Source organism: Equus quagga, chromosome 15, assembly GCF_021613505.1.
Source record: "Equus quagga isolate Etosha38 chromosome 15, UCLA_HA_Equagga_1.0, whole genome shotgun sequence".
NCBI classification, from domain to species: Eukaryota; Metazoa; Chordata; class Mammalia; order Perissodactyla; family Equidae; genus Equus; species Equus quagga.
In genome coordinates, this window is record NC_060281.1 from 40609884 (window position 1) to 40754062 (window position 144179).

Consider the following 144179-nt stretch of genomic DNA (forward strand, 5'->3'; position numbering starts at 1 on the left):
TTAATTGAGAAGAAAATGCTGTCTTCTTAATTGGGTAGATAAGATTTTGTGGACTGGGTTAGAACTTAGTTGCCATTTACAACTTGTTTCTGTGGGGAAATATTCACTGCGATACAAAGAAACCTTTAGACTGCAACCTAGTCATATTGGGGGTACTATCTGCAGGATATTTAACTTTAAAATGTCAATGTAACATGTGGGTAAGTGCTAGTTCTCAAGTAAACTTGAAGCCATTCTAAAGATACTCTAGGAATGGTGGCATACTTAAGTCCCAGATTCGTAAAAAAGGTTTTGTAAGAATCACTGTCATGGGCCATTTATTGCAATTTATTCTTCCAACAACTGTTAATCGGAATCCACATGTGCTAGGCTCTGGGAGTATAATGGCAGACTCATGCAGACATGGTTCCTTCTCTCATGTGGCTTTCAGTATTTTAGGGGATACAGATATTAATTAATCTCATAATTAAAAATGAAGTTACGAGTTTGATAAGTCATATGAAAGAAAGATACATGGTGCTATGACAGTATGTAATAGTAGGACTTCGCCTTCTCTGGGGAGTCAGAGAAGACTTCTTAGTGGAGATGATAATTGAACAGTGATCTAGAGGATAAGGAGAATTCTATCTGTGAAGAAGGGATCAAAGAAGTATATTCTAGGTATAGGGTTGTGCTTTGAGGAAATGAAAATCAGCTGGGCGTTGTTAGGAGAAAGAGCATAGTTCAAAACGAGCTGGAGGAAGTAATTAGGGGTCACTGTCACCTCCTAGGCTATATTAGGAATTTTATTCTTTTTCCTAGGAACAATGGAAGGATGTTGATTCTTTTTTGAGAGGTGGGGGAAAGGTTGATAGGATAAGATTATTTTGAAATTTCCATTTTAAATATGTTATTCTAGCCATAGTGAAGGAATAGAGAGTGAACGCAGGATGAGCAGTTAGGGGGCTATGGCAGTGGGCAAGGAGGGAGGTGATGGTAGCTGGGATTAGGGTGGTGGAGCAGCATGGTTGTGAGATAGATTCAAAAGGTAAAATTGATGGACTTGAATTGAATGTGGGATAGTGAGAGAAAGGGAGGTATCAAAGAGAGCAGGGGGTGTCATGGTGGACACTTGAAGGTTGAGGGATGGGTGAGATGTGCTGAGATGAATTTGGGCCACGCTAAATTTTAGGTGTCTTTAAGACATCTTAATGGATACGTACAAAGGCAGTTTGCTTTACAGATATGGCTCAGGTCTACTCATTAAATGTGTTTGAGAGTCCTTTGTGTTCAGGAGCCACAGGTCTGGATGAGATCCCTTAGGGCAAAATGTCAAATGGAGAAAGGGTAGAACGGAGCCTTGAGGAACTACAACATTTAATGGCCAGGTAGGAGAAGGATGAGTCTACAGAGGAAACAGAAAGAATGGCCAGACATGCAGGAAGAAAACTAGTAAACTGTTGGGTGTGCAGAAACGGCAACTACAAAAAGCATGTGTGGCTGGAAAGGAGAGGAGAAAGAGAGCTAGCTGGAGACTATGTGAGGATGAGCCTGTCTTTTTTAAATAAGAGAGATTTGGACTCTATGCTGTATGATTCTACTTATATATCATTTGCCAAAAGACAACATTATAAGGGTAGAGAATGAATCAGTGGTTGCCAAGGGAGAGTCGCACTGAGGGTGTGACTGCCAAGGGCAGTCCTTGGGAGTTCCACCAAGCAAATTCCTTAGTGGTGGTGAAAGAGTTCTATATCTTCATTGGAGCTGCAATGAAGTGACATTGGAATAAAGTTTGTACTCTGGTTAACAGTGTTGTACCAATATCAATTTCTTGGTTTCGATATTGTAACACAGTGATACAGTGATGTAAGATGTCACTATGAGGGGAAGCTAGTTGAAGGGTACAGGGGACTCTGGAATTTTGCAAATTCCTGCGAGTCTGTTTCAAAATAGACTTTTGAGTTTATTTCACAGGTTCATATTATTTTATTTTAAACTTTATTTCAAAATAAAAAGTTGTAAGAAGTCAATGAGAGAAAGCGCGCGAGAGATGAACAGTGAAAAGATGTTCTCGAGTAATATCTTTTTCTCTTTGTCTTTAGTATTTTGTCCTTCAGGTGCAGCCTAATTAGTATTATCATCATTATTACTCATGTATAATGTACAGGAAGCACTTCTCTTCTTAAAGTATAACTCAAAAGCCCAAGGTCTTGCTGCTAGAAGACACTTTCCAGAAGCGGTCTTAAAGAGCCAAACTCCTTTGCAGTAGGACCTTCTGTGTTGATTCTAGCTAGAGGCAGGGTGGGCTGCTCCCTCCTGAAAGGGCAAGCTTTATTTACAATTATATATCACAATAAGTAAGGAGTGCATATACTTTGAAAAGCCATATTTAAAATACCAGTTTCCCTACTATTTTTATTATGCAATATAATATATACAGAAAAGTCATAAAACGTAAATGAGTTTTAACACATATAAAGCAAACACCAGTGTAACCCAGGTGAAAACCCATAACATACCTTGGGACCAGCCCGATGGCGCAGTGGTTAAATTCGCATGTTCCGCTTCAGTGGCCCAGGTTTGGAGGCTTCCAATCCCAGGTGCAGACCTACACACCGGTTGTCAAGCCATGCTGTGGTAGGTGTCCCACATATAAAGTAAGGAAGATGGGCATGGATGTTAACCCAGGGCCAGTCCTCCTCAGCAAGAAGAGGAGGATAGCTCAGGGCAAATCTTCCTCAAGAAAAAAAAACAATACATACCTACCAGAACCCCAGAATTTTCTCATATGTCCCTTTCTTTTTTAAAAAAATAGCTTTATTGATACATGACTTAAATACCGTGATATTCACCTGCTTTGTGTCCCAGTCAATGGTCTTCAGTATATTTACAGAGTTGTGCAGTTATAGCCACAATCTAATTTTAGCTTCTTTCCATCAGCCCAAAAAGAAGCCCCATCCCCATGACCTGTCACTCCCCATTTCCAGTCCACACCCCCATTCTACCCCTGGCAACCACTAATCTATTTTTTGTCTCTAGATTTGCCTATTCTGGACAATTCAAATAAATAGAATTACACAATACATGGCTTTTTGTGTCTGGCTTCTTTCACTTCGCGTGATTTTTTGAGATTCATCTGTGTTGTAGTATGTATTCCTTTTTATTACCTGTTTTTCCATTGTGTAGATATACACATTTTATTGATCCATTAATCAATTGATGGGCATTTGGGTTGTTTCCCCTTTTTGGCTATTATGAATAATTGAAATGAAAGCTCATGGCCACGTTTTTGTGTGGCCATATGTTTTTCGTTCTTTTGGGTGGAAGCCTAGGAGCAGAATTGCTGGGTTAGACAGAATCTCTATGAGAATCTGCCAAACTGTTTCCAAAGGGCAATGTATGTTTCTTCCTGTCTCTCTACTTCCTCACCAACACTTATCATCTGCGTTTTTAAATTATAGCCATCATAGTGGATGTGAAGTGGTATCATTGTAGTTTTGATTTGTGTTTCGCTCTTGACTAATGACGTTGAACTTCTATTCTTCATGTGGTACTGATCATTCATGTATCTTCTTTGGAGAAATGTCTATTCAAGGCCTTTGACCATTTAAAATTGGGTTATTTGTTGCTATTGAGTTTTAAAAGTTTTTTATGTATTCTTGTTACAAGGTCCTTATCAGATATGTGATATGCAAATATTTTCTCTGGTGTTGTCTTTTCACTTTCTTGATGTTGTCATTTGCAGTGCAAAAGTTTTTTATTTTGATAGCCGAATTGATCAATTTTTTCTTTTTTCACTTGGTGTGGTGTCTAAGAAATCATTGGCTGATCCAAAGTCACAAAGATTTATTCCTATTTTTTTTAATGTAAATGAGCCAAAGGTGGCCTCTGTGTGTTGGTCTCTAGTTTGCTTATTTCTTTATAGCAGGCTGAGATCCATTAGCTCAAAAGCTGGTGGCACCAAACTCAAATTTTTCCACATCCAGTTGTTTTAAGTATATCCTAAACAAGCAGAATTTAGTCATATGAGCCTACTTTGCATACCCCATGAAACTGCCCGACACCTGTTCACCGCAGATAAGCCTTGATCCTGTGAAGACCCCAAATTCTGCTATCCTTTGAACTCTCTGACACAGAGATTCGCTACTCTGCTGCTGAAAACATCAGAGATGCATGAGCCCCTCTTCAATCCTCCTCTCCCTTGGAAGTTCCTTTGCTCTTCTCCCCTGTGATTGGTGGCCCCAAGCCTTTGGATAGTCTCAAAGCATGAAAAGTTTCCCTCTCATGTAGCTGTCAGTGTCTCCGAAGTAAAGCTTTTGCGTACTACTGCCATCTTGTGGTCATGTCTTATCTTTTTCCTTGATCAGCTCCGAAATCCTCGAACTCACTCCTTACAGTTTTCTTGTAAAAGTTTTACAGTTTTAATATTATATTTAGGTCTATGGTTCATTTTAAGTTAATTTCTGTATGTGATATGGGGTAGGGGTACAATTTCATCCTTTTGGATGTGGCTATTTAGTGGTCCCACCACCATTTGTTGAAAAGACTGTTCTATAAATGGTCTTGGCACCCTTGTTGAAAGTCAACTGACCATACACACATGTGTTTATTCAAGGGTTTATTTCAAAGGACTCTCGATTCTATTCCTTTGATTTATATACCTCTCCTCATGCCAGTACCACATTGTCTTGATTATTGTAGCTTTGTAGTAAGTTTTGAAATTGGGAAGTATGGGTCCTCCAACTTTGTTTTTTTTTTCAAAATTCCTTTACTATTCTGTGTCCTTGGTATTTCCATAAAGATTCTAGGATTTGCTTATCAATTTCTGGTTTTTGGATAAGGATTGCACTAAACCTGTAAATCAATTTGGGGAGTATTTCCATCTTAACAATTTTAAGTCTTCTGATCCATGAACATGAAATATCTTTCTCTTTATTTAAATCTTTAATTTCTTTAAACAATGTTTTGTAGTTTTCAGTGTACAAATCTTACACTTTTTCTGTGGAATTTATTCCTAAGTATTTTATTCTTTTTGATGGTATTCTGAATGGAATTATTTTCATAATCTTTTATGCATTATTTGTTGCTGGCATGTAGAAATGCAATTGCTTTTTGTTACTGATCTTGTATCTGCAACTTTGCTGAACTTGTCCATTAACTCTAGAATCTTTTTAGCGAATTTTTTAGGGTTTTCCATATACAAGATTGTGTTGTCTGCAAATAGTTTTACTCTTCCTTTCCAATCTTTGATGCCTTTTATTTATTTCTTCAGCCTTATTTGCCTGAGTAGAGCTTCGAGTAAAATGTCAAATGGAAGTGGTGAGAGAAGACATCCTTGTCTTGTTTCTGATCTTAGGGGAAAGCATCTAGTCTTTCACCATTAAGTATAGTGTTAGCTATGGGTTTTTCGTAGATATCCTTTATCGGGTTGAAGAAATTCTCTCTGTTCTTAGTTTGTGGAGAGGTTTTTTTTCCCCTAAATCATCAAGGGGTGTTGGATTTTTGTCAAAGGTTCTTTCTGTATCCCGAGATGATTATGTGGTTTTTATCACTTAGTCTTTAATATGGTATATTACATTAATTGATTTTCAGATATTAAATCAATCTTGCATTCCTACAATAAATCCTGCTTGGTCTGGAAGAGCTTATGAAGGATTGATATTAATTTTTCTCTAAACGTTTGGTAGAATTCACCAGTGAAGCCATCTGAGCCTGGGTTTTTCTTGTAGAAAGATTTTTAATTACTAATTCAATTGCTTTACCTGTCATAGGTTTATTCAGGTTTTTAATTTTTTCATGAGTCAGTTTTGGCAATTTGTGTTCCTCCAGGAATTTTCCCACTTTACCTAAATTATCTTATTTGTTGGCATATAGTTGTTCATGGAATTCCCTTATAATCCTTTCAATATTTGTAGAATTGGTGGTAATGTCTCCTCTTTCATTTCTGACTCTCGTGATCTGTGTTTTCTCTTTATCTTGGTCAGTCTACCTAAAGGTTTGTCAGTTTTGCTTATCTTTTCAACAAACCAATTTTTGGTTTCATTGGTTTTTCTATTGGTTTTGTTTTCTGCTTCATTATTTCCACTGTAATTATTAATTATTTTCTTCCTGCTACTTGCCTTGGGTTTAGTTTTCTCTTCTTTTTCTACATCTAAAGTTGAAAGTTTAGATTATTGATTTAAGATCTTTCTTCCTTCCCAATATAGCCATTTAAAACAATACTTATGTCCTGCTTTAGCTGCGTATCATGTCTCATAATTCTCTCCCCACTAAAGATATGTGCTATGCTGACTTTTGTAATATTTTTCTCACTTTTCTAAAGAATACACTTTAGTTGCCTGTTTGGGAAAATTATTTGAATGGAATCACATTGCATATATTTGCTGTATGTGTGTAGTTTGTCCTTTTTACCCAACATTATGTTTGGATACTTGTGTATGTTTTTACAAGCAGTGTTAAACTGGTTCATTTACATTTTTATATTATATTCTGTAGCATGATATTCTACATAATGATTTTTTATTTATTTACATAATATATAGTTTATCATTTTATTGTTGATGGATGTTTGGGTTGCTTGCAATTTGGAGCTGATGTGAATAATGCTGTGATGTATATCCTTGTAAATATATCTTGGAGAACATATGCACACATTTCTCTAGTGTTGAGTCTTAGCTAGACGTAGGATTGCTAGGTTGTAGTATATGTGTGTTTTCTATTTTTCTAGAGAATGTGACACTGTTTTCCAATGTGATGGAACTACTGGTAATGCATGAGAGTTTCCATTACTCCCCCTAAACACTTGGTATTTTCAGTTGTTTTAATTTTAGTCACTCAGGTGGTTGTAGTAGTATCTCAGTGTTGTTTTAATTTTCGTTTCCTCAATTACTGTGAGGTGGAACCCTCTTTATGTGTTCATTGACCGTTTGTATAGTCTCTTTTGTGAAGTGCCCATTCAAAGCTTTTGCCCACTTTTCTTGTAGGTTGTCTGTCTTTTTATTATTGAATGATAGAAGTCCTTATATTCTGCATAAAGTCCTTTGTTATATGTGTGTTGCACATATCCTATTTGGGGGGCTTTTTTCCCCACTCTTTTATCGTCCTTTGGATGAGCATGTTATTCTTTTAATATAGTCTACAATACAAATAATTTTCTTTTGGGGTAGTGTTTTTCTGTGTTTTGTTGAAAAAAATCCACCCTACCCTAAGATCATGAAGATATTCTCCTATATTATCTTTCAAAAGCTTTACAGTTTGCCTTTTAAATGTAGATCTTTAATCTGCCTGGAATTGATTTTTGTCTATGATATAGGCAGGGGTCCAATTTATTTTTCCAATATGTATTTCCAGTTATCCCAGAAAAATTTATGGAAAAGTTCATCCTTTTCCTACTGATCTACAATGTTACTTATCAAGTGTTAATGCATATGTGAGTTTGTTTCCAGTCCTCTATTCTGTTTCCTTGATTTATTTATCTATCACTGAGCCAATTGTACACTATCTTAATTATTATAACTTTACAATAATTAATAATTATACTTATTATTTATATATAAAAATTGTATAATATTATTGTTATTTTAAAATATAAATATATTTATTATATAATAAATATATAAGATATAATATATAAAATATGTTTATTATATAGAATAATTAATAATTATATAATAATAACTTTACAATAATTAATAATTAATTAACTTTACAATAATTTCCTTATCATGTCCTTCTTCAAGAATGTTTTATCTCTTTTTGGCCTTTTGTATTTCCAGATAAATTTTAGAATAAGTTTTTATACTGTGAACAAAACAAAACAAAAACAAACTCCCCCACAAAAATCTTCCTGGGAATTTGATTGGGATTCTATTGTATCTATAAATCAATTTGGAATGAATTGACATGTTTATAAAATTGAGCTTCCCGTCAATGAACAAAATACAACTTCCCACTTACTGACCTACTTAATGTCTCTCAATAGAGCTTTATAATTTTCTCCATAGATATCTTCACATCTTTTGTTAGATTTATTCTTACATATTCATATTTTATGCTATTGTAATTGGTATCTTTTAAGAAATTTTATTTTCTTATTGTTTGTTGCTCGTATGAGAATAAATTATTTTTAAACTATTGATTATATATCCAACAATTCTGCTTAACTCTCGTAGATTCTTGTACTTTATTTGTAGGTTCTTTTGGATGTTTTATGTATACAATCTAATTGTCTTCAAATAAGGAAAGCCTTTTCTTCTTCGTTTCCAGCTCTTATATCTTTGATTTCTTTTTCTTGCCTTAATGTTATGGGTAGGTCTCCCAGTACAATGTTGAACAGAAGTGATAATTGCAGGCATCCTTACCTTTTCCCCAATGTCAAAGGGAAAGCTTCAATGTGTCACCATTACGGATATTTGCTGTAGGTTTGGTTTGGTTTTGTTTTACATACCCTTTCTCAGGTAAGGGATTTTCCTATTTTGCTATGAGTGTTTGTTGTGAATGGATGTAATTGTCTTAAACTCTTTTTCTGGATCCATTGAGATGATTGTATGATTTTTCTCCTTGAATCTGTTTCTCTGGACAGTTACCTTAATTTTTTTTAATGTCAAATTAACTTTGCATTTCTGGAATGAAACTTGGTTATGATGTTTTATCTTTTTTATATATTGCTGGTTTGGACTTGTGAATATTTTTGTTAGAATTTTTGCATCTATGTTTGTGAGTAAAATTAGCCTATAAAGATCCTTTCTCACACCGTCTCAAAGATGAAGGTAGCTTCACACAATGAGTTGGGGGGATTGTTTCTTCCTTTTTGCTTATCTGAAAATTTCCTATAAGATGGAAATGGTTTCTTCATTTAAAGGTAAGTAGAACTGATACAACGTTTTCTGGGCCTAGAGTTTTCTTTTCGGGAAAAATTGAGACCACCAATCATTATCTTTAGTGATAGAATAGTATTCAGGTTTGCTATTTCTTCTTAAATTCTTTCGGTATATTGTATTTTTGTAGGAATGTATCCATTTCATCTGAGTTTTGAATATTGAAATAAGGTTAATATCCACTTTTATTTTTAATGTATGTAGAATCTGTAATTCTGTTTTCATTCCTAATATTAGCTTTTATGTCTTTTCTCTTATTTTTCTTACCAATTGTGCTAGAGATTTGTCAGTTTTATTAGTCTTATCAAAGAACCGCCTTTGTCTTTGTTGATCCTATCTAATATACATAGAGTTTCTGTTTTATTAATATTTATCCTTACATTCTTTCCACTTTCTTTGGATCATTTTATTGTTCTTTAACATTCTTGAGATGGAAGCTTAGCTCATTATTTTTTAGCCTTTCTTTGTTAATATTCGCATCTAAGGCTATATCTCTCTCTAAGTACTGCTCACCTGCATACTATACATTTTGACCTGTCAGATCTCATAACATTCAGTACAAAATATTTTCTAATTTCCATTATGGTTTATTTTTGACCCAAATATATAGAGATTGTACACATTTTTTGGTTTTTGATTTCTAACTTAATTGTACTGTTGTCAGATAACGTATTCTTTATGATTTCAATACCTTGAAACTTGGTAAGATTTGCTTTATGGCTCAATATAGATGATCAAGTTTTGTAAAGGTTTTGGATGCTCTTGAAAAAAATGTGCATTCTACAGTCGCTGAGCAGCTGTTTTTATATATATGGTTATATATGTATGTATATATATATATGTGGTGCAGTTTGTTTTTCATGTGGTTCAAATCTTTGATGTTATTACTTTTTGGTCTATTATTGTTCATTATTTTATCTTTTATGTTTATTTTTGTAAAAATACTCTCCTCAAGAGCTTGTTTTGATGATCAGTGAGATGCTGATTAAATAAGACTTGGAAAACCATAAAGTTCTATGGGAATATAGAGTATATCCTAATATAAAAATGAAGGAGCTCATTATTTTTAAGTTTATAAAATGGCAAGAGTAGAAACATTGGCTCTGTATAATAAATTGAACTAAACGAAACTGCCTTTTTTGTAGATCAAAAACTGTCAATTATTGGCAATTTCATGTCATTCAACACAACATTTTGAAGACAAAAAATGTCTTATAAAATTGCCATAAGAGTAACAATAAATGTTGTGTGTTTTGCTGATTGAGTATCTTATTCTGTTGCCAAAGCATCAGGCTTTAACAACAGGAAGGAAAAATTAAAATTGCTCATAAAGCCACCCTGGACCCTCAGCTGTGACCAGAGAGAACAGTTTGGTTCTGCACAACATACTTTCCAGAACTTCTCTCCATCACAATTTCCACCTTCCTTTCTCCTTTTTTCTTTCTTTGTATGTCTTGCTTCTGTTTTCCTTTAAGGAGCTCACTCTTCTATTTTGAATGTTCTTTATTCTCTTCCTCGTTTATCTGGCCATATTTTAAAACATTAAATTTTATGTTTTTTGTATTTATTAAGTAAATGAATACAAATTTTAAAACAAGGTAACAATATTTACTTTTCAAAGAGACTTTATTGTTTAGAAAAGTTTTAGATTTACCAAAAAACTGAGAGGCTAATAGTTTTCATAGACACCACACCCAGTTTCCCCTATTATTAACATTTACATTAACGTGACATATTTGTTACAATTAATAAACCAATGTTGATACATTATTGTGAATTAAAGTTCCTAGTTTATTCAGATCTCCTTAGTGTTGCCTAATGTCTTTTTTTGTTCCAGGATCACATCTGAGATACCACATTGCATTTAGTCATCATTTCTCCGTAGGTACCTCTTGTCTGGGACAGTTTCTCAGGCTTTCCTTGATTTTGATGACCTTGATAGTTTCAAGGAGTACTGATCTCTCTATTGGAATTTGTCTGATGCTTTTCTCATGATTAAACTGGATTATGGGTTTTAAGGAGGAAGACCACAGAGGTGAAGTGGCATTTTCATTACATCACATCAAGGTTACATATTAACATAATTTATCACTGCTGGTGTTGACCTTGATCACCTGGATGAGGTAGTGTTTGCTACGTTTCTGCACTGTAAAATTAGTCTCTCCCTGGCTCTTTCCATAATATATTCTTTGAAAGGAAGTCGCTGTGTGCAGCCCTCATTTAAGGGTGATAATTTATGTTCCTCCTCCTTGAGGGCTGAGTATATACATAAATTACTTGAAATTATTCTGCAAGAGGGATTTGTCTCTTTCCTCCCATTTATTTATTTATTCAATCATTTATTTATACCAACATGGCCCTATGGATATTTGTTTTATGCTTTGGGTTATAATGCAGCACTACTTAATTTTTTGCAGAATGTTCCAGCTTTGGCCATTGAGAGCTCTTTCAGTTGGCATCCTTATCTGTTTGACAGAGCCCTATCAATACAGCTGTTTGAGAGTTTTGGGTTGGGTTTTTTTTTGTCTTTTTGGTTTTTTTTTTTTTTTTGCACTTATTTACTCTCTGGTCCTACAAGATGCTCCAGGCTCATCTTGCATATTTCCTTTCCCAGTCCTAGAATCAGCCATTTCTCTCCAAGAAGCCGTAGTTTCTTTTTTGGAGAATAACATTAGACATCAAGATCTGGCTGCTTGTTGCTATGTGTATTGTTGCTTATGGGCCCTCTCAGCTGACTGAGAAAGGAGATAAATCTGTGTACACTAATCAGTATATTATGCATATCTATAAATATTTCTATGTATATTCATTAGTATCTATATCAAGGTAAACATGAATTCATACTGATGTCTCCAACTCTAATCTATTACCACATGGATCATCCTAGCCTCCTTCCCTTGCTGATCTCTAGATTCCCACTCCAACAGTAGGAAACCTGGCTCTCACCATTGCCATCCATTTATTTAATTGTGCAATTCCAGTATACATGTATGGAAGTATCAGAATTGTTAACCCATACCTCTATGCAAAACAACTTTGTCAACAAGAGTAGAATACTCATGTGCAGTTCCTTTTGCCTTGAGTCTTGTGGACACCATTCATTTCCGAAGATATTCGGCCAGCACCTTCTCTCCTCACCCACTTCAGTTAGGTTGTTTCATACATTTGTAGTAGTTAGATTCTCTTGTCAGTCTACATTCTTTCCTGGGATCCCTCAATCTCCAAAATGATTTTTTTTTTCTTGTTCTTAGTTCCTCAGAGCCCTTTTTTTTTTTACTTCTAGGTTTGAATAAGTGTGGACGTTACTACTTTTATATATTTTACCTGTAACAACTTCAGTATATTTTCTAACTAATGGATAAAGCCATCCTTTGTCTGCATCTTTTATCTCATACTTAAATGCTGCCCTTTCCTCTCTAGTATTTTGAGTTTTGATGAACAAACCTACACTCCAATCATGCTTCCTCTTTCTCCTAAATCTTCATCTCTCCAGAATAAAATAGAGTTCTAATTTTTAGGCTCTCATTTGAAAGCCCTTACTTCCATCTCATTTCTTGGGACCTCTTCCAACTCTGGTATGTTTTTCTTCATGGGTGGGGAGCCAAAACTACACAGTACCTCAAGCTGTGGACACTGAGTGGTTTTGAGGAAGGGCAGGATCACAAGTTTAGTTTTGTTTCCAGTGTCCTTTCTGGTCATGCTCAGTGTTTTCTGGGCCTTTTGTAGTGAAACATGCAACATGGTGTCTTAAGGGAACAGTCTGAGCTGATCCTTCTTTATTGAACAGTTTAGAACCCATTATCTTAAAAGTGCAATTGGAATTGTTTTTCCCTAGATGTTCCTTCACATTTGTCTTCACTGATGCTCCTTTGCCAAAACTTTGCCTATTCTTACAGGCCCCTGAAAACTTGTTGTCTTTTAATTTCACATTTTGATTTCTGGAAGAGCTTTAAGGCCATTTGCAATCTTGAAGGTTTCACTTTATTGGTTCCACAAAGATTCACTGAGTACCTAAGGGAAAATGCAGTGATAAATGAGACAGAGAAGTCTCTTCTCTCATGAAGGTCACAGCCTAATGTTCTGCTAGATCATTTGTTCCCAAAGCATTTTGAGTATGAGACCTCCTTTTTAAATTACTTTTTGGATGGGCCCCCATTCAGTGGTAACGTTTTTAATGGCTGGTCATTGGGAAAAAATGTGGATATGAAGTTGGTTCCTCTATGGATTGGGAACTGCTATTCCAGATAATTTATGAAAGAATTAAGCTCCCGTCCAGAACTGGTCAATAGATTAAAAATTCTACTGTTCATGGTTCCCCACAAATGGCAATCTCATAAAGATACACACACAACATACATTCACCCCAAGTTCTCTGGAATTCATTTGTTTCATGGAATTTTGGCATTATTTATTTATTTATTTTTATCTGATAAAGTGTAGTTTGGCTTATTTGTTTTTGTTTTGGGGTTTTTGTTTATTTTTTATTGGGGTAACGTTGGTTTTTTAACATTATGTAAATCTCAGGTGTACATCGTTATATTTCAATTTCTGTGTAGATTACATCATATTCACCACCCAAAGACTAATTACAACCCATCACCATACACATGTACCTAGTCACTCCTTTTGACCTCTTTCCTCCCTGCTTCCCTTCTAGTAATCACCAATCCAATCTCTGTCTCTATATGATTGTTGTTGTATTTATCTTCTACTTACAAGTGAGATCATATGGTATTTGGCTCTCTCCCTCTGACTTGTTTCACTTAGCATAATACCTTCAAGAACCATCCATGTTGTCACAAATGGTTGAATTTCATTGTTTCTTATGGCTGAGTAGTATTCCATTGTGTTATATAACCTATCTTCTTTATCCGTTTGTCCCTTGATGGGCACCTAGGTTGCTTCCAAGTCTTGGCTATTGTGAGGTGATTGTAGCTTTGATTTGCATTTCCCTGATAGTTAATGATGTTGAACATCTTTTCATATGCCTGTTGGCCATCTGTATATCTTCTTTGGAGAAATGTCTGTTCAGATCTTTTGCCCATTTTTTAATCGGGTTGTTGTTTTTTGTTGTTGTTGAGTTGTATGAGTTCTTCATATATTTTGAATATAAACCCCTTATCAGATACATGGTTTGCAAATATCTTCTCCTAATTGTTAGGGTGTCTTTTCATTTTGTTGATGGTTTCCTTTGTTGTGCAAAAGCTTTTTAGTTTGATGTAGTCCCATTTTTTAATTTTTCCTATTGTTTCCCTTGCCCGATCAGGCACAGTATTTGAAAATATGCTACCAAGACCAATGTTGAAGAACATACCGCTTATGTCTTCTCCTAGAAGTTTCACGGTTTCAGGTCTTACATTCAAGTCTTTAATCCATTTTGAATAAATTTTTGTGTGTGGTGTAAGGTAATGGTCTACTTTTATTCTTTTGCATGTGACTGTCCTGCTTTTCCAGCACCATTTATTGAAGAGTCTTTCCTTTCTCCATTGTATATTCTTGGTTCTCTTATTGAAAATCAGCTGTCCGTAGATGCATGGGTTTATTTCTCGGCTCTCAATTCTGTTCCATTGATCTGTGTGTCTGTTTTTGTGCCAGAACCATGCTGTTTTGGTTATTATAGCTTTGTAGTATATTTTGAAATCAGGATTTCAGCATTGTTCTTTTTTCTCAGGGTTCCATTTTCTATTTGGCATCTTTAGTTGTTCCATATAAATTTTAGGATTCCTTCTTCTATTTTTGTGAGAAATGTTGTTGGAACTTTGATAGGGATTACTTTAGGAAGTATGGACATTTTAACTACGTTAATTCTTCCAATCCAGGAGCATGAAATATCTTTCCATTCCTTTATGTCATCTTCGATTTCTTTCAACAGTGTTTTATAGTTTTCAGTATACAGATCTTTCACCTCTTTGGTTAAGTTTATTCATGGATATTTTATTCTTTTTGTTGCAAATGTAGATGGGATTGTATTATTAAATTCTCTTTCTGCTACTTCATTGTTAGTATATAGAAACACAGCAAACTTTTGTATGTTGATTTTGTATCTTGAAACTTTACCATCTTCATTTATTATTTCTAAAAGTTGTTTGGTGGATTCTTTAGGGTTTTCTATATGTAAAAACATGTCATCTGCAAATAGTGGCAGTTTTGCTTCTTCCTTTCCAATTTGGATCCCTTTTATTTCTTCTTTTTGCCTGATTGCTCTGGCTACCACTTCCAATACTGTGTTAAATAAGAGTTGTGAACTTGGGCATCCATGTCTGGTTCCTGTTCCTAGAGGGATAGCTTTCAGTTTTTCTCCATTGAGACTGAGACTATCTGTGTGTTTGTCATATAAGGCCTTTATTAGGTTGAGGTACTTTCCTTCTATACTCATTTTATTCGGAGTTTTTATCATAAATGGATGCTGTATCTTGTCAAATGCTTTCTCTGCATCTATTGAATGATCATGTGATTTGTATTCTTCATTTTGTTAATGTGGTGTATCACATTGATTGATTTGTGGATGTTGAACCATCCCTGCATCCCTGGAATAAATCCCACTTGATCATGGTGTATGATCTTTTTAATGTAATATTGTACTTGATTTGCTAATATTTTGTTGAGGAGTTTTGCATTGATGTTCATCAGTGATATTGGCCTGTAATTTTCTTTTTTTGCATTGTCCTTGTCTGGTTTTGGTATCAGGATAATGTTGGCTTTGTAAAATGAGTTAGGAAGCATCCCCTCCTCTTCAATTTTTGGGAAGAGTTTAAGAAGGATAGGTGTTAAGTCCTCTTTGAATGTTTGGGAGAATTCACCAGGGATGCTGTCTGGTCCTGGACTTTTATTTTTGGGAGGTTTTTGATAACTATTTTGATCTCCTTACTGGTAATTGGTCTATTCAAGTTCTCTATTACTTCTTGATTCAGTTTTGGAAGGTTGTATGTTTCTAAGAATTTATCCATTTCTTCTAGGTTATCCAATTTGTTGGTGTATAGCTTTTCATAGTATTCTCTTATAATCTTTTATTTATGAGATGTCAGTTGTAATTTATTGTCTTTCATGTCTGATTTTATTTATTTGAGACTTCTCTCTTTTTTCTGGGTGAGTCTAGCTAAAGGTTTGTCAATTTTGGTTATCTTTTCAAAGAACCAGCTCTTGGTTTTATTGATTTTTTCCTTTTTTTTAAGTCTTTATTTCATATATTTCTGTTCTGATTTTTATTATTTCCTTTCTTCTACTGATTTGGGGCTTTGTTTGTCCTTATTTTCCAGTTCCTTTAAGTGTACTGTTAGATTGTTTTAGATTTTTCTTGTTTGTTAAGATAGGCCTGTAATGCTGTAAACTTCACTCTTAGAACCGCTTTTGCTGTACCCCATAAAGTTTTTCATGTCATATTTTCATGTTCATTTGTCTCTAGGTATTTTTTGTTTTCTCCTTTGATTTCTTCATTGACCCAATCATTGTTCAGTAGCATTTTGTTTAATCTCCATATGATTCTGGCTTTTCTGATTTTCTTCTTGTAGTTGATTTCTATTCATACTGCCACGGTCAGAAAAGATAATTGATATTATTTCAATCTTCCTAAATTTATTAAACTTGTTTTGTGGCCTAATATGTGATCAATTCCAGAGAATGTTCCAAGTGCATTTGAAAAGAATGTGTATTCTGGAGTTTTTGGATGGAATGTTCTGTATATATCTACTAAGTCCATTTGGTCTAATGTGTCATTTAAGGCCAATGTTTCATTATTGATCTTCTGTTTGGATGGTCTATCCATTGATGTAAGTGGAGTGGTAAAGTCTCCCTACTATTATTGTGTTGCTGTCTATTTCTCCTTTTCTGTCTGTGAATAATTGCTTTATATATTTAGGTGCTTCTATGTTGGGTGCATAGATATTTACAAGTGTTATATCCTCTTGTTGGATTGTTCCCTTTAACATTATGTAGTGCCCTTCTTTGTCTTCTGTTACAATTTTTGTGTCTATTTTATCTGATAAAAAAATATAAGTATTGCTACCTCAGGTTTCTTTGCATTATCATTTGCATGGAGTATCTTTTTCCATCCTTTCACTTCCAGTTTGTGAGTGTCTTTAGGTCTGAAGTGTGTCTTTTGTATGCAGCTTATATATGGGTTTCTTTTTTTATACAATCAGCACCCTATGGCTTTGATTGGAGCATTTAGTCTATTGACATTTAAATTAGCTATTGATAAGTATGTACTTATTGCCATTTTGTTACTTTTTTTTCTGAGTGTTTTAGTAGTTCTTCTCTCTTCCTTTCTTCTTCTCTTGCTCTCTTCCTTTGTGGCTTGATGGCTTTCTTTAGTAGTATGTTTTGGTTCTTTTCTGTTATTTTTGTGTGTATTTATTATAGGTTTCTAGTTTGTGATTACCAGGAGGTTCATATATAGTAACCTACATATATAGCAATCTGTATTACATTGATGTTCTCTTTAGTTTGACCTCTTTCTAAAAGCTCTACTCTTTTGCTCCCCTCATCCCACATTTTGTTTTTGATATCATATCTAACCTCTTTTGTGTGTGTTTGTGTATCCATTACCCTCTTATCATAGTAATTTTAGTACTTTTGTCTTTTGACCTTCGTATTATCTTCATAGGTGGTTGATCTGCTACTTTTACTGTATTTTTGCCTTTACCGGTGATTTTCTTGCTTTAAAAAAAATAATTTTCTTACTCCTATTTGCAGTCTTCTCTTTCCCACTTAAATGAGTCCATTTAGCATTTCTTGTAAGACTGGTTTTTGGTGATAAACTCTTTTAATTTATGCTTTTCTGAGAAACTCTTTCTCTCTCCTTCCATTCCAAATGACAACCTTGCTGGGTCGAGTATTCTTTGCTGTAGGTTTTTTCCTTTCAGCACTTTAAATATATCATACCACTCCCTTGTAGCCTGTAAGGTTTCTGCTGAGAACTCAGCTGATAGCCTTGTTGGGTTTCCTTTGTGTGTAACTTGTTGCCTTTCTCTTGCAGCATTTAGGATTCTCCTTTTATCTTTAGTTCTTAACATTTTAATTATAATGTCTTGGTGTGGGCCTCTTTGTGTTTATCTTGTTTGGTGCTCTCTGTGCTTCCTTGTACCTGGATGTCTGTTTCCTTCCTTAGGTTGGGAAAGTTTTCAGCTATTATTTCTTCAAATAGATTCTCTGCCCCTTTTGCTCTCTCTTCTCCTTCTGGGACATCTATAATACAAATGTTAGTGCACTTGATGTTGTCCCAGAGGTCCCTTAGATTGTTCTTTTTAATTCTTTTTTCTTTTACCTTCTCAGCTTGGTTTATTTCCTCTAGTCTTTCATCCAGCTCGCTGATCCATTCTTCTGTATCATCTACTCTGCTATTGAGTCATTCTAGTGAATTTTTCATTTCCACGATTGTATTCTTCATTTCTGATTGGTTCTTTTTTATATTTTCCAACTCTTTGTGGACATTCTCACTGAGTTCATCCATTCTTCTCCTGAGATCAGTGAGCATCCTTATCACTTTTTGTTTGAACTCTTTGTCAGGTAGATTGTTTATTTTGGTTTCGTTTACTTCTTTTTCTAGGGTTTTGTCCTGTTCTTTTTCTTGGAACATATTCCTTTGCCTCCTCATTTTGCCTCTTTCTCTGGGCTTGTATCAATGTATTAGGTAGGTCAACTATGTCTCCTAATCGTGGAGAGGTGGCCTTATGTAAGGGATGCCTTATGAGGCCCAGCAGTGTGCTTCCCTTTCATCACCAGTTCCAAATGTTCCAGGGGTGTCCCCTGCGTGGGCTACATGTGTCCTTCTGTTGTGGCAGGGTTTCTCTTGCTGCAGGTGTCCAGGGAGGCTAGACTCTCCCCTGGCTGGCTTGTTGTAATGTTCACCTGCATGTGGCTGCTATGGACCCTTCAGTCACATTATCAGGTGTGGGGAGTTGGCTGCAAGGTCTAGTAGCACATTCCTGTTTGCAATTTTTCTGTTAAGTGAGTGGGCCCCCAGCATGGCTTGTTACTAGGCTCAGGGGCTTACAATTGCTGTAGGCCTCCAGCCTGCAAGGCTCTTGTCAGCTCTCTCAGGATTGGAGCTGAATGGGGCTGGCCCCAGACATGGTAACACCCAATTGTTTCAGGCTTTGGAGGGCGGGGGCTGATCTTCTATGAGGTTATTTGAGAAGTATGTCTTCTGCATCTGAGAAGCCACACCACCCACAGGGCCACAATCACCATCAGCATAGTCCTGCCCTGTGCACATGCCCTGACCCAGACCCAGTCACCCGACTGCAGAGGCCCCATACACTCTGCCACTGCCCCCCCCCCCCCAACACCACCTGCTTCTTGTGCACACCCTGCCCCACAGAAGTGGACCCACTCACCCAGCTTCAGAAGATGCAGACACCCAGCCTATTAGGCCCACAAGTTGTCTGAGGGATTGCTGTTGGGTGGGACCGGTCCCTAGGGTGGGCTGCCTGCCCTGGCTGAGCTGCATTAAATCAACACTCTAGTGGGTGAGGCAGACCCTGGGCTAACAGGCCAGTGGAAGAACTCAATGGTGTCTGCTAGCGTCTGTGTCAGCATGCCTGTACTAGGTCACAGTAATGGCTGCTGCCAATGTCTCTGTCCCTGGAGAGACCTCATTTGTCTCTGAGATGCACCTAGAGCCTGTCAGGTGAGTCTCTTTTCACCAAAGGACTGTATGCTTTTCTTTCTGGTGATTGGGTGAATTTGTGCATGGGTCCTTTAAGAGATGACTTTTTTCCCCTTATGTCCCATAGCTTTTCTAGGGGTGTTCCCTGTTGTTGTTAGTAGCCAGAAAAGCCAGATGTTATGATACTTGTCTCAGTTGTGCAGAGTCCAAGAGCTACTTATAGCAGTAATGCTCCCCTGCTCAGGTTCCCCACTCCTCCTGGGAAGGCTGCCTACCTTGGGATTGCTCCCAGCTGGCCATGAAGCTCTGCAGCTTGTGAATGTGGCTTTTTTTCTCTCCAGAAAGGAATTTCTGCCTCTTCCACCTCAGTCAGGACTGTCCCTTGTGGTGGGGATTCTTTTTATCCAGTTTTCAGTTCTGTCTCAGGGGTAATTGTTCCAAGAGTAGTTGTAAGTTGGTTGTATCCATGGAAGGAGATAAGTTCAGAGTCCACCTATGCTGCCATTTTGACATGTAATTTTCAAATTTTGGCATTTAAAGTCTATAGAAGTTCTGCCTACCAGTTCTGCCATTATCATATTGTTTTTACCCCCTCAAAGAATTCTAATAGCCTAATTATGCTTGCTGAGGACCTTTCAAAATTAAGTTGTTTCCTCTCGCTCACCCAGTTGACATGTTTACTTAAGTGGTGAAATTTCCTGGGCAACTAGTTTATTCTGTAATAAAAAATAGGGGGCTGGCTCAATGGCATAGTGGTTATGTTCGTGCACTCTGCTTTGGGGCCCAGGGTTCAAGGGTTCAGATCACAGGCATAGACCTATATACGACTTATCAAGCCATGCTGTGGCAGCATCCAACATACAAAAATAGAGGAGCGTTGGCACAGATGTTAGCTCAGGGACAATCTTCCCCACCAAAAAATTGAAATAAAATAAAAAGAAATAAAAAATGGGAATTTATATTCAGGGTTTTTTTCAGTTTCCAGATCTTCCCTGAATAAAAACTTATTCCAAGGGAGGATATAGTGTCAGTCTGCCAGTCCTGGAGCTATTCTTTACCCACAAGGGGGTTGCACATATGGTAGCATGGTTCTGCTGTCTTACCTTTGAGTGAACTTTGCTCTCAGCCTAGACCCCAGAGAACCAGTTAGCCTGCCTTGCCTGTTGACTAGGCCATTCTAGATCACGCGGTGAGCTCACCATACCTGGATTTAGCTTGTTCAGATGCTTCAAGGTGAGCCCTGCTGAGTGCTTCGCAGGGTGGGCCATGGCTCCTAGACTGGTATGTGTGGATATGGGGTAGGGGCCATCACCAGGCTCTGGGCCCCAAGTACTGCCCTCAGGCAAGGTAGGCAGCTGTCTGTGGTTTGCTCTTCCCAACATTGGCATGCCATCTGCAGCAAGTTGCAGACATTGGTGTATGCTGAAGTTTTTTACTTTAATTAAGTTACTTCACTAATTTTTCCCGTTGGTAGTCCCTTGCTGAGTCATGCCAAATGTGCTTTAAGAATTTTATAGTAATAATTTTTTGAGTCCTCTGTTAGAAGTTCCTCAAATTTTTTGGCCTGCCTAATTTCTTCTTTCCATATATTAAATGTATAATTTAGTAAAATTACATAGGCAATACAATTTGAATAAATCTTTTGAATAAATCATTTGAAAATGCAGATAAACAAAAGAAAGAAAATAATTTCATCATCTATTGAGGTACTTTTAACATTTTGGAGTATTCCTCTAGATTTTTTCATAAAAACTGTATATATTTAAAAATTTTTGTTTTAAATAGAGATTGTACTGTATATACACTTTGGTATCCTTTTTTTCTCATTTTATAATTAGGAGCATTTCTCATAGCCTTAACTATTGATCTATAATGAAGCCTAGTATTTAATTGTGTTAATATACATTAATTTATTAAACCAATTTCCTATTGTTGGAACTTTACGTTGTGTCTCATTTTTTATTATAAAATAATTTTGTTATAAATCTGTAACTATTATCTTTGTCACATGCATCTCTATTTCCTTAGGATATATTTCTGGAAGTGGAACTATTGGGCCTTATGTATGTATTGCTAAATTGCTCTTTAGACAGGTTGTATCAATTTACACTACCTTCAAAATGCTTATTTTGCCACATCTTTGCCAACACTGGGGATTACTACTTTTTGAAAACCTTGATCAATTTGACAAGCCAAAAATGTTTCTCATTACTTTAATTTGTATTTCTGTAATTTCTTATGAGGCTGTAAACTTTTTTGTGCACTAATTGTCCATTTGTGTTTCTTCTTTTTTAATTGCTTGCTCATCACTTTTGATCACTTTTCTAAAGGATTGCTTATCTTTTACTTACTGCTTTGTAAGAACCTTTTTTTAAAAAAATAAATTCTCTTTATTTATTTATTTTGGTGAGGAAGATTGTCCCCGAGTTAACATCTGTGCCAGACTTCCTCTATCTCTTATGTGGGATGCCGCCACAACATGGCTTGATGAGCAGTGTATAGGTCCACACCCAAGATCCAAACCAGTGAACACTGGGCCACCGAAGCATAACACATGGACTTAAACATGATGCCATGGGGCCAGCCCCTCTAAGGGTGTTTTATATATTAATAAAGACATTGATGATAGTAGCTATCATATGCTGCAAATATTCCTTTGTGTTTGTTTGCTTTTTTAACTTTGCGCTGGCAGGTTTTGGACTTTCTATAAATAAAAAAGAAATTTTTACTGGAAATCTTTTTCTTTGTAGTTTCTTCCTTTGCTTTTATAACAGAGTACATTTTGATTAATTTCTATTTTCCACTTATAAACAATGTGATACTTACTTTAGAGAAAGGTTTAAAGAAATACAAACACTTAGGTATACCATGAGTCCCTTATTCACTGCTGTTGATTGCTGCTGATTTTGGTTTTCTTACTGGAGCTAAATAGAAAACAGGACCCAATCTTTGGCTTTTAAGTGCATCAACTTTGTTATTTAAAATACAAAGGTTATAAAAAGTTTTCCTTCTGTGGCTGGTGAGCTGCCACACCATTTACTGGCTCTGATATTCCTAGTAAAAGATACCTTACCTTACCTCTGTCTATTCCTCAGCTAATTCCTGAGATCCAATCCCACTAAATGATTTATTTAAAAATTTACCTGCATTAAGGTTCACTCTTTGTCCTATAAAGTCCACTGGGCTTTGACAAATGTATAATGACCTGTCCACCATTACCGTAACATACAGAATAGTTTCACCATCCTAAAAATTTCCTGTGTGTCACCTATTTAACCCTCACCCCACCCCCTGTACTCCCGGTAATCACTCATCTTTTTGCTCTTTCTGTAGTTTTACCTTTTCCAGAATGCTATATAATTGGAATCATATAGTCTGTAGCCTATTCAGACTGGATTTACTTAGTAATATGCATTTAAGGTTCAGCCATGTCTTCTTTCGGATTGATAGCTCATTTCCTTTTTTTAAATAGACTTTATATTTTAGAGCAATTTTAGGTTCACAGCAAAATTGTGCAGAAAGTGCATAGAGTTCTCATATATGCCCTTACCCCACACATCTGGAGCCATCCCCAATATGAACATCTTGCACCAGAGTGATACATTTGTTGCAATTGATGAACCTAAATTGACACATCATTACCCAAAGTCTATAGTTTACATTAGGGTTCACTCTTGGTGTTGTATGTTTGATGGGTTTGGATAAATATATAATGATATGTGTCTACCATTATAGTATCATACACAATAGTTTCACTGGCCTCTGTGCTCTCCTCATTCATTCATTCCTAGTCCCTAACCCCTGGAAACCACAGTTTCCATAGTTTTGCCTTTTTCTAGAATGTCGTATTTTTGGAATTATACAGTATGTAGCCATTTTAGATTGGCTTCTTTCATTTAGTAATTCGCATTTACATTTCATCCATGTCTTTCCATGGCTTGATAGCACTTTTATTTTTAGCACTGAATAATATTCCATTGTCTGGATGTACCACAGTTTATTTAACCACTCACCTAATGAAGGACATCCTGGTTGCTTCCAAGTTTTGCCAATTATGCATAAAGCTGCTATAGACACCTGTGTGCAGGATTTTGTATGGGCTTAAGTTTTCAACTCATTTGGGTAAATACCAAGGAGTACAATTGCTGGATTGTATAGCAAGAGTATGTTTAGTTTTGTAAGAAACTCCCAAACTGTTTTCCAAAGTGGCTGTACCATTTTGCATTCCTACAGCAATAAATGAGAATTCCTGTTGCTCCATGTCCTCACCATTTGATGTTTATCAGTGGTCTGGATTTGGGCCATTCTAATAGGTGTGTAGTGGTATCACATTGTTTTAATATGCAGTTCCCTAATCATATTTGATGTTCAGTGTCTTCATATGCTTGTTTGCCATCTGTATTTTTTCTTTGGTGAATCATCTCTCCAAATCTTTGGCCTATTTTTAAATAGGATTATTTGATTTCTTATTGTTGAGTTTTGAGTTCTTTGTATATTTTGGATAACAGTCCTCTATTAGATATTTTTTGCAAATATTTTCTCCCAGTCTGTGGCTTGTCTTCTCGTTCTCTTTACAGTGACTTTCATAAAGCAGAAGTTTTTACTTTTAATGAAGCCCAGCTTATCAATAATTTCTTTCATGAATCGTATCTTAAGTGTTGTATCTAAAAAGTCATTGCCAAACCCAAGGTCATCTGGATTTTCTCCTATGTTTTCTTGCAGGAGTTTTATAGTTTTACATTGTACATTTAGATCTCTGACCCATTTCGAGTTAAGTTTTGTGGAGGGAGTAAGGTCTTTGTCTATATTTCTTCTTTTCTATGTGGATGTCCAGATGTTCCAGCTCCATTTGTTGCAAAGACTATCTTTTCTCCATTATATTGTCTATGCTCCTTTGTCAAAGATCTGTTGACTATATTTGTGTGGATCCATTTCTGGGCTCTCTGTTCTGTTCTAGTGATCTAGTTATCTATTCTTTTGCAACACCAAACTATCTTGATTTATATATTTTTGAAGGTTGATAATAAGTGTTGAAGTTTGGTAGTTTCAATCCTTCAACTTTGTTCTTTTCCTTCAATGTTGTGTTGGTTATTCTGGGTCTTTTGCCTCTCCACATAAGTTTTAGAATCAGTTTGTTGATGTCCACAAGATAACATGCCAGGATTCTGATTGGCTTTGCATTGATTCTATAGATCAAGTTGGGAAGAACTGGCATCTTGATAATATTGTCTTCGTATCTGTGATATGTAGAATCTCTCCATTTACTTAGTTCTTTGATTTCTTTTGCCAGTTTTGTGGTTTTCCTTTTATATATATTTTGTAATATATTTTATTAGAGTTATACCTGAATATTTCACATTTTTAGTTGTTAATGTAAATGGTATTGTGTTTTTGATCTAAGACACCACTTGTTCATTGCTGGTATACAGGGAAGCAATTGACTTTTCTACATTAACCTTGAATCCTGTAACCTTGCTATAATTGCTCATTATTTGCAGGATTTTTTGGGTCAATTCTCAGATTTTCTCCATAGACAATCATGTCATCTGTGAACAAAGATAGTTTTATTTCTTCTTTTCTAATCAGCATATCTTTATTGTCTTTTCTTGTCTTATTGTATTAGCTTGAATTTCTAATATGATGTTGAAAAGAAGCAGTGAGAAGGAGCATCATTGCTTTGCTCCTGATCTTAGCAGGAAGGCTTCTAGTTTCTTGCCATTAAGTCTGATGTTGGTGTTAAGTTTTTCATAGATGTTCTTTATCAAGTTGAGGAAGTTCCCCTCTATTCCTAGTTTGCTGACAGTTTTTATCATGAATGGGTGTTAGATTTTGTCAAATGCTTTTTCTTCATCTACTGATATGATCATGTGATTTTTCTTCTTTAGATTGTTGATATAATGGATTACATTAATTGATTTTTGAACGTTGAATCAGCCTTGCATACCTAGAAGTCCTATTTCCTTGTGGTATATAACTCTTTTTTCATATTGTTGGATTCAATTTGCTAATATTTGACTGAGGATATTTGCATCTATGTTCATGGGAGATACTGTCCTGTAGTTTTCTTGTAATATCTTTGTCTGGTTTTGGTATTAGGCCTACAGAATAAGTTAGGAAGTATTCCCTTTGCTTTTAGATTGTTAGAGAATTGGTATAATTCCATCCTTAAATATTTGGTAGAAGTCACCAGTAAACTCATCTGGGCCTGATGCTTTCTGTTTGGAAGGTTATTTTTTCTTGATTCAATCTATTTAATAGACATAGGCCTATTTAGGCTGTTTCTTCTTGTATGAGTCTTAGCAGATTGTCTTTCAAAGAATTGGTCTTTTCATCTAGGTTATCAGATTTGTGATCATAGAGTTGTTCATAGTATTCCTTTATTTTCCTTTTAATGTCCACAGGTTCTGTAGTATTGTCCCCTCTTTCATTTCTAAGTAATTTGTGTCTTCTCTCTTTTGTTAGTTAACCTGGCTAGAAGCTTATCAATTTTATTGATCTTTTCAGAGAACCAGCTTTTGGTCTTCTTGATTTTTCTCTGATTTCCTTCTTTCAATTTTGTTGATTTCTGCTCTAATTTTTATTATTTCTTTTCTCCTACTTTGTGTTTGCTCTTCTTTTTCTCGTTTCCTAAGGTGGAAGCTTACATTGCTAATTTTAGATCTTCTTTTTTAGTATATACATTCAATGCTATAAATTTCCCTATAAACACTACTTTCATTGCACCCCACAAACTTTGGTAAGTTTTATTTTCACTTTCACATAATTCAAAATATTTAAAAATTTCTCTTGAGATTTCTTCTCTGACCCATGTGTTGTTTAGAAGCATATTGTTTAATCATCAAGTATTTTGAGATTTTCTAGCTATCTTTCTGTTATTGATTTCTAGCTTAATGCTATTGTGCTCTTAGAGAATATGTAGTGTGATTTCTATTCTTTTAAATTTGTTAAAATTTCTTGAAGTCTGCTTTATTGCACAGACTGTGGTCTATATCAGTGAATACTCCATGTGAGCTTCAAGACAATGTGTATGCTGCTGTTGTTGGATGAAGTAGTGTATAGGTGTCAATTATATACAGTTGATTGACGGTGTTGTTGAGTTCAACCATGTCTTTACTGATTTTCTGCATGCTGGATCTTTCCATTTGTGAGAGAGGGGTGTTGAAGTCTCCAACCATAATAGTGGGTTCGTCTTTTTCTCCTTGTAGTTCTATCACTTTTCGTCTCTTGTGTTTTGGTGCTCTGTTGTTAGGCTCATACACATTAAGGATTGTTATGTCTTCTTGCAATATTGACCCTTTTTTCATTATGTCATGCCCTTCTTTATTCCTTATAATTTTGCTTGCTCTGAAGTCTGCTCTGTTTGAAATTAATATAGCTACTCTCAATTTCTTTTTATTAGTATTAGCATGGTATATCTTTATCCATTCCTTTACTTTTAATCTGTATGCATCTTTATATTTAAAGTGGGCCTCTTGTAGACAACATATACTTGGGTCTTGTTTTTTTATTCACTCTGACCATCTGTCTTTTAATCGGTGTATTTAGACCTTTGATGCTTAAAGTGTTTACTGATGTAGTTGGATTAATATCTACCATATTTGTTACTATTTTCTATTCATTGTTCCTTTTTTCTCTAGTTTTTTCTGCCCTTTGTGTTTTTTTTTTTTGAGGAAGATTATCCCTGAGTAACATCTGCCACCAATCCTCCTCTTTTTTGCTGAGGAAGACAGGCCCTGAGCTAACATCCATGCCCATCTTCTTCTACTTTATATGTAGGATGCCTGCCAAAGCGTGGCTTGACAAGCAGTGTGTAGGTCCACACCTGGGATCCAAACCAGCGAACCTCGGGCCACCGAAGCAGAAAGTGTACACTTAATCACTGCACCACCGGGCCGGCCCCTGCTCTTTGTGGTTTTAATTGAGCATTTAATATGATTTTATTTTCTCTCCTTTCTTAGTATATTAATTATAGAATTTTTTATAACTTTTTTTAGTAGTTGCCTTCACGTTTGCATTGTACATTTACAACTAACCCAAGTCCATTTTCACATAACACTATACCATTTCACGAGTAGTGCAAATACCTTATAATAACAAAGTATTCCTACTTCTTCCTTTCCATCCCTTGTATCCTGTCATTCATTTCACCTATATGTAAGCTATAATCAATATACATCGTTTCTATTATTATTTTGAACAAACTGTTATCTGTTAAATCAATTAAGAATAAGAAAAAAAGTTTTACTTGACCTTCACTTATTCTTTCTTTAATACTCTTCCTTTTTTATATAGATCTCAATTTCTGACCTATATCGTTTTCCTTGTTTCTGAAGACTTTCTTTTCACTTTTCTTGCAAGGCAGGTATCCTGGTGTCAAATTCCTCCAATTTTTGTTTGTCTTAAAAAGTCTTTATTTCTCCTTCACTTGTTTTTGGTGAAGAAGATTGGCCCTGAGTCCATTGCCAGTCTTCTTTTTGCTTGAGGAAGATTGTCACTGAGCTAACATCTGTGCTAATCTTCCTATATTTTGTATGTGGGACACCACCACAGCATGGCTTGATCAGCAGTGTGTAGGTCCATGGCTGGGATCTGAACCTGTGAATCCCAGGCCACCGAAACGGAGTGCACAGACTTAACCAGTACGCCACTGGGCTGGCCCCTCTCCTTCACATTTTTTTTGTGTGTGAGGAAGATTGGCCCTGAGCTGAAATCTGTTGCCAATCTTCCTGTTTTTGCTTAAGGAAGATTGTCACTAAGCTAACATCTGTTCCGGTCTTCCTCCATTTTATGTGGGATGCTGCCACAGCATGGCTTGATGAGTGGTGCTAGGTCCACACCTGGGATCCAAACCTGTGAAACCTGGGCCACTGAAGTGGACTGTGCAAACTTCACTACATTTACTGGGCTGGCCCCTGTCTCCTTCACTTTTGAAGGATAATTTTGCAGGATTCAGAATTCTAGGTAGGGTTTTTTCTCTCAATACTTTAAATATTTCACTCCACTCTCTTCTTGTTTACATGGTTTCTGAGAAGTCATGTGTAATTCTTATCTTTGCTCCTCTATAGGTAACATATTTTTTTCCTCTGGCTTCTTTCAAGATTTTTTTCTTTATCTTTGATTTTCTGAAGTTTGAATGTGATATGCCTATGTGTAGTTTTATTCAGTGTTTACCCTGCTTGGTGTTCTCTGAGCTTTCGACATCTGTGGTTTGGTATCTGACATTAATTTGGGAGAAATTCTCAGTCATTTTTACTTAAAATGTTTTTCTGTTCCTTTCTCTCTTTATTCTCTCTCTTCTATTCCCGTTATATGTGTATTACACCTTTTGTAGTTGTCCCATAGTTCTTGGATGTTCTGTTCTACTTTTTTCAGCTTTTGTTTCTCTTTGCTTTTCAGTTTTGGAAGTTTCTATTGTCATAGCCTCAACTCAGAGATTCTTTCCTTAGCCACGGCTAGTCTATTAATGAGCCCATCAAAGGCATTCCTCAATTCTGTTACAGTGTTTTTGATTGCTACCATTTCTTTTTGATTCTTTCTTAGAATTTCTGTCTCTCTGCTTAAATTTCCCATCATGCATGGCATCTACTTTTTCTGTCAGTGCCCTTATAATTTTAATAGTCATTTTTTCAATTCCTCACTTGATAATTGCAACATCCCTGCCACATCTAAATCTGATTCTGATGCTCGTTCTCTCTGTTCAAATTCTGTTTTTTGCCTTTTAGTATGCCTTGTACTGTTTTCTTAAAAACTGGATATGAGGTACTGGGTAAAAGGAACCAAGTATTGGTTCCTACAGAGGTTTCTACTTGTGGGTTTCTGCTCCAGTATGTTGTGATTCTCTGTTCCTACCTATTCTCTCTCCAATGCTGGGGGCAGGCATTTGCCCTGTGACCTCAGTTCTCTGATGGATGTAAGAAGAGTTGTTGATTTTCAGTTTATTCAGCTTTTACTTGTTATTAGGGCAGACTAACTACTTCCAAGCTCCTTACATGCTGGACTGGAAACTGGAAATCTGAAACCATTAGCTTTTTATCACTGAATATTATTCCATTGTCTGGATGCCCCACAGTTTATCCATTCACTTATTAAAGGACATCTTGGTTCCTTCCACATTTGGGCAATTATTAATAAAGCTGCTGTAGACATTTCTGTGCAGGTTTTTGTGTGGACATAAGTTTTCAAATCAGTTAGGTAAATACTTTAGAGAGAGATTGCTGGATCCTATCGTAAGACCATGTTAAGCTTCGTAAGAAATTGTGAAACAGAGTTCCAAATTGGCTGTACCATTTTTCCTTCTCACCAGCATTAAATTAGAGTCCCTGTTGTAACACATCCTCATCATCATTTGGTATTGTCAGATTTTTGGTGTTTAGCCGTTCTAATAGGTGTGTAGTGGTATCTCATCTTTGTTTTAATTTTCAATTTCTTAATAACAAATGATGTTGAGTGTCATTTTATATGATTGTGAGCCTCTTTATATCTTTGGTTAGTACTCACTTTAAATTTTTATTTAGTAAAAAAAACTATCCAAAGGGTATGAGACTTCAGTTATAATAACTTCTGGGGATCTAATGTAAAGCATGGTGACTATAGATAATAATGCTGTATTTTATACTTGAAATTTGAGATTAATCTTAAGTGTTCTCACCATACATGCATAAAAAGAAGAAAAGTAACTACGTGAGATGATGGGTATGTTACTCAACCTGTAGTAATCATTTTACAGTGTATACATATATCAAATCATTATGTTGTACACTTTAAATATATACAATTTTATTTCTCAATTGTACCTCAATAAAGTTGGGGAAGAGCATTTAAAATAAATAAATAAAAAGAATTACCATATGATCCAGCGATCCCATATAAACCCAAAGAATTGAAAGCAAAGGTTGAACAGATTTGCAAACCCATGTTCATAGCAGCATTATTCACAATAGCCAAAAGGTAGAAGCAACACAAATATCCATTGACAGATGAATGGATAAACAAAATGTGATATATACACGCACACACATGTGCATACACACACACACACAGAGGAATATTATTCAGCCTTAAAAAGGAAGGAAATCCTGTCACATGTTAGTTACAATATGAATGAATCTTGAGGACATTATGCTAAGTGAAATAAGCCAATCACAAGAGGACAAATGCTGTATGATTATGCTTATATGAAGTGTCTAAAGTAGTCAAATTCATAAAAACAGAAAGTAGAATGGCTGTTACCAGGAACTGGGGAAAAGGGAAAAAGGGAGTTATTGTTTAATGGGTGTATAGAGTTTTGTTTCTACGAATTAAAAAATTTTGGAGATTTGTTGCACAACAGTGCGAATATGCTTAATGCTATGGAAATGTACACTTAAAAATGTTCAAGATGGTAAGTTTTATCTTATGTGTTTTTTACTACAATTTTTAAAAAATTGGTTACGTTTCTCTATACTGGAGATAACTGATCCGAAAATAAAATTACAAGACACCAATCACAACTGTGGCAACAGCTATAAAATGTCTAAAACTAACTGAGCATACATAGGACCACTATGAAAAAGGGAATTTTCCAAACCGTAATAAAGAGCATACAGGATAATTTGAATAAATGGGGAAATACCCTTTGCTTCTACATGGGATTAAAAAAAAAAACTCTCCTAATTTGCTTTGTAAAACTTAGATGTGCCATTAATTTGATTTTTCCTGTCATGGATCTGTGACCTTTGGAAGCACTTTCACATCAGTTATCTACATGGTAATTCTCAAACTCAGCTTTGGGTATCACGAGGAACAGTAAGTAGATTTTCCCTCTCCGAAATATGCATTACGTGTTTCTTGTGAGGGTATTCCTTCATTTACCAGATATTTACTTAGCACCTACCATGTGACAGACATTGTCTGTCTCGGCCTTCATTGAGTTTACATTCCTGTGAACAGAATATTGAACATCTTCCCATTTAAAACAGAACTAATGAGGATGGCTCCATGGCCGAGTGGTTAAAATTCCGCTCACTCTGCTTTGGCAGCCCCGGGTTGCGGGTCCACTCGTCAGTCATGCTGTGGAGGCATCCCACATACAAAGTAGAGGAAGATTGGCATGGATGTTAGCTCACAGCAAATCGTCCTCACCAAACAGAAAAGAGAAATAAATAAAACAATACTAAAGTAAACTAAGAAATCTGGGGTAACAAAATGCACTTACAGACTGACAATTCTGAATTGTTGCCTATTCTTCCTCTAGTCCTTTTTCTCAGAGCCTAACCCTCTGGAGGATTCCTGGCTTTGAAACGTATGTAATCAAAATGAATATCACTTTAACATAATATTTTTAAAAATCAAAATTAAGGCCAAAACTCGATGACCAATTAAATTTCAAAATTTTAAAGACAGGATGGTACACTGTCATGCCAAGCCACCAGGTCTGAGGCAAAAGGAAAAATGTGTGCCCCTATGTTTATATTTTCGTGTATTTTTTCATGGTTGTTTTTTCAAAAACAATAGAGTATTTGAAAAAGTATTGAAACATTGAAACGTAGGTATATTAAAACACATCATTTTAAATATTTTATATATACCAAAACCAGACTTTACTCTAATTTTATTCTCTTGATTTTAGTCGATTCAAATTCATCAATAATATCTTTAAAATCTACTTTTGGGAGAAACTAACCATTTAAAAAATACATAAAAGCCTGTATAGAGGAGTGCACTTTTTCTTTTGCTTTACGTTTCAATATGACTTCTCACGGAACTGGTAAAGATGAACATGGTTGGTTCAACTTGCTTTACATGGTGCTTGGAAAACCTTAGACTCTAACACAGAAGTTGGGCTAAGTGGTTTATTAATCAAATAAAATATTTAGGGAGGTTTTCGTTTTATACTTTTAACTTAATCTTTCCAGGAATTGCCTCAGTGCTTACTTTGGCTTGGTGTCAGATATTTGTACTCGTAAGAACAAAGTTAAAAGAAATTCATGAGGCTTAGAATGGATTCCTTTCTATCAAATACACTTAAAAAAAGTTTTTGGAAACATTTCAAGTCTGTTGTGAAGAGAATTACCAGAATTTGGGACAAAGCGATAAAGAGAATCTGCTTTCAAGTGTATCATACTCCATTATAGAGCTATATCTCTTCAGTTTAAACTTGGAAGTAGTTTCCCGGTTAGTTCCTATCCTGGTGTGTTTTTAAAATTATTATTAATTAATTAATTAATTTCTGTGAGGAAAATTGGCCCTGAGCTAACATCTGTAGCCAGTGTTCCTCGTTTTGCATGAGGAAGATTGTCGCTGAGCTAACATCTGTGCCAGTCTTCCTCTATTTTATGTGGGCTGCTGCCACAGCACGGCTTGACGAGCAGTGCTATGTCTGTGCCTGGGGTTCAAACCTGCGAGCCCCGGGCCACCAAAGCAGAGCACATGAACCCAACCACTACGCCACCAGGCCAGCCCCTCCTGATGTGTTTTTAAAATTATTTTTATTCTCTGTTTGAGAAATTTTCAGTACTACAAATGAAAGCAAAAAGCCACAAATGTACTTGAGCCCCAAATCAATTCTAAGTTAACACAGGAAGAGAATTTTGACGACTTTTGGTTTAGAGTAGAATGTAAAATTAAACAACACGCACCCAGATTTCATGCCACAGAAATGCAAAAAGACATTTTGAAATCCCTCTTGGTAAAAATTATATTGCATCATAAAGAGAGTTTGTTTAGAGCTTGGAGTTTGAGAAATGTAATGTGTGTGGTTTCCTTAAAAAAAAACATGAAAGATCAAATGCTTCATTTGCTGCTGGAGCTATTTATAAACTGTTCAAATTGAGTGCAGTGGGAGGGTTAAGTAGCTAGCTAGTAAAGACGTATCACGGTCTGCTAACTGGTGAGGAGAGAAAAGGAGAGAAAATACAGAATGTTTTGAAAAGCATCTACACGTAAGTCAACAGGACAGTGTGCCAGGTACTGCTTATAACGTTCTGCAGAATAGTCCATAGTGCACATTAAGAAGTACTAGACTTGACCTGAGGGGTAGCTTCGAAGGCTTAACCAAGGAAGGGATGATTGAGTTATACTTGAACCTACAGGGTGACCCTGAGTGCTGCAAAGAGAAGGAAGTCCAGATGCAAAAGCATGAGGGTGGGACAGAGAGAGTGGGTTGTTGGAACATAACACAGAGGCTCTAAAAGGAGCGTGGTGAGGAAGGAAGCTCATATCAGTAAAAATGATAGTAAAGCGGATTCACAGCCTTTTGCCTTGTGGGGGCGAATTAACAACGGAAGCTTTAAAGAGTAACAGCATTTCTTTTGAAATATTCAGGCAGAGGCAGCGGCAGACAATGGGCAGGCAAGTGAGAAGGGCATTAGTTCTTGGGGGGAAAGCTGAGATGGACGTTCAACCAGTAGAATGTATGTTTAAGAGAAGAGAGAAGGTGCACCATAAGGTAGCCACCAAGCCTAGGTATTTGGAGGGAGGGGCTTTGAAAGTATTTCCATAAAAAGAGGTTTTTGAACTGTCAGTTCCAAATGAATATCTCTTAAAGCCTTAACATGATTTTCTTTCCTCTCCAAATGTTTGCCTTGTCATAGCATCGAACAAACAACTGAGATCCTGTTGCATCTGTCACCTGATGAAGCTGCCAATCTGAAGGAAGGGATCAATTTTCTTCGAAATAAAAAGACGGGCAAAGATTACATCTTATATAAGAACAAGAGCCGCCTGCGAGCGTGCAAGAATATGTGCAAGCATCAAGGAGGCCTGTTCATAAAAGATATTGAGGATTTCGACGGAAGGTACCAAGAGTCCTTTGCTTTCTCACCAGCGACACTTCTTAAGGGGATTTGGCAGAAAATCTGCTCATTTAAAAATTTCAAAGGGACCAATCAACAGATTATTTCCCCTAGTCAATCCATCACTTTCACTTGTCCTCGCTGAGGGTATCTCTCTGATCTCAAAATGTTATGACCTCTACTTAATTTTCCTCTCTCTCATAAGAACGATTAAAATTTATTCCTAGCTTGAAAAACAGTAAAACTCCTAGGGTAGGTGTGTCTGTGTGTGTGAGCATTTGGGTGTGCATTTACCTGCTTTTGTGTTCAAAGATTCAAGCCTCCTTTAGGTTTCCTTTCCCTCTCCTGGAGAAGTGTGTGTGCTTGTTTGCCAGGGTGGGGAAGGGTAGCTTTCCAAACTCTGCTGGGGAGCGGGTGGAATTTCTCTGGCAGCCTAGTTGTAGTTAAAAAATAAATATGGCAGATCCCCAACCGTGCCTGCTCTGAACAGTGGCTCTTCTGGTCATTTCTCGGAAGAACTAGTGCTGGCACCTGCCTCTCCTCACCCCTTGATTAAACCTGTGCATACATCTCCCCCCCCCACCCCCCCCAGTGCAGGAGTCAGACCAGGACAGGATTGTTTAGTTTTGTTTGCAATGACTGCCGAAGAGATAACAGCCCTGCCTGGCACAGCCAGGGAGAGGTCTGGGTGGGGAGGTGCTCTGTCAGCCTCAGTCTCAGCATCAGCAATGCATGAGCAGTTTTCTTTTCTTTTTGAGGAAGATTAGTCATGAGCTAATGTCTGCCAATCCTCCTCTTTCTGCTGAGGAAGACTGGCCCTGAGCTAACATCCATGCCCGTCTTCCTCCGCTTTATATGTGGGATGCCTACCACAGCATGGCTTGCCAAGCAGTCCCATGTCCGCTCCTGGGATCCGAACTGGCAACCCGGGGGCCGCTGAAGCAGAACGTGCGAACTTAACCCCTGTGCCACCAGGCCGGCCCCTGACCCCATCTGTTAAGCTTTGCTTCAATCTAACTTGATCTGTGTGATTTTGGTTATTTCCTGCTGGGCTTTTTTCTTCCACTGTGTTGTCAGTCTAATTTCTTAGGTGATTTGTGGGCAGTTTAGTGCTAGTGTACTCAGATGGAGCTGGGTAGTTGTCCAAGAGCTCCTTGTTGTAATTGTTTAGAAGTCACCCAACTCCAGAATGTTCTCACACCTGTGTACAGGTTTGCATCACTGCATACTTAGTTTCGGGACCCTATCCATGTATTATTAGATTTTTAAATGTTAACCACTGTGGTGTCTGTAGCTTTCTTGGCTCCTCAGATCAGGTTGCTAAATTTGGCAACTAACAATACAGGATGCCCAGTTAAATTAGCATTTCAGGTAAACAACAAATGTATCTTTAGTATAAATATGTCCCAGAATTGCATGGGACATACTTATAGCTCACAACTGTACTCGGGGGAGGGGGGGTGCCTCTTGGTAGTTTGCTAACAGTCCTATTTTGATTCCCTTCCATCTTCTCAGTGGATTCAAGTTAGAGAAAGCTCAGACATTGGTGTTCTGTCACTAGTAAACTTCTGCAAGTACTCAGAATGTTGAGGTTTTCTAACTATTGCAGAGTTTTTTTGTTTTGGGAAAAAAATCAGTAAACGTTTATTTGATCCAGTCATTTTTAATACATACCGTTGACGGCCCGCCCCACGCCACTCGGGTCTGGGGGGCAGGGTAACTGTTACTGTTCTGAGACTGTTTTTCTCTCCTTGAAGGGCTTTTTGACACCGTGCCCGCTCAGCCAGCCGTTTAAAGAAAGCGTTACAGCTTAGCAATTAGGAGCATGATGTTTCTGCATTGACGGCCTACTTTAGAAGCCTGGCCCACGGTTTCCCAGCTCAGTGATCCCCGCACGAGACCTTTCCGGGCTTTAATCGCCTCCTCTCTAAAATAAGGATCAAATGTTGCCTTCATTGTCGGGTTGCTGAGAAGACTGAGTGATTTCAAACATAAAGCACTTACAAGAACGTCTGGCATAAGATGACCACTCAGTATATGTTAATTACGTTGACTGTTATTATTACTCTGACATAAATTTCTTGTATAGTTTAGGAACAGAGCTTATTTATGGGAACTCAGATGGTTCTTAGTTCTTAACATTGTGCCTCTTAACATAGTGATTGCTTTACTGCAGACTGGCCTTTCTCTCCTTCATCCGAAGCCTTGGGGGCCATTGATCCTGGTTTCACCCTATTCTGTTGACGGGCCAACCTGGAGACAGCACTCTTTTGACTCTGCTGCACTTAAGGAACCAGATTCCCCCAGGCTTATTCCCAGTTGAAGCTTGCCACGCATTTAGATCTTGAAACTTAGCATCGCCAGTGGAACCCACACACTGTACTCCCCTGTCCACCTCTCCAAATTCAATTGCTTCTAGGTGGGTTCTCTGTGTAGCACTTCACCTGAAGAATCTCTTTTCCAGGATTCAGTCAAGAACAATGACCTACCTGTTCCACCCCCGCTGTGTCAGTTGGTTGTTTTCTTCACATGTGAAAAAAAATCAGCAGCTCTTAAAAGCTGTGGTTCTTGTTTTTTGTCACAGCCTTTCTTGCATAGGAAGCTGTTGCCTCCCTCCTGTCTACCTGCCAATCATGAACATTTATGGGCCTGTGATAGTTTCGCCCTTAATGGCCCAGCATACTGAAAGCTGCGTTTCTAATGTTCTGTTAGTTTTTGAAAGGTTGTTGGCTACTCATTGATGAGAAAGGAGATGCCACAAAATAATCCTCCATAAATTGAAATGTGGAATATGCTTTTTGCCTCATTACTAAAAAATAACATAAAAAATTCTAGATATAATTAAGCTTGAAAAAATCAGTATAGTTCTCTTATATGTTAAAATAGACATTTTTAGTTGAAAAAAATCTGATCTTCCTTGTTTGAGACATCCTTGTTTGTTTGCAAAATAAAATTATTTAACTGTTGAAAAAAAAACTTCAATGGGAACACTACCAACATAAAGAGAAGACATAATCTGTTCATGCCCCATCTCCAACCACCACTTGCCTCTGCTAAGAAATAGAAAGGAGAAAAATTCCTGAGCATCTTGTTTTGTTACAGTCTGATTCTTGTTCTGAAATAGGGTTGCCAGAGTTACTAAATAAAAATGCAGAACACTCAAATTTGAATTTCAGATAACAAATTTTTAATACATCTCAAATATTGTGTGAGATAATAAATTAGTCATTATTTATCTGAAATTCATATTTAACTGGGCATCCTGTATTGCTGGCAACCATGTTTTGAAATATTAAACTATAGGGAAATCTTGTCTCTTGGATAAATGAAAACTTTAGTTGAGCTTAGGTTTAGTATATTGTACTAAGGGTCAAAGGTTGTGGAGTAATTGTAAATCACAGACCTGTATTTGCTACTACTACATTCTTTCCTTGTGTTGGCCCCAACGGCATCTTACCTAGCTTAGTTTTTATAAGAGAACCAACCCTGAAGCCTGCTTTATTCTGGTGGCTCCGTTGATCTCTCACATGTCATTTCATGACGTGAAGTTTATCTTCATTTTTTAAATCACCTACTGATAATTAGTCTATATCTCCTTGGGTATTTGAATATTAGCTATTAATAGTTTTCTTCTTATGTATTTTGTGTTCAATCAACTAGTGTAATTTTGTCACAAAAATAATACGTTTTAGCACGATAAGATTAATTTTTATTTTCGCCGTCATAAACCTAAGCACAATTTTTCATCCAGGTCTGTTAGGTGCACAAAACACAACTGGAAGTTAGACGTGAGCTCCATGAAGTATATCAACCCTCCGGGCAGCTTCTGTCAAGATGAACTGGGTAAATACCATCAAGTTGATAAATGTATTTTGCTATTATTGTTATTGGGGTTCTTCTTGTCAACTTGTTTCCAGTCTCACTTGAAGCTTTGGATACATTCTGATTTTAAGCTGTGGACATTAGGGTTGGTTGGGTTTTTTTTTTAATAATTAGTGCTGAAAATTCTAAACAGAGGATTTCTCCAAGAGATCCCTTCATTCATTCATTTGTTGAGCAAATATTTGTTGAGACCTTACCATGTGTAAACATTGGACTGGTATTAAGAGATACAATGATGGATGAGATAGTCAGTGTGAGTGAGAGGACATTTACGTGAAGTGGTAGCTCAGGCAAACCTGAGATCAAGGATGCTCTAATAGGTTTTTTAAAGTGTATTATAAAATAGTGGCTCTGAATATTTTATCAATGAAGACACACAGGTGGAGTTCATGTGCACGATCCTCTCAATAATTATGATGAAACTTCACAGTTTTGATTAAGAGATAAAGTGCTTCAAATTCCATAGCTCTTTCTGGTATAGGTAAGTGGCCACAGTTTACAGATTCTCAGTATGCCGGCTCTACTTGTACTTTTTGCTTCCTCCTACTCAAGCTAGCCTGTGAAATATGAGTAAGAAGGGCTTAGTCATAGGAATAAATTTGTCTGTCTCTGTTTTGATTAAAATTGTGTTTTATCAGTAGAAAAATTACTTATGACAAGTTTACAACTGTTCAATTAGAAACACTGTTTCAGAATGACTGCTACAGGAATAAGAAACCAGATTTGATCTAACCGGGGGAAATCGCAGAAAGCATCATCCCAGAGATGGCACTAATGTTGGGTTTTGAAAGATGGGCAGAATTTCATCAGGCAGAGAAGAGAAAGAAGGACATTCCTGGGGAAGGGAACAGCTGGGCCAGCTTTAGCACCTTTAGGGCCAAATGTGTAGTTCAGTTGGCCGGAGTATAGGGTATGTTCATTCAAGTAGTACAATATAAGCCCGCAAAGGTATATTGCAAGGAGGGCTTTGAAATCTGTTCTAAGAATTAAGACCTAATCCAGAATGGTATTGTGTGTCAGGTGTAGTAGTAGGCACTTTGTGTGAATTATTACCCTCATCTCGACCCTACGAGGCAGTAATGGGGAGTCAGTACTGGAGAGTCATTTTCTTACCACCAAATGTATCAACCCGCCTGGCCCTGTGCCCACACATTCTTCCTTGCCTCCAGTTACAGGTTAAAGTGGATGTACTGACCTGTTCCTATGGCTAGACCCTCCCCTCACACACTGGATCCCATCTCCTCACACTTACTTAAGGACTTCACTCCTGCAATTCTCTCTCTCCAATATCATCAATTTTGTCCTTGCCTATTTTTTTTTTAAGATTTTATTTTTCCTTTTTCTCCCAAAGCCCCCTGGTACATAGTTGTATATTTTTAGTTGTGGGTCCTTCTAGTTGTGGCATGTGGGATGCCACCACAGCATGGCTTGATGAACGGTGCCATGTCTACGCCCACGATCCGAATGGGTGCATCCCTGGGCTGCCAAAGTGGAGCGCATGAACTTAACCACTCGCCCATGGGGCTGGCCCCCTGTCCTTGCCTATTAACCTGCATGCATGCACACATGCACACACACAGACACACACACATGCTCTAGTTTTCATGTCAGTCCTTACTAGACCTTGCATCCCCCTTAAGTTGTGTTCTCATTTCTCAAAACCTTTAAACAGCTAACCCCCTGGAAACAGGTGTCCACACTCAGTGCCTCTGTTCCTTCACCTCCCATTCTCTCGTAGTTGAGCTTCTGACCCTACCACTCCACTAACACTGTTCCGTCAAGGTCCCCAGTGTTCTCCATCATTCTAAATTCAGTGGTTGCTTTTCTATTGTCATCATGCTCAAACTCTCAGCAGTATACAGCACAGTGGCCCCATCTCTCCTCAACATATGCTGTTTTCGTGCTGTCTGGGAAGCAGTTCTCTCTGTATTAGTTTTCTATTTGCTGCTGTAACAAAGTACCACAAACTTAGTAGCTGTTTTAAGATTTAATGTAAGATTTATTAAGATTTAATTGACTTGAGATTTATTATTTATTTAATATAAGATTTATTAAGATTTAATATAAATCGATTATCTCACAGTTTTGTAGGACAAGAAGTCCAACACAGGTCTCTTAGCTAAAACTATGGTGTCAGCAGGGCTGTGTTTCTTTCTGGAAGCTCTAGAGGAGAATCTGTTTCCTTGCTTTTTCCAGCATTTAGAAGGCCCTCTTTGTCCATTTTCAAAGCCTGGCATCTCTGGACATTTTTCTGTAGTCACATCTCCCTCTTCTTTTAAGGACCCTTATGATACGTTGGGCCCATGCAGATAACCCAGGATAATCTCCCTATTCTAAAGTCAGCTGGGGGCTGGCCCGATGGCATAGTGGTTAAGTTTGCCTGCTCCACTTTAGTGGCCCAGGATTCACAGGTCCGGATGCCGGGTGCAGACCTAGCACTGCTCGTCAAGCCACGTTGTGGCAGCATCCTACATAAAATAGAGGAAGATTGGCACAGATGTTAGCTCAGTGATAATCTTCCTCAAGCAAAAACAAGAGGAAGATTGGTAACAGACGTTAGCTCAGGGCCAATCTTCCTCACACACACAAATAAAGTCAGCTGATTAGCGACCTTAATTTCATTTGCAACTTGAACTCCCCTTTCTCATATAGCCTAACTTATTCATAGATCCTGGACATTAGGATGTGGGCATCTTTGGGAGCCATTATTCTGTCTACCACATTCTCCTGATTTTTATTCTGATCACACTGAGTACTTCTCAGTCTCCTCTACTGACTCATCCTCTGAAGAGTTCTGAATGTTGATATGATCTTGGACTTAGTCCTAAGCTGTCTTTATCTACATGCTTTTCCTAAATGATCACTTCTAAACCCGCAGCTCTAAATGCCATTTTTACTCAGATGACTCCAAAAAAGTCACCTCCAGCTTTGACCTCATCCCTGAGCTCCAACTCTGATATCCAACTGCCTACTGAGTATTTCAACATGGACTTCTAGTAGGCATTACAAGCATGCAGCCTAAACAGAACTCTTAATGCCCAGCCCCAATTCATCCTCAGACCTGTTCCTCCTCCAGCCTTCCCCACCTCTGTAAGTGGCACCACATCCACTCAATTGAACAAAACCTGGTAGACACTCTGAGTCTTCTCTTTCCTTAAACACCCATATCTAAACCATTAATCCTGTTGCCTCTATGCCAGAACACCTTCAGAATCCATCCACACTGGCTCCACCTGAGTGCAAGTCACAGTCACCTTCTGCCTGAATGACTGGCCTCCCTGTTTCCGCCCTTGCCTTCTACAATCCATCCTGCTTACAGCACCCAGTGTAATCTTCTAAAAATCCAAATCAATTCACATTATTCCCCTGCTTGAAACTTTCCAGCAAGCTTCCTATCACACTTAAGAATGTGCATACCTTTGATCCAGCAATTCCGCATCCAAGACTGTATGCTAAGATCTTATTGACATGTCAAAAGATATAGTTATAAGAATGTTCACTCACAGCAATTTACAAGAAAAACTGGAAACAATTTAAACATTAGAAATAATTTTGATATCTTAAAAGTGCTACTATTGAAGAAACTAAAATAATAGAATATTTCTGATATAAAGCAAAAAGGTTAAACACATTACATCTAGTATGACCAATTATGAAAAAATATATCTGCATAAATTACTATTTGTTACCTGTGAAGGGAGCTGAACTGGGGGCTTCCTGGGCTGTAACTCCATCTAGGGATTTAGATGATGCTACCTTTACATTTTTTTCAGGCTCAAATTATTGTGACCATAGGATACGGTATAGAATATCAGGGCCACTCTTGCCCATGTGTCTTGGTGAGACCAACTCCTAGTGATTTTTTGAAGAAGATCCTGCCCTGCACAGGCATTCTCCCAGTTCCCCTATGAGCAGAAGCGTCACTTGTGGAGATGCAAGTCATTTTCCATTCTTCCCCCAAGAAGATAGAATGCTATTCTGGGAAGAGTTGGAACCCTGTAGGCTCTCTTGTTATCAGAAACTGAATACATGTGCAATACAAATACTGTTAAAAATTTATTTGGGCAAAACCAATAAGAACTGATAAGCATAGGTTTGAACATAATAAACTGTTAGTTTATGTAAGTGAAAGGACAACGGACTATAAATCTTGTGACTATGTAACCCAGAAATCTATAGATGCTTTGGGCCTTTTACGAAAACTTCGAAGTCTTTTGGACAAGACCTGTAGAGACAATATAGCAAAATTGTTAAGAGAGAAGGCAATGGGGTTCAGGTCCGGGGCTTGAACACACAATTAAGTGACTTTGGGTGAGTTATGGAACCTCTTTATGCTTTAGTTTCCTCAAATGGAGATAATATTGGTAGTAGCTATATTCTTATTGCCTTTTCTTGCCCAATTTCCTTGGCTTGAACCTCCAGGTAGAAGTGGCAAGAGCAGACATACTTGTCCTTTTCCTGTTCTTGGGGGGAAGGCATCCAATCTTTCACTATTAAGTATAATGTTAACTGTGGGGTTTTCTTAGATTCCCTTTTGCAGGTTGGGAGCATTCCCTTGTAAGTTCTCTGAGTGTTTTTATCACGAAAGGGCGTTGGACTTTGTTAAATGCCTTTTTTGCATTAATTGAGAAGATCATGCATTTTTTTCCCCTTTGTTCTATTAATGTGATGTATTTCGTTAATGGCTTTTCAAATATTGAAACAGCCTTACATGAACCCCACTTGATCGTGGTGTATAATTCTTTTTTATATTGCTCAATCGTGTTTTCTAATATTTTGTTAAAGATTTTTATATCTATATTCATAAGGCATATTAGTCTCTAGTTTTCCTTTTCTTGTGATGTCTTTGTCTGGTATTTGCATCAGGGTGATACTGGCCTCATAGAATGAGTTGGGAAGTGTTCCCTCCTCTTCTGTTTGTTGGAAGAATTTGTGAGGTATTGGTGTCGATGCTTCTTTAAACATTTGGTCAAATTCACCAGTGAAGCCATCTGGGCCTGAACTAATCTTTGTGGGAAACATTTTGATTACTAATTTAATATCGTTATTTGTTTTGGGTCTGCTCAGATATTGTTTCTTCTTGAGTCAGTTTTGTTAATTTGTGTCTTTGTACAAATTTCTGCGTTTCACCTGGGTTATCTAATTTGTTGATGTACAATTGTTTATAGCATTTCCTTATATCCTCATTATTTTTGTAAGATCAGTAGTAATGTCCCCTTTTCATTCCCGATTTTAGTAATTTCAGTCTCTCTTTTTTTCTTGGTCCGTCTAGCTGAAAGTTTGTAAATTTTGTTCATTGTTTCAAAGAGCCAACTTTTATTTTCATTGATTTTTCTCTCATTTTTCTATTCTCAATTTCATTTATTTCTGCTCTAATTTTTAAATTATGTCCTTCCTTCTGCTTACTTTGGGTTTAGTTTGCTCTTCTGTTTCTAGTTTCTTAAGGTGGAAGGTTAGGTTTTTTATTTGAGATCTTTTTTAATATAGGCAAGTACAGGTATAAATTTCCTTTTACCACTTTTAGCTGTATTCCATAAGTTTCAACATGTTATGTTTTTGTTGGTTTCAAAGTATTTTCTCATTTCTCTTGTGATTTCTGTCTTAAACCATTTGTATTTAGAATGATGTTGTTTAATTTCTATGTATTTGTGAATTTCCCAGCTTTCTTCTCATATTGATATCTAATTTCATTTCATTGTGGTCAGAGAACGTACTTTGTCTGACTACGATCCTTTTAAATTTATTGAAACTTGTTTTATGGCCTAACATATGGTCTATACTGGAGAATATTCCACATATACTTAAAAGAATGTGTATTCAGTTATTGGGTGGAGTGTTCTGTATATGTCTGTTAGGTCTGGTTGGTTTATAGTATTGTTTAAAACTTCTGCTTCCTTCTTTATACTTTAGTTGTTCTATCTTCTCGTCTTCCTTTTAGGCGTACTTTTACAAATAATTGTAATTATTCTGTATAAATTATTTTGTATCCTGTTTTTTATCTGTTAATATTATAATAGATATTAGTCACATTATGTCAGATTCTATATATACCTAATTTTAAAGCATGTTTACATTATATATTAACTTATATGATTTATTTAGCCATTTCTCTGTTGTTAGAATTTAGGCTGTTATAGTTTTATTTTTGCCATTGAAAACTATGGTCTTCGTGCATAAGAGCTTTCCCCCCCACTTTTTTTTTTGAGTTCTTTCCATAAGATAGTTGAGTTACTGGCAAAATCTTATGACTACTTACAGCTTTTACTCATGTCTAACACCTCATACACCTCAGTATAAAGGTGGGCTTCACATGGACTGATAGCCTAAATGAGAGAGGTAAGACTATAAAAGTAAGAAAAGAAATGTAGGAGAATATCTTTGTGACCTAGAGATGGGATGGCACTTTTTGTTTCTTTAACTGACACTTCAAAAGTAGCTCGTAGGGCAAAAATTTTTTAAAAATTAAAAACTGATGAATATGATTTTATCAACTAAAAATTTCTGCTAAATGGGCACCATGGACAAAGTTAAAAGATATATGATAATTTGGGCGATTATTCTATGATCTTTACAACCAACAAGGGAATATTATCTAGCATATAGGAGGAAGGAATACAAATTGACAAGGAAAAGACAGGAAACTCAACATAAAAATGACGAAAGGACATGAGCTAGCATTTTACACAAGAAGAATCCCAAAAGGCTAATAAGCATATGAAGAATAGCTCAAACTCACTAATGATCAGAAAACTGCAAAATAAAGCCATAAAGTATCACTTTACATTTTTTCCACTGGTAAAAGTTAGGAACTAGGATGATGCCAAATGTTGTCAGAGATACAGGGATATAGAAATCCTTATGTCTGTAGGGGGAGTGTGGCCAGTGCAGCCATTCTGCAAAGTAATTTGACAGTGCTTAGTCAGAGGAGAGTTATGAACCCACTGTGATCCATCAGTCCCACTTCTGTTTATATCCCAAAGAAATCCTGTTGTGACAGAATCTGGGAGTCCACCACTGGGACAGTCTATAGGTAAAATGTGGTGGACACGCACCATGGAATACTAAACTGCAGTTAGAAGTGGACTATATGTACACATGGCAACATGGAAGAATCTTAAAATATAGTATTGAGTGAAAAAGTGAAAAAAAAGACTAGAGACCCACTACCATTTATATAAATGCACACACACAATATAATACAGATTTTTCATGAACATTCAAATCGTAGCTGTAGGGGAGGAAAGGGAAATAAGAGAGGGAAATAGAGATAAGCAAAATGAATGAATGAATGCATGAGGAGCTTTGCCTGCACCAAATATAATGTATCATGAACTGAAAATTATGACTAACACAGTCCTCTTCACTTGAGATCCTAAATGAATGAATGAGTCCATAATCCATTCATCCACTCTTTAATATGTATTGCATTACCATCCGCTATTTGGAATGGACCAATTTTTCTCTTGCCTCTTAGTATAAAAGCCTGACTTTTTTCCCTCATACCTTACCAGCTCAGGGCATTCTTAGTCTTAGATCAGACTTTTCTCGTTTGAGGCAAAAAATAGCATCTCATTATTTTAAATTGTGTTTGTCTCTCAAATGTGATGCTAATATTTTCCAAATGTGTTTGCCAGTTTTCCAATTTGATGTTAGAACTCTTTCATTTTACATTTGTATCCATGCAAATTTTCCATTGGAATTGTTTCCATTGCTGTTGGACTTCAGAGTCCTCCCTTTGATATTCTATTGTATCATACTTCTTGATGACTTGGTTGCTTTTCTTTGTGTTTTTAACCAATTAGAATACTTAGCTAACCAATTGCCACAGCACCATTTGTTAGATAGCCTTTCCTTTCCCATCGATTTATGGTCCTTCCTTTGGAATATAGTAAACAGTTATTTAATTAGGACCCTCTTCTTGACTGTCCTTATGCCAATAACCAATGATTTAATTATCATAGTTTTCTAATATGTTTTTGTTCTAATTCTTTCTTATTATTCTTCCTTATCAAAAGATTGTAAGGAATTCCATTTGTTTGTTCTTCTGGATAAATATTGTTATAACCCAAATGACCTATTTCAGATTCTGAGGTCAAAAGAAGGATACCACATTCTCACTACTTTACAGAGGCAGGGATTTTGCAGATGTTACATTCTTCTTTTGCATATGTGCAATTTATTTTTGTACAAGGGGTGTAGAGACCTTTATAGTACTCGCTTTGGAACAATAGTTAAGAGATGCAGATTCTTTCTTGTTTCTGCTTTTCTTGAGAGAGAAATTCTGAAGAAGAAAAATCCTTAAGAGTGGGTACCAGTGCAGAAGTTTTCTGAGAGTCTTCCATAATACCGTTGTACTTTCTAACTAGTATTTGCTAATCTATAGGTTTGTTTGTCTAATATCAAGCTTTCTTTTTAACTCTACTCATTCTTTGAAGGTAAAACAGCTATCATAATACTGATCTTATTTATTAAATGCCTTCTCTGTACCAGGCATAGTGCTAGACACTTTAGGATCTATCATCTCGTTTAATCCCACAGCAACTCTATGAAGTATAGGTATCTTAATCCTATTTTACAGATCAGGAAAGCGAAGCTCAGGATACTGCTAATAAGCAGTAGAGTCAGGACTGCTATCCAGATGTTTCCGAAATCAGCATTCTTTCCATTTCGTGACACTGTTTTCTAGCAATCATATAACCTGGAAATAGTAATAATATGTATCTTTGTTATACCACTGCATTTTCAAGAACATAGTTAAATAATAAGGGCATTCTTTGCGTGTTCTTGATTTTATTAAGAAAGCCATTTGTGTTTCACTATTAAATAAGCTAACTATTATGAAGAAAAAAATTATTATGAAAAAAATTATTATGAAAAATTATTAAAATTATTATGAAAAAAATTATTATGAAAAAATATTGTTTTTATTAAATTCTTAAGCAATATTTAAAAGATATAAAAAATAATAGAGTGAACACCCGTGTACCAGCACTGAGCTTACAACGTAAAACATTAACAATGAAAGATCTTTATGTACCTTTCCTTGATCATAGGACATATCTCTCCATCCCCCAGAGGGAATCATGCTTCTGAATTTGGGGTTTCAGGAAAACTATTCTTAGTTACTTTATTAGTTAGATTCACAAAAGGAAAGCAGATGGCACCCTCAAATAAGGATAATTTGAGGAGGGTATATTCACAAAAGGATTTTTTTGTGTGTGTGAGAAAGTTCACCCTAAGCTAACGTCTGTTGCCAATCCTCCTCTTTTTTTTTTCTTTTGCTTGAGGAAGATTAGCCCTGAGCTGACATCTGTGCCGATCTTCCTTTACTTTGTATGTGGGATGCCTCCACAGCATGGCTGATGAGTGGAGTAGGTCTGCACCCGGATCCAAACCTACAAAACCTGGGCTGCTGAAGCAGAGCGCATAGAACTTTAGCAACTTGGCCATGGGGCTGGCCCCACAAAAGGACTTTTTATAGGGTGTGGATGTGGGAAAAACACAGGGGCAGATGGAGTAATCTGGAGTTAATAGCAACCAAGTTATCCATCTTTAGGCCCAAAGGGATGAAGAGGGAAGCAGTTTCCATAATCTAAAAGAGAGTCATGAAGAACCAGCCTCCTTGAGTGGAGCTGTGACTTCTGTCAGTGCCCAGAACACGGCTAGGTTAAAGTGACCTTACAGGGAAAGAGCCAGAGAACAAACAACCCAACCTCATGGAATTATCGTGTCATCTTGCCCCGGAGCTTCCTACTAGCCAAACTCACCTAGAAGGTGGAAGGTATGGGAGCCCTTTGTTGTAGTCTATATGACTCCACCTCCTGAAGAAGGCAGCAGGTGGACAAGAGTGGAGAAAGGGAGAAAAGAGTGGGTCTGTCGGGTCCAATGGACACTATCTGCTACAATCATGTTTCTAGTTTTTAAAGTGCTCTTTTAAAAACTAAGAAGAAATGTTATTTTTAGCTTATGTTGAGATAATCCTATATTTCAGTTTCCCAACTTAAAGTGCCAAGTCTGGGCAGGAGCAGTGCCTAGGTTGAGAGAGGGGGCTGTGCAGCCCCTTCTGGAGCTCATATCTTGTAGGGGAGACAGACCACAAGCAAACAATATGGCATATGCCCAGTGATGATAAGGGCAAGGAAGAAAAATAACGAGGGGTGGAGGGCTGGAGAGGGGTAGGACTGTTGTGGGCTGGAGACTAATATTTTAGATAGAGTGGTCAGAAAGCCTCTCTGATAAGGTGACATCTGAGTCCCCAGTGATGCCAGGGAGCCAGTAGTGCTGATACCAGGGAGAGCTTTCCAGGGACATCAACGAGTCATCAGTTTGTCAGGGGCAGAGAAGGAGAACATAAGTACAGAGACATGAGGGTGAGGCTAGGGAAGTGAGAAAGAAAAACGGACTTTGGGGGAGGTAATTCTTTAAGTTTTCAACTTTTTATTTATTATAGTCTGTCACTATGACCTTGAAAATCGAAGTTTGACAGCGTATATAAATCTTTGTTCACAACTACTGGGGAAAATTCTAAAATGTACCATTTCTTGTTTTATGGGTAATTTTTACCTCAGTTTCTTCCATAAGCAGTTGTCTTACAGAGTATAATTAATATTCACTTTAAAAGTGCAGGTCAAACTTTTTTTTATATACTTTGAAGAAAGGAGGAAAAAGCTTGGCTTTGAGGTCAGGGCGGTGATGCTGTTTCCACAGAGACTGCTTTGGTCTAGGATCTCATTTGCTTTCATTTAGCAGTTAATAAAATTGCTGGCATTTATTAGGATTAATGGTCCTTGGAGATATCTAGTGTTAAAGATAAAAGCACAGAAGAAAGGAGAAATCAAGTAACTCGCCCAAGATCACCCAGCTATTCAGTGTTAAGTGGGAGAGTGAGAGTTCCAAACAAGGCCATCCATCTCCTGAGCCCATGACCAGGACAAGTTTGCTGATGGCCTCCCAAAACTACAGTCAGAGCTCTCAGATATGACTCTGCCTCCCTCCAATTGATCCTTCCCGTGTGTCTCACAGCATCTTTCTAAAATTAAGTTCTGCTTGGAATACTCCCTTGTTATAGCAGTTAGGTATTGTTTTCGGCTGTTATAACAGAAAACACAGATAAAAGTGGCCCGATCATATAGGGGGTTCTTTTTCTTACAGCACAAGAAGTTGTAAAGCAGGCAGCCCTGGGCATTATGGGTGTTCCGTGGTTTTTCAAGGAGCCAAGTTCCTTTTGTCTTCCTGCTCTGTCATCCTTAGCATCTGGCTCTTTTTCTCAGGATCTCAAGATGGCTCCTACTCCTCCAGGCATGACAACTAGGTTCCAAATAAAAGAGAGGAAAGATAAAGGGAAAACAATGTGGGTCCCTTGGGCTTGTCCCTCTTTGTCAGGAAAATACAACTGTTCCTGGAAGTCCCGTTGGTAGACTTCTCCTCACACCTCACTGACCAGAACTATAGATACTGAACGTAGAGCTCTGTCTGTGGCCACTCATAATTGCAAGGGGGCCTGGGGAATTGTGATCTTTAGATGGGCATATCACCACTCCTAAAAAAAAATTAGGATGCTAATAGTAAGGAGAAAGGAAAGAATAGATAGATTTTGTGCAGGCCACCAGCAGAGTCTGCCACAATTGCTTGAAACTCTTCCTTGACCCCTCATTGTCACAAGATAAAATACAAACTCCTCTTTAGCATGTATTTAGGGTCCTTTGTGACCTACTCTGGCCTGTCTATGCTGTCTGGCTCAAGCACAGTTTTTCTTGATCATAAATTACCAGTCACTTTGTGAATATCAAGCTCCCCCATGCCCCAGTGTCTTTGCACATGCTGTTCTCTCATCCCTTTTGCTTCACATCAGCATATTCTTTTGTCTGCCCCAAACACTTCATCTTTCAAGTCTAGCTGGAGGATTACTTCCTATATGAAATCTGCTTTGATCTATAAGTAGCCAGATTAGGTGCCCCTTCCTATACACTCCCGTAGCACCTTGAACTCATCTCTGTCAATCATTGATTTCATTGTATTAATGACACTGTGTGTGTCTGTGTCCCTGACACAACTGAGATCTCGTGAGTTCCTTAAGTGTAATATGGGTAAAGAAATGAATTGATGTTGGTCTCAAGCTCTCGTCTCAGCAGATATTGCTTGACACGAATGAGCGTTGCCTTTTGTTTTGATTTTCCTTTGAGTTTTGGTACTCTGTGTACCTGAGCCATGCATTTCTATTTTACTGATGCTTTTTCAAAGTCACTTTTGTTGTTAATCCAGATTTGTTCCCCTTTGGTTCTAGTTGTTGAAATGGATGAAGGAAATGGACTACTGCTTCTAGAACTGAATCCTCCTAACCCCTGGGATTCAGAGCCCAGGTCTCCTGAAGATTTGGCCTATGGGGAGGTACAGGTAAGGGAACATTAAAATTGGAATATTCTTAAAACTATAAATAAAACTAAGATGTCCATTTATATATATATTTACATCCTATATTACCTTGAATACTCTTTGAAGTGGTGAGTTAATTAGCACATAAAATAAAATTATTCTGAACTGTTGAGTGAATGTTTTAGGAAGCCCTAGAACTTGGCAGGGATTTCAAGGAAATATATCCAGAAAGAAAACCACAAACCAGAAACAAAACCTTTAAAGGAGATCCCAAAGGAGAGTCAGTGAAACTCCTGGAGGAAGCTCAGACTTTATCCTTGACACCAGATCATGGTCAGATAAAATGGCCAGTTGTGTATTTCTGCACATTGCCCTAAAATCTTTTACAAAACTTCTTGTGCATTTTTACTAGCTTTAGAAGAGAGTTTCCTCCAGAACAAACACTTTGGTAGTTTGGGAGGGGCAAGCAATCAAAAATTTATTTTTCTGGAATATTTGGGAAGCTTGTAAAAACGGGCAGTTACTATTTGGGGAAACAACTTATTATACTATCCAGAATAAGTCTAATAAAATGGAATTGGATTCCTCAGCCTCTCCTCACTCTCTTTGTTGGCTTTTCACATTGGAGTTTCTGTTACCTCTCTCTGCTTCTTGGTGGACTCCTTTTTCCTGTGGATGTGCCAGGCTATGGAAAGGGAGTGAGGAATTGATTTGCAGTCCTCCCGTCTGTGCCTGTCTCTGAGTCATTGTTTATAGCCATTCTCAGAGAACCTTGACATCCTCAGTGAGTTAGCAGGTAATTTAGAAGAGAAAGCCTTGCAAGTCTGTGTAGCCAGGCTGCATGGCTATGCCAACCCACCCAAACTCAACAGGAATCATTCGTTCATAGACTATTCACAGACACTCTGGCATTTAAATCCTCCAGTGTCTGTCATAATATCTCTAACTGCCCTTCCTTGTAAATTATGCTTTGAAGGACTGGTCACAAAAGATTTTCTGCAGTGCAAACTGTACGTAAGTATCTAGGAGCTAATATAAATAGAGGAAATCAAGGTAAATCAATTGGCTTGACACCTAAAACCAACCCTGAGAATTTCTGTTCTAATAAAGTAGTGACCTGTTCTGGGAGTTGTATTCTCTCTAAAGACTCCTGCTGTGTCTCACTTGGGTCCTATTTGCCTGAGCGTGCTTGGGAGCAAGGTTCTCCAACGTGACCTGTCGGCTAAGCAGCCCAAACATTTCAGTTCATTGCTGCTGGCCAGGAATGATTTGATAATCTGAATCTGGCTTTTTTCTGACAGGTAACATACCTCACTCATGCCTGCATGGACCTCAAGCTGGGAGACAAGAGAATGGTGTTTGACCCTTGGTTAACTGGTCCTGCTTTTGCCCGAGGCTGGTGGTTGCTACATGAGCCTCCCTCTGATTGGCTGGAGAGGCTGTGCCGGGCAGACCTAATTTACATCAGTCACATGCACTCAGACCACTTGAGGTAATGACATCTAAGCGCTCAACTCATAAGAAAATCCTGCAGTAAAGACATAACGTGTTTTCAGGTTGTTTTGCAATCATTGCTGACTTTGAGGTAGGGTTTGTTGGAATGATAAAGAGAGGACTATTTTAGATCTTTAGAGGACTGATTTAGACAAATGCTTGCAATTGCATAGCGTAATTTTAAAAGTGCTTCCACACTTTACACCATTGGGAATGAGGAAGGGGCTATTGTGGGGTGGAGGACAGGGTTAATAATCCTACCGTCTCACTTCCCACTCTCAGGCCGCTTGGTAAAGTCTAGGTTTAAGGATCATCAGAGTTGACTTCCTTTTTCAGTTCAACGTTTATAGCAGGCATCAGCACACATTTTATATAAAAAGGCCAGAGTGTAAATATTTTAGGCTTTATAAGCCATGGGGTTGAAGTTGCAACTACTCCGCTGTTGCAGCACAAAAGCAGCCACAGACAGTCCTGACTGAGCCTGTGTTCCAACAAAACCTTATTTATGGACAATGACGTGAATATCGTGTAATTTTCATCGGTTTGATTTCCTCTTCAACCGTTTTAAAAGGTACAAACTATTCTTGGCTTGCAGCAACAGGTCACTGGGGTTTGCCATCTCCTGATTTATAGCACCCCGACAATGCTGCGCTCCCAACTTGTTAACCCTGAGTCAAGCTCATCCAACACTTCACTGAAGCCAGGGCAATGTGAAACTGATGATGGGAACTGAGTCGTCCCTAAGCCAGGCAGTCAAGAAGGCAGGAGACAATGGAACTTTCACCACAAAACCACACACATTTGCGAATGAACAGTTAAGGGAAGAGGAAGGGTCATGTTCCCAATCCCCGGTTTAGTTACAGGGTCATGTTTGTTTATCCTTGTTCAGAAGTTTGTATCACTACTGCTGGGCTGCCAACATAAACACATAGCAATGCCCACAATGTTCTAAAAAGAGGCAAGTTCAACCAACTTTTTTCCCTGTGACCTTACATGACAGAGTTCACATGTAGGACATACTTTGATAGAAATGTTCCATGGTTAGGGGAAATACATTATCTGCTGGTTGACTGGCCTCTTGATTCTCTATTTTAAAGCATATGGGGTCTAAGGGTGAGTATGTTCTCATACATCTTTTTAAAGGAAACAGTTTAAAAACTTAAGTGATGAACTGCTTTAGTAGCAAATTACTTGTAACACACTTCTAAACTGACCACAAATCACTGGGGTATTGTGGTGCTGTGATGAAAAATCTACTTGTCTAGGGGCTGGCCTGGTCGCGCAGCAGTTAAGTCTGCACGTTCTACTTCAGTAGCCTGGTGTTCACCAGTTCAGATCCCAGGTGCAGACTTATGCACCGCTGGTCAAGCCATGCTGTGGCAGGCGTCCCACATGTAAAGTAGAGGAAGATGGGCATGGCCGTTAGCTCAGGGTCAGTCTTCCTCAGCAAAAAGAGGAGGTTTGGCAGCAGATGTTAGCTCAGGGCTAATCTTTCTCAAAAACCAAAAAACAAGAAACTACTTGTCTGATTGCATGATACCTTTGTCCCACACAAATTTCTGGAACTAAACTTCTACAACTCCAGGGTTATGACAGCCCTGGGTTCAGGCATTATGTAATAACAGTAATGTGTGGTGGTAAATTTATATAGCTTATTCACGTAAATGAGGTGATTGCTTTATAATGCCTGTTACAAGATGCAATTGACTAAAATCCTAAAGAGAAACATCCCATGGAAATACACTGAATTTTAGGCAGGATAAGATCTTTTCATGTCATTTAGTCCAGTTATTTCCCAACCATTATCCTGGAGCTAATTTAGTTTTGGTTGCAGGGGTGGGCAAAGTGGTCAGGCATGGAAACACCAGTTCTCAACCATAATATCACAACGCATTGGATGAGTAGTGTATTACCAATAGCTTATTACTGAAAAGTTACCAAAGCTTGTAATTTTCACTCCTTTGAGTCTATTTCCTTGATAAACCCTTACTTTTTGACTCTTGCCTAGTCAACCTGTAAACGTCAGGGTCATTTGTCCCCATTCCTCTTGTCTGACCTTCATTTACTGAATAAAAACCTCCTTGATTCACAAAAATAAGGAAAAGGCCAATGTGCTTTAGAGAAAATCTTTAGCCAAAAAAAAGTGATTTCATTATGTCAATATAGTGAGTATTGTAACAGATGATGTTATTAATAGATGCCAGTGAGAACTGTCAACAATTAAAAAATCACGAAGCCATAAACATCTATTTTAGAGTAATTTATCCTAACTCTCAAAGTCCTTTAAAATAGAAAATTTAGGTGCTGAATCCAGAGATTGAAGGCATATTCAAAGACGCCATTTTTTGAGTCCTTTGTTTTTAGAGAAGAAATGCTGATTTTTTGCCCCTGTGTTCTACTTATTTGGATAGCTTTTAATGTAATGCTGGAACTTGAATATTAGCACATTTAGTAAGTGCTGATATACAGATTTTGTTTATATTTTTCTTATGATTAAATATCTTATTTCACCTGACATTTACTCTATGTACAAGTCTGATTCTTAAACCAGTTGGTACATTCTTTAATGTTGAGACAGAGGAAGCACTAGGTTTAGAATCAGAAAACCTGAATTTGAATGCCAATTTACTATTTGTTAGCTGTATATATCCGAATGCATTTCCTCCTTTATAAAAGCAAAAAACTCAGAGGTTTTTTTTTCTGAGAATCAAGTAAAATAACGTGTGAAAGTGCCTAGCACCATGTTTGAAATATAATGTAAACATTTATATCTAGCTGTTTATTTGTTTATTATTCATCTTTCTGCCTCACCTCACAGTGGTATATAGTCCTTTTGTATAATGAATGCTCAATAGATGAAGGTTGGCTTGATCTATGTAGATATGCAAAAACACACAGGCAGTTAACTGTGTACTGAGTCAGGATTACTGCAAATGTTGAATGTAGTTTGTGTCTACACTAAACTCTACCATCTTGCCTAGCTGGTAACTGATTCTCCTTAAAGACAAAGAATTCATCCTGTATACTGAAGTGTGCCTGTCAACCTATGAAAGGTGCAAAACTGTCCTCAGTGGTGGGTAACCCACAGGTTCTCCTCGTCCTACGGTCCAGGCCTTTCTCTTACTAGAAGGTGCTGCTTGAAGAATGAAAAAAAGTGAAGGTCATGGAGATCTTCACCTACAAGAAGCTTCTTCAGCATGACTTTTTCACTCTGTACCTTCTGTTAGAATTACCCCTACTCAAAGCAGCATCAATGTGGAAGATGGAATTTGCACACCTGGTTGACACACATACCATGATATGTGATATGTTCTAACAATAAGGAGCAATCTTCTAGGAAATTCCCCTCCCCTTTACAGTCAGCCTTGAGGCAAAAACTCCTCTTGTGGACTCTGGGGAGAGTCTGGTTTTTCAGTTCCTTGCTTCTTGATCAACATCTTTGTGTAAGGAGCAAATTGTCTCTTATACTAGATGGTCTTATTTTTTCACCTTTCAACCTGTTCGTCCTTCTAATCCTAGTTACCCCACTCTGAAGAAGCTTGCTGGGAGAAGACCAGATATTCCCATTTATGTTGGAAACACGGAAAGACCTGTATTTTGGAATCTGAATCAGAGCGGTGTCCAGTTGACTAATATCAAAGTAGTGCCATTTGGAATATGGCAGCAGGTCAGATATCTATGTTTTTTTGCGCTTTCCAGTTATACTTTCAGGGGAAATTTTAGATGAGGTACTTGCTTTAAGATTAGATAGTAATTGCTTTAAGAAAACTGGCCTGGGAACTGGCCCAGTGGCGCAGTGGTTCAGTGCACACGTTCCACTTTGGTGGCCCGGGATTCGCTGGTTCGGATCCCGGGAGCAGACATGGCACCTCTGACAAAAAGCCATGCTGTGGTAGGCATCCCACGTATAAAGTAGAGGAAGATGGGCATGGATGTTAGCTCAGGGCCAGTCTTACTTAGCAAAAAGAGGAGGATTCACAGCAGATGTTAGCTCAGGGCTAATATTCCTAAAAAAAAAGAAGAAACACTGGCCTATTTTGTCTGTACATAATACTGTGTAAATACAATGTTTAAGCTATACTAAAAGATGATTTTGCTTTCTATTTACCAATGATATAACTCCATAGTATAGGATAATAAGTCCAGTTCTGAATAAAAGGGATTTCTTTCCAGAAGAAGTGGCAACTTCCTCAAATATTGAATTAAAAGCCAAACTGACATACATAGTTTTTGGTTTTATTGTTAAATTCCAGGTAGACAAAAATCTTCGATTCATGATCTTGATGGATGGCGTTCATCCTGAGATGGACACTTGCATTATTGTGGAGTACAAAGGTACTTTCTCATCTTCATCAACAATGAAAAATAAAAATACTCTTGGTAGGAAGGATAATAATAGCTATCCAAAATTTCATCCTACGTTCATCTTCTTTTCCTTAGGATATAGTATATTCTATCCTTGTCTTCAAAAAATAGGCTATCGTTCAGATAATCTTTCCAGAGAACAAATTACCAGTAAGATAGTTTATGTAGTGACAGGTTCAAAGTTTCTTTTTCATAAGGCAACAGATATTCTGTATTTCACCAATAGCAGTTTCTTCAAAACTGACTTTGTTGAATAAGTGTCTTACTTTCATCTTGAAATATTATTTTGTAATATAATCATAAACTTCTTCCTTTCATTTGAGAAGATGGCTTTACTGCCCCAATAATCGTTGAATGGAATTTGCAAAAGGTTGAGAGATTTGTCTTGATCCAGTCAGTCTTTTCCCTGCATCCTTTGGGCTCAGCATCTGGAGAGAGTTGGCCGAGGAAAGTAGTCTGTCTATGATCCTGGAGTGGAATCAAGCTAATTGTCCTCACGGGACATCTCGAACCCACCGAATCAAACAGGATGAATTCATTCACTTGAAAATTCAAAATATGCCTTTAAAGATTTTAGATTTTGAAATCTTACTCTCTCTTTTCCCTTGGACATAAGCAATTCTTTTATAATCAAATGAGTCAGATTATACAGACATCCATGGAAGACTTTGTTGGCTTGGGAATACAAACTACGGTGTTCAAGATTTCACTGTGAGTACTCATGCCGCGTTGTTTTTCCACAGGTCATAAGATACTCAATACAGTGGACTGCACCAGACCCAATGGGGGAAGGCTGCCTGGGAAGGTTGCTCTCATGATGAGTGATTTTGCTGGAGGAGCATCAGGCTTTCCGATGACTTTCAGTGGTGGAAAATTTACAGGTAATCTTTTCTATCAGGGTGCTACTAAGGAGAGGCATGGCACTTTGCTAATGCTGTGAGAATAAATACAAAGATCATTAAGACGTGGTCCCTCCCTAGAGGAAGCTAATTGGGAAACCAGGCTTGCAAGCCGCAGATATACAGACTAGTGTTTCCAGCTCAAAATACGATGATGGAGCATGAAAGAAACACTAAGGAGATTAAGGAGCATCTCAGGAATAGTCAAGAAAAAGAATAATTTGGATCCATGGTATAGACCATAGAGCAGAACAGGAAAGGTCTCACATCGGTAATTCAGGCTTAAATGTTCTTGGAATGTAGTTCAGAATAGGGTATGTGCAACTTGATATAGGCACATCCCCCTGGCCCCATGGAATGCCTATACAGGGGAAGGACACAACCAGAGCAAGCCCCTCTAAAGTGTGGAGTTACCAGGGGAAATGGGGAGTTGTTGGTCAAAGAGTACAAATTTCTAGTTATTGGATAAATAAGTTCTGGGGACCCAACATACGTTAGGATGACTAGAGTTCACAATACTATATTATGTACTTGAAAGCTGCTCAGAAAGTAAATCTTAAATGTTCTCACCATAAAAAATAAAGGTAATTAGGTGAGGTGACGGAAGTGTTAGCTAACTTTATTGTGGTAATCATTTACCAATATATATGTGTATCAAATCATCACATTGTATTCCTTAAACTTATGCAATATTGTAAGTCGATTATATCTCAAAGCTAGTAAAAAGCGTGGCGTCTAAGGCAGGATCTCTTCTGATCTGGGTCTTAGGGTGGTGCTGGGTTTGGCTTGGAAGAAAGTGTGTAAGTGGTATATTTTGTTCATTTTAGTATCCTCAATATTAGCATTGTAAGTGCTCAGTATAGGGCCACTAAATAAATTAATATGTTTGACGAACAGTCTCTAACAATGTGGCAGAAAATGGCCTAATTGCAGGATGAAAAAAGCCTCTTTCTTGCCTTCCATTCCTCTGCAGTCTAGATTCATTGCCTCCCAAAGTGTGGAACCACGTGAGAGAGAGAGGAAAGGTGCTGTCTTTAAGGAGTTAACAGTGTTCTTGGGGAGGCAAAATATACCTATTAAAGAGTAGCTAGCGTGATTCCCATTCTTCTGTGAGTGTGTGTATGCATGTGGGAGTGCATGCACACACGTTTTAAAAGTCCTAGAACATACCAAAATGTTAATAGTGGTTTATGTCTAGGTTATGGATAACTTTAATTTTTTTCTGTATCCTTGTCTGTGCTTATCAAATTTCCATAGCAATAATAGTAGGAATAGCTCCCTGACATGGTGCCCTCATGCTCTGGGCCCTGTCTAATTCCTCTAACCTCCTTGACTGCCTGTCTCCCCATTACTTGCTATATATTAGCCCACACTGGCCTGCTTTTTGTTCCTCAGACCCAAAACACCAAGTGCGTCCCTGTCCTGGGTTTTGTGTTTGCTGTTTCCACTGCCTGGAGTGCTACTGCACCTGATCTCCATGTGGTCAGCAATTTCTCTTCATCTGTGTCTACGTTTGTGTCTATGACTCAAATGTCATCTTCACTAACCAGCCTGTATGATAACACCCCTCCATCCCACCTCACCTCATCCCAGCCACTCTCTGTTGCATGGCCCTGTTTTACCTTCTTCCTAGCTCATCACTCTGAAATGACCTTTGTTTACTTGTTCATTATTTGCTTCTTTCTCTCCAATGAACGTTCCAGGAGAGCAGATTCCTGCTTTATCATGTTCTCCACTGTATTCTCAGTGCCTAGAACTATGTCTGGCACAGAGTAGGGGCTTAATAAATATGGATCAAATGAATGAATGAGCAAATGAACAGCCTGTGAGGTGGGCGGCATGATTCCACTTTACAGAGGAGGAAACAGACTCAAAGAACTTACGTGGTGGAGCTGCATTTTGATCCTAAGTCTTAATTGACTCCACTGCTCGTGGTCTTGACCACTGTGCATTGCCAGGGTGTGATGAACATGCTTTCCTTTCATAATCCACTGAAATAACAAAGCCATTTCTATGTTAATAAAGAGTTAATAGTTACAGTGCCCTTAAAATGTGCAGGCACGCAAGGTACAACTATGCATGCTGCCCTGTGTATTCAGCTAGGGTCTGAATGAATTGCCACAAACAAGGAGAGGGTTCATTGTCTTTGCCTGGTTTGGTAACATTTTTCCAGTAACCAACTGAAATTTGCAAAATAAAGCTGGGGGCAAAACCTTCCACTAACGGCACAGGGCTTTGCTCTATTTCTGGGTTAGTCGTCTATCAATTTTATCTCCTGAAAGAGTTCCAAGCTATTAGAACCTTTGTTTTTCTGTGATTTCTGACCAGAGGAGACTCTAATCCAAACCCTGTCATTCCAGAGGAGTGGAAAGCCCAATTCATTAAAACAGAAAGGAGGAAGCTTCTGAACTACAAGGCTCGGCTGGTGAAGGACCTACAACCGCGAATTTATTGCCCCTTTGCTGGATATTTCGTGGAATCCCACCCATCAGACAAGTATGGCTGGACATTTTGTACATCATTTTTATACATGAGTTAATGTGTGCTGGGATGAGTTATTTATCTGTGTAACAGCATGAAATGAAAATGAGTGATTAGTAGGAGTCTGGCGTTTATTTAATAATCCGCCTGAGAACAGAGAGCATGAATAAAAACCATGCTTGGCAGCTAGAATGAATTCAGATGGATTTTCTGTGAAAGGATCCTGGAAAGGATGAAGGCAACTGATATGTGTTCAGTATATGCTAGGAACTGGACTGGGGCTTTTAACCAAGTCGTCTAAATGAACCTTCCCAGCGACACTGTGAGGCAGGTTCCATTATGCTTTTGCAGTTTAGGGAATCTGAAACTCAGAGAGACGAAGTGACTTGCCCAGAGTCACTCAATTGGAAACACTGGAGTTGAGAAGTGAATCCTGGCACGACTAGCTCCAAGGCTCTTTTCTCTACACCATACTGCATCTCAGAGTAGAGAATTGCATCATTATCAAATGCAAGTTATTTTCTCATTTTGGGGTACCTGAGATGATTTCTCTCGCAGCAATATAACTTCTAGGTTTTGTTTTTCCAGTATATTTTTGAAGGTCCGTGAATTTTCTTTGAGAATGTTATTTAAATGTTGGGTTTTCATTTTAATGGTCAAATGGATGACAATCTTAAAACTGGGTATTGCATAAGATTTCCTAAATGTGAGTATTCACATTTGCGCTTCTTTTTGTGGTTACTTTGATACCAAGTAATCATTTAATGAGTTAGCAGTTAACTTTTAATAAAATGTTTCTCAAACAGGAGTATCTCTTCTAGGGGAAGTTGGAATTTAAGAAACATTTTTTAGTTCATCTTAAGCTCTGTCCTCAGATCCGATTGTCCTATTGGGGACTTTACTCTTGCCAGGTGCCTGAGCCAGGCAAGTGTTTTTTCTTTTCTCTCAAGATGTAGACTTTGTGATAAAAAGGAAAACTTCCCAAATTTCCTATGAATTACTAAAGCCAAACTCAATATTTGCAACATTGTTAGAGTCTTTGGAGATTTTGATTGGACCTGCTAGGGCCAACTTGTCCAATATGCTGGCTACCAGCCACATGTGACAATGGAGCACTTGAAATGTGGCTAGGGCAACTGAGGACCTGAGTTTTTAATTTTAAGTAATGCAAATTTTAAGACTGAACCAGCATAAAATATTTTCTGTTAAACACAAGTTCATTACTTCAGTCAGACTACGTTGCACTTTACCCAATGCATTGTGTAAGAAAGTATTGTTATTGTGGTATGCATGTTGGATGCATGTGTCATTTCTAGTATTACACATAAACACATTAATGATTTAATTGGTATCAATGGATTGATTGGGTTTGGATTATTTTTTCTTTGCACTGATATATTGTTGCAATGTGTTTAGCTGGGTATTTTATGTAGGCAGCTTATGTTACAATGATACCAATGCTAATTATAATTGGAAATCAGATTGAAATACTTATTGTGTTATGGTTCAATTAATTTTCTAGCTTAAGAAAAATGCAGATAAATTTTTGCATTAAAATGAAAGCATCTATTGGTGCAAAGTTTAGTGCAGATGCAAAAACTAGTACTGCAATGCAAATAGTAAAGAGAAAAGAAAGTGGAAGAGAAAGTCTGTTGCAAATTTCATGATGAATGGCAATTACAATTTGCATCAATAGAGGAAAAAGAACTGTTATGTAAGAAAAGTTTTAAAATAATGCAAACAATGTCCCCAAACATTATCTCATTTTACCCTCACCACAGTCCTGTGGGGAAGTTGCTATTACTGCACCCGTTTTCAGATGAGAAAACAAACTCGCTGTCACGATTCAGTAGCTCTGGGTGGCTCTCAAGCCTGCGTCCTTGAAAATAGCTCCCACTGTGGGAATGGTGGGCAGAATGTACATTTCAAGGACAGGAGATACATTTTCAGTAAATACATAGGCAATCTGCTAGGAAGTTTCTTCTCAACAGCCAATGAAGAATTGATGAAATTAGTCACCAGAAATGAGAATTAAGTATCTAAAACCATTTTTTATTGGTTTGCAACTGGCCAGTTATGAAAGAGCTTGCATAATTGCATAAAAAAGGAAACCATTTTAAGATAGAGAGATGGTAAAAGTTATGGGTCTTTTGTTAGAAAATTATAAGGAAAAGAGTGGGAAAGATATTTTACAAAAAGTGAAAGCTTCAGTTAAGCCACCAATTGCTGTAGAATCCAAATGTTTCTAACAATATAAAAGATCACTTGATAAAAATTTATCAATAAATAGAATTTGAAAAATTGCAAGTATTTTTCTTTAGCTTTAGATCAGTGGTTCTCAAACAGGGAGATTTTGTCTCCCAGGGTGCATTTTGCAGTGTCTAGAGACATTTTTTAGGTATCGCAACTGGGGGGTGCTACTGGCATCTAGTGGAGAGAGGACAGTGTTCTGCTAAATATCCTGTAATGCACAGGACACCTCCAACAACAAGGAATTATCCAGCTCAAAATGCCAACAGTGCCGTTGTTGAGAAACCTTGCTTTAAATGAATCGTGTACATAAGAAAAAAAAGAAATAGAAATATTTTATGAAATGAGTAGAACACTGGTACCAAAATCTGACAAAAATTCACAAAACCCCTACAGAACAATTTTCTGAATATCTAAATACTACCAAACTATATACAACAATATGTTACATTAATAACATATCAAGAATAAGTGGGGTTTATGACATGAATGTAAATGTTTTTCATTATGAAATTTGATTAATTTGGTGTATTAATTGATCTAAGAAGAAAGAGCATGTGATCTCTGTAGATTTTTAAAGTTTTAAATTTTGAAAATTTTAGCTCATGTTGACCAAAACAAACTTCTAAAATTGGACATTAGATGGCTATTTCCTTAATATGACTCTACATATAATCGTGAGTGTGTGTCTATATATGTGTATGGAAGAGGGCAGAGTCAGCCATGAGAAGCATTCTAAGTCAAAAATATTTTACTTGAAATAATCCAATAAGATAACATCAATGGATTAGACATATAAAATAATAAAGAAGGCAAAACTATCATTATTTGCAGATGATGTGATTGTATATCTAGAAAATTTAAAATAATCAACTGAAAAACTCTTCCAAACCATTGAAACAACTACTACTTAGAAGATGTAATTACAGAAAAGACTGCTTCTCCAATCGCAATTAAAAAAGAGAAAATATCTAGGAATAAACTTAACCAGAGATGTGCAAGTCTTATACAAAGAAAACTTTAACATGTCACTGAATGACACAGAAGAAAACCCATGCTAATGAAAAGACATACTATGTTTTTGGACTAAATAACCAAATGATATAATTTATACTAAATTAATTTACAAAGTTAATGTGATTCCAATAAAAATAATACGTGTTTTTCAGAAGTAGACAAGTTGATCTGAAATTGGGGGGAAAAACAAGAATATTTAGTAAGCCTCTGATTAAGAAGGACAAGAATGGGGAGAGTACTCTACCAGATAGTAAAATGTATTATAAAGTCTATAATTAAAACTCGGTGGCACTATTAAATAAATAGCCAATGGTACAGAATAAAAGATACAGAAACAAATTCATATTAATCTATGGGTTTATTATCTGCTATGGCAGGCATTTCAAATCAGTGGTGGTAGAGATGAACTATTTATTAATTAGTACTGAGCAAATAGATTCAAAGGATTTCTGAATTTACGAAGAAATATTGCCAATTCGTGTCCTAAAAATTCATAAGTATTTGGGTAAGGATTTTTGAATCTTCTACATCTGACAAAGAGTAAATTTCAGCTAAATAGGAAAAACTTAGTTTTTATCATGATAGATGATGTTCCCTTCAGCTGTGTTAGATTTTAAAAATCCAGATATATTGGAATTTTAAAACAAGAAGTTTGTATTTTCCCTAATACTTCTTTCCAATGCCTGATACATTTGAAAACATTTGTACTAAGTTTTCTGAAGCAGTCTCCAGGAAAAGTATCCTGGATACAATTCTTGAAATTGTTCAATTTCTACATGTAAATGCTATGGGTCATCAGCAAGTTAATGAAGCTACCAAAAGAAGAGAAGGCAATAAACTTGATGATCTTGGGCTCTTTGCCAGTGCTTATTGGTTGAATTGTGGAAGATGTGTACTGTTAGCTCCAATTCAAGGTTTTCTTGAAACAAAAAAAATGCTTGCCAAATATTCAGGAACCAAAGACAAAAATCTGGCACTGATTAATATTTTCTCTGATATTGTACTGTGTGTATGAGCAAGCTAAATTTGAAGTTCCAAGTAAACAAAATGCTTATTTTTGACTTAGTTATACAGGTTAAATATTACATTGAAATTGAATCTCTATGTGGAGTCTTTATGTTGAAATTGAATCTTTTTCTAACACAAATCAATGATAATGATTTTACACATTTTCCAGTGTGAACCAATATGCAGATTTTATTTGTAATTGGGAATGTTATTTAAAATAGCTGCAAAAATTACACACCAGATTTGAAGAATGCTTTGTTAATATTGATAATTTAGGGTTGCTTTTCAATATATGCAGTACTCTTTTGAATTCAATGTTAATATTAATGAGTTGATCCAAGAGTTACTGAATTTACTAAATTTAAACAGGTGCAGTTTTAAAACTGATATATTTTTGCTTCAAAGTAAAATTATCATCTGAAAAAGATGAACCAGTTTTGTCAATGTAGATGTGAATATTATATGAAAATGTATTGTTGGTAACTCTATTCATTTATTGGCAAACTTGTAAGTATCTTTGAAACAACTTGAGCAAGTGAAACTACTCTTTCACTTGTCAGTTTTATGAAATCTAAATAATGATAAAGTATATTTTGATGAAAATTTAGTATCTGAATTGAGATATACTCGAAGCTTAAAATATGCACTGGCTTTCAAAGATGTAGCACACAAATATAAAATATCTCATTAATAATTTTAAAACTTGATTAGATATTAAAATGATAATATATTGGCTAGATTTGGTTATAATAGAAATTAATCCATTAAATTTATTCCACCTCTTATCTTCTACTTCTTTTATGTGGCTACTAGAATATTTAAAATTACACACGTGATTCACATTGTATTTCCAGTGGACAGTCCTTTTCTAGAGAGTTTAATAATTTTGAGTATCACAGACCTACCAATAAAGCGAAACCTTGGCTCTATCGAACTCCCAGGGATTTGATCATTTTGGATAAAGAAACCATGCTAAAAGGAACATTTTCTGAATAGCTAAAGTTTATCTTTCTATGCACCAACATTTTATAATACTTTTTAGTAGAAAGTATTTCTCAAATGTAGACCATCCTTCCTTGACTTCTCAAAAAGAATATTAAAACATAATTTATTTTTTCTTGGTATCTCAGGATCATCATTTCAAAGTTTTAGATTCTGTTGTGGTAGTGTGATGTATCTAGGGGGCCACTGAAGTATGTCATAGCAAATATACTACTCTCTAATGACCTATTTGCTCCTGCACTAAATGGACTCAGGCAGTAAAGTATTATGTCTACTCATACATTTTCTTCTTCTTTTTTATTGAATTTTTTATTGAAGTATAGTTAACATACAATATTTTTCTAGTTTCAGGTGTGTATAATAGTGATTCAATATTTATATACATTACAAAATGGTCACCATGGTAAGTCTAATTACCATCTGTCACCATACGAAGTTTTTACAGTGTTATTGACTATATTTCCTATGCTATGCATTACAACCCCATGACTTATTTTATAACTGGAAGTTAGTACCTCTTAAATTCCCTTCACCAAATCACCTGCCCTCCAACCCTCCACACTCTGGTAACCATAAGTTTGTTTCCTGTATCTTTGAGTCTGTTTCTGTTTTGTTTGCTCATTTGTTTTTTAGATTTCACATATAGGTGGAATAATACAGTATTTGTCTTTCTATGTTTAACATATTTCACTTGGGACAATACCCTCTGTGTCCATCCATGTTATTGCAAATGGCAAGATGTCATTCTTTTTATGGCTGAGTAATATTCCATTGTATATATATACACCAGATCTTCTTTATCCATTCATCTATTGATGGATACTTAGGTTGCTTCCATATCTTGGCTATTGTAAATAATACTGCAGTGAATGTAGGGATGCTTATTTCTCTCAAATTACTGTTTTCATTTTCTTTGGACAAATCTCCAGAAGTGGAATTGCTGGATCCCATGATAGTTCTATTTTTAATTTTTTGAGGAACCTCCATGCTGTTTTCCATAGTGGCTGCACCAATTTACATTCCCACCAGGAGTGCACAAGGGTCTCCTTTTTTCCACATCCTCAATAACACTTTTCTCTTTTTGGTAATAGCCATTCTGAGAAGTGTGAGGTGGTATCTCATTGATTGATTTGCATTTCCCTGATGATTAGTGACATTGAGCATCTTTTCATGTGTCTGTTGGCCATCTGTATGTCTTCTTTGAAAAAATGTCTGTTCAAGTCCTCTGCCTATTTTTTTGGTTTGTTTGCTTTTTGATATTAAGTTGTGTAAATTCTTTATGTATTTTGGACATTGACCCCTTATCAGATATATGATTTGCAAATATTTTCTCCCAGTCAGTAGGTTCCCTTTTCTGTTTTTTGATAGTTTCCATCCTGTGCAAAAGCTTTCCAGTTTGATGTAGTCCCATTTGTTTCTTTTTGCTTTTGTTGCCCTTGCCTGAGGAGACTGGTCCAAAAACATATTGCCAAGTGTCAAAGAGCTAACTGCCTACATTTTCTTCTAGGAGTTTTATGGTTTCAAGTCTTTAATCATTTTGAATTTATTTTGGTATATGGTATAAGATAGTGGTCAAGTTTCATTCTTTTGCATGTAGCTGTCCAGTTTTCCCAACACCATTTATTGAAGGGGCTGTCTTTTCCCCCTTGTATATTCTTGCTTCCTTTGTCATAGATTAACTGACATATATGTGTGGGTTTATTTCTGGGCTCTTTATTCTATTCTACTGATCTTTGGGTCTGTTTTCATGCCAGTACCATACTGTTTGGACTACCATAGCCTTGTAATATATCTTGAAATCAGAAGTTTGATACCTCCAGCTCTGTTCTTCTTAAGATTACTTTGGCTACTTGGGGTCTTTTGTGGTTACATGCAAATTTTAGGATTGTTCGTTTTAGTTCTGTGAAAAATGCCAGTGGTATTTTGATGGAGACTGTATTGAATCTGTAGATTGCTTTGGGTAGTATGGACATTTTAACAATATTAATTCTTCCAATTCATGAGGATGATATATCTTTCCATTTATTTCTGTCATCTTCAAATTCCTTCATCAATGTATTAAAGTTTTCAGAGTATAGGTCTTTTACCTCCTTGGTTAAACTTATTCCTAGATATTTTCTTCTTCTTCTTCTTCTTTTTTTTTTTTGAAAGATTGGCACCTGAGCTAACAACAGTTGCCAATCTTCTTTTTTTTTTTTTCTGCTTTATCTCCCCAAACCCCCCCGTACATAGTTGTATATCTTAGTTGCAGCTCCTTCTAGTTGTGGGATGTGGGACGCCACCTCAGCGCAGCCTGATGAGTGGTGCCATGTCCACGCCCAGGATCCGAACCCTGGGCTGTGGCAGTGGAGCACGCAAACTTAACCACTCTGCCACGGAGCCGGCCCCAATTCTTCTTGATACAATGATAAATGAGATTGTTTTCTTAATTTCTCTTTCTGATAGCTCATTATCAATTCATAAAAACACAACCAATTTCTGTATGTTAATTTTGTATCCTGCAACTTTACTGAATTAGTTTATTATTCTAATGGGTTTTTTTGGTAGAGTCTTTAGTGTTTTCTCTATGTAGTATCATGTCATCTGCAAATAGTGACAGTTTTACTTCTTCCTTTCCAGTTTGGATGGTTTTTCTTTCTTTTCCTTGCCTAATTACTGTGGCTAGGACTTCCAATACTATGTTGAATAAAAGCAACGAGCGTGGGCATCCCTGTCTTGCTTTCCCGATCTTCGAGGTAAAGTTTTCAGCTTTTTACCATTGAGTATGATAGTAGCTGTGGGTTTGTCATATATGGCCTTTATTATGTTGAGGTACGTTCCTTCCATACTCACTTTGTTGAGAGTTTTTGTTGTAAATGGATGATGAATTTCGTCAAATGTTTTTTCTTCATCTATTGAGATGATCTTCCTTCATTTTGTTAATGTGGTGTATCACGTTGATAAATTTGTGGATGTTGAACCATCCTTCCATCCTTGGAATAAATCCCACTTGATCGTGGTATATGATCCTTTTAATGTACTGTTGAATTCAGTTTGCTATTTTGTTGAGGATTTTTCCATCAATGTTCATCAGGAATATTGGCCTGTAATTTTCTTTTCTTGTGGTGTCATTGTCTGGTTTTGGTATCAGAGTAATGCTGGCCTTATAAAATGAGTTTGGAAGAGTTCCTTCCTCTTCAATTTTTTGCAATAAATTGAGAAGGATAGGTATTAACTCTTCTTTAAATGTTTGATAGAATTCACCTGTGAAGCTGTCTGGTCCTTGACTTTTCTTTTTTGGGTTTTTTTAAATTAATGATTCAATTTCTTTACTCGTAATCAGTCTATTCAGATTTTCTATTTCTTCATGATTCAGTCTTGGAAGGTTGTGTATTTCTAGGAATTTGTCCATTTCTTCTAGGTGTTCCAACTTGTTGGTGTATAATTGTTCATAGTAATCTCTTATTATCCTTTGTATTTCTGTGGTGTTAGTTGTAACTTCTCCTCTTTCATTTCTCATTTTATTTATTTGGGGTCTCTTTTCTTTTTTTCTCGAGTCTAACTAAAGGTTTATTGATTTTGTTTATCAAAGACAGCTTTTAGTGTCATTGATTTTTTTAGTCTCTATTTCATTTATTTCTGCTGTGATCTTTATTATTTCCTTCCTTCTACTAGCTTTTGGTTTTGTTTTTTTCTTCTTTTTCTAGTTCCTTTAGGTGTCAGGTTAAATTGTTTATTTGAGATATTTCTTGTTTCCTGAGGTAGGCCTGTATCACTATAAACTCCCTCTTAGAAGTGCTTTTGCTGCTTCCCACAGATTTTGGAATATTCTGTTTTCATTTTCATTTGTCTCAATGTATTTTTTTATTTCTTCATTGACCCATTGGTTGTTTAGTAGCATGTTGTTTAGTCTCTACGTGCTTGTGGTTTTTTCTAGTTTTATTCTTGTAGCTGATTTCTACTTTTATATTGTTGTGGTTGGAAAAGATGCTTGATATAATTTCAGTCATCTTCAATTTGTTGAGACTTGTTTCGTGGCCTAACATGTGATCTGTTCTGGAGAATGTTCCATATGCACTTGAAAAGAATGTATTCTTCAATTTTTGGATGGAATGTTCTGTATATATCTATTAAGTCCACCTGGTCCTAATGTGTCATTTAAGGCCAATGTTTCATTATTGATATTCTGTCTGGATGATCTGTCTATTGATGTAAGTAGGGGTATTATAGTCCCCAACTATTATTATATTGCTGTCAACTTCTCCCTTTATGTCTGTTAATATTTACTTTATATATTTAGGTGCTTCTGTTGGGTGCATAAATATTTACAAATATATCCTCTTCTTGGATCGACTCTTTTATCATTATGTAATGCTCTTCTTTGTCTATTGTTACAGTCTTTGTTTTAAACTCTGTCTTGTCTGATATGAATATTGCTACTCTAGCTTTCTTTTTGGTTTTCATTTGCATGGAATATCTTTTTCCATCCCTTCACTTTCAGTCTGTGTGTATCTTTAGTTCTGAAGTAAGTCTCTTGTAGGCAGCATATAGATGGGTCTTATTTTTTTAATCCATCCAGCCACCCTATGCTTTTCAACTGGAGCATTGAGTCCATTTACATTAAGGTAATTATTGATAGGTATGGACTTATTGCCATTTTTTAGGGTTTTTTTGGGGTTGTTTTTGTAGTTCTCTGCTTTTTCCTTCTTCTCTTGGTCTCTTCCCTTGTGGTTTGATGTTTTTATTTAGTGTTATGTTTAGGTTCCTTTCTCTTTATTTTTTTGCATATCTATTTCATGTTTTTGGTTTGTGGTTACCATGAGGTTCATATGTATCAACCTATATATATAGCAGTCTGTTTTAAGGTGATAATCACTTACTTTTGAACACATTCTAGAAGCACTGCATTTTACTCCTCCTTCCAAATTTTATGTTTTTACATCTTTTTATTTTGTGTATCCCTTAACTACGTATTGTAGTTATGGTTGATTTTACTACTTTTGTTTTTTAACTTTCATACTGGCTTCTTAAGTGGTGATCCATTGCCTTTATTAAATATTTGCCTTTGTCAGTGAGATTATTTTTTCTGTCATATATTTTCTTATTTCTAGCTATGACCTTTTCTTTCCTGCTTAAAGAAGACTGTTTAACACTTCTTGTAGGACCAATTTAGTGGTGATGAACTCCTTTAGTTTTTGCTTGTCTGGGAAACTCTTTATCTCTCCTTCAATTCTGAATGATAACCTTGCCAGATAGAGTATTCTTGGTTGTTTTTTCCTTGCAGCACTTTACATATATCATACCAGTCCCTTCTGGCCTGGAAATTTTCTCCTGAAAAATCAGCTAATGGTCTTATGAGGGGGTTCCCTTGTATGTGACTTGTTTGTCTCTTGCTGCCTTTAAGATTCTTTATCTTAACTTTTGCCATTTTAATTATAGTATGTCTTGGTGTGGATCTCTTTAGGTTCATCTTGTTTGGGACTCTGTGCTTCCTGCACTTGGATATCTGTTTCCTTCTCCAGATTACAAGGTTATCAGCCATTATTTCTTCAGATAAGTTTTTTGTCCCTTTCTCTCTTTCTTCTCCTTCTGGGACACCTACAATGCAAATGTTAGTACACTTAATGTTATCCCAGAGGTCCCTAAAACTTTCATCATTTTTGTAAGTTTTTTTTTTTTCTCTTCTGACTAGGGGATTTCCATATTCTGTCTTCCAGGTTGCTGATCCATTCTTCTGTGTCATCTAATCTGCTATTGATTTCCTCTAGTGTATTTTTCATTTCAGTTATTGTATTCTTTAGCTCTGATTGGTTCTTTTTTGTATTTTCTAACTCTGTTGAAGTTCTCACTGTGTTCCTCTCTTCTTCTCCTGAGTTCAATGAGCATCTTTATGACCATTACTTTGAACTCTTTATAAGACAAATTATGTATCTCCATTTCATTAGGGCTTTTTTTCTGGAGTTTTATCTTGTTCCTTCATTTGGAACATATTCCTCTCTCTTTCATTTTGCCTTCACTTTCTGTGTTTGTTTCTATGAATTAGGCAAAATAACCACCTCTCCCCATCTTGAAGAAGTAGCCTTGTGTAGGAGCATCCCCTGTGTAGACTGTGTGTGTTGGGTGGCTTTGGCAGGCCAGCTGGAATCAGAAGAGATGCGGGCTGGATGGTTCCAGGGTGCACTGTGCCAGGGCTGCCTTGGTGGGATATATGGTCGTGGGTTCTTTTAATTAATTAAATTTTATTGCATTCATAATATTTTACATTGTTGTTAAATTTCAAATGTACCTTATTTCTTTTCTGTCACCATATAAGTGCTCCTCTTCAGCCCCTGTGCCCTGCCCCCACCCCCTTCCCCTGGTAACCACTGAACTGTTCTCTTTGTCTGTGTTTGTTTACCTTCCATATATGAGTGAAGTCATATGGTGTTTGTCTTTCTCAGTCTGGCTTATTTCATTTAACATAATACCCTCCAGGCCCATCCATGTTGTTGCAAATAGGATAGTTTTGTCTTTTTTTAAGGCTGAATAGTATTCCATCGTATATATATACATATATACACACACATGTCTTCTTTATTCACTCATGGCCAGTGGACAGTTGGATTGCTTCCACGTCTTGGCTATTGCGAATAGTGCTGCAATGAACATTGGGGTACATAGGTCACTTTTGACTGTTGATTTCAAGTTGTTTGGATAAATACCCAGTAGCGGGGAAGCTGGGTCATAAGGTAATTCTATTTTTAGTTTTTTGAGGAATCTCCGTACTGTTTTCCACAGTGGCTGCACCAGTTTGCATTCCCACCAGCAATGTATGAGAGTTCCCTTTTCTCCACACCCTCTCCAACATTTGTTATTTTTAGTCTTAGTTTTTATAGCCATTTTAACAGGTGTAAGGTGGTATCTTAGTGTAGTTTTGATTTGCATTTCCCTGATAATAAGTAATGTTGAACATGTTTTCACATGCTTATTGGCCAACTGCATATATTCTTTGGAAAAATGTCTGTTCATATTCTCTACCCATTTTCTGATTGGGCTTTTTGTTTTTTTGTTATTCAGTTGTGGGAGTTCTTTATATATTATGGAGATTAACCCCTTGTCGGATACGTGATTTGCAAATATTTTCTCCCAATTGATGGGTTGTCTTTTTGTTTTGATACTAGTTTCTTTTGCCTGGCAGAAGCTCTTTAGTCTGATGAAGTCCAACTTGTTTATTTTTTCTTTTGTTTCCCTTGTCTGAGACGATATGGTATTTGAAAAGAGTCTTTTAAATTTGATGTCAAAGAGTGTGCTACTTATATTTTTTTCCAGAAGTTTTATGGTTTCAGGACTTATCTTCAAGTCTTTGATCCATTTGGAGTTTATTTTTGTGTGTGGCATGAGATAATGATGTACTTTCATTCTTTTTCAAGTGGTTGTCCAGATTTCCCAACACAATTTATTGAAGAGACTATCTTTTCTCCATTGTATGTTCTTGGCACCTTTGTCAAAGATTAACTGTCCATAGATGTGTGGTTTTAATTCTGGCTTTCAGTTCTGATCCATTGATCTGTGTGCCTGGTTTTGTACCAGTGCTATGCTGTTTTGATAACTATGGCTTTTTAGTACATTTTGAAGTCAGGGATTGTGATGCCTCCAGCTATGTTCTTTTTTCTCAGGATTGCTTTAGTAATTCAGGGTCTTTGGTTGCCCCGTATAAATTTTAGGATTCTTTGTTCCATTTCCATGAAGAATATCATTGGGATTCTGATTGGAATTGCATTGAATCGGTAGGTTGCTTTGAGTAGTATGGACATTTTAACTATGTTTATTCTTCCAATCCATGGGCATGGAAGGAATGAGTATTCTGCTGTTTTGGGATGGAGTGTTCTATATATGTCTATTAAGCTCACTGGTCTAGTTTATCATTTAATTCCACCATCTCCTTGTTGACTTTCTTTCTGGATGATCTATCCCTTGATGTGAGTGGAGCGTTGAGGTCCCCTACTATTATTGTGCTATTGTTGATGTCTCCTTTTAGGTTTGTTAGTAGTTTCTTTATGTGTGTCAGTGCTCCTGTGTTGGGTGTATAGATATTTATGAGTGTTATGTCTTCTTGGTGGAGTGTCCCTTTGATCATTATATACTGCTCCTCTTTGTCTCTCTTTACGTGTCTTATCTTGAAGTCTACTTTGTCTGCTATAAGTATGGCAACACCTGCTTTCTTATCTCTGCCATTAGCTTGGAGTATTGTCTTCCATCCCTTCACTCTGAGCCTGTGTTTGTCATTGGAGCTGAGATGTGTTTCCTGGAGGCATCATATTGTTGGGTCTTGTTCTTTAATCCATCTTGCCACTCTGTCTTTTTATTGGAGAATTCAATCAATTTACATTTAGGGTGATTATTGCTATATGAAGGCTTAATGCTGCCGTTTTATCACTCATTTTCCAGTTCTCCTGTATTTCCTTTGTGTCTCATCCCATGTATTTCAGCCTACCAACTAAGTTATGTAGTTTTTTTATGCTGGGTTTCTTAGTTTTCTCCTTATTTATTATTTGTGTCTCTGTTCTGCTTTTTTTTAGTGGTTACCATAAGGCTTTTATGCAAAATCTTATGGATATGACTGATGGCCTCTTATTTCTTTAGACTAATCTGGTTCAGTCTTCTTCATCTTCCCCTCCTATGTTGTTTTTGTCACATCTTATTCCATCTTGTGTTTTTTTGTGGTTAAAATGACAAGATTATCTTTGTTTTTGGTGTTTTCCTTCCCTTTATCTTTAATGTTATACTTGAGCATTTGCTAACCTGTTCTGATGTAAAGCTACACTTTTCTGATTTTAGCTACCTATTTATCTCCTTATGCTGGGCTTTGTAACCCCTTTATCCGTTTTTTTTCAGGTATGAGGGCCTTCTTGAGGATTCTTGTAGGGGGGTTCTTGTGGCTACAAACTCACTTGGCTTTTGCATATCTGGGAAAGTTTTTATTTCTCCATCATATCTGAAGGATATTTTCACTGGATAGAGTATTTTGGCTGAAAGTTTTTGCCCTTCAAAGATTTGAATATATCATTCTAGTCTCTCCTAGCCTGTAAGTTTTCTGCTGAGAAATCTGCTGAAAGCCTGATAGAAGTTCCTTTGTAAGTTATTTTTTTCTGCTTTGCTGCCCTTAGTATTTTTTCTTTGTCATTTGTTTTTACCAGTTTCACTACTATATGTCTTGTAGTAGATCTTTTTACATTGACTTATTTTAGGACATCTGATAGCTTCTTTCATATGGATTTCTATCTCCTTCCCCAGGTTTGGGAAGTTCCCCATATTACTTCTTTGAAGAAGCTTTCTGCTCCATTCTCCTTCCTTTCTCCCTCTGTATTACCTATAATTCTTATGTTGCATTTCCTAATTGAGTAAGATATTTCTTGGAGACTTTCTTAATTTCTTTTTAGTCTTAGTTCTCTTTCCTCCTCTATCTGGAACATTTCAATATGTCTATCCTCAATTATGCTGATTCTTTCCTTAATGATATTCATTCACGCATTCAGGGAATCCATATTTTGTTTTATCTCATCCATTGCGTCTTTCATTTCCAATATTTCTGATTGGTTCTTCTTTATAGTTTCAGTCTCTTTTGTCAAGTAGCTCATGAACTTGTTGAATTGTTTCTCTACATTCTCTTTTAACTCACTGAGTTTTTTGATGATAGATATTTTGAATTCTCTGTCATTTAGATTATATATTTCTGTGTCTTCAGGATTGGTTCCTGGGTACTTGTCATTTTCCTTCTGGTCTGGACATTTAATGTAATTTTTCATACTGCTAGTGGGTGTGGCTCTATTCTTGCATATTGTGATTTTTTTTTATTGCAGTTTCCACCTATCACCACTGGATAGGGATCAAGATCTGTGTATTCTGAGCCCTCTGTGTTCCACCAGAATCCCAGGTGCTGGGCTCAGGTGTTGCATGGGGGAGAGGGACACTGTCTTCTGCATGCTCTTAGGGTCTTCTCACTCTGCCCTGGCTATCTGCTCTCCTGGGGTGCTGGCTTGATGAGGTCACCCCTGTGATAGCTAGTCCCCTCAGTAGGGGCCTTTCCCCTAGGCTGTGAAGGACTTCAAGGGTCTATGATTTTCCTGTAAAGTGACAGCCTCTCCACCCTTCCTTTCCTCTTGGAGGTCACATGCAATCCCTGGATAGCAGTCTTTTGGGGAGGGAGTATAGCTTTCTCTTACCCCTTTCTACCTCCTCTGAGGGGGTCTCCAGCCTCTCTACCTTCCAACATATGGCTGTGTGGGTCTCTCAGATGTCTTGTGTTGTGTGGATGTTCTGTTCTCTGTTGGAATATAAATGTCTTTTTCATTATATCATGGAGGGGAGGGTTCACTGTGAGAGCTCACTCGGCTGTGATGCTCACGTCACTCTCCTTGGATGGGTGAAACAGATTTGAGAGCCTGGACTGCAGCCTCCTTGCCAATCAGTTGTGCAATAAAGTCTTTCTTCTTTCAAAGACTGGTGTGCCGTGGTGTCAGCTTCTGTGCACATCGGGTGGCCAGCCCTGGCTTGGTAACATAAACAAACTGTCCTCAGGTACCTGCCTCTTGGTGTCAAAACTACCGAGCCACGATGGGAAGGGAAAAGAGAGCACCCAAGGCCTTGAAGCCATGAGGAAGGAGGCAGGGCCTGGAGCTTGCATGCTCGGCAGCCACATGGAATCAAGGAGCCAAGACTACCAGGACATACAGTTTTTTAAAGACTGTCAATGATCCTTCTTGGCTGCTGTTACAGATATCTATCTAGCCAGCTCCATCCTCCATTTTGACTTTCTATCTCTGGTCACTTAATGAATTCAAGGTAAAAAATTGACTTTGTGTCAATTTTTTGTGTCAAGTTAGAGTAAATATGCTGTGAATGAGGGCCTGAACAACTGTCTTGGTCAGGTGACTGCTGGGAGCTTATTTCATGGATTCATGTATATCTATTGTGGCTGTAGAGATACTGTTTACTTTTATAATCCTTATTTGTATTCTCTATATCCAGGTTCCATGTACTTGAAATGTGACTATACTTCACTACTAAGCAGCTATGTCCATTATATTTTTAAACTTAAGAAAAGTTCATATATACTTTTTTCCTAAGAAATTCTTACTTTGAAGTAGCATAACACTTACAGGAAAGCTTTCGGAATTGTTGGATAAGCCTAGATATAAATTCAAAGAATGTGTTCTTCTACAAACCTATACAGTTTTTAAAAAATATGTATGTCAAAGCAATTTTATCACAAGAAACCGCCCTAAAATGGGGATGAAATTTAGGAGCTTTTGGTTACACAGGAGACCTTATCATCTACTAGCCTCTATTCATGCACCCTTAATTATGAGGGACAGAAGGTAGAGTAGGTATGGTGGAGTTAATAGAGGGAGAGAGAAAACAAAGGACTCAGTGAACCAGGGAAAGCTTCTCTGTGTAGAGTGAAAATGATATAGAGCCAGAGGAATGAGCTTCTCCAGTATTGCTAGAAGTTGATGGCCCTGGGAAATGTCCCTTAGATTTTCCCTAAACTCTTTAGTTTTCTAAAGAAAGTAGGAGTTATCAGTGGACAAGTGCGTCTCACACTCAATCTTGATATAGAGCTAAATGACAATTAGTTAATGTGACAAAAATAAACTTCTCACTGCCTACTAATGTAGACATAGCACAAAGGTTTCACTTAATTTAATGTAGTTAAGAACCAGTGTGGCATAGACACCAAGCAATCAGAACAGATACCAGGTAACACTGGATCAGTTCATGGAGCCTCTGCTCTCCCAAGCTTTAGTCCTGTAGTTGAAGGAATTGAAGGAGAGCCAGGAGGACCCAGGGGAGGTCAGGTGGCTAGGGTAGTGAAGAGGGCACTCGGGCTCAAGGTGGCAGCTTCTAACCAACTTGCACAGAACTATTTCAATATTTTAGCAACTAGTATGCCTACCAGCTGAACATCAGCTATGTCCTTAAGCCAATGGAAAAAAGGAGCAAAGAGATCCTACTGCCATTCTCAGCTGTTGTACTACACTCCATGGAAATACTTGAGAACTGGACTAATTGGACTATGATGATACTTGACACACTATTTTGGACATTGGTGGGTATATGTTAAAAGATGTAGAGAAAAAGCATGTCAAAGAATCCAGGAGAGTCTATTTAAGATGATGAAAACAGTGAGTTGTTCTATCACCTATATATTCTTAGTTATGGTCAGTAAGGTTAATAGTATAAAATCAATAGCAATGTTTTCCACATGACACTATAGAAAGTGTTAAAACCAGGCTAATGAGGAAGTATTGTTGAGCTTGAATTAAAAAAGAAAACAGAGTATTTCCTTATTTGGTTTAAATAAAAATGTTTCTGATCAAAGCTTATAGTCTGAATGCAATAAACATCCTTTGGGCTGATCTTATGGTCAAAGGCTTGACTAGAGAAGAGGCACCAGACAAGGTAAAGGACATTTGACATGTCTTAATCTTAAGTTTATTCTCTTAAGTTTTTAAAAATGTTTAACAGTTGAAAGCAAAAATTATAATTGTCTGGTGGACTTCTCAGTGTATGTAGGCATAATACAGAGGACAACTATATGCATAAAGGGCCCTATATAGTGGAAATTTTTCTACATTCCACAGTAAGTGTTAAAATATTAATCCTAAGTAGGCTGAAAAGTTAAGTATAATATTTGTAATCCCCAGAGCAGCAACTATAAAAACCATACAAAGAAGTATTGTCAAAAACTCAATAGGATCAACACCAGTAAAATTGTAGGATAGAAAATTAAGATAGAAAAATCAGTAGCATTTCTATATACTAATGACAAATTATCTAAAAAAAAATAAAGAAGACTATCCCATCTACTAAAGAATAAAAAACTATAAAATATTTAGGAATAGATTTAACCAAGGAGGTGAAATATCTCTAAATGAAAACTGTAAGACGTTGTTGAAAGAAATTAAAGACAATGCAAATAAGTAGAAAGATATCCTGTGTTCATGGATTGGAGGACTTAATATTATTAGAATGTTCAAACACCCAAAGCCATCTATAGATTCAATGCAATCCCTGTCAAGATTCCAATGGCATTATTTACAGAAGTAGAAAAGAAAACTTAAAATTTATATGGAATCACAAAAGACCTCAAATAGCTAAATCAATCCTGAGAAAGAAGAACAAAGCTGGAGGCATCACACTTCCTGATTTCAAGCTATATTATAAGGCTATATAATAAAAATAGTATGGTACTGGCATAAAAAGAGACACATAGATCAGTGGAAAAAAATCAAGAGCCCGGAAATAAACCCATGCATATACGGTCAACTGATATTTTGCAAAGGAACCAAGAATACTCAATAGAGAAAAGACAGTCTCTTCAATAAATGGTGCTGAAAAAATTGAATATTTACGTGTAAAATAATGAAACTAGGCCTCTGTCTTGCACCACTCACAAAAATTAGCTCTAAATGAATTAGAGACTTAAATGTAAGACCTGAAAATGTAAGACCATAAAACTCCTAGAAGAAAACAGAAAAACTTGTTGACATGGCTCTTGGCAATGGTTTTTTGGATATGATACCTAAAATCAAATAACAAAATCAAAAATAAATAAGTGGACTACATCAAACTATAAAGCTTCTGCATAGCAAAAGAAATGATCAACAAAGTGAAAAGGCAACTTAGCAAATGGGTGAAAATATTTACATATCATCTATCTGATAAGGGTTTAATAATAAAGAACTCATACAACTCAATAGCAAATAACCCAATCCAATTAAAAAATGGGCAAATGATCTGAATAGATATTTTTCTGACGAAGACATATAGATGTCCAAGAGGTACATGAAAAGATGCTCAACATCACTGATGATCAGGGAAATACAAATCAAAATCACAATGAGATATCACCTCACACTTGTTACTATGGCTGCTATCAAAAAGACAAGAAATAACAAGTGTTAATGAGAATGTGGAGAAAATAAACCTTTGTGCACTATTGGTGGGAATATAAATTGGTGTAGCCACTATGAAACACAGTATGGAGTTTCCTCAATAAAGTTAAAAATAGAATTACCATATGATCCAGCAATTCCACTTCTGGGTATTTATCTGAAGGAAACAAAAACAATAACTCAAAAAATATCTGCACCCCTGTGTTCACTGCAACATTATTTACAATAGCCAAGACATAGAAACAACCTAAGTGTCCATCGTTGGACGAATGGATAAAGGAAATGTGGTATACATATAATAGAATACTATTCAACCAATAAAAAAGAATGGCGTCTTGCTATTTGTGACAACAAGAATGGACCTTGAGGTCATACTGACTGGAATAAGTCAGACAGAGAAAGACAAATAGCATGTAATCGCATTTATATGTGGAATCTTAAAAAAAAACAAAACCAAAAACCCAAAAACTGAATTCATAGATACAGAGAACAGATTAGTGGTGGTCAGAGGTGGGGGTGGGTAAAATGAGTGAAGGTGGTCAAGACATACAAACTTCCAGTTATAAAATAAATAAGTCATGAGGACATAATGTACAGCATAGTGACTATAGTTAATAATACAGTATTGTATATTTGAAAGTTGCTAAGAGTAAATCTTAAAATTTCTCATCACAAGAAAAATATTTGTAAGTCTGTGTGGTGAAGGATGTTAACTAGACTTATTGTGGAGATTATTTCACAATATATACAAATATTGAATCATGTATATTTGAAACTAATATAATGTTATATGTCAATTAGACCTCAATAAAAAATTAAAATATTGAACCATAAAAAAGAATGGCTATCATCAAAAAGACAAGAAATAAAAAATGCTGGTGAAGATGTGGAGAAGAGGGAACTCTGGTGCACTGTTAGTAGGAATGTAAATTGGTGTAACCACCATGGAAAAGAGTATGGAGATTCCTCAAAAAATTATAAATTGAATTATCATATAATCCAGCAATTCCAATTCTGACTATTTACCCAAAGGAAATGAGATAACTATTTCAAAGAGACATCTGTACCCCCATGTTCTTTGCAGCATTATTCACAATAGCCAAAAATTGGAAACAACCTAAGTGTGCATCAGTAGATGAATAGATAAGGAAAATGTGGTATAATATACAATGGAATATTATTCAGCCATAAAAAGACATAAATCCCACCATTTGCAACAATGTGGATGGACCTTGAGAGCATTATGTGAAGCAAAATAAGTCAAAGAAAGACAAATACTGTATTTTCTCACATGTGGACTCTAAAAAGGAAAAAACAAAAGTCATAGAAGAAGAGATCAGATTTGTGGCTACCAGGGTGTGGGGGGAGCGGTTGGGGAGATTGGATGAATGTGGTCAAAAGGTACAAACTTCTGGTTATAATATAAATAAGTACTGGCAAATGTAATATGCAACATGATGACTGTAGTTAACACTGCTGTATGGTATACTTGAAAACTGCTAAGAGTAAACCCTGAAAGCTCTCATCACAAGGAAGAAGAAAATTTCTTTCTTTTTTCCCCTGTATCTATATGAGATGATGGATGTTAACTAAACTTATTGTGGTAATCATTTCACAATATATGTAAACCAAGTCATTATGCTATACACCTTAAACTTATACAGAGCTGTATGCCAATTATATCTCAGTAAAACTGAAAGAAAAAATTCAATAGGTAAACTAAATGGAACACTAAAAAATATTTAAACACTTCAAATGAAGGCAGAAAGGGGAATGAAAAGGCAGAGGAATGAAAACAGATAAAACAAACAAAATATAAATGGTAGACATAAATAATTACATAAATGGTTTACAGACATGTGAATGAAGCCATTTGCTTGGACCTTCCAGACCAGCCCTGCTGCCATCAACTGAATGGCATTGATTAATCCTGGTCAGCACCATCTGAAACAAAAGAATCATCATCCAAACTCCATCTGAATTCATGACCAACAAAATTTTGAGATATAATAAATTATTGCTTTAAAAAAATAAAAATGGTCTAAACACACCAGCTGGAAGATAGAAAGATTGTGAGAATGCATAAAAGGACAAGAGCCAACTCTTTTGCTGTCTACAAGAAATCCACTTTAAATATAACACTGTAGGTAAGATACAAGTAAAAGAATGGAAAAAAATATACCATGTAAATACTAATCCAAGAAAGCTGGAGTGGCTAATGTTAATATATTGAATGGGCTTCAGAGCAAGTACCAGGGATAAAGAGGGACATAATGATGTCAATTCACCAAGAAGATATAAGAGTCCTAAATGTGTTTGCACATAACAACAGACTCTCAAATATATGAAGCAAAAACATAGAATTGAAAGCAAGTGGAAATTCAGAATCATAGTTAGAAATTCAACTCTCCTGTCTTGGTAATTGATAGAAGAAAAACACAGAAAATTCAACAAGGATATAGAAAAATTGAGCACCATAAATCAATTGGATTTGAATGACATTTATAGAAAATTCCACTTAAATAGTGGAACAGGCATTCTTTTCAAGAACAAACATTCACCCAGAGAGGCCAAACACTGGGTCATAAACCTTAACAAATTTAAAATGAAAATAATACAAATTATGTTTCCTGATCATGTTAGAATTAAGCTAGAAATCAAGAGAAAGATATCAGAAGATCTCCAAATACTTTAAAATTGAACACACTTCTAAATAATCCATGAACCAAAGAAAAAGTCTCATGGAAAATTAGAAAATATTTTGAAGTGAAAAAAAAAGAAAGCACAACATATCAAAATTTGTGGGACACTACTAAAGAAGAGCTTAAAGGGAACTTTATAGCATTGAATGTATGTATTAAAAAAGAAAATTTTCTAGAAAACTAGAAAAAAATGAACAAAATTATAAACCAAAATAAGCAGAAGGAAGGAAACAATGAAGATAAGTGCATAAATCAGTGACATGAAAAGCAGAAAAACAATAGAGAAAATCAATGAAACAGCAATTGCCACTTTGAAAAGATTAAGATTGATAGGCCTCTAGTCAGAATGACCAAGAAAAAAAGAAAGAAGAGACAATTACCCATCTCAGGAACGAGAGAGCTGACATCACTACAGATCCCACAGATGTTAAAAGAACAATGATAAAGGAATATTGTAAGCAATTCTATGTACGTAAATTCAACAACTTAGATGAAACAGTCCAATTCTTTGAAAGCCACAAAAGTCAGAACTCCAAGAATATATAGATATACACATATCTATTAAAGAAGTTTCATTCATAGGTTAAAATCTTCCAAAAAAGAGAAACGCAGGTCAAATTATTTCACTGGTGAGTTCTACCAAACATTCAGAGTAAAACTAAAAACAATTTTACATATTCAGTTCCAGAAAATAGTAGAGAATGAAATACTTCACAACTCACTAATGAGACTCGGATATCAAAAGGAGGCAAAAACTGTATGAGAAAGTACAGACTAGTACTCCTCATAAACATAGAAACAAAAATCCTCAGTGAAATATTAGGAAATCATATCAAGCAATATATAAAAGAAGTAATACAACACAACCAAATGGGGTTTATCCCAGGAATGCAAGGCTGGTTCAATATTCAAAAATCAATCTAACCCATCATATTAACAGATAAAGAAAAAAGAATCACATGATTATATCCATTGATGCAGAAAAAGCACTTGATGAAACTCAACATCTACTCATGTAAAATAAAACCAAACCCAATCCAAACAAAAAATCTTAGCAAACTAGAAATAAAAGAGAACTTTCCTAACCTCACAAAGAGCGTCTATAGAAAACTACAGCTAACACCATACTTAATAGAGAAAGAATTAAGTTCAGTAGAAAGATAAAATTACTACATCATACTGGAAGTCCTAGTCAGTGCAATAAGGCAAGAAAACTAAATAAATGGATACAGGCTGGAAGGAAGCAATAAAACTATCTTTATTCACAGACACCGTGATCATCTACTTAGAAAATCCCATAGAATCCACAAAAAAATTCTAGAAACAAGGAGTGAGTTTAGCAAAGTCAAAAGATAAAAAGTAAACATACAAAAGTCAATTATATGTCTATATATGAGCGATGAACATGAGGAAATCATTTTATTAAAAAAATACCATTTACAATGGCTCCTGATAATTAAATAGTTATAAATCTAACAAAATATATGTAGGGTCAGTATGCTACAAAAAACCCAGTATGCACAGAAAACTACAAAACACTGATGAAAGAAATAAAAGGTGATCTAATTGGATAATTGAAGAGATATGCGATCTTCATAAACTGGATGTCTCAATATAGTTAATCTTTAAATTTGTTTTCATTTAATGAAATATTTATTGAATACATTAACCTAATAAAACTTTAATATCATGTGGAAAGTCACATAAGAATTATAAGAACATTCTCCAATTATTTATCTTAGGAACCATAGAGAAATAAACATGGGAAGAAGATCAAGGACAAAATTTTAAAATATTCTTAAGTATATTTCTATAGTGCCAATCATTAATCTTAGTTATTAACTGTAATAAGATATTTTTGATCATCCTACCTTTGGGGATATTTCATCTGTCAATAAAATCATCTTACATTAAAAACATTGAAATATGATGATACATTACTTTGATTAAGGATTTTGCATTATCTTGAACATTTGTTAACTTCGTAAAAAATCATGGACTTCAGAATTCAGATTACAAATACAGTTTAATGGATATTCATGTTAAATGATATGGCAAATGCTTTCTCTGTGTCTATTGAGATATTTTTTCCTAGCCTATTAATATTGTCCATTAGAATGATTGATTTTCACGTGAAACCAATCTAGCATTCATGGTGTAAACACCACTTGATAATGATGTACTAAAAATTTTTGAATGCATATAATGAAATTTGCCATTTTAACCATTTTTAGGTGTATAATTCAATGGCTTTTATTATATTTACAATGTTGTGCAACTCTCACTACTATTTATTTCCAAACTTTTTTAATCATCTCAAACAGAAACTCCCCCCATTTAGCAATAACTCCCCAGTTCACCCCACCCTCCAGCCCTGATAATCTATAGTCTACTTTTTGTCTCTGTGAATTTTCCTATTCTGTATATTTCATGTAAGTGGAATTATACAGTATTGTCCTTTTGTGCTTAACTTCTTTCACTGAGCATAATGGTTTCAAAGTTCTTCCATGTTATAGATTGTATCCAAATTTCATTCTTTTTTATGGCTGAATAATATTCCATTATGTGGAGATATCACGTTTAGTTTATCTATTTTACTGTTGAGGACAGTTGAGTCATGTTCAACTTTTGGCTATTGTGAATAATACTTCAATGAACATGGGAATACTGGTATCTATTTGAGTTCCTATTTTCACTTCTTTGGGGCATATACCTAAGACTGGAATTGGTGGAGCATATGGTAATTCTATGTTAAACTTTTTAAGAAATTACCAAACTGTTTTTCACAGTGGCTGCACCTTTTGCATTCACACCAGCAAAGTATAGGGTTCTAATTTCTCCACATTCTTGCCAGCGCTTATTTCTGGTTTTTGGATTATATCTGTCTGAGTAGGTGTGAAGTGATATCTCATTATGGTTTTGATTTGAATATCCCTAATGACTCATAATGTTGAACATTTTTTTATGTGCTTGTCCATTTGTATATTTTCTTTGGATAAATGTCTATTTGAGTTCTTTGCCCATTTTTTAATTGGGTTGTTTTTTGATGTTAAATTATAAGAGTTTTTAAATATATTCTAGATATTAAGCCCTTATCAAATATATTTTCTCCCACTCTGTAGGTTGTCTCTTTATTTTCTTGATAATAACCTTTGATATACAAAACTTTTTCATTTTTATGAAGTCAAATTTATTTATTTTTCTTTTGTTGCTTGTGCTTTTGGTGTCATATGTAATAATCCATGGCCAAATCCAAGGTCATAAAAATTTACTCACATGTTTTATTCTAAGAGTTTTGTGGTTTTTAAGCTCTTAGATTTAGATTGTTCATCTATTTTGAGTCAATTTTTGTATATGGTGTGAGATAAGAGTCCAAATTCATTCTTTTATGTGTAGAAATCCAGTTGTCCCAGCGTCATTTATTAAGAGATGTTTCTTTCTCTGTTGAAAGATATGGGTATCCTTGTCAAACATAATTTGGCCTTAGATGTATGAGATCATTTCTGGACTCTCAATTCTTTTCCATTGTTCTGTGTGTCTATCTTTATACCAGTACCACACTATTTTGATTACTCTAGCTTTGGAATAAATTTTGAAACAAGAGGTGTTGGTCTTTCAAGTTTGTTCTTTTTCAAGGTTGTTTTGGCTCTTCAAGGCCCCTTTTATTTCCATATGAATTTGTGGATCGATTTTTCCATTCCTGCAAAAAAGGTTGTTAGTATTTTAATAGGGATTGCATTGAATCTGTAAATTGTTTTGAATACTATTGGCATCTTAAAAATACTAAATCTTCCAAGCCATGAATATGGGAGGTCTTTTCATTTATCTATGTCTTCTTTAATTTCTTTCAGCAATGTTTTGTAATTTTTGGTGTACAAGTCTTTGACCCTTTTGGTTAAATTTATTCCCAGGTATTTTATTCTTTTAGATGGTATTGTAAATGGAATTGTTTTCTTAATTTCCTTTTTGGATTATTCATTGCTGGTGTATAGAAACATAATTGATTTTTGTTTGTTGACATTGTACTTTGCAACTTTGTTGAATTTGCTTATTAACTCTAGTAGCTTTCTTGTGTATTCTTTGATGTCCTAAATATAGGATCGTATCAGCTGCAAATGGAGATAGTTTTACTTCTTTCTTTCCATTTACATGCCTTTTATTTCTTTTTCTTACCTAATTTATTTGGCTAAAACTTCCAGTACAATGTTTAATAGCAGTGGTGAAAGTGGGCATCCTTGTCTTGTTCTTGACTTTAAGAGGAAAGCTTTCAATCTTTCACCATTGAGCATGATGTTAGCTATAGGTTTTTCATAAATACCCTTTATCATGTTGAGGAAGTTTGCTCCTATTCCTAGTTTCTTGAGTGTTTCTATCATGAAAGGGTGTTGAATTTTGTAAAATTCCTTTTCTGCATCAATTGAGACAATTATGTGCTTTTTTCCTTTCATTCTATTAATGTGATGAAATACATTTATTTTTTTAATGTTGAATGATGCTTCTATTCCTACAATAAATCCTACATGGTGATGGTGTATACTCATTTTAATGTTTATTGGATATTCTTTGCTAGTATTTTGTTGGGGATTTTTGCATCTTTATTCATAAGGAATATTGGTCTTTAATTTTCTTTTCTTGTGATATCTTTACCTAGCTTTGGCATCACAGTAATAATGACCTCATAGAAAGAGTTGGGAAGTCTTCCCTTCTGTTTTAGGAGAGTTTAAGAATGATGATGTTTTCTATTTTCTTCTGGGGTTGATTGAAACAATTTGTGTGTTCATGGAAATTTGTCCACCCCTTCTAAGTTATTTAATTTGTTGGTATACAATTGTTCATAATATTCTCTTAGAATTCTTTTTGTTTCTGTAAGGGCAGTAGTAATGTCTCCACTTTATGTATGATTTTAGTTACCTGTGTCTTCTCCTTTTATTCTTTGTCCAGCTAAAGATTTCTCAGTTTCTCAATTTTGTTGAACTTTTCAAAGAACCAACTTTTGGTTTCCTTGATTCTCTCTACTGGTCTTTCTTTTTTTTTAATGCAGGTGTTATAGCTATAAATTTTCCTCTAAACACTGCCTTTTCTGTATCCCATGAGTTTCTTATGTTGTGTTTTTGTTTTCGTTTAACCTTTAAATTTTTTATTATTTCCCTAGTAACTTCTTGTTTAACATATCTGTTGTTTAAGAATGGGTTATTATACTTAAGATTTAATTATCTCTAAGGAAATCTGTAGGTTCAATGCAATGCCTACTGAAATCCTGGCAGAATATTTTTATGGATATAGACAATCTGATTATAAAATTTATGGAGAAAAGCAAAGTAACTACAATAGCCAAAACAATTCTGAAAAAGAATAAATTTGGAGGACCCACACTACCCAATTTTAACACTTTCTATAAAGCTACAGCAATCCAGACAGTATGATATTGATGAAGGGATAGGCACGTAGACCAAGAGAACAGAATAGAGTCCAGAAATAGATCTATACAAATGTGATCAATTGATTTTTGCAAAGGTGCAAAAACAATTCAATGGAGAAAAGATAGTCTTTTCAACAAATGTTCTTGGAGCAACTAGACATTCATATGCAAAAAATGAACCTCAATTTACACCTCACACCATATACCAAAAAATAAAATGGATCATAGATCTAAAGGTAAGTGTAAAACTATAAAACTTTTAGAAGACAATATAGGAGGAAATCTTCATGATCTTAGGTTAGGCAAAGATTTCTTAGACATAACCCCAAAAGCACAATCCATAAGACAAAAATTTAATAAATTAGACTTTATAAAAATTAAAATTTTTGCTCTGTGAAAGACACTGTTAAGAGAATGAAGAGACAAACTTCATAGTCTAGACTATGAGAAAATATTTGTAAGTCATATATCTAACTAAGAAATTGTATCCAAAATATATAATGAACTCTCAAAAATCAATGTAAGGAAACAAAAAACTCAATAATCAATCAGCAAAAATATTTGAACAGATACATCACCAAAGAAGAAAAATAGGTGCAAATAAGCATAAGAAATAATGTGTGCAAATCATTAGCTATTAGGGAAATACTGATTAAAACCAGATTGAAATAACAATTAAAATTAATAAAATTTTGAAAAGTTGACAATATCCCCTTATGGAGAGGATGCAGAGCAACAGGAACTCGCACACATTGCTGTTGAGAATTCAAAATGGTACAGCTGTCTGGAAAACAGTTTGGCTATTTCTTTAAATATACACTTATCACCCAGAAATTCCATTCCTGAGTATTTACCCTAGAGAAATTAAACTTTTCTTCACTAAAACTATACACAAAAATTAATGGCAGTTCTATTCATAATTACCACATCAACTCAAATGTCTTTCAACGGGTGAGTGGATAAACAGACCAAGGTACATTCACACCATGGAATACAATAGAAAAAAGAAAAAGAAAGAGCTATTGATATATACAACAACATGGATGAATCTCAAAGGCACCGTGCTAAGTGAATGAAGTCAGTCTCAAAATTTACGTATTGTATGGTTCCATTTATGTAACATTCTGGAAAAGGCAAAACTATAGGGGTGGAGAATGGATTAGTGGTTGCTAGGGTTTGGGCTAGGGGGAGGGTGTGACTAAATAGGGGCAACACGAGGGAGCTTTGGGGCTGATGGAACTGCTCTGTATCCTGATTGTGGTAGTGGTTGCACAAACCTATACATGTGTTAAAATTCATAGAGCTGTTCACAAAAAACGTTGGAAAACATGATCTAAGTAAATTTTAAAAAGTAAGAAACAACAAAAAAACCCCAATTACTCTTAACACCTTTAGTCATGGTAGTTAGACCTAGCATATTTGTCTAAGTAATATCTGTGAAACATTCAAGTTGTATCACAAATATACATGCACATTGTATAGAATTCACAACCCCTTGAAAGAATAATATATACAATTTATCCATTTATAGTAACTGAAGCATAGTTTCATTATTTTAAACAAGATCTTATAGTTTTGTGTGTGAGTGTTTGAGGAAGATTGGCCCTGAGCTAACATCTGTTGCCAATCTTCCTCTTTTTGCCTGAGGAAGACTGTGACTGAGCTAACATCTGTCTCAATCTTCCTCTATTTTGTATGTGGGACACCACCTCAGCGTGGCTTGATGAACAGTGTGTAGGTCCACACCTGGAATCTGAACCCGTGAACCCCAGGCCGCTGAAGTGGAGTGCGTGAACTTAACCAGTATGCCACTGGGCCAGCCCCAACTTATAGATCTTTTAATTTTACTTTTATAAGATCCTGTCTGTTATACATAGAATTTATTTGATCCTTACTACATGCAGTAATTCAGCCCCTAGTTATAATATTGTTTTTATGAGCACATACCAACATCATCTGCTTCATATTCATTCACTTTATGATGGGTACTGGGAATATTTTGTGAACAAAGGGCAGGGACTGCCCACGAGACAGGAAGTGCATGTGTCATTCTACTCTGGGAGTACACTTAGCTGTGAATTTATTGGGTAATAAAGAAACCTGTCCTTGAGATAAGTTTTCATGACAATAATCCTGTAAGGATTGGCCATGATTTCTCATCTATTATGGGAAGCATAGTATAGTAGGGGAAATTGCGTACATGGAATTTAGGTTCTGGTCCTACCACCATTTTTTAGGACCAATTATTTGACTTCTCTGGGCTTCATTTGTCTTATCATTAAAACATAACTATTTTCACTTTGAAATTCTTCAGTGTTCTTTGATGATGTATCTACATGTGTCTAAACAGTTATGTCCTATTACTTGTGTGTTTCTTTGTTTTTAACCTTATTGTTGACACTATTTAGCTGTCTCAGATCTTCCAGATTTTCCCAGAAAGATTGGCTAAGTTTATAAAAAATAGTTTGTTTTGATCAATGCTGTTCTTTATTCATTCATTTATTGATTACTGAGGAGCACTGTGCTAGGTACTGGAGAATTAGAGATGAAATTATTTTGTCCTCAGAGTTATGGTCTCTTGAAAGAGAAAAATAATTATAATAGAGAATGATAAGTGTTATAATACATGTATGTTCTGGAGGCAAGTGGATACAGCTAGGGGACAGAAAATGACTACTGGATGAGACTATGAAGCCAGGTTTTGAAGTGTGAGTAGACACAGAGCAGCAAAGATGGAAAGATGCTGAGATGAAAGATTGCAGTTTCATATAGCAGACTGAAGTGAGTGTATGAGGAGTGCATGGGAGAAGTGTCAGGGCCAGACAGTGAACAGCATTGTGTGTCATACCACATGGTGGATTTTATCCTGAAGGAGTGAGGAGCCTGATAAAGGAGTCTAACAAGGAACAGGGACATGATCAGACGTGCACTGGAAAAAGTAGGTTGTATGTCTGTGTGGTAGGGATATAAATAGGAATGTTGATCCTGGAGACCAGTTTGAAAACCATCACACTAATCTAGGAAAGAATGATGCATGACAGTGGGAAGTTAAGAAGAGAATTCAGATTCAAGGAATATTAAAGAGGTTGAATTGCATGGACTTGGAGAAGAGTTGGAGGTGGTGGGTACATATTTACAGGACAATTGACCACGTAATATGATGCTGCCATTTAAAGTAGTTAGAAGCCACACTTCTGCATGTGAGTAGCTGGCAAATGTTGCCCTCAGGACACACAAAACCCCTGAGAAGGCAGCTTCTAGGTATTGATTTTATTATTTTAGAGAGGGAGACAAAGAAGCGTCAAGAAGTTACAGAATTTTGTGAATGCCACACGTCATGTTTTAGGAAGAGTAATCTAATAGTATCTTGGTTTGGAGATGAGGAGATTGGAGGCAGAAAGACCAGTTAGTGAACCATCTTTAAGACTAGAAGTAGTAAGAAGACGAGAAAAAGTAGTGGCTCTGCTTTAAACTGAGGACTACGCCAGTGGGAGGACATTAATGTGTAGGATGGGAAAGCTACTGATATCTTTGGGTGGAGCGACATCTCTACTCATGTCTGCGAAGTTGACTCCAAGATCATAAATAATGTAAGTCACCTTGGTGCTATAGAAATACAAATGCTTACATATGTTTTTTCTTGGTCTATCTGACTAGAAATATCTATCCAGTCTAGGTAACCAAGTTACAGCTCAAGAAAGTAAAATTCTCTTTCATAGAAATATCTGTCTACATAATCCATGGCAGATGAAATGGAGAAATCCTTTTTCTGTGGAGCTCCCTTTTTCTGCTCTAACACTGCCAATATTACCTTCCTGTATGAAACTGAAATTGCTGATTTACAGTTTTTCCAGACAGGTTGTAGTTTGGAATTAAATTTGGGAGATACTCAGCTCTGATCAATAGCACAGTTAGAAACTAGATCTCAGGATGGGCTAAGACTGAGGATGTGTGTACTCTTTTATAATAGGTAGATATTTAATGAATTTTTCTTTTTGCTTATAAACAACAGAAATTTATTTCTCACACTTCTGGAGGCTAGACGTCCAAGATCAAGGCACTGGCAGATTCTGTGTCTAGTGAGGGCCTGCTTCCTGGTTCATAGATGCTTGTCTTTTCACTATAACCTGACGTGGCGGAAGAAGTGGAAAGACTTTTCATACTTTACTCCCACGGTTGGGGAGAGGCCCCTCCTTTGGCCTCCTGGGAAGGCTGAATCCTGCTCTGGCTGTGTGATGGAGATCTGAGTGGACACTGTCAACTAGTGGTGTGACCTCGGGCAAGTCACCTGTCCTCTCTAAGCCTTAGTTTCCTTCTCTATAAAATGAGAGTAGTAATGGTAGCTATCTCATTAGAGCAATGGGAAGATAAAATCAGTTAGTTCATGTTAAGCACTTAACTCCTGTTAAATAATGTTTATTCATCTACGTATTTGATTAATATTAAATACAAGAGTGTGCTATTCCCACCTGTTTGTAATAGTCAGTTTTGGTACATCTAACTTCAATTCCAATGACCAGGTGATTATACTTAAAAATAAAGTATAAATACAATCTTCTTTGACTAATTATTCTTCCCTAATTAAGGACATTATCCCAAGTATAGTCTTTATTTTGCCATAGGGTAAGTGGAGGGAGATTGGGAAGTGGGAATACAGAGAATACAAAAAAAATTCTGTTGTATTAATCAGACTGTGCATTTGAGAATAAACTTTCTTACAGGGGGATGTTCTTTTTTTGTTCCTATTTATTTATTTATTTTCTTTTTTTTTTAAATTGCAGTAGCATTGGTGTATAACATTATATAAATTTAAGGTGTGCATAGTTATATATTTCAATTTCTGTGTAGATTACATCACGTTCACCACCTAAAGATTAATTGCCGTCCATCACTACACACGTGTGCCTAATCACCCCTTTTGCCCTCCTACCTCCCCACTTCCCCTCTGGTAACCACCAATCCAATCTCTGTTTCTATGGTTTGTTTGTCATTGTTTTTGTCTTCTACGTATGAGTGAGATCATATGGTATTTGACTTCTCCCTCTGACTTATTTCACTTAGCATAATACCATGGGGATGTTCTTATTGTTCAGGTATATTAAAGAAACAAACATCAAAAATGATCCAAATGAACTCAACAATCTTATCAAGAAAAATTCTGATGTGGTAACATGGACCCCGCGACCTGGAGCTACTCTTGACCTGGGTAGGATGCTAAAGGACCCAACAGACAGGTTTGTATTCAATATGTGTAGAGAATAAAAATGGCTTGTGAATTTTCTCAATTTTATGACAAAATAAAGGGCACACCCATGGCCTCTTGACAGGTCCCTATTTGTAGGAATGTACGTTTTTGTTGATTAGCATACTGAGCTTGTTATGCAATAAGATCCACACATCATTTCTTAAAATGGAAATCTTACTATTTGAATAAAATATACTAAGTATCTTTCAAATCTAGAGGGGAAAAACCTGAGTTTTCCCCTAAATTTCTCATCCTATATAATAATTATGCAAATATTTTCCTCATCTCAGATCCTTGAGGATAAAAGGTGAGGAAGTTTTTTCTATTAATGGTCATTATAATGTACAGCTCAAAAAAAGTTGTCTTATGTAAGTAAAAAGCAATAAACTTGAGAGTTAGTTTTCATATCAGTGTAAACATTACCCACCTGCCTGTTAGACATTTGAACAAGTAACAATGCACTGGGAGGATAATTCAAGAAAAGTTCTGCTGTGGCCTTAATTCGGCTTCTCACAATTGTTCATCTAGATTCCTGCAGGGGCCCCTGACTTCACTCTGTGCCTTCTCCTCCTCCACTCCCCTTTGATCCATCCTCCATGCCAGCCTTTTTCCATCTGGTGTTTATAATCCATTGGTGGGTCATAAAATCAATGGCACTGATCATGACCAGTGTTTTTGAAAAATGAAATAGAATAGAATAGACCTGAGTACATTGCATATAACAAGTGTGTGTTATTTCAGGAAACTTTTGTTTCACAGGTACCCTTGGGATGTTGACCCCCAGAGTCTTGATGTAAAATGTAATTTGTACTGAGATCATAGGCAAATAGTTTGATAGCCCCTCCTCTACATGGCTGCCAGACTATCCTTTTTAAAATGCAAAACTGTTTCTGTTCCTTCCTTGTTTAAAATTCTTTAGGGTATCCCCAGTACCCCCAGGATAAAAGTGGTTTTTATTCTCCAGATCAAGGATGAGAAAGATTTTTAATTATTTCAGGTGTTAGCAGGGCATTCAAGAGCGTTTATCATTTGGCATTAGCTTAACTCTTCCATCATCTCTCTCCAGTACTCCAGATGTACCCTATGGCAGTCGTTCTCAAACTTCAGCGAACAGCAGAATAACCCAAGGAGCTTGTATAAATGCCGATCCCTTGGCTTCACCCCTGGAAATTCTGATTCAGTAGATCTGAGTTAGAGCCCAGGGATCTGCATTTGTATCATTGTGTCACACCAAAGCATTTGGGGTAACAAGAGAGTCAATTGTGTTGGATTCTCAGTAGTAAGTCAAAGTCTAAGGGAGACTAAGTGCTTAACTCTGCCTCATGAGGGGAGGAGGAGACAGGAGAGAATAGGAAATGTGGTCAAGGAAAGCTCAATCTGAAATCTGCGGCATTTGAACGAGGTCTTGGAGGTGAGGAGGAGGCTACAAGTAGAGTATTTGAGAGTGAGAGCAAGCGAGAAAGATTGAGAGTCCAGTCGGAGAGAATGGCATGTGCTGGAGAAGGCAGATGTAAATAGTATCATTAGTTTGTTGAATGCAAATACTTCGAATAAGTGGATGTATACCATTCATTCAGAAGTAGTTTATTGAGCTCCATCTGTATACCAGACATCATACTAGGTACAGGGATAGAGCTGCGACAAGGTCCTTCCCTCATGAAGTTATCCATCTACCTGGGTATGGGGTTGGTAAGTAAAGGCGAAGGAAAAGGACAAGACGGGAATGCCATGTTGGGGCCAGGGTTGGAAAGGCCTTGTGAGACAGTCCAAGGAACCTGCCTGTGAGTAAGGAGAGCCTGAGAAAGTTATAAAGCAAAGAAGGAACATTACTTTGTGGTGTTTTAGAAAAACCATTTCAGTTTGCAAGGAGAACATACTGGGGAAGAGGAGACAGGTAGGACAACTCTACAGGTAGAGTCAGGAAGGTGAGTGGGAGGCTGTGGCTTTATCCCAGAAGAGATTAGTGAGGCTTTAAACTGAAACAGGAGAAAAGAACTGGAGAAGCAGATTTGAGATATTTTTAGAAGTTAGAAGCTTTAGGATTTGGTAAGTAATTTATTACAGAAACCAGTGCATCAGTAGCTTTGCCTAAGCAATGGATTGAAAGTGTTGAGAAGTGGGACATAGAGACCTACCAGTACTTGCCAAATCTTTACTAGACAGGCATCTATTTCCCTCCTTATATTTCTCTTATCCAAATCACACCCTATTCCATTCTCAGGGTTCAAGATTCCATGTTTCCTGCAATGATCCCTCTTCACACTGGATGGATAGAGCTCTAGGAATGTCAGAGAACTTCAAATTGCTGACTGGGTTTCAAGATAAAATTTCCCATCAGTCTGTCAGCTGTGGTTTGATCAGTACACTAAGAAGACCATATATTAGAGACAGAAAATTCTGGATATATCTCAAAGATAGGCTGAAGTCATTCATATATGTTCAGCAAATATTTCTTGAGCCCTCTCTATGTGCCAACCATGGTCGCTACTTTCATCAAACTTGAATTCTCATGGAGGGGGCTGTGGGACAGGAGTGAGCAGAAATCCGCAAAATCAGTATGACCACAGTATAGTTAACATTTCCATCATTTAGTTATTGGAACCAAAAGTGTCCAGATCAATGATTTTCCAACATTTTTTTCCCAGACGTGGACTTTTATCTTCAAATGTGTTCTGACTTGGAAAGCCATCACACTAAACAATTAATAGGAGCTGCTCTGGTTTAGGGTGGGCTGGGGCCACCCTCACCTGTCCCCTGAGGTGCTTCTGTGAGACCCTGGGAATCATCTGGGCAGTCTTAAAGCTACTGTCTGATTGACTGTTGACATTTCGGTGCTGACTTTTGTCTTCCATATTTATTGCTTTCTTCTTTCATCATTCTCTCACCTTCATGTCTTTAAGCAAGGGCATCATAGAGCCTCCAGAAGGGACCAAAATTTACAAAGATTCCTGGGACTTTGGACCGTATTTGAAGATCTTGAATGCTTCTATAGAAGATGAAATATTTCGTCACTCATCCTGGATAAAAGAGTACTACACTTGGGCTGGATTTAAGGATTATAACCTGGTGGTCAGGGTATGCTGTTATTTGTCTTTGCTTTCTTAAATTATGGAACTATATGAAAACCCCTTAGTATTCTAGTTTATTTCTCCATAAGCACTCATTAAGCCTTGAACTGCCTTATTTTTAGAGAGCAGATTTGACAATGTGATAAACAATCCCTTGTTGAAATTTACGGAATGTTCTCAAGTCCAGCTCAGTTTCTCTTTGGAGTATTTTTTCCCCTCCTATCACCACGTGTTTGTTGTTGTTTGTTTCTGCGAGTGTTTTGTTTTGTTTAGCATGGCAGAAATAGCTATTTAAACTGCAGAACTAGAAGGTAGGATCCACCCAAGAGGTGGGAACCTGGAGCAGGGTGACATAGAAGCATGTAAGTCTTATCTGCAGCTGTGGTAAGGACTGAGCTGCACAAACCATGACGTTTAGCCATGAGGTTAAGTTCTAGATCTAGGCTGAAGATATCGAACTTAAATTAGCCCCAACACATACACACAGAGCTCACCAGCCAAGTAGTTCAGGCTATAACCCGGTCACACAAGCCGAGGACATATGCAAAAGCAAATTAAATACTAACAGGCAGGAAGGAGTGTGAGAGTAAGAAGCAGCCAGAAGTGGGCCGGGAGTGCCTGCAGAGTCAATGAATAACCAGCCTCTAATATGGATATTTTCTCTGGCTTCTATTTCATGCCTGAGGTTGTTCCTGGGAAGCAAAGTTTAGGGATGGCATCAGGAAATGGACAACATTCACACTCAGCCCAGGTTTATCTTTCAACCCCTGAACGTTAATACCAGGCAACACTTGCCATTCTCAAAAATAGTGATTCCTAAAAACTTAGGAGTTTTTAGGGGGTCAATGCCAGTTGTGACAAAGTTTTTACTGGCCAATAGTGAAATAAGTATGAGCATGTCTATGAGTGTGGTTACAAAGATGTCAACTCTCTTTTCTTGGAATGAATTGTCATTATCCCAAGATTAGGTCATTTCTATTTTTTTAGGTGTTAAAGCATTCTTTCTTTATTGAAATAAAAGGATAGCAAATGTAAGGATTTTTTTTTAGAGTACTCACTTGGCAAAAGAAAATGTTGATATCTCTCTTAGATCCCAAATATTTTTTAGGAAATTGTCTTTGAAATCCAAAGATATGGGAAAATTGGTCTAAAAGATATTTTCAGTTGGACCATTAGTATGAAAAAGAATTTTTTTAACTTTTTATTGAGATTGTGATAGTTTACAATCTTGTGAAATTTCAGTTGTACATTACTGTTTATCAGTCATGTTGTAGGTACACCACTTCACACTTTGTGCCCACCCCCAGCCCCCCTTTTCCCTTTGTCTACATGTTTATGAAAAAGAATTTTTAATGAAACTATTTATGTTTGACTGCTATACGATGATGAGAGACATTCCACATTTTATTCATTCCTTAGCCTGCAAACTTATGGTGGTATTTGATATCTCGTTACTAATAGTACTTAAGATGGTAATAACCTTCCTGTAAATTTGATTCAGTTCGTGACGTGAAGCAGTTTTGCTGTGGAAGACTAGGACTTGAATGCTATCAGTTCAGGAGAGGGGAGAGAGAAAAATGAAGAAAGTGGGAGAAAGAGAAAAGAGGAGAGGGACTCTTTATATTAATTCCAATTCATTGCTATCATTTAAGGGCATTTGGGTCTTACCCATCCTATAATTTTTTAAAGACCTTGACCACCAGATTCATGTGCTTCTTCCCTTTACCATGTTGTCATTTGCACAGATGATTGAGACAGATGAAGACTTCAGCCCTTTTCCTGGAGGATATGACTACTTGGTTGACTTTCTAGATTTATCCTTTCCAAAAGAAAGACCAAGCCGGGAGCATCCCTATGAGGAAGTAAGCAGCAACACTGGTCAAAGTGCTCCTTCCTTCCTTCCTTTCTTTCTTTTTAAATAAACTTTGTATTTTAGAATAACTTCAGATTTACAGAAAAGTTGCAGGGAGAGTACAGAGTATTGCGAACATCTTACTTTACCATGGTACATTTGGCACAACTAATGAGGCAATATTGAAATAATATTATTAACGGAAGTCCATCCTTGCTTCTTTCTGAGTCATTGACAAAGATTGGATTCTCCACCCGCTTACTTCCAGACAGCTGCCGCCTACGCTGCTGTTGGACCTGCAAGCGTTGATCTCTGCTTCCCTTTCTCTTCTCTCCAACGGTGTCTCCTTCCCCAAGGGAACCAAGTGGGTGGCTCTGTAAAAGGAGTTAAGTCAACATAAACCAACACATATTTTGTTGAGCTCCGATTTTGAGCAAACCCCTCACCTGCAGCAGCATGAGGTAAAGGTGAGCCTTGGAGGCAGCCTCCAGATTGGGACTGGTGTCCCACCCCTGCTGATTAGGAGACTTTGAGCAAGTTATTTCACCTGTCTGAACTTTGTGTTTTTTTCCTTTCATAGGGTTTATCCTTGCCTTACCAGTGTTTTTGTGTGATAGTCAAATGACATAATATATGTGAGCATGCATTGTAATTTTAAATTCTACATGAATGTAATAATCATTAAATAAATTAGGCTGTATATTCTGCCCTTGAGCTTATTATGTGTGCCATATAAATGTTTGATGCCTTAATTGTAGAGGTTTCAATGTACCTTCATATACTAGATGTGTTCTTAACGCACATTTTAATAATTTGACTTGTATTTTTATGTTTAGTAAAGTACTTGCTATTGAAGAGAATCTTATGCTGAAACTTCAGTGAAACCAATAATCCACTACCTGCTTTATGGGTCCTAAAAAACTGGGTTTTCCCAGATAGGATTTTCACCCTATGTGAAGCACCTGTTTTAAACAAAATGAATCTGTTACATTATTGCTTTATTTACCAAACATGTATATAGCTTGCTGTGTGCCAGGCACAGCTTTAAGCACTTTATAAATAGTAACTCATTTAATCTGACAACAATCTTATTAACAGATATTACCATATTCTCCATTTAGAGATGAGGAAAATGCCATAATGAGAGGTTAAATAATTTGCCCAAGGTGATACAGCTAGAAAATGGTGGTGCGAAGGTTTGACCATGAGCTGTCTATGCATTTGAAAGTCTATCCATTTAGCCACTGTGTTTCTTCTCAAATCTGGACTTATGAAACCTGTAAATTAACATATCTGTTAGCCTTAAAGGAGATTTATCTTTGGAATTTTTAAAATAAGTTCATTTAAAATATTTAACTGAAAAAAGTCGCTTTTTTTTTTTTTTTAACAATCAAGCATTTTTTAGACTTGCCAGGGCCAAACTGCAAAGGACTTTTCTTTTTCTTATTATTGAATAAATTTGATGTGTGACATTGTGTAAGTTTAAGGTATACAATGTGGTACTTTGATAAATTTACATATTGTAATATGACTGCTGATGTAGCAATATTTATGACATTACATGATTATAGTACAATATTATTGTCTCTATTCATTATACTGTGCATTAGAGTTCTATGGCTTATTTATTACTCATGGCAAGTTTGCACCCTCAAACACTATCTCTCTTATTCCCTGGTAACCCCAGCATTTTACCCTCTATTTTTTACAAGTTGGACATTTTTAGATCCACATATAAGTGATATCATACAGTACTTGTTTTTCTCTGTCTGACTTATCTTCCTTAGCATAATGTGTCAACGTCCATCTACATTGTTACAAGTGGGAGGATATCTTCCTTTCTCATGGCTGAATAATATTCCATTGTGTATAGGTACCACATATTTTTTATGCATTCATCTGTTAATGGGTATTTGGTTTGTTTCCACATTTTGGCTACTGTGAACAATGCTGCAATAAACATGGGAGTGCATATATCTTGTCAAAATCCTGTTTTCATTTCCTTTGGGTATATACCCAGAAGTGGAATTCACAGATCATACAGTAGATCTATTTTTAACTTTTTGAGGAAGCTCCATATTATTTTTTATAGTGGCTGGACTAATTTACATTCTCACCAACAATGTATGAGTTCTCTTTTCATCACATCCCCTCCAGCACCTGTTATCTCTTGTCTTCTTGATGATAGCCATTCTAACAGGTGTGAGGTGATATCTTGTCGTGGTTTTGATTTGCATTTCCCTGATGATTAGTGATGTTGAGCATCTTTTCATGTGTCTGTTGGCCATTTTGATGTCCTCTTTGGAGAAAGGTCTAGTTTTTCTGCCCATTTAAAAAATTGGATTATTTGTCCTTTTGTTATTGAGTTGACTGAGTTTTTCGTATATTTTGGATGTTAACCCCTCATCCAATATGTGGTTTACAAAAATTTTCTCCCATTCTGTAGGTTGTCTTTTCATTTTGTTAATTGTTTCTTTTGCTGTGCAGAAGCTTTTGAGTTTGATGTAGTCCCATTTGTTGATATTTTTTCTTTTGTTGTTTGTGCTTTTGGTGTCATGAACAAAAAATTATTGCCAAGACCAATATCGATGAGTTTCTTCCCTACATTTTTTTCTAGGAGTTTTATGGAATCAGGTCTTATGTTTAAGGCTTTCATCCATTTTAAGTTAATTTTTGTGAGTGATGTGAGCTAGGGGTCCAATTTCATGGTTCTGCATGTGTTTCTCCAATTTACCCAGCACCATTTGTTGAAGAGACTATCCTTTCCCTATTGGGTATTCTTGGCTCCCTTGTCAAATACTAGTTGACTGTATATGCTGAGGTTTACTTCTGGGCTCTTTATTCTGTTCCATTGGTCAATGTGTCTACTTTTGTGCTAGTACCATTCAGTTTTTATTACTATGACTTTGTAGTTTAGTTTGAAATCTGGAAGCATGATACCTCCAGCTTTGTTCTTTTTTTTTTCTCAGGATTACTTTGGATTTTTAGGGTCTTTTGTGCTTCCACACAAATTTTAGGATTATTTCTTCTATTTCTGTGAAGAGTGCCTTTCATATTTTGATGGGGATTTCATTGAATCTGTACATGGCTTTGGGTAGTATGGCCATTTTAACATATTAATTCTTCTGATCCATGAACGTGGGATGTCTTTCCATTTCTTTGTGTCTTCTTCTATTTCTTTCAGCAAAGTTTTGTAGTTTTCATTGTACAGATCTTTCACTTCCTTTGTTAAATATATTCCTAAGTATTTTATAAATAATAAAATGCTATTGTGAATTGGATAGTTTTCTTTAGTTCTTTTTCAGATGCTTCATCATTAGTGTTAAGGAATGCAATTGATTTCTATATGTTGATTTTGTATCCTACCACTTTACTGAAATCATTGATTAAATCCAACAGGCTTTTGAAAATAAGGTCACTTTTTCACAGCTTTTCATAACGCATCTGCTGGATAAAGCAAGCAACAACTCTGTTGCAGATTTAAATGCACCGTGGGGTAAATCATAATGCCTGCCGTGTACACAGTGGACTGTAATATGGCTCTCAGTTCCTTTATCTCCCAGCATTTTAGTGAGATTTCTATGTGCTGAGCTTTGCTTAAGGAGATTATGTCTATACTTGGAAGAACTCCTTTTCTTGCTACCTGGAGCCCTCTCATATTGTCTCTCTCTCTTTATTTTGGGGGGGGGGGGCGCATTAATTGCCTTTCAAACCCATAAGTATATTTTCTATCACTCCAACTGTCCGTCTTTCCTAGATGCATGGTTTCTGTATCTCTCTATCCTCCTGCTGCAATCTGGATGGGCTCCTCTCTAGTTCTACTGTAAATCTGTCACCCTGTGACATCCCTTAGTGGCTTCCAGACCCCACCCATGTCTTCACCTTTTTTGCTTTACTCCTTTATGGGACTTTCTGCTTAAGTAACTGCTGAGGAAAGGGTGCATGGGAGCTAAACTTTGAGTACCTTCCTGCCTCACTTCGTGTGATAATCTGGGTGAGCACATAATGCTGGGTGGCAAATCATTTTCCATGGACACCTGAGGCCATTGCTTCTTTGGCTTCTAGTTGCATGCAGTGTTGCTTACCCCAGGTTGATCTTTCTTCCTTTGTAGGTGACTTTTAAGAATCAAGGGATGAATCTATATTTACCAAAAAAAAAAAAAAACCCAAAAAAGACTTTTTCAAGGTGATTTAGGGCTCTCTGTATACGTAGGATTTGTTACCCAGCAGGCTTTACTTGAAGGCAGTGGTTACACGCTTAAATGCTCACAGACTGGCCCAAGGCAGATCTTGTAAACAGGTGGAGCTGAGTGGGGACTGTGTCAAGTGGAAAGCAAATGCCAGATGAGAAGGGGGCAGCCCCTACTGAGTTCCAGCTGATCTTCTGAATTTTCCAGAGAACTTGGAAATCTGGATCTTCATGTGAAATGCTCGAATCTATAAACGTGGAAAGCAAATTCAATTTTTTAAAAGGGGCTGTAAGCTATACAAAACAAGAGCTAGGCTGGGTTTGATCAGGCAGCCACTAGTTTGTTTAAGTTATGAAGGCGAAGAGTCAGGTATTAGGCTGGGGGACCCATAAACACCCAAATGTGGAGGTCCTTGCTCTGGGGCATCACGAGCATACTATGTGCCCTCATTCTCCCCTCAAAATCGATTCCATTTCTTCGGAGAATTGTCTGAATGTATTTAGCCTTGGGGCAATGCATTGGCATAGGGAAGGGGTCCATTGTTTCATGTACATAGTTTTGTGCTGTGTGTCCCTACTGTCATCCATGGTACCTACCTCTACTCCTTCCACATCTGAACGCCCCTCCACATACTCTCTGGGATTCTGCATCCTCTGCCCGGTTCTTCCGATGCCACTCATCTGCCTCCTTTCCAGATTCACATTAGTTAGTTGAAATCTCCTGCCTGTCAACAACTCACTTCATTTCTTCTTTACTGTGGCAGTTTATAGCTATATAATTGCTTTGTCAACATTGCAGCTGGATCTGGCAGTGTTCAGAAGACAAGTTATGAATGTGATCTGTCCGTCAAATTACCCCTTGCTTTCTTCACTTCCTGACTATTCTGCATATTTGGGGGTCTCTCTTTCTCCAGCCATCACCTAAGTCTCCATTTCCCCCAGGGTTCTGTGCTCAACCCACTCTTCTTCTCAAGTCTCTTCCTGGGGGAACTCATCTGCCAGCACCACTTGTCTGCTAATGACTCCAAAAATCCACATGTCCTACCTGGACTTTCCCCAGACCCCTCCAACACTGTCAAGCTTTGGATTCTTTATAGTCAATTGCCTACTAGATATCATCACTCAGATTTCCAAATTCTTGGTACCTCTTTTCCAACCTGTTCAAAATTCAACTCATCATCCTCCTTCTCTAAGCTCTTTCTCCTTTTCTATCCTAATTGCTGGAAATATCAGCCCACTAGTGAGTCAAGCTAGAAACGGGAGTGATCTTTGATTCTTTCCTTTTCCCTCATCTCCAAATCTAATCAATCACCAAGAACTTCCCATTTTACACCCTAAATATTTCTCAAATCTGTCCCCAGTTCTTCCATGTGCTGCTCTCCAGATTGAAAGGTCAGAAAGGCCATCTCCCCTCCACTGTGAGGAACTGGGTCCCGATACTGCCTCTTAGCTGGGCAGTCCTCAACCTGACCAAGCTGTGCAATCGTGTTTCTCAACTCTATTGGCAAAAGAACAGATCCTCTGACCTGTGTTTGTAATCTCAGTTCACAAGGGATATTACCATTTTGTAGGAATGGTGCAGGAAAGAGAAATAAATCCAAAACGTCAATCTTCTAATTATTCTGTGTCATTTAATAGCCTGTCATTTATGACTGTCTGTCTTTATTGGCATTAGCATGATATTCCCCAGGGGAAAAAAATGTGATTCCAGATGCTGAAAAAGCTCCTGGTAAACTTTAACCCCTGTACTTATGAAGTGTTAGAACCATGTCTAGTCTTGGGATACCTTCCCTTCCTGCTACTTCATGCTCTTTTTATAAATTTTCTCATTTTTTTTTTTCTCACAACATTCCTGTAACAGAGGGAACTGAGGCTTAGCAGGGTTAGGGTCACATGATTAGGAAACGCTGGGCTGAGACTCAAAACCATCCCTGCTCATCTTCTAATTCTGTGCTCCTTTGACTATTCGACAGCTTCCATGCCAGGAGTTGGGATTCATTAAAGGTAAGGGCCTTGACCGCCTAGTCGAGGTGTTCATGCTCTACGGCAGGCCTGACATAGAGCGCTGTCAACTTGCAGGCTCTGCTTTGCCTCTGAGTGTTCAAGGAAGAGACTAGAACACTCTACTTTCAGAATAATGGTGTAGCACGCATTTGTTGAAAGCTTACTATGTGCCAGGCTTGTTTTAAGTTTTTTATATACATTGACTCAGTTAATCCTCACAACAGTCCTTTGAGGAACGTCCTATTATCTTCATTTTATAGATAAGGAAAGGGAGGTGCAGATGGTTGCCTGTTTCACACAGCTAGAATCTGGATTTGAACCCAGCAATCCAACTCTGTGCACTTAGCCACTAAGCTTCCGCAGCTCCTGAGCTATTTCCTGTTTTTCTTCCCTCCATTTCTGCTGTGCTCAGGGTTCCTTCTTTCCCCCTCAGCCTGTGACATCTACTCCAGTAGACTGTTCTCCTTGACTCCCCAAGCCCCTGCCATCATAGGCATCTGCTTCTCCCAGGGACACGAGGGGATGGTCCTCTGTGCTGGCTGGGTCACCCCTGCTAGTTCTTCCGTATCTGTTTCAGATTCGGAGCCGGGTTGATGTCATCAGACACGTGGTGAAGAATGGTCTACTCTGGGATGACCTGTATATAGGATTCCAGACCCGGCTTCAGCGGGATCCTGACATATACCATCATCTGTAAGTCTGAAAATGCCTGTTGTATGCCAGGCCACTGCAGAGGATGCTGTGGATACATAAGCAGAGTCACACTGACTATGCCCCCAAACTCTGACGGATGTGTGAGATTCCACCATTAGAGTTTTATTCCTTTGTTAACCTGTTAAAAAGCAAATCCGGTTAGGAAAGTCACATTTTAAAGAGTCATCATTTATACATTCATACAAATGTGTTTCAATCCCTTCTGGAAGCGGTTTTTCGTATAGGAAAGGGAAGAACATTATGAGAGGGGAAGGGTATGTGTGCTAAGACGAGAATGAGGCGGGGGCGTTTATATGGCAAAGATGTGGTCATTGAAGACAGTCATTGCCCATGTCACATTTTTGCCTGTGCCCAATGCTGAGCGTGGATTTGGTGGACTAATTGGTTAAAGGGAATGGCCCACTGAGTTTCTACCTGCCTGCACTTCAAAACCATGTAATTTTCTCATTGCAAAACTATATATCTTTAAGATTATATTTGGAATATTTGAGTTAACGTGTCAGGCCCATTTGCCATTTTTATATTTGCAAACTAATCAGCAAGAGGGAGAATACCTTCTTTATCATTACCACGGACCCTCTGAAAAATAAAGGAATTTAATTTTAAATAAGAAAACCTACTCTCCAGCTTTTGCTTTGAGCTTGCAAGCACAGGTGTGGTTTAACTTCTTTTTTACTTATTTCCTTTTGACTGTTTTCAAATTATAAAAAAACTTTAAAGAATGTGATGCACGTAAAATGAAATAAGCCTGCCCCACCCATCCCGCAAAACCCTGTGTGTTTCCTGCCTCTCATTCTACCCCTCTCCAGGGTAGCTCTTGATAGCAGCTCAGTGTGTATCATCCCAGGCTCTGGGCATATCAACATTTCTCAAATTTATTTGTTTTTAATGAAACATCCCATATGGTTCAGGGGGAAGGTTATTGTTGCTGTTGTTTTTTAAACATAATCCTAGTACATATGTTCTGTAATTTAGCATTTTTTACTCACAAATGTGTGTTTGGTATCCCTTGTCTTGGGACACACAGATCAACCTCAAACTTTTTTTTTGTTTTTTGTTTGTTTGTTTGTTTGTTTTTTAAGGAAGATTAGCCCTGAGCTAACTACTGCCAGTCCTCCTCTTTTTGTGCTGAGGAAGCCTGGCCCTGAGCTAATATCTGTGCCCATCTTCCTCCACTTTATATGTGGGGTGCCTACCACAGCATGACACGTCAAGCGGTGTCATATCTGTACCCGGGATCCGAACTGACGAACTCCGGGCCGCCAAGAAGCGGAACGTGAGCACTTAACCGCTGCACCACCGGGCTGGCCCAACCTCAAACGTTTTAACAGCTGTAAAACATTCTAACTTTTAGAATTCTAAGTTTATGTTCAACAGAGCATGTACCTGTCTTCTTGTTCTGGAAAAAAAGACATATAGCAAATTTGGGGGAGATTTGAGAGGTTACTTTTCTTAAGAAAATAATTCCATCTTGGAAACTTTTAGGATATTGATGCTAAAGACTATTTTGTTATATTGTTTTGATAACAAAGGTCCTAAATGTATGAGGATCCCATAATGAATCTCGGGAAGCAGTCACAGCCCATTTATCTTTGTTGCTCTTAAAATGGGATTTATGAGTTTTCTAAATATTTTTCTTGATATAAAAATTATACATATCTACTGTAGAAAATTTGAAAAAGTATTTTAAAATACAAAAAAAGAGTTAAAACCACAAATAATCCCGCCACCTAGAGAAAGCAATTTATATTTAGGCGTCGAGTTAATCTTTCTTTGTTTACAAGGACATACACATGCACTTTTTATAAAAATAGGATAGTATTGTACATACTTTTGTGCCTGTGTGTTTACTGAACAATCTTCGATCTACCTGTAAGTTGTTTCTAGCTTTTCATTATTTGAAGCAATGATTTAGCGAATAAATGGGTAAGTATGTCTTGCATACTTTCATAGTGATTTCTTTAGGATAAATTCCTAGGAGTGGAGCTACTGGATCCAATGTACATGCAGTGAGTAGGCTTTTTTTTTTTTCCCCTTTGAGGAAGATTAGCCCTGAGCTAACTGCTGCCAATCCACCTCTTTTGGCTGAGGAAGACTGGCCCTGAGCTAACATCCGTGCCCATCTTCCTCTACTTTATATGTGGGACGCCTACCACAGCATGGTGTGCCAAGTGGTACCATATCCACACCCTGGATCTGAACTGGTGAACCCCGGGCCGCCGAAGCAGAACGTGTGCACTTAACCCCTGCACCACCGGGCCGGCCCCATGTGTAGGCTTTTGATGGACTCTGCCAAACAGTTCTTCAGCAAGCCAGTTGCCTTCCCAGAAATAATGTAGGAGAGGACCCATTTCTCCACACCCTCACCAATACCAGGTCCTAATGCTTTTGAGTAGAGAACATAAATCTGTATTTTCACATATGAGATTTCCTTAAAGCAAGGCACATCACATTAAAATAAAAATAAGTCACAGTTGTCATGTTTTAAGGAACTGCATTCAACACACTGAAAATGCTGAGGTACACAAACAGCTGAAATAGTACAGAAACATTGTCTCTTAGGGAAAGCTGAAGACCAGGTACTGAACAGATCCTGGCAAAGCAGTGGGCATGGAAGTCTCCAAAACATATTTCTTTGCTTTTTCTCTTTCCAGGTTTTGGAACCATTTCCAAATAAAACTTCCCTTAACACCACCCAACTGGAAGACCTTCCTGGTGCACTGTGAATAGAGCGGACCTGAGATTCCCCAGGTGAGGCACCCTGTGGATCTGGGGGAGACCTTTAATCATACATCCCATCACACTCTCTTTGGCATCTAAATTAAGCAGGCACTGTACCTGTCAGCAAACCTGACTTTCAGAGGAATGAGAGGAGCTAACATTACAAGAAGAACAGTCAAGTTTAAAAATAAGTAAATAAGATGAGTGGTGAGTGCACCCAGCCCAAAGTTCATAGAATCTTTCGTTTGGGTGAGATGAACATATAGCCAATTAATAAATAAGACAAAAATTATCCCAGGTGGTCAGTGAGTGTTCAGAGCTAAATTATGAACACATTAAGAAAAGAAGCAACAAAAAATAAAGGGAGGAAAAACAAAAACAGAGCAAGATGGAAAACATCGCCTCTCCATCTCCAATAGACCCCTGTCGTTTTCAGGCTGATGGAGATCAGCTTGTCTGGCACAAATCAGATTTGACATTCCTTCCTCCTGCTTGTGATGTGATTTTATTAACTGGATTACAAAACCTGTTTCCATATACTTATTATTGGAAAGATCACATCACATTACTACAAAGAGAGTCAATTTCTTGACTTATGCTTTTATTTATATATTCATTTATTTATTCCACAAACAGCTGGCCCATCACACTATACTGTAATAATCTATTGTCTCTTCCATTCAGTAGACTCTGAATTTCTTAAAAGTAGACACTCTTGCCTGTGTATCCTTAATGCTTAGCACAGTGCCCAGAGCACACATGATTTTATTCATAATATGTGTTCAAGGAAGGAAGGAAGGAACAAGCGAATTCTCTCTCCCACTGTCAGTGTGACTTGCCACTTAAACTAGGCTTCAGTGTCCTTACCAGTAAAATTAAGAATCGAAATAGAACATTCTTTTCTGTTGTAAAGTTCTTTGTTTCATACTCCATTCTAGCACAAGGCATTGAGCTAGATCTTCTAAGTTATGATTATAGGCTAGAAGGGATGCTAAGGAAATTCACATACAACTAGATTATAAGGCAAACTTAATAAGCACTATATTTGTTGTACAAACTAAGCTTTGGGAATACTGAGGAGAGAGAGATTACATCTGACTTTTTGAGATGACCAGGAGGAGTGTTATAGAAAAGGTAGCGTTTTGGTGGAGGATGTGGGAGGAGGTGGTATTAGGAGAGTGTCTTGAAGACTGAGTAAGGTTTTTAATAAGCTGCAGTGGAGGTGAAAAGAATATTCCAGACAGAAAAAGTGGGTGAAGGTAAAAGGTAGAAAAATGCAAGGTGAGTTAGAGCATTGGCAAGTCCTCCTAGTGTGACAGAGAAGTAAGGGAAAGCAGGAAAGAGGTTTTAGTGACCCTGGGAGAATAAAGAGAGTCAAGAGGACTCAATGGAGATGCTGAGCAGGACCAGTCATTGTAAAAAAGCAGAAGGCATGAAAGGTCAGGAGGCAACAGATCAGGAAAGCATTGAGTTCAAGGTCTTGGAGACGGAGCAGTTCTGAAAGAAGATGGGTCAAAGGTGCTTCTGTAAAACTGAATGAATGAAACGGAGCAGAAATAAAGGTAATGGGCATCAGGAGGTCAATGTGTGCATTTTGAAGTTGCCTTATCAAGAAGCAAATAAACTGTGGTGGTCAACACCTCAGACTTGGAATCTGACTTCTTCAGTTAAAATCTTGGTTTTGTCACCTACAATATGACCTTGGGCAAATTACTACCTCCTTGTGTCTCAGATTTTCACCTATAAAGTGAATACTATAATAGTATCTACCTCGCAGGGTTGTGTCACATGTGTAAGGCACTTCTAGAAGAGGGAGTGGCATAGGGACAGTAAAAAATAAATATTAACTATATCAACCTGAAAATCGACAGGAAAGTCATGTGACCTATAATCAGTCATTTGAATTCATTTTACAGTCAGAGAATCTGTTAAAAGTTGGGAGGAGTGTCATATTCCAGTTCACATTCCAGGTTTAGATTCTCAGTTAAAGCATCATAGACAATACAACTCGAACTAAAGAGTAAGAATACAATTTTGCCCCAATGCAATAAAAAATTAAAAAGTATTAAAATGAGACTCATCCTGTTATTCAGTAGTAATATGTTTAATTCACAGGGATGCCAAACAATGAAAAATTCAAGAATTTACTGATGCTGCATCTTGAACACAAGAATCTTATACCAAAGAGACTGTGCCTTATTGCCATCAGCAATGGATAACTACATGCTGCAGTTGTGAAATGTTCACACATCTTACATTTGTGCATCACTACATAGCCAGATAATTAATATTTTACTTATTCTGTCTACAATTTTCTCTAAAAGAATGAATGAACCCAAGAGGAACAAATTCCCTATGGAAAACAAAGCATAGCAGGAGATGTGAATCTAAGCATGGAAGAAATAGAACAAGAGAAGAAAAAGTTTCCCGTTACACGATAAGGAAAAAGGAAAGGAGTTGAGGAGTAGAAGTTGGGTTAGAAGAAGAGAAGAAAGAAGAGAAATAGATAAATGAGGGCCCATAAGAAGAAAATAGGAAGGAGAAAAAATTAAGATGGAATTTTAAAAAAGAGAATGTAGAAATAGACATTTTGCTCCTTAATAGATTGATTCTCCAAGTAGGGTCCATGAAGATAGGTTAGTAAAAACGGTTCATGAGCTGTTTTCAGTTTTTCAAAAAGATTTGTTGAAATCATATATTTACCAAAACAAGACTACAGAGGCTGCCCCGAAAGGGAAAATTTCACTCGGACTGAAATTATTTTGATTCAGTGACAAAATTTGTTATTTAATGCACCTTATAAATTCTAACAAATAGATCTTTGATTAATAAAAAATATGAGCACTATTAATAAAACAAGTTTTGTAGACAAAAATCTTTCAAAATCAATAGAAAGATCAATAATCAAGATCCATATCTTGAAAAAATTTAAAAATCCTCTTCTGAACATTAAAAAACATTGTTTCAATGGTTAAAATAGGCAACTAATGTATCTGTTTCTGCTAACCTCTGTAGTTTTTGATGATCTTCGCATGATTAAGACACCTACACACAAATTTATCCCTAGAAAAACATGATTGTTAACTAGGTTTCTGTTTTACTACACACCCCTCTCACTGAGATGAACATCAAAATTGGTTTTCTGATTATGTGTACTACCTCTTTAATTCTAAAGATACAAGAATCCAATCAATGCTGGAATTTATCCCCTTAATTCTCTAAATTCACACTTCATAATAGAAATGCTGACTGTTTACTTCTCATTAAGATCTACATCAATGATGTTTGATTATTCTGGTTCATCTCACACATTATAATAACAAAAGTGCTTGAAATTCAGGAACTATATTTTTTGATTTATAGTATATAGTAAGTTATTTAATTATCACTGAAAAATAGATGTAATATATATCAATATGATGTATGTTAAAATGTATGTAATAAAAGGTTATTTTAAAATATGGATTTGTTTTTCTCACCACTGTGCCTATCTTTGTTCTCATGTTATCTTTCCGGTTATCTCCTTCTAATGTCCTAACTCCAACAATTCTTTGATATCACCAAGACCTCCAATCCATTGACCCTACATGTCCTCACTTCCCTTCTTACTCCTCTTAGATGGTTCTTTTCTACCTGTATATACCCCCATATTACTGGGCCTCTTTCCCTATCTTGTATCTCATATCTCATTTCCATTACTTAAACTAAAAACTGTGAAATCATCCTTTATGTCTTGTTCTAACATCCACTGTCTCAGTACATCCTGTCACCTCCACCTTCAAAATATACCCAGAGTCTAACCACTTTCCACCACCTCCACTGCCATCAAGACAGGAGAGGAAGGAACCCATACAGGTAATCTGGGCATGACGGGCTGATTTTCCTCAGCCATGGATAGGAATCTGCCAACTCAAAAAAAAGGCCAAAAACCTGAATGCCTTGAAATTTCCTCAAAGCCTTTCAAGTAGGTGCTGAGGAAGCCATTCAAGCGAAGGTGCCTTGCAGGCTGCACAATCCTACGGTGAAGCCACTTCAGAGGGTGCCAGGGAAGCTGTTGGCTGCTGGGCACTGATGCTCATCTTGCACTTCAGAAGCCCAGCTCTAGAGAAACTAAGATACAAGAGCCAGAAAAGAACCTCTTCCTCCTCTAGCGCCCCTCCAGTGCCCTCTACAGACAAAGCTTAACTTTATGCTAGCTGGCAAAGGAGAGGTATTTCTTTTTGCATAGCAGGCAATGGAGAGTGGATTTGGAGTGGAGAGGCAATAAATTGATAATGCGCTTGATAGGAGTACATGTTGTAATCTTTAGGGTAACCACTTAAGGAATAGTAAAATAATGTGTAACCACAAAGGTGATAGAGGGAAAATGAAATAATTTAAAAATATTAACCTGTGAAAGAAGCCAATAAAAGAGGAAAATAACATAGAACAAATGAGACAAATAGAAAGCAAATACCAAGATGGTAGATTATATCAATAATTGCATTAAATGTAAATGGACTTAATGCTCTCAGTAAAAGACAGATTGACAGACTGGATTTCAAAAAAACACTCTTTGCTTGCAAGATATATTTAAAAGATAAGTATTATGAAAGCTTGAAAGAAAAAATGTGGGCAAATATAAACTTATGAAAACACTAATAAAAAGATGGTGTTGCTGTCTTAATGTCAGATAAGGTGGAACACTTAATGATAAAAGTTTAACCATGAAGATATAAAAATCTAAATGTATATACATATAACATAGCCTTAAAATGTATAAAGCAAAGAATGACATAACTAAAAGAAGAAATAGACAAATTCAAATCAAGTGAGATATTTGAAAACCTCTCTATCAGTAAACGATAAACCAATCAGACAAAAAAAAAACCTTTGTAAATATATGGAAGATTTGAACAATGCAATTTTTTAAAATGACTTAATAAACATATAGAGAAGATTGCCCCTCAAGAACTACAGAACACCCATTCTTTTCAAGAATACAGAGATCTTTTACACAAAATGGTAATATACTAAGCTATAAAGCAAGTTGCCTCAAATTTCAAAAATTTAAATCATATTCAGTATGTTCTCAGACCACAGAGCAATTAAGATAAAAATCAATAAGAGAATTATAAAATTTCCATGCGTTTTAAAACTAAGAAGTAACTTCTAAATTAGTGGTCCTCAAACCTAAGAGAAATTAAAGAAGATAAATGGAAAGATATATTCATGGACTAGCAAACTCAATATTTTAAATTAAGTCAATTCTCCCCAAATTGATTAATAGAGTCAATGCAATTGCAATCAAAATCCCAACAGGTTATTTTTTTAAAAAATGGAAAGTCACAGGTTCATTCTAAAATTTATGTGGAAGTATGAAGTTTCAAGACTAAGGTACTCTTGAAGGAAAGGTAGAACACGGTCAACCTCACATTTTCCTGGATCGGTGGTTCTCAGACTTTAGCATGTCAGAATCACCTGAAGACTTGTGGCCCATCCCCAGAGTTTCTAGTTCAGTGGGTCTGGTGTGGGCTCCAAGAGTTTGCATTTTCAACAATTTCCCAGGTAATGTTAATGCTGTTGGCTAGGAGACCACACTTTGAGAACTGGAATTCTAAATAACTCATAGATCAAAGAAGACATCACAACAGAAACCAGAAAATAATTTGAACCAAATGATAATGAAAATACAATATATCAGAATCTTTGTGACAAACTAAAGTCAGGCTTACTGGGAAATTTATTGCTTTAAATGCATATTGAGAAAAGGCAAAAGGCTGAAAAATCAATGAACTAAGCATTCTTCTCAAGAAGCTAGACAAAAGATGGCAAATTAAACCCACAGAAAGTAAAGGAAGCAAATTAAAAATTTAAAACAAAAAGTAATGAAATACAAAGTGGATATATAATAGAGGATCAACAAAGCCAAAGGTTGATTCTTCAAAACGACTACTAAAATTAATAAACTTCTAGCAGGCCTGATCAAAAAAAATAGAGGAGGAACAAAAAGCCAAAGTCAGGAATAAAAGATATACTTTAAAAAGATGATAGAATAAACTTCTTTATGTGAATAATTTTGAAAATGTAGATAAAATAGACAAACTCCTAAAAATACACTCCTAATCAAAACCAATATACGAGGAAAAGGAAATGTCAATAATTGAATATCTATTAAAGTAATTGAATCTGTAATTAAAAACCTTTCCACAGGGGCTGGCCCTGTGGCATACTGGTTAAGTTCACGCACTCCACGTCAGCAGCCTGAGATTCGCAGATTCAGATCTGGGGCACAGACCTACACACCACTTTCCAATCCATGCTCTTGTGGTGTCCCACATACAGAATGGAGGTAGATTGGCACAGATGTTAGCTCAGCGACAATCTTCCTCAAGGAAAAAAGAGGAAGATTGGCAACAGATGTTAGCTCAAGGCCAATCTTCCTCACCAAAAAGAAAAACAAAACCTCTTAACAGAGTAAACTTCAGTCTCAGATGGCTTTTCCAGTGAAGCCTGCAACACACTTAAGGAAGACAATTATTTTTAAACTCTTCTGGAAAACACAAGATGAGAGACCAATACCCTAACTTATTTTCCAAAGCCAACATAATCTTGAGACAAGCACAAAGACTTTTTGGGAAACAAGAATTTTAGGCAAATTTCAGAAATGATTATAGATGCAAAAATCTTAAGTAGAACATCAACAAAGAGAATTCAGCAACTTATCAAAAGGATAATTTATCACAACTCAGGTGGGTTTATTCCCAGAGTGCAATGTTAGTTTGTGTGCATATCAATCAATGTATTTCACCACCTTAACTGAATAAAAGATACAAATTATAAGATCATCTCAATTGATGGAGAAAAAGCATTTGGGAAAATGTAATATCCATTAATGAATCTAGGCAAAAAACAACAACAAACCCAAAACAACTCTTAGTAATTAAAAATAGGAAGACATTTTCTCCAAATCATGAAACAAACAAACAAAAAAACACCACAGCAAATATATTAAAACTTCCCTCTGAGATCGAAAGCATAGCCAGCATGCCAGTTGTCAACACTTCTCTTAAATATTGTACTGGAAGCTCTAGCCAGTGCAATAAGACAAGAAAAATAAACAGAAGGTGTAAGGATTAGAAGGAAAAAATAAAGCTGTCTTTTGTTACAGTCAATAATATTGTGAACAGAAAATCCAAAATATTCTACAGATTACTCTTTAGAGTTAATAAATGAATTTAGCAAGGTTGCTCAATATAAGGTCAACATACAGGGGGAAAAACTAATATTTGTATAGCAGTAATAAACAGAAAGTAAAATTTAAAAAAATACCATTTACAACAGCATCAAAAATAACAAATGCCAAGCTGGCGTTAATGGCCTAGTGGTTAAAGTTTGGCATGCTCTGCTTTGGTGGTCTGGGTTCGGTTCCCAGGCGCAGAACCACACCACTCATCAGTCAGCAGTCTTGCTGTGGTGGTGGCTCACATAGAAGAACTAGAAGGACTTACAACTAGAATATACGGCCATGTACTGGGCCTTTGGTAAGGAAAAAAAAAAGAGAAAAAGATTGGCAACAGATTTTAGCTCAGGGCAAATCTTTCCCAGCCAAAAAAAGAATTTCCCGTTAAAAAAAGAAAAACATAAAAAACAAATACCTAGGAATAAATCTAACAAAAGACGCTCTTCTTTATCCAAATTTTCAAGGCTGTTGCACATGTCTTCAGAAATTTAAGATCAGTTTACCATGCTCCAACTTGTTTTTGAAAAAATTGTACCAGAAAAATTGTTAGCATCTTTATTTCCACATCTGGATGAACCTATATCAAGGATCTGAGAAATGGTGACGGAAATGGTGAAGCTGGGTCTAATGGAGGTGGGGGTGCAGAAGGAAGGACACCGATGGACACTGTGTGGAGACCTCCCAATGTGAAGACTTCATAGTTGAAATGCTCAAGGAATTTTGAAGGACCGTGAAGTAACTAAAATTATTTTCTTTGATGACCCAGCTACTCCAGTCTGAATACCCCAACTGGCCTCTTTGCTTACTGCAGAGTGATAAGTAGTTTACCCAAGGAAAGGAAAACAACGTTTAATATTCCCAGACTGCGCTTTCTCCTTTTTTATTTTTTATGTCTAAATCCTGGTTTTGGTGTGTTAGAGGAAGGGACATCAACCTATTGATTTCTCTTGTATACAAGCAAATTAGTTGGCTAATAATTATACTTCTTTGAGGTATTATTTGACAGATCATTATAGTTTTAAGACATTTTTATGATTTCAATGGTAGCTAGCAATTATTTCAATTAAAAATTATTCCAGTTATGTAAATAGCCATTAAAAATGTCTTCCTTATGTAATATAAATTATAACAAGAAGTATACCAGATCTAGATAAAGAAAACAATAACATTTTGTCAAGGGTTATAAAAGAAGACTAGGATAAATGGGGAGGTGTATTATGTTCTGGACAGAAATATTCTATGTTGTACCAACCTCTAAATTCAGTGAAATCTCAATAAAAGTCTAAAATTCACAAAGAGCTCCTACAAATAATAAAAATGTAAACAATGAAACAGAAATATTTGCAAGAGATATGAATAGAAAATTCCGCAAAGACAAATGGCCAATGAAAAAATGAAAAGAAGCTTAAATTCGTTCATAGGGTGCACCAAGATAAAAACACAAGAAGTCATTTGCAGAATTATTATTTTAAAAATTTGAAGAAACAAGTAGCTATCAATTTTGAAATAGTTAAGTATATTAGAGTAGAGCACATTAAATAGTAGTGGAAAATAATGAGGTAGGTCTATATTTATTGATCCAGAAAGACCTATAATGCATATTTTAAAAAGAATCAAGTTGTAAGAAATACACTATTATCACTTTTATGTTAAAATAACACTACATATAATGGTGTGTACACGTGTGTGTGTAATTCCAAGGGAGAAGAGCTGGAGAGCGTACACCTATCTATTAACAGGAAGCAGACAGCCGGGAGCAAGCCAATAATTGGATCCTCTGCTTCTTAGTTAACATATTTCCGTCTAATTTAAATGTATCACAACCGGAAAGCATTCCTGTATTTATTATGTAATTGAGAAAACAAAAACATTAGTATACAGAATATTGTAGACGCTAATCCACCCTCTAACTCAGCTTTAATATTTTAAATATTCTTTTTTACTTTTATTCAACATTCCTATTTTTACCTACAATTTTATATCTTCTTGGGTAGGCAGTTTTCATATCGCTACATGTTAAAATAATTTTTAGGGGCCGGCCTAGTGGCGTAAGTGGTTAAGTTCGTGCACTCCAGTTCAGTGGCCTGGGGTTCACAGGTTTGGATCCTGGGCACGGACCTACTTGATGAATGGTGATTCATCAAGCCACACTGTGGCAGCGTCCCACATACAAAATGAGGGAAGTCTGGCACAGATGTTAGCTCAGCGACAATCTTCCTCAAGCAAAAAGAGGAAGATTGGCAACAGATAGTAGCTCAGGGCCAATCTTCTTCACCAGAAAAAATTAATAATTTTTATGTCTTTGCAATATTCCATCTTCTGAATGAACCCTAACTTTATTCTTCTATTGTTGAACATTAATCTTATAAAGAATATTATCCAGGTTACTTTTTTCATGTTTTTGAATTCTTTGCTCGGGATAGAATTCTTGACGTTGGATTACTGAATCTAAGGATATGAACAATTATGCTTTTGATAGCAAATTCTCGAGCTTCCAGTGAATGTACAGGCCCATATAACATATGGACAATCTTCCACGCTATCCCTGCATATGTTGATTCCCCATGGAGCTCCCTAATGTTAATTCTGCAGACACCACCCACTGTTTCGCTTGCAAATCATACTTATATACTCTTTCTCTTCTAAAGATTCCTTCACCACCTTTAGGGTGATCATATTTTCTGAAAAACAGTAACAAAAAAACCCTAAAAAGTATGCAATACCTTTATGTATTCTAAAGCATTAACCAAATGTAAGAACGCAGACTTCTGCCTTCCTGTTATGCCCATATATTATTATTTTAGCAGCTGAAAATCAAAGCTAATTTAGCCAATAAAATAGGTAATCTAGACGGTAAGAACATGTATTTTCCCTCGAGGAGTCAATAAATTCGTTTTTATTTGAACACAGAAAATGCGCCTTGACTAGTTTGGATTTTTCTCAGTTGGTCCTCATCTTGAATCGGTCCGCTTAACAGGAAGCCTGGGTGCATTTGGAAACTGCAATGAGCCGATGTTGTCGCTAGGTGGCGGAAGAGGACCACATCAAAACCCCGCGGCCCGCGCGCCTGCTCCCTTTGGTCCGTTTTGTGTTCCGGATGTTGTTGCTCACTTAGTGATGACTTCAAAGTAGCTCAAGCAGCCGCTCTCCCTCTTTCGAGAATTCGCTTTCTCTAGTGTATCTAGGGAGAGAGGGGTTTCATCTGGGCCTTCAGTGGTCCCTTGGAAGCTGGCCCTCGGGTCTTCCCGGGCTCCCTGCACCAAGGAACCCAGGCACTTCTCTCCTCTCCGGCCTGTGTTCTCCATCCCACCGCCTCGCAGGCTGAAGCAGGCACACTTCACCCGAAGCGGTGAGGTCATTAACGGAACTACCGAGCAGGAGGTTATAACTTAAAAGTTGTGCGATACACATGACTTTCCCCTATTTTAATGTGTTAACACCTAAGGCATTAAATCTTTACAAGAAGACCTTTGAAGTGCACACAATTCCTAATCTGTCTTCCTTGCTTTCAAATGCAGGCCTCTCTGTAGGGAAAGAGGAAACATTAAAAATCCTTCTTCCCATCTTACCCAAGCATCCTTCACCCATCGTTTGGGGGACCCCATTCCACCCATAGAAACTGAGCCCAGGACCATGCCTGTTCCCAGGCAGTGCATTTCCTCCAGTCTGAACTATTTACTGTAATAGTTACTCCAGGCCTTCAGAGGCCAGTCAGCCCTGGCCTTTAGCACTGCCAGACCTGCAGACTGTTGGCTGAGGGAGGGGGCCCTGTCGCTTTTAGCTTCCAGGATTCCCATGGTCCAGGGCCAGTGTGGGCGCTCTCAGCCTGGTCCTCTGGGTAACTGTGCAGGGGACAGCTGCCTCAAACCCACAGATCTTCTAGGAACAAACGTTTATTTTCCGAGCAAGTAGTCTCAAATTTTAAGAAGGAAGGAATAGTTTCCTAACTTGCCAAACAGTAGAGTTCAGACTTTGCTTTATTGGTCAAAACAATGTTACTTCTTGTCCTTTGACATCCTCTCCCATCCCACTCTTCTTTTCCAATTGTGCATCTTTGGGCCAACTGGGAATAAGAAAGAGCTTGGTATCTGAGGCGTTTCCCTCTTAATGGACATTCCCTTCAGGACCCCAAAACTAGACTCCCTTAGCTTTGAAATGTCATCTTGTCAGGATTAGATTCTTAGTGTCCTCCTCAGCCATAGGGAGGATGGGAAGTTGGGTAGTTTTATTCTTCTGTTTACATCACTAAAAAACCAAGATGGGAGGGTGGTACCGCTTTGCGTAACCACAAATATCACACAACTGAAGGGCGTAGTCCTGATGAGAAAGGCTCATGTGTTAATACTAATCACAGGCTAACTCACAGAATGGTGGCCCTGCCCGATAACCCAGCCAGAGGAACGAAGAGGGAATTTCTCCTTTTTGAGGCATAGACCTACCCAAGCTGGACCTGTGAAGACCTCGTTTTCATAAAATCAGAATTACAGAGCCGATCATTTCAGTAGTTGTAATTGACTCAGGCAAATGGGACCTATTCAGTAGTAAAAACTTTCATTTATCCCTTTTGCATGAAAAAACTCTAGGACCAGGGTTAATTTGCCTCCACAAAATAGCTCAAGCAAATTCTTATAAGGCCAGGCAATGAAGCAATGTTTCTGGGGGCCTCAGGCCAAGATTTCTCTGGAAAAAAAGTAAAATATCAGTGGCCTCGCAGGCACAAACATTCTATTGCCCTCTGGGTAGACAGACATTATTAAGCTAAATAGACATTTGGGACACAGTGACCAGAGCATTTATGACTATTGCGACAGTGAGTCCCAGCTGCCCTAACCTCGCCAGCTGAAGTGCCCACGAGCTCAGGTGCAGCTTTGGAACTTCCAGTGAATTCTGAAAATGGTGCATGCCTAATAATAATTACTATTGTTACTATGTTATCTTTGTATACTTTTGACAAAGTGTTTATGAAGTCTGAAGGGTTACTATTCAATAGCGTCCCCCAGGAAATATGGCTCTTGTGTTCCTGTCCCAAAAGAGAACCATTTTGAACTGGAGTCCCATCTGGAATTTACTTTTCCCATCAAGAGGACAAAAACAGCAGACTTCATTCTCATCTCCCATCAGTGACTCAGGGCAGAGAGGAGGCAACTGGAAGAAAAGGAGTGCTCAGATTAAGGAGAAAGAGCAATGCGGCAAAATTGGGCAAATAAAGGAAGAAATTCTTCCCAGGATGAAAATTCATCCTGGGCTGATAGTTTGCAAAGCTAATTAAAGAAAGCAAGAACTCCTTAGGAATATAATTGCAAAACACTCTCAACTTACAATGCTATACCCAAATGAAGAATTTGGATGAGTTAATTAGGCAGTTTTAGCATTTATCCAAATTTAGCCCCCTGTAGAAAACTTCGCACACAGAGGAGATAGGAACTGGATAGCCAGAGAACAAGAGAAACCCAAACAGCTCATTTTTATCACCACACTCAGCTAAGGGTTTTCATCAATTTATCTTGGAAATGCATGAGCGATTCACAGTATCATTTGCGAAGTTCAAAGTCACCGTGGGGAAACCTGTGCAAAGCTTTCACTCTGGAGTGCCGATTCAGCCATTGCCAACTTCAGTGCTGGTTTTTAGAGGCTTGTGATTTGAAAAACGCTTGGGTGGTGGTAGATGAGATGACTCCTTTGGGGGGATCTGCCTCACCATTGAGACAAGATCTTGGATCCCCGCTGGGGTAGACCAGGTGAGGTGAGCAGTGGCTCCTGTTTCCTTCCAGAGTCCTCCCTCCTCCATTTACCAGGTGCTCCTCTCCTCCAAGCCTTTCCTAGCTTCCATGGAGCTTTTTCTTTCTTTCCATGGTCAAGACCCCAACCATCCTCAACCCTTCCCTCGTGGACATCTCCACCCTGCACCTGTCTGCACCTGTCACTCTCTTCTCTCAACCCCCATCATACCACACAACTGAGCATCTACGGGATGGTTGATCATTTTATGTGAATTAGTCTTGTCTCCTCTTTGTAAGTTGTAGAGGTCAGGGACTGTATATTTCTGTGGTCACCCTGACTAACGCAGTGGCATTTAATAAATACTTATTAGTAACAACAGTTAACATTTATGAAACTACTATGTGTCAGGCCCTCTGCTAATCATACAACATACATTGCTCCTTTGAACATACAAGGAAGGTTTTATTATTCGTCTTTTACCAACGAGGAAAGCAAGGCCCAAAGAGCTAGTTAACTAACTGTCCAAGGTCACGCCATCTACTTGGATCCAGCAACTTGAACTTGAGTCTTCCTGCATATGAAGCCCTGGTCCTAACCCCTCAGCTGCTACTTCTCTGGTACACAGACTGGAGGCCTGTGGCATCTCTCAGTGGCTGAGTGCTTCTCCTGTGCCCTTTGCTGGGCATGGCTGGAGCATTGAAGGAGGTGGTTCAGATGATCTCATCTGGCCCGAGGACCTTTGCAAAGATTGGAGGCAAGCGTGTAGAGTGCTCCCTGTGTGCCCATAAAACCTGTCCCTTGCAATGCTAAAGGCTTTCCCGGAGACAGGTGACCAGCTCGGTCGGGGTGGAAAGGCTGGTGCTGACTGGGAATGCGTTCCCAGCACACGAGCCTCCATTTGGGAGAAATTGGGGCAGATGATGGAACAACTATTTTCTCTCTCCCTCACCACTCCACATCTTCCTTCTCCCCACAAAGGATACCTTTTTTTTTTTGGATAGTTGTCTGGGTTTAAGCATACATGTAGATATTTTCTTTTCCCAGCTGCAGCGAGAATTGTGTGGATGTTTCAGATTCTTGGGGCTCTCTGAGATGGGTCATGTCAACAATGCTGTCCTCTTAGGATTTTAAGCAGTACTAAAGGTTTTTATTCAGATGATCCTCCTGCCATTTGGTGGGTTAGAAATATGATCCAGATTAGTACCTTCTAAATTACAGATGTGAGATGATAATACTGAGTATCAAATTATCATCATCAAGGACTAACATTTATCCAGGGCTTTCTATTGGCTTTCAGTTAATATGCTAAGATTTGAATAAGCGTTGTTTCATTTAATCACCAAAAACAATGCCCATAAGATAGATGTTTATTAATTGTATGACCTGGAGTAAGTTATTTCACTGAGCTGCAGGGCTCTGCTCTAAACAATGGAGTTAATAATAATACCTGCCTCGTAAGATTGTAATGACATGGAATTAAATAATCCATATAAAGAGCTTAGCCCAGTGCCAGAGGCAAAGTAAGAGCTCAGACAGTGGATGTCCTTGTCCTCATTTTACAGAGCAGGAAACTGAGACCCAAAGAAATCTTGTCTGAGGTCACATAGCTGAGATCTAAACCTCAAAGTGAAATCCATCAACCACTCTGCTATACAGCCTTGCTTAATTGTTGGTTTAATTAAATGTTAGTGATTTTTTTTTTTAAAGATTTTATTTTTCCTTTTTCTCCCCAAAGCCCCCCAGTACATAGTTGTATATTCTTCGTTGTGGGTCCTAGTTGTGGCATGTGGGACTCTGCCTCAGCGTGGTTTGATGAGCAGTGCCATGTCCGCGCACAGGATTCGAACCAACGAAACACTGGGCCGCCTGCAGCGGAGCGCGCGAACTTAACCACTCGGCCACGGGGTCAGCCCCTAAATGTTAGTGATTTAAACTGTGTCTTCTGTCCCCTGACTATACTATGTCTGGAGATCGACTCGGTTAGGTAGAGAACAGGGCTACAAAGATTAAGGCCAGTTCATACATCCTTCACCGGCCATCCTGCAACCCACAGAAGGATGATGGATGGAGGCGCTGAGGGGCTGCGGATGAATCCACACAGATCCACCACCGCTATCAGACTGAAGCCAGGCTCCACAGTTAGTAGATCTAGTTAAGGTGACCCTGTGCCCTGGTTTGCCCAAGTCGGTCTTGATTTATTACAGTTTCCTGGTATAATTATTAACAGTGCCCTCTCACTCTCAAAAGGTCTTGATTTACACAATCAATTATGTAGTCACCTTACCCATAGTGGAATCATCCTTAATAAATAAAGGGCAGCATGTTCTCATAAACTGTTGGCTCTTTGCCACTGTTCACAGACTGTCAGCAGCCACTTCTTGTATTCCTGGATTTTTTCCCTGCCCTGATTGCTGATTGCTTTAAACTTTAATCTCTTCTCCTTATAATTCTTCCTTCCATACTTCCCCAACTCTTCCTGGTTTCTGCTTCTCAGCTGTGGCATGGCATTTAAGGATGTAAGCTTTAGAGGCTGGCCCCGTGGCCATGTTGTTAAGTTCGCGCACTCCACCGCAGTGACCCAGGGTTTCACTGGTTCGGATCCTGGGCGGGGACATGGCACCGCTCATCAAGCCATGCTGAGGTGGCATCCCACATGCTACAACTAGAAGGACCCACAACTGAAATATACAACTATGTACTGGGGAGATTCGGGGAGAAAAAGCAGAAAGAAAAGAAAAAAATGTAGATCGGCAACAGTTGCTAGCTCAGGTGCCAATCTTTAAGAAAAAAAATGGCTAAAAAAAAAAAAAGATGTAGGCTGTGGAGTCCCATGACTGGGGTCTCTATCTTGGCCCCAACTCTCACTGGCTGGCATATCACTTCACCTTTCTCCAAGCCCAGTTTCCTCATCTATAGACTGGAACGCTAGGCTAGACCTCATGGAGTTGTCATACTGTTTGGTAAATCTTAGCTGCCTGTTAGTCACATTATTATCCCTTTGTGGGAACAACAAAAGGAGATGATGGGATAGTCCAGCAGATAAGACAGAATGCCCTTCCTGTTTTATCCCAGCGGTCCCTGCCAGGCATCAGTACACCACATGAAGCATGATGAAAGATCCTGGGATCATGATACAGAAACTCTTAATAGATTATTTCATTCCTGTTAAACAAGGCTGAAGGCAGGGCTTCCAAGTCAGGGGGAGCCTATTGGTATGAACTCTGAGCTGCCATGCTGGCCCCCTGCCAATCCCTGTCAAGCTACCTGGAATTCTATTGCTACGTTTTGCTTGGTCTTGAAATTTTCTCAGCCTCTCAAAGTGTATTATTAAGATCTCAGGACCCCTGGGTAGCCCCCTAGCTCCTCAAAGAGCCCTACCTAAGGCAGTGCTCCCCACCCCCATAAGGGTTCCCAATACGGTGGCCCTCGCTCTGGACTTGTCTTTACAATATCTGCTATGCCTCATATTGTAGGGAACTGCTTGCTCTCTGCCAGTTATTACCATGGAGGTATGAAAACTAATAATAAGTGTGGTGGACAGGTGTCGGTTTACTTTCGTATTACCCATCCTCTCTTCTCTTGGCGAGAACTCTTAATGTTTTCTTGGTTGAACCACTCCCTCCCACTCTTTGGGTGGGGCTAAGCCCTCTTCCCCACTCCAGCCAATGGCACATGACTGAGGCATCTTCAGTCAGAGTCACAGTGATTGGTTCATGGACACCACGTGACTCAATTTGAGCCAATGAGAAGCAGTCCTGAGACTCCGGCTGGGATGGTAGGCAACAGGCTCTTCTTCCTTTGGGATTGGTAAGGGAGTAGGGAGCTGCTGGAGGCCGTCTTTCCCGCCTGAGAATGAAGCCGACACAGAGGAAAGCAAAGGTGAGGAATGGAAAAAAGATAGTTTCCTGCTGACATTGTTTTGGCACTTATCTAGCTGGGCTTGAAGCCAGTCTACTCTGATTACTGAGCTAATCAAATTCTGTTTCATGCTGATGCCATTTTGAGTTGTCACTTGCAACCCAAAGAGTCTTGGTTAGTACAATAAAGAAATGTGCTATCCTTCCCGAAAGGTTTACATTTTCAGCCCTAAGAGATGAATTTGTGTGGTAGAATGTCAGTCATCAGTGTCAAGCTGAAGTGGCCAGAATATTTTGAAGTGGGGTTAGGAACTAGAAACGCTCAAATTCCACTCCACCGTTGGCTGTCTCATCTGACACTGAGCTCAAAGGATTGACCCTGTCGGCCCAGAGGAGCTCCTTGGTTGGCCTCAGGCGGGAGGAAAGAGCCAGCCCAGTGTGATCTCTCAGTGTGAGAACATTTCTTGTTGAAATCCACTAAAGTGCTCGTCCTTGTAATCAGCAATAACAACCCCCACAATAAGAATTAGGAGTATGACTCCGTGAGAATCAGCTAAGGTGGCAGCTTGTCCTAGAAATGTCATCTCTGATCCTGCCTCCGTTTACTGGCCTTCCCATGTTTAGGTTTTAGACAGGCAGCTGGACTCGGCAGGAAGAGTCTATTTTTCTGAAAGTTAAAACTCCTCTTCCAGCTGGTGTGGGGAAGCGGGGCAGCAAAAATGATCAGGTCACATACCAGACCAGTCTTCATTTTTTTTTTCTTATAAGAGTGGCTGTCTTCCTTGTTTTCTTTGAAAGAAGATCATTTTCTGAAGGCAGAGATATCAGCCTGTCGGTGGGTGGGACCCATCGAAGAATGCAAGGGTGAGAAACGAAATCAGATCTCGGAGGACTGGAAGACTCTCACGTGGACATCAATTACGATCATTAATGGCTCACAAATGAGTTCAGGCTCATTTTTTGATCCGTGGGATTGTTTTAAATTGAGCTCCAGAAACAGACCCTGGGAGCAGGATTCATGTGTAAGTGATTTATTAAGGAAATACTCCCGGGGAAGCCAGGAGGATCGGGGAGCCCGACAGAGAAGGGGAAGAACCCAAGCAAAGTGCCATCTCAGGGAAGTCCCCACCTCGGCCTGATCCCTCCGGGGAGCTCTACAGGGTAAATGATGCCTCAGAGAGTGTCCTCGCTCAGGGCAAGGGGGCTGGGCATTCAGACTCCCTCACCAGCAGGTGGTAGTCCCTTGTTAAGGGCCACCCTGAAGGAAGGGAGGACATAAACTTCCAGGCCTTTCTGGCTCTCCGTACTTGTGAGCAAAGTGACTCAGTGGATCAAGGGCAGTTAGGAGCAAAGACACCCAGGGAGCTGGGGGAAGCCACACAGAGATATGGCAAAAGGATGCAAGGTATCTGGGATGGGCACCAATAGAGCTCATCAAAGATGTCCCCAAAGCCTACAAAATGTAGGGTTGCTGGACTCACCCCGTTGAGGAGGATTAATCAGCCATAAGACACCCTTTCTTTCTTTCAGAATTTCCACGGTCACCTCTACTCCCCGTCCCTCTACCCACCCCCACTTCCACTTCCCCCCACACACACTTCCATCTCCACAGCTGAGTTCATCTCCTTCCATGACCACAACCTAGCCAAGGAGATTCTTTCCCCTGAGATTTTGGTTTGGGAACTGAGAGAATCACATGCAGTCTGGCTGTTGGGCTGGCTGAGGGTGTTGTGGACTTGGAGATGAGGTTGCCGTTGTGGGATGGCCAGGCCTGGACACAGGCCCAGTGAAGCAGAGAAAAGCAATCCACAGAGACAAAGAAGAGTATATAACCAGATTAATAGCAAATAAATATTAAATGCTGGCTATGCACCAGGCACTGTTTTCACATGGATGAGCTCATCTGATCCTCACCACAACCCTGTGGGGTAGGAATGATAGCTGTTCTCATCGAAAGTCGAGGACACTCAGGTCTCAAGTGGTTTGGTAAATTATCCAAGGTCACACAGTTTGAAAGGGCGCAGTCAGAATTCAGTCCTCTGCTCTAGCTCCAGAGCCACATACTGCCCACAAGGCCAGGAGGGCAGCTGAGCGCTCAGAAGCCCAGGTTAGCTTTTATGACTCCTGAGAGCAAGTGAAAGCCAGGCAGAGGCTGACCGATTGCTGCCCAGGTTCCCAGTGGCGGTCCTTTCCCTGAGACGCCTGCTTGAAACGTTTGCCCTATCATCTTAATAAAGGCCCGCTTTAAAGAAAAAAGTAAAAAACCCAGATTATGTTTATAGTGGAGTTCTATTGCTTACAACTAGAAGATTGTTAGGGTGGACCCCTGCTCTTGATGAAATGAGAAAAATTGAATTTGTTTTCAGTTTTTCCCAACTCCAAAAGTTCGCTTTCCCATTCTCGTGTCCTAGGTTGGATGCACACGGGCTTCACCCAGGATAGACTCGAGGGTGCCAGAATAGGCCATGCCTGGGTGACGTGATGTTAGCAGCTGGATGGCCTGTAACACCTCTTCTACAGCTTCACCTTTGTGCCCTCTGAGTATGAAAATGAAAATCCCCCGGAAGAGAAAATCCCACAAAAGAGATGAGCCTTTTCAGGTGGAGGTTGTACAAGGGAGAGACAATGAGGAACCCCAAACTCTTAAGGACTGTCAGAAAATCACGCTTTGTGTTCTGTTTGATTAAGTCAGAGTGGCTTTATTTTCTTTCTACAGCTGTAAGAAGAGCCAGCCAAAGTGCTCTGTCTACCAAGAGAACCTGAGCTCTATATATAAGTGGAAGAGAAAATAACAGAAGGCTGATAGCTTCACTTACAGTCTGAGAAGATTCAGTTTCCTATAAGTCATATTCTACAGCCAATGGAACAAATGTAACTTCCTATTACAAGCGCCTATTAGACCCTTATAGAGGATTAAACACAATTTTATTCTAAACTATTGAATAGTAAAGGGAAGTTTTAAGAATGATTATAAGAAATCAAATATATATAGATTTAAATTTGAATAAGACCTGCACTCCTCCTCTCTAGTCACTTTGTTTACAATACTCCTTAGATGTAATATATACATACTGTAATATACTGATATGTAGAGAGAATGTGTAATACTCACTAGAATGTAAATATTCTTTAATCATCTTTTCTTTATCTTTGCTGAGCAAGAGATGTTCAACAGAGTATTTACATTCTTCAAGAACTTGTATCAACAATTACTCAACCCTTGATCTCAAAGACAATTATAGCTTATATTTCTAAAATTAAGATTAAAGAAATATGTCTAAAATTTCTCATTTCCAGAGTTAAACTCACAAAATCCATGCGTTGGCAAAAGATGCCTTAGAAATGACAATGTGGCTGTAAAACAAAAGAAGAAAGACAGGGTTTTGTCAATAGTCTTAACCACAGCCAGTGGAAATCTGGCACAACAGCGATTAGTCTCTCTCCGGTAACATAACAGAGATTTTCAATCCATCAGAACAGTCTTGCTCCCTGAGCCTGGAGGAGGCCTCAGAATTCTCTTTAATGCAGCATTCCAGGAAGCCACTATTAAGCTGTTGGTGATGGCATCCTGTTTACCATCTGTATCAGAATGTTTCTGTTGTAAATAACAGGAGCCTCTGGCTAATTTATGCAAAAGGAGACTTATGAATGGTTACTAACAGCTCGTAAAACCACTGGGAGGGCTGCTGGTGCACAGTGTAGCCTGAGCTTCTCCAATGAGCTGGCCTGTTGAGGGAGCTGTTGCCAGCAGGACCCCAGAACCTCCTTATGCCTCCGCCATGGTCAGGAAGCTGCTGAGTCTAAACTGCCCTGCCCTTGCTGGTTCTAGAAGAATGAAAGCCACTCGGCTTGTCAGAAGGTCCACCTTCCCCGCACAAGGCCAACAACTTGCTTTACCCACTCGCTCCTTCAAGACTCACATCAGGGCACATGCTTGGCAGACGCTAAGTCACACAAACAGCTCTAGCTGTAGGAGAGTCTGCGGGCTGCTTATAGGGACTGAGCGAGCCAATCTGTAGTTCTGCTTCACCATCTCAGGATGAATCCTTGGCATGAGATATAGGAAGAAAGCGTTGGATACTTGGAAAGCACTGTAAGATATACAAATTGGAATTTGCCAGTGTTCATCCAACGCTATCCAGGAGAGAACGTACCTTGATGAAACAGATGTCCAGTGCTCTCTACAATTAAACTCCAAAAGGAGGAGAGAGAAACTCCGGGACCATTGTAACTTGATGTAGGGTGATCAACCATCCCAGGTTCCCAGGATGTGCAACTTTCAGTGCTAAAATTGGGCAAGTCTCCAGCAAACCAGGATGAATTGGTTATCATCCCTCAATGACACTAACCATTGACATCAGCCAACTAACTAACTCACTTCATTCAGATTCTACTCTCACCAAGCAAATTTCTGATTACAATTTGGCTTACTCGGCGTGTAGGGGAAAATGCCCCCAAAACATTTAGCACAATGTCTGGTATACAATAAGCACTCAATAAATGCTTATATTTTTGTATTGTAAAAGTGTATTTCAGTTTTAAATATGTCGATCAGTTAACCTAAATGTTTTGTTTTCTTGGCAGTTTTTCCTCCTCTTCGTACATTAACGTATTTCCTTTCTGATTTATAGCTACCTTTCTGTTGAGATCTTGCTTGATCCGAGATAGTTTCAGGAGACAGGTTTTCCCTTGGTGTCGTGCTTCTCCATGAGGCTTGGGAGCTCACCACTACCCCTTGGAACACGATGACTTCATGAAGGCTGATCGCCCCTCTCTGAGGCTCTAAGTGGGCAGCTGCTGATCTCTCCAGATATTACCGTACCCTGACTCCTTCACATGGCAACACCCTGTGGTATGAACGAGCATCTTTCTTTCTTTCTTTTTTTTTTTTTTTTGAGAAAGATTAGCCCTGAGCTAACATCTGCTGCCAATCCTCCTCTTTTTGCTGAGGAAGACTGGCCCTGAGCTAACATCCGTGCCCATCTTCCTCTACTTTATATGTGGGACACCTACCACAGCATGGTGTGTCAAGCGGTGCGATGTCCACACCTGGGATCCAAACTGACGAACCCCGGGCCGCTGAAGCGGAACGTGCACACTTAACCGCTGCACCACCGGTCTGGCCCCTGAAGGAGCATCTTTGATACTTCCTTGTCAGGCCAGCTGTGGTGAAGGGAGCAAACGCGAGAATGATCAACTCCGGAGGCAGAGGAGGCAGAACACCCAAGGATGCCAGAACAAGTTCCCCTTCATTAGTGCAACTAGAAGTGCCTGTTCTACCCCCAGATGTGGGGCCTCCCCTCAGCCCCGCCTTTTCAGGCTGCACCCCTGCTCCCAACCTTGCCTCCTTCTTTCACACAATTCAAAACATACCCGTCATTTCCTCCCACTGCTTTTGCTCATGTGCGTCTGTGGCCTACACTGCTTTTTTTCTCACTCTTCTCCACCCCTTGATATCCTGCCCATCTTTCAAGGCACAGCTCAAATGCCACCTCCTCCCCTGCCGCCTTGGTTTTCCTCTTCCTGTCAGAATTGGTTCTCCATTATCCGCCTCCCAAATGAGTTAAGGCTGCTGCTCTAACACCGATCCCATTGGATCCGGTATAGCTATTTGTCCATCTGTCTACATTCCCTACTGGATTTTAAGCTCTCCAGGGCAAACTCATGTATTATTCATCTTTGTGTGGATGGCCTTCCTCAAGAAGGCTGGACAGACTCCCGGGAATCCAGGACCCTTGGCAGAGGAGTCAAGGAGAGAAGATCCCTCACTGTTACTGTCTTTCTCTCTCTTCAGTCTCTTCCCCCTCCATCGTAAAAATATATAAAAGTACACATTACCCCAATCAGTTAAATATCCCTTTGGGAGCAAGCTGCATGAAAGTTTTGAGAATCTGTGGTTTCATAGCACAATTTTAAAATACAGTCTTTGTTATGCTGTTTGCTCACACATCAAGTATAATGTTTAAAGCATTGCTGAAAAACACATATATTTCATGTCTAAGAGGTCTTTGTAATGGCTTGTGAATGTGGAAAAAGCCCCAACGTATAAATCAGAACAACTGAGTATTAATGGTGCCTCAGGAACTGACGAGTTTTGTGCCATTGACAAGACATGTATGACATCCATGAAATGAAGGGTCGGGGCAGGGATATTTGAGATCTCTCTAGCTCTAAACTGCTGGAAGCTTCTGATTCTTTAGTTGACTTAGGTAAAAAGAAGAGAAGCTGCCTTTGAATCATGGAATCCTTCACCCCCTTCTCTTTTGAGAAGGCTGGAAAGAGTCCAAATCCAATGACATTATGATCAAAAAAGAGTTAAATCTTCTAAAACTAAATATAATAAGGGGATAGTTCTCTATCCATCTTGAGGATCCCCAGAGGAAGCCACCGCAAAGATTACACACATCACGGCTTTAGTGTTTGTCTTCTGTGTCCGTCAAGGCTGCTCCCTTGGGCTGGTGGAGTCAGCTGAGAAAACTCACCTTGTTCTCGTTCCTACTATGCCGTGTAAAGGCAACTCTGCGCCACCCCTGTCAGTCAGTCACTATTTGCATAATACATTATTTTAAGACTTAAGATATCTGGGCCCTTAGTCCCAGAAGAAAATAGAGCTCTTCAGTGAGGCCTCACAGTGATTGTGAATGTAGAGGGCTCTTGGGACAGACATTGAGTAGCTAAATTAATAAGCTCACACCCATCTGCCGTCATCGTTGTTCCTGTATCAGTTTTTCTGTGCATGGTCTGGGTCTCTGCCTTCTGAAGCTTAACCTCAGTGCGTGAGCACTTTCTCTCTTCTCTGCCTGGGTGGTGAGTCCTTCAAACCAGACTCCTGGATGTCATCTCCCAGATGGCTCCTTTGTCTCTCTCCTCCAATAAATCAATCATCGATGCCGTTGGTTTAGCATCTTCATGACCGATCTCCTCTTCTCCACTCTCACAGGAGTAGTTAGCTTGTAAGTGAGGTTAAGGAATTCAGATCTTATCCTGAGAGTAATGTACATTACTGAAGAGTTTTAAGTGGTGGCAATATATGGTCATACCTGCATTTTCAAAAGATTACAAATGGATTGGAGTGGGTGGCAAAAATGGGACATGAGGGTGTCAATTAGGAAGTTGTCAAGGCAGTTCAGGTGACAGGTGATGGTAGTTTGGGCCAGGATCGTGACTGTGGGATGGCTAGAGAGAAGATCTGAGAGGTAGGAGGTAGAATCCACTGGATCAGCTGCAACTTGACTGTGGAGCGTGGGGGCGGGAGCAAGGAGGATCATCTGTGCCTCTGGCTGGAGCTGCTGGATAGAAGGCGGTGCTGCTGCTAAGACAGGAAATGCTTGTGGGAAGCTGGTTCAAGAGGGAGAAAGAGGAAGAACAAGAGAGAGCAGAGATGGGCAGTATCTCACGAGAAGAGAGCAGATAAAATGCAGGCACTCTCCTCTCTCTTTAGCCTCACTGCCTCTCTTCCATAGTTCAACTCAAAAATCTCTGTCTCTATTCCACAAAAACCATCCTCTAAAAATGTCCTAGGCCTAAAAACTCCCCTGAAATCTGATCTCAGCAACACTGTATTGAGGTTTGGGGATGGAGTGGGTTAAAACTTAGCCCTGATCCACCAACCTGCTGTGCAAACTTGGATGTGTTCCCTAACCTCTCTGAGCCTCAGTTACCTTTTCTTTAAAATGAGACTTTTGGGCGTGATGTTGTCTAAAATAATTCTCTAATAGTTGTCAGATGTTCTAATGGTTATTCAGTCATTGTCTTTCCAAGGCTACATGGTACATATTTCAAAAAGGAATGGTATTGTCAAACATAGGAAGCAGTGACTATGTAAAGCATAGTATGTAGTTACACTGCGATGTTTTTTAATGAGTTAATTTGAAGAGTTAATATAGATTGTGGTTAAACATAGAGCCAGGTTATCTGGATTCAAATCCCATCTCAGTCACTTGCTAGGTGTGTGACCGTGGCAAATTACTGAACTTCTCTGTGCCTCAGTTTTCCCATCTGCAAAATGGGCACAGGACTATCATGACAATGATATGAATTAATGTATGTAAAGTTCTGTATGTCTTAGATAATTACTATTTAGAGTAACTACTGTTCAGCCTTCACTTTTTTATCTGTGAGATAGGATTACTAGTAACTATTAATAAGAATATGGGGAAAATTAAATAAAATCATATATCCCCTTAAAGCAAGCAGCACAAGGCCTGTCTCTTCGTAAGTACGCAATCAATGTGAAGGATAGGCAGCCAGAGAGCCAGAACTAGAATCTGGATTCCAATCCCATTTTAGTTTCCAAAGAATAAACTGAGTCCTGATGTCCTCTTTGTGTGTGTTTGTGACAGGAGAGAAATAAGTCAGAGGCTGTGCTGTTGTTTTCCTCCTGCTGTTTGATAAGCTTTTATTTTAAAATAATACCAAGTCTTCCTGAGTGGCTTTCTTTAAAAGCAGCACAGTGTGCCTTGGCTCAGCGGTTTCCATCCTCCGCGGAGTAATTGAAGGTCTGTTTCTCCCCAGGACAGTTTTAAAGCAGAAGCAGACATGCTGGTACTCTTTCTCCTGAATCGAACATCTAGCTTCCATTTATTGAAAATGAGTCTGAGGAAAAATGGAGAAAGGATCACATAATTAGGCTTTTTTCCATATTCTTGGTAACACATCGATCCTAGCAGAGTCTCTGCATTTTGCCATGAAATTCTGTACCTTATGAAAATTTAATAGCAACATAAGCCCAAAGAAGAGTAAAAATTGATATTCTGCACTTAACGCAAATGAAAATGTTCCTTGGGAGAATAACACTCCACAGGCGATTTATTCCAGGCATTTATGAGTGTGTGCCTGATAAAAGAAAAGATAAGGCTGGAAGAGGCAGGAAAGGGAACCATATGGTGTGAGCCATGGGTCTGCAACGTTGCCAATCTGACTGGAAAGTTCAACAGTCAAAGATGATGGCGAGTCCTGTGCTTCTCCTCCCTGACCAGCCCCCCCCCCCCCAAAACCGTTCCCCCAGGATTATAATGAGTAAACTGTCAAGATTTGTATTTAAATTCACAAGAGAAGAGGAAACGCAAACTTTTCAGCTGCCTCTCCTTTTAGACCTGACTGTACTTTCCGCCCCCTCTGGCGTACTGTTCTCTCATCTGCTGTCGTAAATTATGTACAGCAGAAAAGCGGTGACTCATGCAGTAGAGACTTGAGGAAATAATGTGGCTTAATGAGGAAGAAAGAAGGTCAGATATTCATTGCTAAAAAAAGGACCTCATTTGGTACCACATTCTCCCTGTTTAAGTTCATTGCGGGCACAGACTTTCGAGAGCCAAACAGAGACAGAGAGTGTCAGAAGAAGCGTAGCCACACAGCCTTGCACTCTCTGACTTTCCCCTCGTTTCTAATTTGCCTAATTGTCGGCTACCTGATTTGATTATGGTGAGTGCCATGTGGAGCAGAAATGTGTTGCCATGAATGACTGTAGAGATCAAGAAGAAACAAGACTGTTGGAACATCCATTCCTAGGTCTCTCAAATACATGGTTTTCTCATGTCGTGTTTGTCATTCTAGGGAATTGTGCCCAGTTGCAACAGTCAATGAAACCTTCTCAATGGCTGTCTTGCGTAGATTTTGTCCTAATCTTGGTCTCTACCCTCCCCCTGCTTCAGAAAACGAAGCTTGGGGAGCAGGCACGTCAGTGAGGGGTCAGGGTCCGCCAGGGATTGCCTACACCAGCAAAGCCCCACATGACCCACAATTGTCAAGTCACTACATTTGGTGTAAAGGCCCAGGGTGTAACAAAGATAAATAGATTCAAGGAATATGGGCAGCCTCTAGAAGCTGGAAAAGGCTAGGAACAGATGGTAGAACCTCTAGAAGGAATGCATCCTGGTTGTAACCCTGTAAGACCCATTTCGGACTTCAAGCTCCAGAACTGTAAGAAAATAGATTTGTGTTGTTTTACGCCACTAAATTTGTGATAATTTGTTAGAGCAGAAACAGGAAGCTAATACCCAGCACTCTTGATATAATGTATCCCAGATCCCCTCATTTTGCAAATAAGAAAACTGAGGCCTAAGGAATTTGTCAACTTTTGTGAAATCGCATGGCTAGTTAATAATAGCCGCTGAGAACAGGGAGCAATCCTCTATGCTAAACATACTGCTAAGTCCTTTGCATGTATAACTCCTGAAACTGTCAGCATGACCCTAAGACAGCGGCTCTTATCTCCATCTTACAGATGAGGTACAGCGATGTTAAAGTCACGAAGCTACGAAGCAGGCTGCTAAGAGTTTGCACCCAGGCGTTTCATCTCCGGAATGTACTCTCCTCACCGCCAGGCATAGTGTTAGCTGGAGGAGGAGCCCAGGCTCCTGGGGACCAATCTAATACTCTACCGACCCCGAAAGAGTTATTTACCTTGATCTCATTTCTTCTTGATGGCCCTGTGAGGTCTGTAGGTTATTTCCTTTTTAAGGTGAAGAAAACAAAGCACAGAGACTAAGAGATGTGCCTAAAACACACCTCTGGGGGCTGGCTGGTAGAGTCGTGATCAAGTTCACACCCTCCGCTTCAGCAGCCTGGGGTTCGCAGACCTACACACTGTTCATCAAACTATGCTGTGGTGGTGTCCCACATACAAAATGGAGGAAGAAGATTGCCACAGATGTTACTCAGGGATAATCTTCCTCAAGCAAAAAGAGGGAGATTGGCAACAGATGTTAGCTCCCGGCCAATCTTCCTCACCAAAAAAAAAAAAAAAAGCACACCTCTGGTTAGTTGCAATTATGACCCTCCCAACTCCCATCTCTCAGCAGGTTTCCCCTAGTCCATCTGCACGTGGCACCATGCGAGACAGAAAAGATAGATGACAGAGTTTCTGTCTTCAGCAAGCTTATGGATTATCTTGGGCTAAATTTGATAACTTGAGTGTTGCTTTTTCCAGCTCCGAACTCATGGCAAGGGTATTCCTAAGGCCTTGATCAATAGCTGCTGTCTGGAGCAATCTCATATTGCATAGGGAAGAGCTTGGAATGAAGTAAGCAGTCGATAGACACAGCCTCCCCTCCCAAGGGCAGCTCTAGAATGTCTAAGGGGACTTCAAGACTGCTGTCTGTTTGGAGGGGAGCCACACCTGGCAGTCATGTATTGAGGCTGCGTCTTTATAGCCAATACAATGTTTTAGTTAGAATGTATGTTTACTTGGGGCGGTTTGAAGAGGGGTAGGTGGAATCTGGGGGGCACAGACTAAAGCTGCCCCAGCCACTTCTTGATACCACCAATTTCCCAGGAAAACCACTGGACGCAGCAGCTTAGGGAGAGGAATACACAGTTCCTGCCACCAAGAGGTATATCACTATCTGGATGTACACAGGAAAACAAACGAGCAACAAACCAAAGCTCTAACCCATCAGGGCCATACAGGCATGGGCCAGAGGACTGTGAGAGGCACAGGTGTGTGGGGGCCGGCCCCGTCAATGTGGGTTCAGGAAAGCTTCACAGAAAAAGCATAAACTGGGGGGTGAGGAGGGAGTGTGGTCTTTAGTAGAGAGAAAAGTGTGGAAAATGGGATGAGTGAAGAGGTTCAAATAAGCATATTTGAAGACAGTGAATTGAGCAGGTTAACTGCTGTAAAGGACTCATGGGTGCCATGAAGTCTTTATATTGGTTATCACCGAAGCATTCATTCACTCAACAAATATATATTGTTCGCCTACCCTGTGCCAGGCACTGTCCTGGGTGCTAGGGACCCAGTAGTCAATAAATCATGTGCCCTAACATGAGAGGGCTCTTTCCCCGATTTGGGCTCCAGCAGCCCCGCCCCATGTTCTGGCAGCCAAGCTCTGATCTTCAGTCCTGCCTGCAGAGAGTAATTCCCATTTCAGGCCGTTCTTCTGTGCCAACAGAGCCACCTGCCCTCCCCCAGCCATTGTACGGCTCCTCTGACGTGGGGCAGACACAGGAGCCCGGTTATCGGCTCCACTGGAATAAATTACCGCCCCATCATCTTCATGCATAAAACATGGCCCAGGAGGCCGGGAGAGGTTCCTGGGCAGCCCAGGACGTCACTGCCTTCGGGCCAGTCGGGAGTTAAGAGAAGAAAAGGAAAGAAAAGTCAAGTTACAAGATAAAAGAGGTCAACGGAAGCCTCGGATACAAAAAAGGGAAGAGGGTTTTTGTAAAAAATTTTTATACATCTGGGCTTGACTTCCGGCATCGCTGCGACACTCTTTGTTCCTCTGCCATGAGAAGGTTTTAGACCGCTCGCTTTGGGACCATGGTGTTACCTTCAAGATTACACTGGATCAGAAACAGGCCATGGAGGGACAGGATCCGGAGGCGGCAGCTCAACCGTGAGTGTCCCATGGGTGTAGCCCGCTCCTCTCCTTGCTGCCTTCCTTCTCCACACCTTCCCCTACAAGCTCATTTCTGCCCCTCATGCAAATCCGCTCCTAGCTTCTCCCCTTCGACCCCTCCTTCGCTGCCCTGGGCACCCTCCTCCGAGGGACGTTTCTTAATTTTCATCCACTCCTCCCTCTTTCTCCCTATTTCCTTCTTACAGCTCTATCCTAATTAGCAGTAACTAAATACCTTTGTTTCAAGTAGCAAGCAAGAGATGGCCTCATTTCTTTATTTCTCCGTCTTGATGGAAAATACAAAGAAATATTTACAGCAGTCAAGGATTGTGTGAATTGGAACCTTCGTTTATTAGAGCGGGGACAAATGCACTGTTTGCATCAAACAGGTGTCGCGGTGTAGCTAGACTAGGTGCAACTCAAGAATCAGTGAGTCATATTTCCTTTAAAGGACTCAATCATGTGTTTCTTAAATTATCAAACTCATTCTAAGTTTCCCCTTGAGTTGACGGGAACTCTAACCAAAAGAGAGATTTTAGTGCTGAAGTAATCTGAGAAAGAAAAAGCATTCCAAGTATATGCCACGACTATTACCTACCAATAAGTAACATATTGGTGTGTGTCTGTTGCTGGAAAGGTTTATTTAACTCAAATGTCAGCAAATTCAGTTAGAGGGGCGAGGCTTCTGAAGTCAACGAGTGAAAGGGCTGTTTTCACAGCAGCAAGGCACAGCTCACTTTCTTCTTTGTCATGAGAAAGACAACGGTGAAACCATGATGATAAATTACAACTGACATTTGGCCTCAGTCTGAGGAGGCAATAGGGAATGGTAGAGACTGTGGTAAATGGGAACGTGCTTGTCCCACCATGGGAGGACACCATTCAATGTCATCAGATTTTCGTGAGGATCAGGGATCTGACAGGTTGCCAGATTTCCCAACTTTTCGAGAAAAGCAAAAAACTGCTAAATTCTAAATGAAGACTCTCAAGTTTAAACATTGGCAGTTAATTCTTTAAATTTTAAATACTATAATAATCAATAGTGTGTTCTGATGCGAAATGTGACAACTGTGGACCACTAAGCCCTGGCTTAAGTGCTGGGTGTTGTTCTCATTAGAGGCCCATTACATGGTGTTGTTTAAGCCTAGTTAAATGTTGGCGAGTCTTTCTTATGTGTTAAAAGCCCCTGGTGAAGACAGTTAAAGTAAGATGAATGAGTGGCTTAGGAAGATAAATAACAAACAGAGGCATGGTCTACTAGCTTGGGAGGCCAACCTGGGCTGGTCGGATTCCAAATGGCACCCCGCATACAAGGAATAGCACTCGGCATAATCTTTCTTTAATATAATTGCAGAAGCCGTTAGTAATTTTCTCAAAGCCTTTACCTTCTTATTCCTCAGCTTCTTTCAGTTGAACCTACCTTGGGTTCAGATTCCAGTTTTCAGTGACAGCTCATTCTGTGTCTATAGGAAAACAGTGCTGGTGCCACAGATTTAGGACCACACCTGTGTTCTGGGATGTGTCCCTGAGACAGGATGGAGAATGATCTGCATGGTTGCATTCTGCTGGGGGCTCGGCCTACCCTCTGAAAACAAGGACTTAGGGGGAAGTTTTGCTTCATTATAGCGATTTTACTGAAATTATGAGACTCACATCTGGGTACTGTGATGCGATTTCTGCATGGTTTTAATATGAAACGATGACGTGTTTATAAGTGTTTAATCTGGGCTTGACATTCAGCAGGCTGGTCCTGGCCTCTTTGGCCTAAGTCTTCGAGGAAGGAGGGGATTCTGACATTTCTCCTGGATGGTCCAGAGCCCGCTGTTATTAGTCAGCGTAAGTTAGAAATACCAGCTGGATCAAGTAACGTTGTTTTGGATTGGTTTTTCCAACTCATGGAACACCTGTGCATGCTTGAAGGCAGAGAATTAGAGGCAGTGGAAAGGGAGAAAGAGTGAAGACACCGAAGAGGGAAGGAGCAATGGAGAACTTCTCACTGCAAACACCGGCCTGCAAGGCTAGCCCTAGACATTGTTTTGCAATTGCTAAAATCTGTCTTTGATAACTTTTTCTGTCCTGTTTCTCTGAGGCCTTTCTCACAGGTCAGCATCCCCTCTGACTCAGAGACTCAAGCATTGTTGCCCCTTGGGGTTATTGTGTCGTTGCGAAAAATAAGTCATAACCCTTTTTTCCTCAAATATACAAAGGCACCTGAATGGCAATAGGAGGTCCGCATGTCACCACTCTCTGATTCCATGCCCATGCAGACATTGCCAATCAACCACATCTCTCTCTATATCTTTCTCTCCCAAAGAGGTCCAGTCTTAGAATCCTTTCACTATAGGGCCACTATTTCTGATCAATTAGAATTGCCTCAACAGTTGAAACCTGTATGTTTTCTATTGCTTCATAACAGATTACCATAAGCTTATTGCCTTAAAACAACATGCATTTATTATTTCACAGTTTCCATGGATCAGGAGACTGGGCATGAATTTAGCTGGGTCCGCTGCTCAGAGTCTCTCAATGCTGCAGTTGAGATGTCAGTCAGAACTATGATCTCCTCTGAGACTCAAGGTCTTCTTCCAAGTTTAATGGTTGTTGGCAGAATTCAGTTACTTGTGGTTGTAGGACTGAAGCTCTCAGCCACTAAAGGCTAGCTATCGTTCCCTGCCACTTGGCCCTCTCTACAACATGGCAGTATTACTTCTTCAAGCCCAACTGGAGAGTGTCTGTTGCTGCTTGTAATCTCTCCTTTAAAGGGCTCACCTGATCAGGTCTGGCCCACCTAGGATAATCTTCCTTTTGATTGGTTGCAAATCAACTGATCAGGGACCTTAATTACATCTGCAAAATCCTTAATCTTCACCATATAACATAACCTAATCATGGAAGTAAAATCTCATCATATTCTCAAGTCTCGCTGGCACTCTAGATGAGGAACTTATACACAGCATGTACACCACGGGGCAGGATTCATGGGGCCACCTTAGAATGCTACTTACCACAGGGCCCAATTGTCATCCTTGCAACAAAACCTGGACTTTGAGCTACTAGAAAGCTTTTTTTTTCTTTTCTACTTTTTATTATGAAAATGTTCAAACATACAGAAAAGTAGAGAAAATAGTATAGTAAATGCCATATGCCCATCACCTAAATTTAACAATTATTAACATTTTGCCCTATTTGCTTCATCTACTTTCCTGCTGAAGTATTTTAAAATAAATTGCAGATGTTATGACATCTAAACCCTAAATATTTTAGTAAGAGCATCTCTAAAACGTAAGGACCTTTTTCTAGATAACTGCCTAATTAAGTTAACAACAATCCCCAGTATTACTTAATACAGAGTCCATATTCAGATCTCTCCAAGTAGAAATCAATTCTGAATGTGCTTTGTATGCCTATAACCCTTAGCAAAATGCGTCGCACCTACCATCCGCACTAAAGGTTTGAACTCAATCAAATTATATTAAAGAAATGACTCCCAAAGTCCGTCTTCCCATGGTCCCCCTCACTTCTTTGTTTTACTCTCAGAGTCTGTAATGAGATATTTACATTATTTACAGTCTATAGTAGTGTGGGGTGGAAAATGATGGAACCAAGGTATGAGAGCTGTAATGTGTTACCCTTCTTAGGGACATCCGCATTTTAAAAGAGGGCATCAGAGAAAGACCCAAATATGTGATAATGGGCAGAGATTTTGAGGAGGGGCTCATCTGATACCCTGGAAACTATATCAAGCTGCTTCCCTAAGACCTCCTTATGTAAAGAGGGGTATAGACAGACAATAGCTCAGAGGGCACCTGGACTTCCTGAATGATGACAGTGGTGTCAAGGTGGGGCATGGCAGTGCTGGGGCAGGGGAACAGGGGGCAAAAATAAGAAGGCTCCCTTGACCCTTTTTTCCTCTGGTCGGCCACAGTTTGGGGAGGTTAAAGGAAAGGCCTGGAAAGTGTTTAAGCTTTGATAGCAGGGAGATTTGCCTTCAAATCCTACTTCTACAACTTCCTAGCTATTGGCCTGTGGGCAATTTCACTCTGGCTCCCTGAATGTCTGCTTCCTTAACCGTAAAATGGTTATTATGATGATACCAACTTCACAGTGTTATTGGAGAGATTAAAAGACACAAAATATGTCAAGCACCTAGCACAGTTCCTGGCGTGTGGCAGTGGTAACTACTGGGATCTGAGACACCAGAAGTGATATGGTGACATTTGGGAAAATATAAAGGGGCTACCATGACCACCATCACATTTTTGGGCTGGGGGGGAAATGCCATGGTGGAGAAGGGAGCCCCCTCTTCAGCAGCCTCTAACATCAGCCCACCCCACCCCATAGCCGCTGGCTTGTACCATACCAGGCAGGAGGCAGCCCAGCCATGCCAGGGAAAACCCACTGTGGCCCATGGAGGGGCAGGGAGCTCCTGTTCTTCTGGGAAGCTGGGGTGAGTGTTCCCCTCGCCATGGACCCCCAGGCTGTTTTCAGTATAAGTAAATGCATCCAGATGACATAGCCCAAGTAGAACTTCTCGCTTCACCTCCTTAAAAGGTTGAACTCCTTGTCTAGGTTGAGCTGTGATGGAGAAGGCCTCAGGATGACACCCTCAAAGGAATGGAAGCAAGTTCTCTCCGATACTTGTTTGAGATTAGGGAATGCTGCTGTCTCAAAGATAACTAATGGTGACTTCCTTCCCAGTGTTAATGTGACCTTGTTGTCTTCCGCTGCTGCTTTGGCCGTTCTCCTGACTCACGGTGGTGGGACTCTTAACTGTGACGGGGCGAGAAGGGGACCTGTAGGCAGCTGTCTGAGTTCCACAGACCAGTCCCTGGACCGTGGTTGAGAGTGTGGGTGTGATTTCGAACGGGGGCTCTCCCGTCTGAGGCTGTCCTGGACTGACAGTTCTACACAAGGAGGTAAGAAGACAGCCAGTTATTCCTTACCCCATGTGACTTTGGAGGGCACCCTGGTTCATAGAAAGGTCTTGGAGTCTCTTCTAGAAACCTTTGTGTCTCCAGATGAAGCTGAGGCCAAGGGCCGGTGCTGGGCAGGCCCCAGGGAGCCAGAGGGACCTGTGCAGGGAGCCTTTCCCAGCAGCCTCCATCTGCGCAGGGCCAGCCACTCTGCAGATGGCCCTGCTTGCCGAGGGACCCAGCATCAGCTTACAGAGCAGCCCGGCTTACTATCGGCTTTCTGCTCTGGCTCACTGTTATCTGGCAAGGGTCCGCAGCCGCGTTGTTGGGCCCGGACGACTCGTGTTTCTCCCTAGGGCTCCTCCCCTCTGGGATTTTGCACTGGCTTGGAGAAGCCATATGGCTGCAGATTGAGCTTTTAAACATGGATACAGACACCCATAATGGCCCAGACCAGAACAGAAGTCCTGTAGCTGCCTTTCCCATCTCACTGCCTTGGTATCTTGCGGTTGTCCCGACGTCATCAGAATTGCTCCCAAATGTCACATTCCTTGTGTTGCAGTCGCTGCCTCAGGCTGGGTTTCTCTGTTCCATCTTATACCGGGCGAATTCCTCTCTGGGTTTCTGTTCCTTTTAAAGTTGTAAGCTTAAAGATTTGGGAGGAGGTAAGCAAGGAGGTCACCCCAAGTATAAAAAAACAAAAAAAGCCTTTTAGAACATTCTCTGTAATCCACGGGTCACATATTTTCCTAGGCTCCAGTCTAGCCACCTGCTAAAAGTTGCCCATTAACAGCTTCCGTGCAGACAGCAGGCAGGCCAGCCCCCCAGGGCCTGCGTTTCTCCCCAGTTCCACACCTTGTTTACCAGCAGTTCTTCCAATTACAGAGCTTGCCACTGTATTTTGTTTTAGGGAAGTTAGTATTCATTCTGGCGTAAGAATTACCTATATACCTACAAACATGGCGTGACCTATTTTCTCGTCACCCAGAAGAGTAATTGCTTCTGTCGAGGCCTCACCCTCCTCCTCCTTGCCTGAGTGATTGCGTCTGGGAGGGCCACTGCCCCATGCCCCATTCCAGCTTGTCCTGTCAAGGAAAAAAAGGATGGGAAACCCGAGACAGGGAGATACTCTGAATAATTCAAGGGGGTTCTGCTGGTTGAGAAAGTGCTCTCTTTGTATGTACATTGATCTGGACAGATATTTTAGCTGTCTCCAGCCAAAGACAGACAAAAGAGAGGGCGTGGAGGGAAAAGGGAAGGAGAAGAGGAAGCAAATACAAATACGACTAACCCAAATTAAAAAGCATGAAAACAGCAGAGGGATTAGAGAACTCCGAGCCTGCTGATGGGTGCCGAAGCCTTGTATTCTCAGGTTGGTAGGTTGTAGATGGATCTAAAAAACCCAAAAGTTAATCACTGGAATAACAATTTGGTCTCTGATTGGAAGCAGAAAATTATCAAAATAACAAATTTCCTCAGTAGCATTAAGCTTGTGTATTAATTTGGGGGGAAGAAGAGTCTTAGGGCACGGAAACCATCTTGAAATATGTTAGCCCTAAATACAACCCGCTATGTGAGCACCAGTTTTTCCCATGAAATATCAAGATCCAAGAAATTGTTTAGCAGCATAAGAATATGTACACACACACACAGCCCAATTGTGAAGACGGGGAGCTTGGGCAGTAGTGCTAAAAAATAAATGTCTTTGTTTTGTTTTGGTCTGATACCAAGCTGTTATGTCCTTGCTGGGTAAAAATCAAACAATACAGATACATATAACAGAGAGAAGGAAAGCCATCTAAAATTCTGAGTCCCTCCGCTATATAGCATCGTGCTCCCATTCCTTTTTCTCAAATATACTGAATATGTTATTTTCATAAGATCTGCTCTGAAACTTGCTTGTTTCACTTAACAACATAACTTGAATACCTTTCCATAACCATAAATATATTTAGATGGGATCCATACAGTCAAATCCAAATGAAGGCTTGCAGAGTCTGAGCAGTTTAAATGTATCTAATCTGATTCACTTAAATATACAAAAAAAATTATAATTGTAAAAATGAATTGTATTGGATGGGGACTGAAACGTCCACTTAATTATTCCTGTAGCCTGGATGTCTCTGACTCTCAGGCATGCCGCGCCAGCCCCTCTGTCCCCAGATGGTAATGTGGAGTGTTTAAAAGTTCAGGGTGTTCAGAAGAGGGTTTGTGTATCTATTTTCAGAAAACTATCTCACACACACTCCTTGAAGGGTAAATCTTTTCATCCCCCACCAAAATGAAGGGTGATTTGGAAACAAGACCATTCCCTACCCTAAGGCAGGCTGGTCCCCATAGGTGCCTGGTTTCCAAGGCACCAGAGATGTTCTTGTGCTTAGCAATGGGTGGCTCGGCAGTTATCTCTGTCATAGAAAGGAATGGAAAGAGGTATCTAAGCCTTGATCCTGCAGAAAGAAGAACCAAGCAAGATAAAGAAAAACAGAGTCCCAGATATTTGCTAACTCTTCGAATTGCTGCTGCCCAAAGCTTTGTTCCCTGAGGATTTGTTATGAATAGAGTCAAATTAATCCAATCCTTCAATTTCCAAGCAAGTGACAAAAAGCCATAAGAGATTTGCTTGCTAATACTGTGCTAAAGGCAGGACAGTAAATACATGTAGATGAGCCTGCAAAGAACCTTAAGAGATTTTCCTCCTCTGGACCAAGAGGAAGCTTTACTTCTGTCAGGATGGTTTTGAAGGGAGAGAAAGGATGCTCTTCTGAGCCTGTCAGAGAATAGGAAAGCAATATTGTAGGCCTGCAAGCTCCCCTCTGAGTGGTATAGATGATGAAGGAAATGTGTTAGATGTATTTTTTAAATGTTTTCCAAGATTTCATTAGTAATGATTTTCACATACAGGAGAAGTTGAAAGAATTATAGAGAGACCATCCACATAGCTACCACCTAGATTCCACTCCTCATATTTCACTATAATTGCTTTATCTCATATCCATCCATATAGCCATGCTTCTATCAATCCATCAATAAATCTTATTTTTTAATGCTTTTTTTTTTTGGTGAGGAAGATTGGCTCTGAGCTAACATCTGTTGCCACTCTTCCTCTTTTTTGCTTGAGGAAGACTGTCCCTGAGCTAACATCTGTGCCAGTCTTCCTCTATTTTATAGGTGGGATGCCACCACAGCATGGCTTGAAGAGTGGTGTGTAGGTCCGTGCCCGGGATCTGAACCTGCAAACCCCATGCTGCCAGATAATGCTTTCAAAGCAAGTTATAGACATTCATACACTTCAC

At 38.3% G+C, this 144179-nt stretch overlaps 2 protein-coding genes across 4 annotated transcripts in view; both read left to right on the top strand.

The window, feature by feature from the left end:
- Positions 1-33305: 33305 nt before the first annotated feature.
- LOC124226048 (cytidine monophosphate-N-acetylneuraminic acid hydroxylase) lies at positions 33306-110268 on the top strand. Of its 3 annotated transcripts, none has more exons than XM_046638848.1 (15): positions 33306-33405; positions 34032-34235; positions 37984-38075; positions 50398-50507; positions 51788-51978; positions 55500-55647; positions 56234-56315; positions 57089-57226; positions 59605-59740; positions 92133-92273; positions 95185-95359; positions 97098-97214; positions 103975-104090; positions 106766-106862; positions 108948-110268. In XM_046638848.1, the coding sequence occupies exons 2-14, from the start codon at positions 34180-34182 to the stop codon at positions 106839-106841; spliced, it is 1578 nt and encodes a 525-aa protein (XP_046494804.1). In that variant the 5' UTR covers positions 33306-33405; positions 34032-34179; the 3' UTR covers positions 106842-106862; positions 108948-110268. The 3 variants fall into 3 exon arrangements, with proteins under 3 accessions (XP_046494804.1, XP_046494802.1, XP_046494803.1); XM_046638846.1 differs by lacking the exon at positions 33306-33405 and adding an exon at positions 33518-33903; XM_046638847.1 differs by lacking the exon at positions 33306-33405 and adding an exon at positions 33802-33886.
- Positions 110269-135754: 25486 nt separating this feature from the next.
- The window catches only part of RIPOR2 (RHO family interacting cell polarization regulator 2), a 212617-nt gene continuing 204192 nt past the window's right edge, over positions 135755-144179 (top strand). The window contains exon 1 of the mRNA XM_046640401.1: positions 135755-135970. Within this exon, the coding sequence (XP_046496357.1) occupies positions 135895-135970 (76 nt within the window). The 5' untranslated portion in view covers positions 135755-135894. The remainder of the gene's footprint in view (positions 135971-144179) is intronic.

Bases quoted from the DNA above. Each gene is read 5' to 3' on its own strand.
- LOC124226048 (XM_046638846.1), top strand. From the start codon at position 33,668: ATGATAGTAAAGCGGATTCACAGCCTTTTGCCTTGTGGGGGCGAATTA. The intron at 34,236-37,983 runs GTACCAAGAGTC...TTTTTCATCCAG, and splicing joins ATTGAGGATTTCGACGGAAG to GTCTGTTAGGTGCACAAAAC. The intron at 51,979-55,499 runs GTAATGACATCT...TTCTAATCCTAG, and splicing joins ATGCACTCAGACCACTTGAG to TTACCCCACTCTGAAGAAGC.